Here is a 144179-nt window from a genome sequence, read left to right as displayed (position 1 = left end):
GGGAGTGTACAACGTTAATCAAATTGCAGAACCGTCGAAAGCACTAAAAGTTCTCAATTAACACTGTTTAAACAAGTGGCCATCTCTCTTGCTAACAAGCTCAATGACAGATATATTGACCATATTGTCAATGAGTGACTATTATTATGCAGTGATTATATTACCTACGCAGGGCCATGGGGGTTTTGTTTCACTGTTAGCCCATGAGATGTGCATGCGCTCCACATGCAGTGACGTTCCCATATTGTTTATTTGGTTCTACCTAAACTGTGTTGGAAGTTCTTCCCACAACTCCTCCCCCTCCAGCATTTGTTGTTTACTCTTCTTGCCATCCTCTCTCCTTTCTCCAAACCTCCACCTTGAAGACTGACTCCGTATACATTTTGAAATCCTTTCCCTTGAATTGTACTCGGCGAATGCTGTCAGATTAAACAATCTGTGTTTAACTGTGGAGGGCAGCGGAAGCTGTTCATGAGTAGCAACAGTACTGTGGAAACAATCATTCCACCCCCACCCCCCCACCACACCACCCCTGAAACTGCCCTGCATGTTTAAAGCAACTCAGTAGAGACCAGCCTGGATATTGAACAACTAGTTTGCTAGCTCAGCCTGTATTGCTCAGCCTGTATTAAACCATTTTGTTTAACCCTCTTATGACTGTGATTGAGTTCGGGTGTCTAAGCTTGGCTGAACATAGTGTGGTGCCTCCTTCTGGTTACACACTTCCACATTTTACTTTAATATAACGCCACTAGATTTTGGAAAAATCATGGGCATAATTTCTTGCTGTATTTATAAACAGTGAGATTGGTTGGAAATTACAATCCATCTGCCTGAATCAGCAAAACCGCATTTGCTTTGTCTGAGCGAATACACTGAACAACAATGTTTTTCGGAAGTGTTGCAGGGAAGAAGTCTAATTGGGAATGCAACAAATGTGAGGAGCCCAGGCTTTGTCTTGGTCGCCAATTTTACACCCAAAGTAGAGCTTAATGGCTTTCTTAATAAGGGGAGTCATGCTCCATCTTTGAGATTTAAGTGTATACTTGCCACAAATATAACAGAAAGTATCATGGCTGTTGCAGCATTGGTGAGACATTTTGCTATCACAAATACCCCTGGAAATACAATTACTTTAATAGAATATAATACTTTAATATAAGTTTTTATCTGCAAGTTGAGAGGGATAAGGGCAGATCAGAAGTGTCAGTATTGCAGTTGAACAAAGGAGACTATGGAGCCATGAGGGAGGAGGTGGCCAAAGTTGACTGGTCGGATATCCTAGCAGAAAAGACAGTGGAACAGCAATGGCAGGTATTCTTGGGAATAATGCACAAGGTGCAAAATCAGTTCATCCCCCGGAGAAGGAAGGATTCAAAGGGGGGAAAGTGGCCACAGTGGTTGACAAAGGAAGTCAGAGCATTAAAAAAGTATAACAGAACTAAGGTGAGTAGGAAGACGGATGATTGGGAAATTTTTAAGGAGCAACAGAACTTAACTAAAAAGGCAATACGGGGAGAAAAAATGAGGTATGAACGCAAGCTAGCTAGGAATATAAAGGAGGATAGCAAAAGTTTTTTTAGGTATGTGAAGAGAAGGAAGATAGTTAAGAACAATGTTGGGCCCTTGAAGAATGAATTGTTATGGGAGACAGAGAAATGGCAGACGAATTTAATAAGTACTTTGGATCTGTCTTCACTAGGGAAGACACAAGCAATCTCCCAGATGTATGGATGGGCTAAAGACATAGGGTAACAGAGGAACTGAAACAGATTGACATTAGGAAGGAAACGGTGATGAGTAGACTGATGGGACTGAAGGCTAACAAATCTCCAGGTCCAGATGGTCCGCATCCTAGGGTACTAAAGGAGGTGGCTCTGGAAATTGCGGATGCATTGGTGATCATTTTCCAATGTTCCTTAGATTCAGGATCAGTTCCTGAGGATTGGCGAATGGCTAATGTTATCCCACTTTTTAAGAAAGGAGGGAGGGAGAAAACAGAACTATCGCCCTGTTAGCCTAACATCAGTAGTGGGGAAGATGCTAGAGTCCATTATTAAAGATGAAATAGCGGCATATCTTGATAGCAGTGATAAGATTGGGCCAAGCCAGCATGGATTTACCAAGGGCAAATCATGCTTGACTAATCTACTGGAGTTTTTCAAGGATGTAACCAGGAAGATAGACGCCGGAGATCCAGTGGATGTGGTGTACCTTGACTTTCAGAAGGCATTTGATAAGGTACCACATAGGAGATTGGTGGGTAAAATCAGAGCTCATGGCATTGGGGGGGGAGGATACTGACATGGACAGAAAACTGGTTGGCAGATAGAAAGCAAAGGGTAGCAGTGAATGGGTGTATCTCGGAATGGCAGGTGGTGACTAGTGGGGTGCCACAGGGCTCGGTATTGGGACCACAACTGTTTACGATTTACGTCAATGATTTAGAGGAAGGCATTGTGAATAACATCAGCAAGTTTGCTGATGATACTAAGCTGGGTGGCAGTGTGACATGTGATGAGGATGTTAGGAGAATTCAAGGTGACTTGGATAGGCTGGGTGAGTGGGCAGAAACTTGGCAGATGGCGTTTAATGTGAATAAGTGTGATGTTATTCACTTTGGGAGCAAGAACAGGAAGGCAGATTATTATCTGAACGGTGTGGAGTTAGGTAATGGAGAAATACAAAGAGATCTAGGAGTACTTGTTCATCAGTCTCTGAAGGTGAATGAGCAAGTGCAGCAGGCAGTGAAGAAGGCTAATGGAATGTTGGCCTTTATTACAAAGGGAATTGAGCACAAAAGCAAGGAAATCCTTTTGCATTTGTACAGGGCCCTGGTGAGACCACACCTGGAGTATTGTGTGCAGTTTTGGTCTCCAGGGTTAAGGAAGGACATCCTGGCTGTGGAGGAGGTGCAGGGTAGGTTCACTAGGTTAATTCCTGGGATGTCCGGATTGTCTTACGCAGAGAGGCTAGAGAGACTGGGCTTGTACACGCTGGAATTAAGGAGATTGAGGGGGAATCTGATTGAGACATATAAGATTATTAAGGGATTGGGCAAGATAGAGGCAGGAAATATGTTCCAGATGCTGGGGGAGTCCAGTACCAGAGGGCATGGTTTAAGTATAAGGGGTAGGTCATTTAGGACAGAGTTGAGGAGGAACTTCTTCTCCCAGAGAGTTGTGGAGGTGTGGAACGCACTGCCTCAGAAGGCAGTGGAGGCCAATTCTCTGGATGCTTTCAAGAAGGAGCTAGATAGGTATCTTATGGATAGGGGAATCAAGGGTTATGGGGACAAGGCAGGAACCGGGTATTAATAGTAGATGATCAGCCATGATCTCAGAATGGCGGTGCTGGCTCAAATGGCCGAATGGTCTACTTCTGCACCTATTGTCTATTGTCTATTAATGATGAGACACAATATGCTATGCTCGTAGAGCATGCACATCAATGTGATCCAAACCGATATATGTGTAAATGCAATGCATAGAACGATGTGTGCAAGATGCTTTTATAGCCTTTCTAAAGTCTGTCCTACTGTGCACCATCCACTCTACCTAAGCATGCCCATTGTGGGCAACATTTCAATTGACTTGAATTATGAATTGAAATAACAACTGGGAGATTACAAACAAAATGGTGCATGATAGGGAAATTTCATGGTGCTTATCATGATCTGCAGCCCAAAATCTATAAGATACACTCAAAAGTATTCAGGAATCAAATTTTTTTGTTGTCCAGTGATATTGATTTTATTACCGGTGTTCAAATGAAACTTTGTATTCTCACTGTTCATCCTTGAAGCTATTGTGAACGTACTACTGAAAATTTCTCCAGCTGTGCCATTTTAGGAAGGCCTGTGTATCACTTGATTAGTGTCCAAACGACTTCCTGGTTGCCTAAACAGCACCGATCCATAAACTACCAGGAAGCTCCCAGGAACCAAACTTGCTCTGCACCAAGTGTTGCTGATCTCCAGTGGGGTTGCTGAAAGCTTTCGAACCTTTGCAAGGGAAGAAAGCAACTGGCTTCCATTCCAGATGTGCCACCCTGTAACCTTGCTGGAGGTCCTTGATGATGGATGCTGCTTTCCTGTGACAGCACTCCATCTAGATGGGCTCAGACGGGGAGGGCTTTTCCCGCGATGGACTGGGCCGGAACCACTATGTTTTCAGTCTTGCATCCTACTTTCATCTTGTATCTGACTGTGCTGTTGTAGACAGTTGGTTCACGGGGATGTTATTAAGGGCAGCAGGTATCGAACACTCACACTTGGATTCTTTTACCATGTATCACTCTAAACAGAAAGGAAAGTCATGTAGTCAGTCACATGATAAAATTATGCAATGTATCAAAGGAAGTCTGTTTCTCCTACTATCTGTTGGATGGGTGCAAACTGCAAATGTTTAAAAAATGGGACAGCATAGAAATGATTCTTAATCCACTTTGACTGTATATGCTTATGACAGTGCCAAGCAGACCATCATGATTGAAATTTACATCACTAAAGGAATACACTCAATTCAATATGTGCATCCATACTTCATGAGAACTCCTGCTGTTCATCTCACTTTTTCGCCTTTAGCTCTCACACATCTGTGGTACATCATGCAGATACTTTATGAGTGTGATGAAGGATTTTGCTTCCATCTTTGGTTTTCAGGCAACGAGATCTGACCCCCTCCCAACCATATGCTGGCCTTAAAGTTTTACTGAATTCCCCTTTAATCTTTCAGCTAATTACATGTAAATTGATTGTCCATTTTATTGACCTCCCTGTTAAAGGAATTAATTGTTTTACCCTTTTTTCTTTCTCCTTGAATTATTCAAATGTTGGCTCTATTTGAAATATATTAATGGAAGATCATAGACTTAGAATTAGGCTATTTGGCCCTATTGAGTCTGATTTCCATTGCACATGGTTGATTTATTTTCTCTCTCAACCCTATAACCTTTGGCACCCTTACTAATGAAGAACGTATCAACTTGCACTTTAAACGTACCCATGACCTGGCCTCCACCACCATCTGTGGTAACAAATTCCACAGATTCACCACCCTCTGGCTAAAGAAATCCCTCTTCATCTCTGTTCAATAGAATGGTTCAATCTTTTTCGGTTTTAGGGAGGGGGAGAAAGAAACTTAGAGAGTAATATGTATTCACAAAGTATTCTACTTGCAATATTCTCCTCTTAAATGCAACTAGTCCCTTTACAAGAATATAGCTTGCTTTTTCAGGTCATTTTTTGTATTACCGCAGTATTTTATGAAGGTGGCACTAGACCAGCTCACGGCATGCTAAATGTTGCATTTCACCCAGTTCCTGTTCCCATCAGAAAATCCAGCGGACAAACTGAAGGAGACAGTGGATTTACATTTTGTAGTTACTGTGAAGATTACGATTTTTAACCAAGGATCAATCTGTTGGCATTTGTTACAAAGCAGGTTGAGACACTTGAAGCTTGTGAAAGGTGCAATAGAAATGCAAGCTTTTCTTTCTAACACTGAACTCTGGAGCAAGCCTTGGTTTAGTTATACCCCCTCTCCTCTGAGCACGAAGGTTCAAGACGCATTGGACATTCTCAATGAGTGAGGGTCTAAGTTATGGTTCCAAGTTCTTAGCTGACATCCAGCAAGATAGATGACTCTGTGAATCTCTCTCCTCTTTCCTCACACTTCACCTTGATGTCATAAGGGTTGGGAGAGACTTTGAAAGGCAAGAGGTCTCACCTCCTATACAGGTGCTATGCAGGAAAAGTTTGTTGTCCATCCACAGCTTCATGCCGTGGTTCCATGTGAAGGTAGGAAAATTATATGAGCACGAATGTTTAAGAACTAGAATCAGCCATGATTTAAACTGTAAAACAGGAGATTGCAAACTACCTTTGGTTTCTCATCTGGATAATAGACAATAGACAATAGGTGCAGGAGTAGGCCATTCGGCCCTTCGAGCCAGCACCACCACTCACTGTGATCATGGCTGATCATCCACAAACAGTATCCAGTTCCTGCCTTATCCCCATAACCTTTGATTCCGCTCTCTTTAAGAGCTCTATCCATCTCTTTCTTGAAAGCATCCAGAGACTTGGCCTCCACAGCCTTCTGGGGCAGAGTATTCCATATATCCACCACTCTCTGGGTGAAAAAGTTTTTCCTCAACTCCGTTCTAAATGGCCTATTCCTTATTCTTAAACTGTGGCCTCTGGTTCTGGACTCACCCATCAGCGGGAACATGCTTCCTGCCTCCAGCATGTCCAATCCCTTAATAACCTTATATGTTTCAATAAGATCCCCTCTCAGCCTTCTAAATCCCAGCGTATACAAGCCCAGTTTCACACTGCAGGAAGAATCTCCCAGTTCCGTTGGCCACATTTAGAACCACAGATACATTGTTCAATAGACAAGCACGTCACTCACTTCCCCACCATTCCCAGCCATAGAACAGCAGATAGATGATTATCTCTTAGTTATTACCCTTTACTAAATCTTTTCTGCCTCCTATACAGGCTGGGATTGGGCACCAGGAAACCTCATATCCTCAGCCATTAAAATATAAAGGTTAAAATTTACAGACTTGTTAAATCCCAGTGTGATATTTTATCCTGTTACATGAAAATGTCAGGAACATAATAATTCCCAGGTAAAGAACTGAATTAGAGTTGTTAATCCAAATACACAAGCTGTGTAATACGAGGTTACACAGCCCAAGATGTAGCCAGGTTCCTGGTTTGTGTGCTGTTTCCTAGGGACTGGAACTCAAGGTTTTGAATAAGGAGGAATTGGGGAGCGTAGGAGATGTGTAGCAGCAGGATGGTCCAGGAAAATGAGTTCATTATACTGACTGAAATACAGAACATGCTGACTATCTGTGAAGAGAGAAAGAGTTAATGTTTCAGTCAAAGGCCCTTCATCAGAACTGGGAATGTGAGAAAGGATGTTAATTACAACTAACATCTTATCTTAGATCTCATGGAGGGTTTTAGGAACAGAGGGCATGGCCTCAGAATAGAAGGATATCCCTTTCGAAAAGAGATGAGGAGGAATTTCTTTAGCCAGAGGATGGTGAATCTGTAGAATTCATTGTTACAGATTGCTATGGAGGCCAAATTATTGGGTGTATTTAAAGTGGAGGTTCTTAACTAGTAAGGGTGTCAAAGATTATGGAGTGAAGGCAGGAGATTGGGGTTGAGGAGGATAATAATACGGTTGGCTGTGATGGAAATGTGGAGCGGATGCAATAGACCAAATTCTGCACCTATGTCTTATAGTTTTCAACCTGAAATGTTAATTCTGTATTTCTTTCCACAGATGCTGCCTGTCTTACTGAATGTTTCCAGCACTTTGTTATTTCCGATTTTTTGATTTTCATATCATGGAATACTTTGCAACAGCAAATAAAGTTGGCATGTTCAGAATCTTCCCATGTCAAGATCTCTCTAGGTTTCCTGGTGAGCATCATCTATGCTCAGTGGCCACTTTATTTGATACAAATGTACACTAGGTTGTTAACACAAATATCAAATAAACCAGTTACGTGGCAGCAACACAAAGCATAAAAGCATGCAGACATGGTCAAGAGATTCAGCTGTTATTCAGACCAACCATCTGAACGGGGAAGAAGTGTGATCCGTTACTTTGACGGTGGAGTGATTGCTGGTGCCAGACAAGGTAGTCTGAGTATCTCAGAATTTGCTGATCTCCTGAGATTTTCATGCACAACAGTCTCTAGAATTTCCAGAGAATGGTGTGAAAAACAAAAAAAACATTCAGTGAGCAGCAGTTCTGTGGACAAAAATACCTTGTTAATGAGGGAGGTCAGGAGCGGATGGTCAGACTGGTTCAAGCTGACAGTAACTCAGATAACCACACATTACAGGAGCAGGGGTGCAGGACCATCTCTGAACGCACAACAGGTCAAACCTTGAAGAAGATGGGTTACAGAAGGAGAAGACCACAAACACATTCAGTGGCCACCTTATTAGGCATCTGAATTACCAGATAAAGTGGGCATTGAGCGTACGTTTTGTCAGCAATCAAGCCGATAAAAGGGGAAACTGTGTGAGGGAAGGCACTAGTGAATTCATGATGCTGAAAGTTCAACTCACATCTGAATCTGAAGCAGTGCAGTTTTCTTCCATCAGTTGTTTTAACACAGTATTGCTACCTGCTAAAGAGAAACAATGCTTTATTAGTAACCTCCATCTTTGTTTAATTGGGGCTGATTAGCTGACTGGAACCAAATGTCATTAACATGATGGTGAAACAGGACACTGTGATAGTACCTCACATGTGAGCCTCTTTCAGTTAAATGATAGGTTGCCTTGAGAGCTCTGATGGTCTTTGTTATAGCGGGCCTACGGGTCTGACATTCAGTACCACCACATGGGACAGTGTCTTCACTTACTGAGCCGTCAGAGGGAACCTGTCACTCATTCTGTAAATTGCAATTGAGCAGGGAGTTAGTTACAGCTCCTAGAGAGGGAAGATAGCAATGTAATTTCTTCCAGTTCCCTCAATGGCCAGTAGTAGACTAAAGCTCAGTACTATGTGACTGTGGGTGTACTGGCACAATTACTGGCCAGTTTCATCATCAGAAACACCAGCCTTTTGGCTGTTTAGAGTGCTCTTTATCTTCTACCAAAACGGAATAATAATGTAAATAAAATATTGAGCCCCACAACGCCTACATACCAGGAAATACTCTCAGGATAGAGAAAGGATTAGTGGGCACACATTCAAAACCAGACCATAAATACATTGTTAATGTGTGCTGGCTCCTGCTCCCCTTTCAAATGACAGGAATCATTCTGAAATAAATTCAATCAAGGTAATAAATTCATCGTTGTTCAGACTGACCTCTCTTGTCAGTAGTTTCGCTTCTGCTGCTGCAGGAACACGGATTCCGAATCTGCTCCTGCATCTCAACCATAGGTTGTCTATGTAGAAACACAAATGGGGACCATTGGTTACTGACCCGTGTGAGGAGACTCCATGCCCCTCCTGCTCATCATTGCCCACCCCACCCTTTTGGTGGGTTCCGTTTCTCTCCGCTCCTTCTCCTGAATGTGCTGACCGCTACTGATCCTCACTAAATGCATGACGGTGAGTTGGACATTTACATAACTTCTCTGCCAAGTTCAACTCTTCCCTCACATTCCAGAAATGGTCAAAAGAGGGGAAGGATCTGAGCAACACAACACAAAGACTGGAGATTGTGCAGATGCTGGAAATCCAGAGTAGCACACACAAAATGCTGGAGGAACTCGGCAGCTCAGGCTGCAGCTCTGGAGAGGTTTTGGGCTCAGACCCTTCATCAGGATCCTAGCAGTTTTTCTTCCTTCTAAACCTGGTTATTCTGTACTGATCAGTATCAGTGCAGTCATTAGGATCGTGGCTAAATCAGAACTTGAACATTTTCCTACCCCTTTCCCACTGTGCCCCTCTCACTTTCACTGCTGCTCTGCCACGTACTTAATGTCCCGTATCTCCTGATCAGTATCTGGTGGCTGTAGTTGTCTGCACCTTTGTATTAGCCTTTCTAGAATCTGGATGGAGGTAAAGATAACAAGATGTTATTTTAATATTCTAATGTCAGTCATAACACCATAAACTGTAGCAAACAGTCCATCCCATTCGATGTGTGCTTTTGTTAAGATTCGGCATGCCATTTAAAACTTCAACAAACTTCTATAAATAACAGTGGAGAGTATATTGATTGGTTGCGTTACAGCCTAATATAGCAAAACTAATAACCTTGAACAGAAAAGCCTACAAAAAGTAGTGGATACGGTCCAGTCCCTCACAGGTAAAGCCTCCCCCGCCCCCCCCCAAATCATTGAGCGCATCTACTAGAAGTGCTGTCACAAGAAAGCAGCGTCCATCATCAAGGACCTAAGGTACCGGTGACCCCTGTTTCCATACAGGGGGTCAGTGTGGACATGGTGGAGGATTACAAATACCTGGTGATACGAATTGACAATAAACTGGACTGGTCGAAGAACACTGAGGCTGTCTACAAGAAGGGTCAGAGCCTTCTCTATTTCCTGAGGAGATTGAGGTCCTTTAACATCTGCTGGACGATGCTGAGGATGTTCTACAAGTCTGTGGTGGCCAGTGCGATCATGTTTGCTGTTGTGTGCTGGGGCAGCAGGCTGAGGGTAGCAGACACCAACAGAATCAACAAACTCATTCGTAAGGCCAGTGATGTTGTGGGGATGGAACTGGACTCTCTGACGGTGGTGTCTGAAAAGAGGATGCTGTCTAAGTTGCATGCCATCTTGGACAATGTCTCTCATCCACTACATAATGTACTGGGTGGGCACAGGAGTACATTCAGCCAGAGACTCATTCCACCGAGATGCAGCACAGAGCGTCATAGGAAGTCATTCCTGCCTGTGGCCATCAAACTTTACAACTCCTCCCTTGGAGGGTCAGACACCCTGAGCCAATAGGCTGGTCCTGGACTTATTTCATAATTTACTGGCATAATTTACATATTACTATTTAACTATTTATGGTGTATTACTATTTATTATTTATGGTGCAACTGTAACGAAAACCAATTTCCCCCGGGGTCAATAAAGTATGACTATGACTATGAATATGACATTCAGGCCATGCTCTCTTGTCGCTACTAACGTTGGGAAGGAAGGAGGTACAGGAGCCTTAGATCCCACACCCTCAGGTGCAGGAATAGTCATTACCCTCAAGCATCAGGCTCCTGAACAAGAGTGGATAACTTCACTCACCCCAACAAAGAGCTGATCCTCAACCTATAGACTCACTTTTGAGGACTTCACAACTCAGGTTCTCAATATTTATTATTATAATTATTTAGTTTATTTTTCTTTTTTGTACTTAGGTTCAGGACAACAGTGGAGGCTTTAGTGGCTCTTGCAGGATTACAATCTGATGTGAGGAGAAAAGGAAATGTTTTTAAATCTGCTGCATGGAAGGAGGAAAAATGGATTATTTAAGCAAACAGCTGACACGTTGGCTCGTTAACTGTTGCTGTAGGAATGTCCTGCTCCACCAGTGGAGAAACACTGCATAGATCCAAAGGTCTGGTACTCTTTACCGGAGCCGATGCTTCAAGCAATAATAGTGCTTTCCTTCTTGGCGGCGTTCGTACCTCAAGGGGAAATACCCTAGGTTGATGTTCCGAGGGATGGTAGTACAGTGGATTTTGGTTGATTAGGCCATTGGTTAACCAGAACAACTGCTTATTTGGGACAATTCTTAAATCGGGAGAAGATGGCGGCACGACAACAGCGCGCGCGGCCTCTCCAGTGATGAATATCTGTTATCTGTCAAGTGGGGGACCGTGCACAATCCTGATTTGATGGAGACAAAGACGTGACAGCACAGCGGAACATCTGGAAAACTTCTGAAATGACTGCTTTGCTACCGCTGCTACTGTGTGGTAACTGGAATCTCTGGAGCTGAAGGCCTCAAAATCCTCGGCTTTGCGTGTTTCAGCGGCCGGGGAGAGGTCGAAGGCGCTCGGGAGGCTGTATCGAAGAGGCTGGTCGGAAGCTCGGAGTTTTCGGACGGATGGACTCAGTGTCGGCTGTGGTCGGCTGCTTCCAAGGTATCGGCAAGTTGACGGTGCCTGGAGGTTTATGGCAGGGAGTTTCTCCCTTTTGCCACCTGCTATCGGGGACTCGGGAGCTGATTGACTCGGGACTTTGAGACTTTTTTTACTGTGCCTATGGACTGTTCTTCATCAAATTATGGTATTGCTTTGCACTGCTGTAACTATATGTTATAATTATGTGGTTTTGTCAGTGTTAGTCTTTGGTCTGTCTTGTTTTCCATGCTATCATGCCGGAGAAACATTGTATCATTTCTTAATGCATGTATACATTTCTAAATGACAATAAAAGAGGACTGAGTGTTCTCATAATCTAAAAAAACAAACAAAAACTGTAAGAGAAAATAGCCAGGATTCCTTTACTTTGGACACAGTGCCTCTTAAACACTTTCTAACTAGTGTCAAATGCATGCACTTGTGTAGCTGTCAGACACTATACCGTGTTTAGAGCAAACAGTTGTGTGTTCAAAAAGCAGTGATTTTTGTCACTGATGGTTGACGAGAAATAAGCAGTAAGACAATTCAGAACGGTTTTGCTCACTGCAGTTTCAAGCATTCAGGCTTGGAGGTGCCAGAAATGGCCAGGAATGAAAATCAAATAATTTCAACAAGTTGAGAACTACGAAGAATTTGAAGGTACGAACAATAATCTTAAATGAAAATGAAGATACAGAAACTGCAATTGTCAAAAGCAATGTATGAAGGCAGTCCATTATCTGCACTAAGTGTCTGCATCAACTTTTTCACTTCTGGTTGATCAAAAGAACATGGCAGCTTAATTCCTCCATTGATAACTGTAGTGAACTAATACAGTTTTAGAGTTACTGTTGTGGTATTGATAGTGTTCTAAATTGTTCTGTATTTCATTTAAATACATAATTTGTTACTCAGTTAAATCAGTAGTTTGGCTTTTTTATCCCTTTGTAACTATTTTCATGAAATTTTGACTAATTGGGACAGCTGTTTAATTCGGCCAAAATGTGCTGGTCCTGATGGGTCCCAATTAACAGGACTCCAGTCTATATTAGTCGTGTTAAACTCCCATCAGTTAACACCCTTGGTTTATATTAGAGTCTGTTTAGACACAAACTCAATTGGTCCCTCGTAAACTGCTCTGCTCACTCAAGGAGGATTCGCTGATGGGACAAGGTGGAAGATTGGAGAAATTGATTTTCACCCTAACAGTATTAGTCACAATGGTTTAATTCCTGTCGCAAGGAATCGTCAGCCTGGGATTGAGAACAACAGTCCTTTATGAGATTAGCTCCAGTGAAGCTCACTGAGGAATCAACCAGCATTCTCCTTGGATGTGGGTACAGTGCAGGATAGTTATATGACCAACATATGGTTTGTGATGGAGAAAAATCAATACCATAATTTGAAATTCATGGACAACATTTTCCCCAAATCCTATAGGTAAACAGGGATTTGGATCAATTCCTTCAAATAAGACTGAGCACAAAGAAGAGCAAATTGAGTAATTATCTTGTTGCTGTACCTGATTGTAGTTCTTTTGGTTCTGTTTGAGTATTTTGCAATCTCTCAAACTACTTACTAGATCATCCTCTTGTACAGCTGCAAGCACAAAGGTAAAAAAAAAGTTAATTTCATTTTAATTCCAGAAGTGGTCAGCATTCTGTGAATCTCGTATCTCTTCACCTTGGGAGGTGGGTAAGGTCTGTGATTTGCTGCTCCGTTTCTGGACAAAGGACCTGGTCTTTGCCTGGTCCCTCCTCCCAGTAACCAAACTGCTCAGCTTGAATGCACCCGTGCTAGCAAAGGTATTTTTTCATCCTCAAAAAGAGGATGGTTCATTCAGTAGTTGCTCATATCCTCACCTGAGTGCTTTCTTAAACGTGAGGCATTACAGCGATACTTCCCTTCGGTCTGGTGAATTTAACAGACTCCAGGGCACCATTTCAAACAGAAATTAGTGGCATTCTTCCCAGAATCTTATCTACCCTTCTATCCACATCATTTGTACATAGTAAATCATAAACATGAGAAAGTCTGCAGATGCTGGACGTCCAAAGCAAGATACACAAGATGCTGGAGGAACTCAGTAGGTCAGGCATTTCTGGCCGAGACCCTTCGTCAGAATTGAGAAGGAAGGGGAAAGACAACAAAATAAGAAGGTGGGGGGAGGGGAAGGAGGCCAGCTAGAACATGATGGGTGAAGCCAGGTGGGAAAGATAAAGGGCTGGAGAAGAAGGTTATCTGATAGCAGAGAGAGTGCACCATGAGAGAAAGGGAAGGAGGAGGGGAACTGAGGGAAGTGGTAGGCAGATGAGAAGAGGTAAAAGGCCAGAGTGGGGAATAGAAGAAGAGGGGAGGGGTGGGAATTTTTTTTACCAGAGGAGAAATTGATATTCATTGCTTTTACCTTTTTTCCACCTACTTATCACTTACCACAGGGAGTACCGTGTGCAGTTCTAGTCATTTACAATGATGTTGCCGGAACTTGAGGACTGGGGTTATAGGGACAGGTTGAATAGGTTAGGACTTTATTCCTTAGAGTGTCAGAGAGTGAGGGGAGAATTGATAGAGGTATACAAATGATGAAGGGTATAGACAGGGTAAATGTAAGCAGGTTTTTCCACCAAGGTTGGCTGAGACTAGAACTAGAGGTCTTAGATTAAGGGTGAAAGGTGAAATGTTTAAGGGGAACATGAAGGAAAACTTTTTCACTCAGAGGGAGAAATGAGCTGCTAGTGGAAATGGTGGATATGGGTTCATTTTCAACATTTAGATAGATAGATAGATAGATAGATAGATAGATAGATAGGCATACTTTATTGATCCCGAGGGAAATTGGGTAGATTTAAGAGAAAATTGGACAGGTACATGGATGGGACGGGTATGGAGGGTTACGGTCAGTGTGCAGTGTGCAGGTTGATGGGGGGGCTAGGTAGTATAATAGTTCAGTACAGACTAGATGGGTTGAAGGGCTTGCTTCTCGGCTGTAGTGTTCTCTAACTACGACTACTAGTTTTCTCTCCCTGGTTTCATAAGGCCGTAAGATGTAGGAGCAGAAGTTTGAGTGTGCTCCACTATTCCATCATGGCTGATTATTTATCCCTCTCACACCCTTCTCCTGCAGCCCTTGATGATTGGACTAATTAAGAATCTACCAAACTCCACTAGAAATATATCCAATGAAGTCCACAGATTCACTACCCACTCGCTCAAGAACTAAGGAAATTCCTCCTCATTTCTGTTCTAAACCGACACCCCTCTATTCTGAGTCGGTGCCCTCTGGTCCTAGACTCACCCAGTACAGGAAATTTTCTCTCCACATCCACTCTGTCTAGGCTTTTCAATATTCAATAGGTTTCAGTGAGATCCCTCTCATTCTTCCAAACTCCTGTGAGTACAGGTCCAGAGCCAACAAACGCTTTTTCTATGTTTTCCCTTTCATTCACGGAATCATTCCTGAGAACCTCCTCTGGATCCTCTCCAATATATCTACACATCTTTTCTTAGATAAGGTGCTCAAAAACAGCTCAACAATACTCCAAGTGGAGTCTAATCAATGCCTTATAAAGCTCAGCACCACATCCTTCCTCTTAGACTATAAGACCATAAGATATCGGAGCAGAATTAGGCCATCTGGCCAATTGAGTCTGCTCATGGCCGATCCTTTTTTCCTCTTCTTCTCAGCCCCAGTTCCCAGCCTTCTCCCCGTAGCCTTTGGTGCCATGTCCAATCAAGAACCTATCAATCTCTGCCTTAAATACACCCAACGACCTGGCCTCCACAGCTGCATGTGGCAACAAATTCCACAAATTCACCACCCTTTGGCTAAAGAAATTTCTCTGCATCTCTGTTTTGAAAGGGCGCCTCTCTATCCTGAGGCTGTGCCCTCTTGTCCTTGACTCTCCCACCATGGGAAACATCCTTTCCACATCTACTCTGTCTAGGCCTTTCAATATTCGAAAGGCTTCAATGAGATCCCTCCTCATCCTTTTGAATTCCAGCGAGTACAGACCCAGAGCCATCAAACATTCCTCATATGATAACCCTTTCATTCCTGGAATCATCCTTCTGAATCTCCTCTGGACTCTCTCCAATGCCAGCACATCTTTTCTAAGATGAGGAGCCCAAAATTGTTCACAATACTCAAGGTGAGGCCTCACCAGTGCCTCATAAAGCCTCAGCATCACATCCCTGCTCTTGTATTCTAGACCTCTTGAAATGAATGCTAACATGGCATTTGCCTTCCTTACCACCTGCAAGTTAAACCTACTCAACCTGTAAGTTAACCTTTAGGGTGTTCTACACAAGGACTTTCAAGTCCCCTTGCATCTTAGATTTTTGGATTTTCTCCCCATTTAGAAAATATTCCACACATTTATTTCTACTACCAAAGTGCCTGACCATGCATTTTCCAACATTGTATTTCATTTGCCACTTTCTTGCCCACACTCCTGATCTGTCTTAAGTCCTTTTGCATTCTACCTGTTTCCTCAACACTACCCGTCCCTCCACTAATCTTTGTATCATCTGCAAACTTGGCAACAAAGGCACCTATTCCATCATCTAAATCATTTATATAAGCATAAGAAGCAGTGGTCCCAATACTGACCCCTACGGAAAACCACTAGTCACTGGCAGCCAACCAGAAAAGGATTCTTTTATTCCCCCTTGTTGCCTCCTACCAATCAGCCAATGCTCTAACCATGTTAGTAACTTTCCTGTAATACCATGGGCTCTTAACTTGGTAAGCAGCCTTGTGTGTGGCACTTTGTCAAAGGCCTTCCGGAAGTCCAAATATACAACATCCACTGCATCCCCTTGACCTATCCTACTTGTAATCTCCTCAAAGAATTCCAACAAGTTCTTTAGGCAGGATTTTCCCTGAAAGAAACCATGCTGACTTTGTCCTGTCTTGTCCTGTGTCACCAAGTACTCCATCACCTCATCCTCAACAATTGACTCCAACATCTTCCCAACCACTGAGGTCAGGCTAACTGGTCTATAATTCCCTTTCTGTTGCCTTCCTCCTTTCTGAAAGAGTGGAGTGACATTTGCAATTTTCCAGTCCTCTGGCACCATGCCAGAATCCAATGATTTTGAGGAATGTCCTTTAAATGTCCCTTAATCTTCCTTTCCTTCCTATACAAGTTTATATGGTCACACAAAGGTTATTCTTCTGTATGATGTGAGCTGATAATGAGATGAAATTGCTCACATGACCCAGGCTGCAGTGACTGATTCAGTCTGCCTAAGACTTGTTGCATCCCTAATATCTATGGGAAATCAAACAGCGTTATCAATTGTTTTAACCTGCACTGGGTTAAGAGTCTAAGGCTTCCAGCCATACATTTCCCTCCTGATTCCAAACACTTGCTTGGCATAATCATGGACCATGCCCTGGGCTATATTACCCTGTTGGCAATTTAAAAATTTCAAATATAGAGAATGTTCGTAATAAAAATCTATACAAAAGAAGAAAGTATGAAAACTTTATATTCATGGTCATTACATTCCATTGTTAATTGCTTTACACACACACACAAAGGCATAACTATTTAAATGGGCCCCTGGAGTGATACACCCTTTCATTGTTTGAGGAACTTCAGCCCCCTTACGTACGGTAGTGGAAGGAGCCCCAGGCAGAGGTTCTTCCCCACACAGCCTTTGTGTTGGCTGCACCAAGCTTCAATGCATCCCTTAGCATGTACTCCTGCAGCCTGGAATACGCCAGTCAGCCCTCTTAGACACTTCACTGAGTTGGAAGAACAAGATTCTTTCCTCTCCCGAGCTTATGACCTTCGAGCAGTGTGTTGGTATGTCACCCTGAGAAATCAGAACCCTCTGCCAGACAACTGCTGGGGATGAACCGAGGTGAAGAGCCTTGCACCCTTCTAAACAACGTCTTAGTAAAGAGGTGGGTGCCTGTTTCTTTCCCACCACGGCCACCCTAAGAGCAGCATGTGATGGAACATAGAACAACACAGCGCAGGAACAGGCCATTCAGCCCACAAATATTGTGCTGAGCCAGCTAAAAACCAAATCAAAAACACCCAAATCTAATCACTCCTATCTACACCATGTCCACACCCCTCCATCTTCTTTACATCCATGTGCCTATCCAAATGTCTCTTAAAAGCCTCTAATATGTTTGCCTCTACCACTATACCAGGCAGCACATTCCAGGCATCCACTATTCTCAGTAAAAAAAAACTTACCATGCACTTCCCCCCCATGAACCTACCCTAGCCCCTCTCACCTTCAGTGCATGCCCTCTGGTATTAGACATTTCAAACCTGGAAAACAGATATTCCCTGTCTACTCTATCTATGTCTGTCATAATCTATGAAGCCTCTGTCAGCTCTCCCCTTAGTCTCTGGTGTTCTGGAGGAAACAACCCAAGTTAATCCAGCCTCTCATGATACATAAACCAGGCAGAATCCTGGTAAACCTCTTTTGCGTCCTCTCCTAATCTTCAATATCCTTCCTATAGTGGAGTGATCAGAATTGTACACAATACTCCAGATGTGGCCTAAGCAGAGTTTCATAAGGTTGCAACATCAGCTTGACCTTTGAACTCAATGCCTCAATTAATAAAATCAAGCATTCTATAAGCCTTCTTAACATGTCTATCAACCTGTGTAGCCACTTCCAAGGAGCTATGAACTTGGATATCAAGATCTCTCTGCTCGGCAACACTGTTAAATACCTTGCCCCTGCATTTGCTTTACCAAGGCGCACACCTCAGGTGTTGGGGATGGCATGTTGTGTGTACATAAAAGATCTGACTGTGGGGCTCCTCTCACTACCAGCCAAGGGAGGTCCTGGTGCTTGTTGGTGAGTTCAGGTGATGGGACATTCTGGGATTGGGAAGTCCAGTGGTGGTGTTGGTACCTAATTCGGGCTTCACATTTATTGTTTGTCAACCCAATCCACATCACAGTAAGAGGAGATAAAGGGTACTGACATAGCTTTCTGTTAATTTTCTCTATTTCGTTCCGCAGTGATTCACATTCTTCCCAGAGAAATGTTTTGCTGCAAGAAACAGAGAGAACCGAGTTAACTGCTTGATTCTGATAATTGCACAGAACAATTTACAATCAACACGTGGAAAAGATGTTTCCCCAGATCCCTCAGCTCCTCCTCTTTCATGACTGGTCCAATTACGACAACAAAATATTCAATAGTTACTTTCCCCATCCTTCCCCTAAATACATCGCAGAAGAGTTTAAACTAGTTTTGCAAGGGGCTGGGAATCAGAGTCCCAGGTCAGTAAGGGAAGGATTGGACCAGAAGGTAGATGTCAGGGAAAGTATTGAGAGGCAAAGTCAAAATAAACTGGGACCTTCTTAGTGCAAGGGGTTTAGATGGGGCAGAATTTGTTAAGTGTATCCAGGAAGGTTTCTTAAATCAATATGTGGATGGTTGAATGAGAGAAGGGCCTGTACTAGACCTGGTGTTGGTTAATGAGCCTGGCCAAGTGACTGACCTTTCAGTGGGTGAGCAGTTAGACAACAGTGACTACAACTTAACTTTCAGGATAGCTATATAGATAAGAATAGATATGGTCCTTGCGGGAGAATTTTAAATTATGAAGGCATCAACAGGAACTAAGAAGTGTTAGTTGGGAACACCTTTTCTCTGGCAAGTCCACGTCAGACATGTGGAGGGTGTTTAAAGATCGACTACACAGAGTACAGGAAAAGTATGTTCCAGTTAGAAGGAAGAACGGGGATGGAAAGATAGGAAAGCCTTGGATGTCCAGAGAGGTGATGAACTCAGTCAAGAAGAAAGAGAAAAAGTATATAAAGCATCAAAAGATAAGGATTATAAAGAATCCCGAAAAGAAGTAAAGAAGGGAATTAGGAAAGCCAGAAGGGGCCATGAAAAGTCCTTGGCAAGTAGGATCAAGGTGAATACCAAGGCATTCTATAAATACATCAAGAGCAATAGGATAACTAGGGAGAGGGTGGGAGCACTCAAGGATAAAGGGGCGGGGAGAGCATTAGCTTGGATGCGGAGAATATGAAAGAGTTACTTAATGAGAACTTTGCTTCAGTATTTAGTAAGGAAAAGGGTGCAGAGGACCAGGAGATCAGTGTTGAATCTATGAATATGTTAGAGCGATTAGAGGTCAAGGAGGAGGAAATGTTGGGCCTCCTAATGAGTATTAAGGTGGATGTCTTCTGGGCCAAATGGGATTTACTCCAGGTTATTGAAAGAGGCAAGAGAAGAGATTACTGGGACCTTGACCAGTATCTTAGTGTCCTCCCCAGCTACAGGTGAGATCCCAGAGAAATGGCGAGTGGCTAATGTTGTACCTCTATTTAAGAGGGGAACAAGGGAAGATCCTGGGAACTATAGACCAGTGAGTCTCACGTCAGTTGTAGGGAAATTGCCAGAGAAAATTCCTGGGGATCGGATATATGAGCATTTGGAAACCCATGGCCTAATTATGAAGAGCAAGCTTGGCTTTGTGTGTAGCAGGGAGTATTTTACCAACTTGATTGAGTTTTTTGACAAGGCAATGAGAGAGATTGATGAGGGTAGGGCAGTGGATTTTGTGTACGTGGATTTTAGTAATGCATTTTTCAAATCCGTCATGGGAACTAATCCAGAAGATTAAGGTGCGGGAGGTCTGTGGAGAATTGACTGGATTCAGAACTGGCTTGCCCATAGAAGACAGAGGGTAGTGGTTGAAGGCACTTCTCTGAGCTGGGGGTCTGGAATTAGTGGAGTTCCGCAGCGAACTGTGCTGGGACCTCTGCTGTTTGTGATGTACGCAAATTTCCTGGGTGAAAATGTAGATGGGTGGGTTAGTAGATTTGTCGTTGATACCAAGATTGGAGTGGTGGATAGTGTAGAAGACTGGCAAAGAATACAGTGTGATATAGATCAGTTGCAGATATGGGCTGAGAAATAGCAGATGGATCTTAATCTAGATAAATGTGAGGTGTTGCACTTTGGTAGGGCAAGTGTAAGGAGACAGTACACTGTTAAGGGAAAGATCCTTAACAGTATTGCGGAACAGAGAGATCACAGGTCGATAATGTGGTGAAGAAGACTTATGGAATGCTTGCATAACTCAGGGCACTGAGTTCAAAAGTCAAGATGATATGTTGCAACTTTATAAAACTCTGGTTAGGCCACATCTGGAGTATTGCATACAGTTCTGGTCACCCCCTATAGAAAGGATGTTGAGGTTTTGGAGAGGGTGCAGAAGAGGTTTGCCAAAATACTGCCTGGTTTAGAGATGTGCTATCTTGAGAGGCTGGACAAACATGGGTTGTTTTCTCTGAAGCAGCAGAGCCTGAGGGGAGATCTGAAAGAGGTTTACAAGATTATGAGAGGCATAGATTGGACAGAGAGTATCTGTTTACCCAGGTTTCAAATGTCTGATACCGGAGGGCATGCACTGAAGGTGAGGGGGTAGGTTCAGAGGGGATGTGAGGGGCAAGTTTTTTACTCAGAGAGTGGTAGATGCCTGGAATGCGCTGCCTGGTATGGTGGTAGCAGCAAATTCATTAGAAACTTTTAGAGATGTTTGGAAAGGCACATGGATAAATGGAAGATGGATGGACATGGACATTGTGTAGGTAGGAGGGATTAGTGTTTGGGTGTTTTTGATTTGCTTTTTAGTTGATCCAGCACCTCACTGTGGGATGAATGGCCTGTCCCTGTGCTGTACTGCTCTATGTTCTGCAACTCATCAGTTTTCAGTGCTTGACCGGACAAGGTTGCAGAGCTCCTCGGGCAACCCAACCCCCTTTCTTAGATGCACAGCTCAAAATAAAATAAAGTAAAATGTCACCAAAAACTAGCAAATGTCTACAGATGTACGGCGGAGAGCAACCTAACTGGTTGCAACACCGTCTGGTATGGGGTGGGGCACGGCACAAGGTCAGAAAAAAACTGCAGGAAGTTGTGAACTCAGTCAGCTCCATCATGGGCACCAGCCTCCCCAGCATGCAGGACATCCTCAAAAGGCAATGCCTCAGAAAGCAGCATCTACCGTTAAGGACCCCCATCCCCCAGGACAGACCCTCTTCTCATTGCTAGCATCAGAGAGGAGGAATAGGAGGCTGAAACGAACACTCAATGCTTGAGAAACAGCTTCCTCTCCACAACCAGCAGCTTTCAGAATGGGTAATACACCAACTCATAAACACTACCTCCCTATTTTTGCACTACCTTTTGTAATTTATCCTTTCAATGTACTGGTTAATTGGGCCATCGGTTAATAGGGGCAGCCGTTCATTTGGGACAACTCTTAAAGAACAGAAACTAACAGAGAAAGTGGCAAGGATTCCTGTTGTTTGGGACGCAATGCTGCTTAATTGGGGAAGGAGATTGCTGCCGAACAGGTTCTAACTGCACCAGTCACACCCACTTTCATGAGTGTTAAACGCTACACCGTGTTTACAGCAAAGTTTTTAAATAGTGTCTGTTGCAAGTGCCTGTGTTCAAGAAGCAGTGATTTTTGTCACAGAGTTGGCAAGAAATAAGCAGCAAGACAATTCAAACTTGTTCCCTGCTCCCTGCGGCTTCACGCATTCAGGTTTGGAGAGTCAGAAACGCCTGGGAGTAAAAAAGAAATCAAACAATTTCAATGAGTTAGGAACTGTGAAGAAATTGAAGGTGTCAACAATCATCTTGAACGTTACAATGAAAATGAAGATTTGGAGGATGCAATCGATGATAGTATTGTAGGAAGGCAGTCCATTATCTGCTCTAGGTGTGTGTGCTGATTTTGTTCATTGCATACACTGGACAAGTTCCTCTGTTGATAACTATTAGGAACTAATACAGTTTTATAGTACTGTAGCGCTTTTGGTAGTGTTCTAATTTGTTCAGTATTTCATTTAAATACATGTATTACTCAGTTTTTGTTTTTATACCTTTTTAATTAATTCCATGGCACTGAGTGATTGGGGTAAAATGCACTGGTCCTGATGAGTCCTAATTAACCGGAATCCACTGTATTTCCTGTTGTAATTTATACTTTTTAATGTGTTGCACTATACTGCTGCTGCAAAACAACAAAGTTCACAACATGCAGTACGTTGGAGATATTAAACCTGAATCTGAAAACCTAGAACAGGAGAAAGCCCTTTATCTGATCACATTACATTCACAAAACATTTCTCACTATGAATCTTGTTGTGCACTAATCAAAAAACTTGAGCTGTTCTATTTGCATTATTCTGACATTATGCTCCCCCTTTAGGCAGATATAGGTCCAATCTCCTATTAAAAGATTCTGGTTGATATCAATGTCCAGTCCCTGAGTCTTTGCCATAAATGATCTTCTCTGTGAAGGAAGCAAACAACAGGAATTCTGCAGATGCTGGAAATTCAAGCAACACACATCAAAGTTACTGGTGAACGCAGCAGGCCAGGAAGCATCTCTAGGAAGAGGTACAGTTGACGTTTCGGGCCGAGACCCTTCGTCAGGACTAGAAATGTCGACTGTACCTCTTCCTAGAGATGCTGCCTGGCCTGCTGTGTTCACCAGCAACTTTGATGTGTGTTCTCTGTGAAGGACACAGCTGAACTGAAACAACCAGTGAAGTTTAGAACACAAATGCTTGTGGAATCAAGCCTATTACTCCTTGTGGTTTAATACTTCAGCAATGTGGCTATGAGTCACCACTAATCTGAACAATTACATTACTGAGCAGGAGTTAGTAAGATATTGGCCTGGACCTCAGGCCAGCAAATGGTGCTGGAAGCAACAGCGGCTACTGGACCATTGAGATGGTTCCACAGGTACTAGAATGGTAAGCCTAGTCCGTGCATGACCATACGTGGCTTGACTAGGGAGGATTGACAATCAGTGATCAGCTGCATCCCAGTTTTGTCCAGAGGCCATAGAGGTAGTTGGACTCTTGTCCACCTATCTGCCCCCACTGATCTTGAGTTGGATCTGCCCTAGCGGGTTTTGGCCAGATAGCATAAACATGAGTTAAATAGCACTACGGTGCCCTGTTTAAAGTTCTGTTAGGAAGTGTGAATGTACTTTGCTGTGGAACCCTTCTCTATACTTGCATGTCTCACCTCTCATACATTTCTGTAGCAGGTTTTTCAGCCTGGTTGGTGGTATCTGTTGACTGTGCCTGATTTTCTGCTTGCTGGTCTGATTGTTGTGGTTTGGCCAGGTTTGAGGACAGCTCTGTCAAATGTTCAATCCGTTTGTCTATCATCAAACTAATCCTGTCCTCTTCGATGATGCTGCTCATGTTCAGCTTCCTCACCTCCTCTGTGAAAGATACATAGGAATCAGCAATGAGATGGAAGCTCCCTGGATGTTGGTCAATTCTAAGAACTGGTTTCTGGAGAAGACCCACTGTGGCCACCTCAAGGCTTCCTGGTTAAGTGCCCAGGCTGGGGTGCATTATGACATTATAAACATGTTGAATCACCTCACCTCAGCCCCACAGATGCTGGAAGGAGGCTTTCCCTACTGAATGTCCATATTTCTCATTTGGACACAAGGAAGCAGGAATAGCCGGCTCTGCCACAGATGCTCTTGGCTGATCTGCCCCAACCTGCATCTCTCCACCTGTCACAGTACTCTGTCTGGAGACTTGATGTCAGGGGGAAACATCAATGATGCAGGCCAGAAATATAACTAAATGAATATAATCAGATCCTTATGTATTCTGGACAGTAATTTCATATTTGCCTCAATTCAACGGTGTACATGGAGGAACTCAGCTGAGACTGGGATTGGGCTTGGCTTTGAGCAGACTTCCCCACTGACTGAACAACCTGCTGGGGTAGATTGGTTGGACACAGCCGTGAGTGCTGAAGGGAGATAGGAATGTCAGCAAGAATTAACACCAGTAGCGAGACAGAGAGGGGGTAGCTTTCAAAATTAGTTGGAGTTCCATCTTTCAGATGAGCCCCATCTCCTCCCAGGATAGACATAAATGATGCCACAACGTCATAAGTCACAGCAGACTAAAAGATAGGAGGCCTGTCTCTGTGTGTGAGAGGGTGGGAAAGGGGGCTTGGTTTACTGTGGTTTTGTATGTTATTGCTGTTGATGATGCTTGTGTTCTCCTTCTGAACGTTATGGGCATGCCACGTGGGTGCTGGAACGTGTGGTGACACTTGCGCACTGTCGTCAGCACATCCGTGGGTGTGGTGGTTGTTAACACAGGCGACGTATTTCACTGTGTGTACAAGTGGTAAATAAATCGGAATCGGAATCATGGCCACACAGACCATCAAGTACCCATTCGAACGTATCCTACACCAGTTCAATTTTTTTTTAAAATAGTCCCCCAATTCCCATTGATTTCCAACCCCCTGCCCCCCAACATTACACCACTTGCCTGGATCCTTTGGAAAAGTTACGGTGACCAATTAACCAACCAACCGGCATGTCTTTGGGAGTGGGAGAAAACTGAAATGCCCCAGGGAAACCCACACGGCCACAGGGAGAACGTGCAAACTCCATTCAGACAGCACCCGGAGTTAGAACTGATCCTGGGTCACTCCACTAGCTGTGCTACTGTGCCTGAGGTACTGAGGACAACTGCAGCCCCTAATGTGTCAGGGTCAGTATCTGTGTTACTGAGGTACTGAGGACAACCGCAACCCCTAATGTGTCAGGGTCAGTACCTGTGTTACTGAGGTACTGAGGACAACCACAACCCCTAATGTGTCAGGGTCAGTATCTGTGTTACTGAGGTACTGAGGAAAACTGCAGCCCCTAACGTGTCAGGGTCAGTATCTGTGTTACTGAGGTACTGAGGAAAACTGCAGCCCATAATGTGTCAGGGTCAGTATCTGTGTTACTGAGGTACTGAGGACAACCACAACTCCTAATGTGTCAGGGTCAGTATTTGTGTTACTGAGGTACTGAGGAAAACTGCAGCCCCTAATGTGTCAGGGTCAGTATCTGTGTTACTGAGGTACTGAGGACAACCACAACCCCTAATGTGTCAGGGTCAGTATCTGTGTTACTGAGGTACTGAGGACAACCACAACCCCTAATGTGTCAGGGTCAGTATCTGTGTTACTGAGGTACTGAGGAAAACTGCAGTCCCTAACGTGTCAGGGTCAGTAGCTGTGTAACTGAGCTATTCAGGACAATTACAGCCCCTAATGTGTCAGGGTCAGTATCTGTGTTACTGAGGTATTGAGGACAACTGCAGCCCCTAATGTGTCAGAGTCAGTAGCTGTACTACTGTGCCTGAGGTACTGAGGACAACCACAACCTCTAACGTGTCAGGTCCCAGAGGCTGTTTAGCTCACCTGCTGCCACGGAGCCACAGGGACCTCATTCAACCTCTGTGTAGAAGCTTTTGGGTGGTCTTGAAGCTAGCTGACAGATCACAGGGCAATGGACCAAATCTTCTGGGGTACCCCACCCTCTTACCCACTCCAGACACTCCCCACCCAACTCCAGCCCTGACTTATAGCACCACAAACATTTCCGACAGATCCTTGCACTTTACGTACCCTCCAACAGTCTGATCCTCTGCTGATGGTTGATTATGCCCTTCGCTAAGAGGCTCACTGTTTGATTCAATGATTCGATGGTCTAGGAATAAAGCAAACTATGAGAAGGGGTGCAGCTCTGTTGTGGCACACAGCTCCGTTTGTTTTAAATGGAGCCACATGTAACCATTATGGTTACGTGTGACACCCACACTACGTGACGGAGCAAATTCCACAATACGATGGATCTGTGGAGGGAGATGTGGACACTAAACAAATGACTGGGCAGGAAGGTATGGGAGTAGAACCCAGTGTAGTCTTCTGCTGCCTTAGCCCATCCACTTCAAGCTTTGATGTGTTGTGTGTCCAAAAATGCTCTCTGCACACCACTGTTGGTTATTTGAGCTACTGTCACCTACCTGTCATCTTTAACCAGTCTGGTCATTCTCCTCTGATCTCTCTCATTAACAAGTCATTTTCACCCACAACACTGCCACTCGTGGGATGTTTTTTGTTTGTCACACCTTTCTCTAAACTCTAGAGAACGGTGTGCCTGAAAATCTCAGGAGATCACCAGTTTCAGAGATGCTCAAACCATCCCATTTGGCATTACCAATCACTCCACGGTCAAAGTCATTTCTTTCCCATTCAGATGTTTGCTTTGAACAACAATGGAGCTTCTTGGCACGTCTGCATGCTTTTATGCATTGAGTTGCTGCCTAATGATTATCCGATTAGATCTATGTGTTAATGAGCAGGTGTACACATGTACCTAAAGTGGCCACTGAGTGTATATTGTTTTGTTGTTGCTCTGCTTAGCAACGTGAAGCTACAGCTTCATCTGCTAACGTTTATGTCACAAAATATTGTATTCCTGAACTGGAGTCCGCCTGACTCTGTACCATGCAGAAAGGGTCACTCTACTACAACTCAACTTTCAGAGCCTAGAAGCAAAAAAACAAAGACGATGTTAGAAATCTGAAACACAAAGAGCTAAATGTTGAAAGACACAGAAGGGCAAGCAGCATCCGCAGAGAGAGAAATAGAATTGATGGTCAGTACTCACTACCCTCTGCACCCTCCTTATCATGAAAACTCACTGACCCAAAAAGCCAACTCTGCCCTGAGTACGCCAAGTAGCAGTCAGTTCTGATCCAAACTGGAAAGGCTGGCTATCAGAAATTATCAAATCCAATACTGAGCCCTAAAGGGGAATATGCAGAGGGAGGCTGAAGTTCTTCAAGCTCACAGTGGTCTTTATTGGATCAGTGTGAGAGGGCAGAGTGGGAGATGGATGGAAAGTCAAGTTCTTGTTTTCCTTCCCATTCTCCTTCTTCCTCATTTATATACCCTCGGTCAGATTAATTGACATTAGTGGTTTCACCAATTTCAACCAGCATCATCCATTTTCTGATGGTGTCCACTTTGTTAGACATTCTGTTTGTTCTCTCCTGCCTTCCCGTGACCCTGCAAGTTAATACATGCCTGGATCCTATCTTTCTCAGTTATGCTGAAGGTTCATGAGAACATTAATGCTGTTCCTTACCCCGACCCATGCTGTATGACGTCCTGACTATTTCCCACATTTTCTCTTTTTTTTAAATTTCAGATTGCAGTGTTTCAGTTTGGGAGAGAGAAAAAAAAAATAAGCTGAGAAGTCATAAAAATGAATTCCTGCCTGGGCCATACTTTGGTTTGGATTCCAATCTGGAACTTAATGATCTCGATTTCCTCTAGCAGGTGCTTGATGTCTGGTGGAGATCCCGAGTGCGTGCCAGTGAAGCGCTGTATCTCATTGAATGTGGTGTCTGAAACACAGGAGAGGTTCGTCAGACCTGTTGATCAAATGATGTCTGTTTGTTAATCAGTTTCGGTGGACTAGACATCTGAGCTGAAATACTAAAATACATCTGAACCCACCTTTCTGGTGACCACTGCCAAACTTCAACGTCTGCTGCAACGGAAGAAAATAACATCAGTGACTCAAAACCAACTTCCAGGAGAGCTTCTGACTGACTGAAACCTTACGTGTTCTCTAAGCGAGAAAGGAATTCTCCTCAAAGTGTCTGCCACACTTAGTTAGCAAAGGCTTCTCCATCTATTTGTACTAACGTTTTTTCCTACTTAACAACTTACGTTGTTGTTCAACTCAGTGGATTCCGGAGTGTCAAATAAACCATCTCCCACTCTGCCCTCCCATACTGACCCAATGAAGCCCAAAGTGAAATCCTCACAAATCATTAAGCCTCCAAGTTTTTGTTATCTGTACGTTTAAAAAGTGTGCTTCAGTGACCCCGGTCCAATTTATTAATTAACAAAAGAAACACAGGCTGTCCTTGGGTAACAATGGTTTCCATTTTTACGGATGTCTGTAAATCAGTTTTGTCCTCAAGTTGCAATCTGCACAAAATTAACTCTATGGGAACCATATCTCCACAGTATTGTAATGAATATCATCAGAAGCACTGAAGATCACCCCACTGGATGCTGAGGCTTTGCAGAAGGTCCAGAAGTGGTTTACCAGGCTGCTGCCTGGTTTGGAGGGCACGTTCTATCAGGAGAGGCTGGATAAACTTCTGTCGTTTTCTCTGGAGCAGCAAAGATCTGATAGAGGTTTATAAGAATGAGAGGCATGGATGAGTAGACAGAGAGTATCTGTTTCCCAGGCTTGCAATGTCTACTAGAGGGCATGCATTCAAGGTGACAGGGTATAGGCTTAAGGGGGATATGAGGGGTAAGTTTTTTTACCCAGAGAGTGGTGGATGCCTGGTATGCGCTGTCTGGTATAGGGGTAGAGGTAAATACATTAGGGCTTTTAAGAGACGTTTGGATAGGCACATGGACGTAAGGAAGATGGAGGGATATGGACAAGGTGTAGGTAGGAGTGATTAGTGTTTGGGTGTTTTTGATTTGCTTTTTAGCTGGGACAGCACAACACTGTGGGCCAAATGACCTGTTTCTGTGCTGTACTCTTCTATGTTCTGTGAAAGATGGATAAGAAAGACCAATTACTGAAAGTAGAGAAAAGCCATGTCTTATAGAACATAGAATGTATGCACATATGTTGGACTTCTGAATTCTTAATAATAAATTTGGACTTCTTAATAATGTTATGGGAGATTGTTAGTTTGTAGGGATGTCTTATCAGTGGGGTATTTTTAACCTGGGAATGGCCTGTATTTGAAATGTAAGAAAACTGCAGATGTTGGAAATCTGAAGTAAAATCAAAGTACGGGGAATACTTGGCAGGTCTAGAAGCATCTGTGGAGGTAGAATCAGAGTTAATGTTTTGGGTGGATATACCTTCATTAAACGTTTGTACTGCCTGATATGCTGGGTGTGTCCAGCATTCTGTTTTTGTTACTTTCATCAGAATGTAACTAGAATCAGAGATGTAAAATCTGTTTCTCTCCTAGAAGGCCCTCTGAGCTACAGTATGTGAAACGTTAACTGTTTATCTCCCACTGCGCTACAGTATGTGAAATGTTAACTGTTTATTTCCCTCTGAGCTACAGTATGTGAAATGTTAACTGTTTCTCCCCCACTGAGCTACAGTATGTGAAATGTTAACTGTTTCTTCCTCACTGAGCTGCAGTATGTGAAATGTTAACTGTTTCTCCCTCACTGAGCTGCAGTATGTGAAATGTTAACTGTTTCTCCCCCACTGAGCTACAGTATGTGAAATGTTAACTGTTTCCCTCTTACTGAGCTACAGTATGTGAAATGTTAACTGTTTATCTCCCACTGAGCTACAGTATGTGAAATGTTGTTTCTCCCCCACTGAGCTACAGTATGTGAAATGTTAACTGTTTATCTCACACTGAGCTACAGTATGTGAAATGTTAACTGTTTCCCTCTTACTGAGCTACAGTATGTGAAATGTTAACTGTTTCTCCCCCACTGAGCTACAGTATGTGAAATGTTAACTGTTTCTCCCTCACTGAGCTGCAGTATGTGAAATGTTAACTGTTTCTCCCCCACTGAGCTACAGTATGTGAAATGTTAACTGTTTCTCCCCCACTGAGCTACAGTATGTGAAATGTTAACTGTTTCTCCCTCACTGAGCTGCAGTATGTGAAATGTTAACTGTTTCTCCCCCACTGAACTACAGTATGTGAAATGTTAACTGTTTATCTCACACTGAGCTACAGTATGTGAAATGTTAACTGTTTATCTCCCACTGAGCTACAGTATGTGAAATGTTAACTGTTTCTCCCTCACTGAGCTGCAGTATGTGAAATGTTAACTGTTTCTTCCCCACTGAACTACAGTATGTGAAATGTTAACTGTTTCCCTCTTACTGAGCTACAGTATGTGAAATGTTAACTGTTTATCTCCCACTGAGCTACAGTATGTGAAATGTTGTTTCTCCCCCACTGAGCTACAGTATGTGAAATGTTAACTGTTTATCTCACACTGAGCTACAGTATGTGAAATGTTAACTGTTTCCCTCTTACTGAGCTACAGTATGTGAAATGTTAACTGTTTCTCCCCCACTGAGCTACAGTATGTGAAATGTTAACTGTTTCTCCCTCACTGAGCTGCAGTATGTGAAATGTTAACTGTTTCTCCCCCACTGAGCTACAGTATGTGAAATGTTAACTGTTTCTCCCCCACTGAGCTACAGTATGTGAAATGTTAACTGTTTCTCCCTCACTGAGCTGCAGTATGTGAAATGTTAACTGTTTCTCCCCCACTGAACTACAGTATGTGAAATGTTAACTGTTTATCTCACACTGAGCTACAGTATGTGAAATGTTAACTGTTTATCTCCCACTGAGCTACAGTATGTGAAATGTTAACTGTTTCTCCCTCACTGAGCTGCAGTATGTGAAATGTTAACTGTTTCTTCCCCACTGAACTACAGTATGTGAAATGTTAACTGTTTCCCTCTTACTGAGCTACAGTATGTGAAATGTTAACTGTTTATCTCCCACTGAGCTACAGTATGTGAAATGTTGTTTCTCCCCCACTGAGCTACAGTATGTGAAATGTTAACTGTTTATCTCACACTGAGCTACAGTATGTGAAATGTTAACTGTTTCCCTCTTACTGAGCTACAGTATGTGAAATGTTAACTGTTTCTCCCCCACTGAGCTACAGTATGTGAAATGTTAACTGTTTCTCCCTCACTGAGCTGCAGTATGTGAAATGTTAACTGTTTCTCCCCCACTGAGCTACAGTATGTGAAATGTTAACTGTTTCTCCCCCACTGAGCTACAGTATGTGAAATGTTAACTGTTTCTCCCTCACTGAGCTGCAGTATGTGAAATGTTAACTGTTTCTCCCCCACTGAACTACAGTATGTGAAATGTTAACTGTTTATCTCACACTGAGCTATGGTATGGCTGATGTCAGTACGTGACTTACCATTGTATCCTCATCGTCGTCGTTGACTATCTGAGACAGGAGAGAAATATCTATGTTCATCTTTCCAATTTAGTGAACTGCAAAACAAAAATAAGGATCATTTAAAGCATTTCGAACTACAAATGACTTTGCTCCCTACCAATGACGGATGCTTTCTAGCAACTGACTGCCTTTTTCACCCCTGAACAAAAATTCTCGATAGGCCTCAGTGTCCATCTCTAATTGCCCTTGGACTGAGTAATTTGATGTGATGTCAGAAGACTGACAGAATGGCTCTGGAAACAGATATGGATAAGCGGGGGAAAACTTCTTCTCCCAAAGAACATTAGTAAACTGGTCAGATTTTCATGATTCCCAACTTATTGCTTTAAATTCCAAAGAATTTATGCTGAGATGCCATTTGATGCCACAGCTTCAAGCCATTATTCCATTCCGCCGGACCACCAGACTAGTCCAGTATCATTACTACCAAACTACTGTGCACCTTAGTACAGGGTGATCCAGAGTTTGCAAGACTTTACAGACAGCTGAATGAGTTTTCCTAATGGTGAATCTGTGGAATTCATTGCCACAGTTGGTGTAGAGGCCAACTTATTGAGTACATTTAAGGTGGAGGTTGATAGGTTCTTGATTAGTAAGAGTGACAAAGGTTATGAAGAGCAGGCAGGAGAATGGGGTTAAGAGAAAGGTAAATCAGCCATGATGGAATGGAAGAGCAGACTTGATGGTCCAACTGGCCTAATTATGCTGCTATGTCTTCTGCATGATGGTGAAGAACTTCCTAAAACCAATACACATTTGTTCTGTTGTCATTATTTGGCTTGAAGTAATTTTCCAAAACTCTCTTTTCTCATAGCATTTATATCCAATGTAAAGGGACTTCAGTAAGCCAGACAGACATTAAATACAATTTTGTCGTTTCATGGTTACTGTTTCTGTCACATAAATCCTTTTATTGTAAAGTGGAGTTTGCCAAATAGAGGATTGTTCAGCCACTGATGTCAAATGCATTACGTTGGGATAAAGGATTGTGTCAACTGGAGGAGAGTACCAGAGGTGATGATGACAATACAACATTCAGGATCCTGTCGGATGTCAGTGATGTGGACACGCTGAGCTGACTTGAGAAGTTGGGTAGTGGTAAAGGTGCTCCCATGTGATCCAACTTCCATAGATAGAGAGATAGAGAGCTAGAGAGCGAGACAGAACGAGAACACTTGGGTGCCTAAGACTTCTGCATAGTACTGCAGTAAATTTACATATTGCACTGTACTGCTGCTGCAAAAAAAAATCATGACTTATGTGAGTGATGATAAACCTTGATTTAGATATTGGTTTCTACTGTGGACTGAGAGTCGGGCGGGGGGGGGCGCAGAGAGAGGGGAATCGTATTTGGGACAACCACTCAGACCCCGGGAACTGGTGGGCAAACTGTCGTTGCTGGCTCTCAACACCCCCCTCTGCAATTGGACACTGGACTTCTTAACAGTAAGGCCACGGTCAGACCGGGAGGGCAGCAACGTCTCTCGCCTCGTTACACTGAGCACTGGCGCTCCCCAACGCGGCGTGCTCAGCCTGCTGCTGTTCACGCAGCTAACGCATGATGTGGTGTAGGGTCCAGCTCAAACTGCATCATCAAGTTTGCGGATGACACAACAGTGGTTGGCCTTATCGAGAATAATAATGATGAGACAGACAATAGAAAGGACGTGGAGTGGCTGGTGGATTAGTGCAAGAAGGACAGCCTAAGCCTGAATATGGAGAAGACAAAGGAAATTACTGCGGACTTCAGGAAGGTGCAGAGGAACGATGCCCCTCTGTGAGTACATGGCTCCTCCGTACAGAAACTGAAGCATAGTTCTCTGAAGATGGAATCTCATGTGGATAGGGTGGTGAAGAAAGCTTTTGGTTTGCAGGCCTTTATTAATCAGAGCATTGAGTATAGGAGTTGGGATGTAATGTTGAATTTGTATAAGGCATTGGTAAGGCCAGATCTGGAGTATCGCTGGACCAGTTCTGGTCAGCGAATTATAGGAAAGATGTCAATAAAATTGAGAGAGTACAGAGGAGGTTTACTAAAATGTTGCCTTGGTTTCATCTCCTAAGTTACAGAGAAAGGTTGAACAAGTTAGGTCTTTATTCTTTGGAGCGTAGAAGGTTGAGGAGAGACTTGATAGAGGTGTTTAAAATTATGAGGGGGATTGACAGAGTTGATGTGGATAGGCTTTTTCCATTGAGAGTGGGGAAGATTCAACAAGAGGGCATGGGTTGAGAGTTAAAGGACAAAAGTTTAGGGGTAACATGAGGGGGAACTTCTTTACTCAGAGTGGTAGCTGTGTGGAACGAGCTTCCAGCAGAAGTGGTTGAGGCAGGTTCCATGTTGTTGTTTAAAGTTAAATTGGATAGGTATACGGACAGGAAAGGAATGGAGGGTTATGGGGCTGAGTGCAGGTCGGTGGGAATAGGATAGGGTAAGAGTTTGGCACGGACTAGAAGGGCCCAGATGGCCTGTTTCCGTGCTGTAACTGTCATATGGTTATAAGTGCATCAGGTTCCCGGGAGTTCACATTATGGATGACCTCACCTGGTCCCTTAATATCACTTCCCTGAACAAGAAGGCACAGCAGTGCCTCCACTTCCTAAGCGGACTAAGGCAAGCAAGGTTCCCTTGCCTGGTCTCTCAGGGCTGGGTGTCTGTGCACCCATGCCAACCATGACCCTGGCACTCTCTCTCTGCCACCTGTCTCACACCGTCCCTGGAGCACTCCACCCTCGCTATTCCCATCATCCTTTGTTCCCACCAGATTTATAAACTCGCTCCCTTCTCCTTGTTGAGGAACATTGTACTGTGCAATTCCCCGTTTCAAAAGGAGAACTGTTGGACAAACATGAGAAAGAGTTGCAGGGGTATGGGGAAATAGCAGGGAGAGGGAGCGATCCCCCGGAAGCTGGTGTGGACCTGATAGGCCAAGTGGCTTGTCACGCCTTTTCCTATTCCTTCTTCTTGTAAAGTTTATTGGTGGTTGGCAGATCAACATAAGGTGCATGACTGTCACCTGCTGAGTTGGAGTGTGGAGGAAGTATACCCACTGAACTGCATCCCCCACCCCACAAAGAACTCCTGATATCAAAAAGTCTAAATCTTTTCAGAAAGTTAGATATGCACTACAATATCCATTACAATGTCAGTGATAACCCAACAAACTTTCCATGTTCAACTCTGTCTGTCCTAAAAGTCTCAATTTAGTATCCAGATGTTTCCTTTGCACCTCATAGGAATTGCCTTCAAACAATATATGCTGCACTGTTTCTTGACAAGTTCACTCCCACAAATGACGTTCTCACAACACGCTGGAGGAACTCAGTAGGTCGGGCAGCACTCGTGGAAAAGATCGGTCGACGTTTTGGGCCGGGACCCTTCGTCAGGACGGAAGAGGGAGGGGGCAGAGGCCCTATAAAGAAGGTGGGGGGAGGGTGGGAAGGAGAAGGCTGGTAGGTTCCAGATGAAAAACCAGTAGGGGAAAGATAAAGGGGTTGGGGAGGGGAAGCAGGGAGGGGATAGGCCGGAAAGGTGAAGAAGGAATAGGGGAAAACACAATGGGTAGTAGAAGGAGGCGGAACCAAAAGGGAGGTGGTAGGCAGCTGGAGGAGGGGGCAGAGTGACATAGGGATAGGGGAAGGGAATTACTGGAAGTTGGAGAATTCTATGTTCCTACCAAGGGGCTGGAGACCACCTAGACGGTATATGAAGTGTTGCTCCTCCAACCCGAGTTTAGTCTCATCATGGCAGTAGAGGAGGCCATGTATGGACATATAGTCATAGTCATACTTTATTAATCCCAGGGGAAATTGTTTTTTGTTACAGTTGCTCCATAAATAATAAATAGTAATAGAACCATAAATAGTTAAATAGTAATATGTAAATCATGTCAGTAACTTATGAAATAAGTCCAGGACCAGCCTATTGGCTCAGGATGTCTGATCCTCCAATGGAGGAGTTGTAAAGTTTGATGGCCACAGGCAGGAATGACTTCCTATGACGCTCTGTGCTGCATCTCGGTAGAATGAGTCTCTGGCTGAATGTACTCCTGTGCCCACCCAGTACATTATGTAGTGGATGGGAGACGTTGTCCAAGATGGCATGCAACTTGGACAGCATCCTCTTTTCAGACACCACCATCAGAGAGTCCAGTTCCATCCCCACAACATCACTGGCCTTACGAATGAGTTTGTTGATTCTGTTGGTGTCTGCTATCCTCAGCCTGCTGCCCCAGCACACAACAGCAAACATGATAGCACTGGCCATCACAGACTCGTAGAACATCCTCAGCATCGTCCGGCAGATGTTAAAGGACCTCAGTCTCCTCAGGAAACAGAGACGGCTCTGACCCTTCTTGTAGACAGCCTCAGTGTTCTTTGACCAGTCCAGTTTATCTGAATGGGAGTGGGAAGCAGAGTTGAAGTGGGTGGCTACTGGGAGATCCTGTCTGTTTTGGCGGACGGAGCGGAGGTGCTGATGAAGCGGTCCCCCAATCTGCGTTGTATTTCACTGATGTAGAGGAGGCCGCACCGGGAGCACCGGATGCAATAGATGACCCCAACAGACTCACAAGTGAAGTGTTGCCTCACTTGGAAGTACTGTTTGGGGCCCTGAATGGTGGCAAGAGAGGAGGTGTAGGGACAGGTGTAGCACTTATGCTTACAGGGATAAGTGACCTTCTTACGCATATTAATTCTGAACAAGGAATTATTCAAACTAGTATGGAGAATATGTAAACATTTAAGTACTTCTCTCCTTTTACCCACCATCTCACAGTCGAGTTCTCACCATCCTCTGAATTTTATATAAACACCGTCCTTTCTTTTCCTTATTCCAACTATGTTGCCACAATGATCGAATAGACTTTTTAATTATGGTTTTCATCTCCCCTTTATGCAAAGACACCACTACATTTCTATCCTTAATTTTAAGTGATTGCTTGGCTAGAATGTCTGCCACCTCACTACTTTCAACCCCGACACAGGCGGGAACCCATAAGAATTGGATACACAGGCCTGGCCCTGCAGCTTCAACAGATGTTGTCAAATCTCAAAAAGAATGCCTGGCTTACGATTTGAAGTACCTGTTTTAATTGAAGTCAAGACCAAGAATGAATCAGAGCACACAAGTACCTAATCAGGGCATACTTCTTCGAATCATTTCAAGGCGAAAGTGATAATAGCCATCCCAGATGTGAATACTGATACTTTGTCTGATAATTTTTTCTTATCAGTCACCCGATCCTTGGTAACACAGACAGAAACACCTGAACGACTTGTCACTGGATCTTTTGAACCATCTATGTAGATTTGCCTATCGCCACAACAGGTCTACAGCAGACACGATCTCAATGGCTCTCACGCAGCCTGGACCTACGTCAGGATGCTATTCATTGACTATAGCTCAGCATTTAACACCATCATTCCTACAGTCCTGATCAGAAAACTACAGAACGTAGGCCTCTGTACCTCCCTCTGCACCTGGATCCTCAGTAATCAACACTGGCACACCACAGGGACGTGTGCTTAGCCCACTGCTCTACCCTCTCTACACCCAAATTGTGTGGCTGAGCACAGCTCAAGTGCCATCTATAAATTGTTACAATAGCATTGTTGGCAAGATCTCAGATGGTGACAAAAGGGCGTACAAAAGTGAGATATATTGATCTGACTTTATATCTTATATCCTTCCTATACACGAGGAGCAAAAATCTTTACCTTACGTCTCTGTCTAAATGTGCAATTTATAGTAATTTATAATAAATATTATGTACAACAGGGCAATATAACATAGAAGTACAGTTGTATCAGCATGAATTAATCAGTCTGATGGCAGGGTGGAAGAAGCTGTCCCGGAGTCTGTTGGTCCTGGCTTTTATGCTGCAGTACCGTTTCCTGGATGGCAGCAGCTGGAACAGTTCGTGGTTTGGGGTGACTCGGGTCCCCAATGATCCTTTGGGCCCTTTTACACACCTGTCGCTGTAAATGTCCTGAATAGTGGGAAGTTCACATATTCAGGTGTGCTGGGCTGTCCGCACCACTCTTTGCAGGGTCCGGTGATTGAGGGAAGCACAGTTCCCATAGCAGGCAGTGATGCAGCCAGTCAGGATGCTCTCAATTGTGCCCCTATAGAAAGTTCTTAGGACTTGGGGGCCCATACCAAACTTCTTCAACTGTCTGAGGTGAAAGCGGTGCTGTTGTGCCTTTTTCACCACACAGCCGGTATGTACAGACCACGAGAGATCCAGCTAGTTGAGTGGTGTTGCAGCAATAACCTTGCACCCGACATCAGCAAGACCAAAGAGCTGATTGTGGACTTCAGGAAGAGTAAGATGAGGGAACACAAACCAGTCCTCATAAAGGGATCAGAAGTGGAGAGAGTGAGCAATTTTAAGCTCCTGGGTGTCAAGATCTCTGAGGATCTAACCTGGTCCCAACATATTGATGCAGCTATAAAGAAGGCAAGGTAGTGGTTATATTTCATTCAGACATTGAGGAGATTTGGCTTATCAACTAAAACACTCAAAAACTTCTACAAATGTATTGTGGAGAGCATTCTGACTGGCTGCACCACCGTCTGGAACGGTGGGGGGGGGGCTACCACATAAAATCAAAATAAGTTGCAGAAACTTGTACAATTAACTCCATCATAGGTACTAGCCTTCATAATATCTAAGACATCTTCAAGGAGCAGTGCCTCAGGAAGGTGGCAGCCATCACTGAGGACCCCCACCACGCAGAACATGCCCTCTCCTCATTGTTACCGTTGGGAAGGAGGTATGGGAGCCTGAAGACACACACTCAGCTTTTCAGGAACAGCTTCTTCCCCTCTGACATACGATTCCTAAATGGACATTGAACCCATGACTACCATCTCACTAGTTTTTTTGATTTCTGTTTTTTTTGCTGTACTTATTTTAACTTAACTATTTAATAGTTACTGTAATTCAGTTTTTTCTCTATGCTTATTATGTATTTCATTGTACCATTGCCATAAAGTTAACAAATTTCACAACATATGGCAGCGATATTAAATCCGATTTTGATATGTAAGAATTCATATTTGCCTGCGTATATTGCCGAACTACTTGTGCCACTGATATATAATCATTCTTCATCTTGATTTTTTTCTTGAAGGTTTAAATCAACCACAGGCAAAGGGAGAAACCATGGGGGAGTGACAGAAAGGGGTGCACTGGGACACTGGGACCAGATTCCACATTAAACAACTCAAGATTTTGTGTCTATTCATTTCCCATGCTACCACAACGGAAGTACTTATGACTGCTGTGCTCACAGCACTGCTAATGTCACAATTACTGGATGACCAACTTTATATCCTCGGATTCAGAATGGCGTTAATATCACTGGCATATGTTGTGAAATTTGTTGTTTTGCGGCAGCAGTAAATTGCAATACAATATAATGAAAGCTGCAAATTACAATAAGTACATATAAAAATTAAATTAAACTAAACAAGTAGTGTGGAAAGAGAGGAAAAAAAATACTGAGGAAATGTTCATGGGTTAATTGTCTATTCAGAAATCTGATGTTGGAGACGAAGAAGCTAACCTTGAAACACTGAGCATGTGTCTTCAGCCTTCTGTACCTCTTCCTTGATGGTAGCCATGAGAAGAGGGCATGCCCTGGATGATGGTGGTCCTTAATGACGGGTGCTGCCTTTTTGAGGAATCGCCTTTTGGAGGTGTCCTGGACGCTGGGGAGGCTGGTGCCCATGATGGAGCTGGCTGAGTCTACAACTTTCTGCGGCCCCTCTATACCCAACGGCGATGCAGCCGGTTAGAATGCTGTCCGTGGTACGTCTGTAGAAGTGTGCAAGTGTCTTTTGTAACATACCAAATCTCCCCAAACTCCTAATGAAATATAGCCACTGTCGTGCCTTCTCTGTAATTGCACCAATATATTGGGGCCAGGATAGATCCTCAGAGCTGATGACACCCAGGAACTTGAAACTGCTCCCCCTTTCCACTTCTGATCCCTCGATGAGGACTGGTGTGTGTTCCCTCATCTTCTCCTTCCTGACGTCCACAAGGTTGTTCTGCTGTGACACGACCCAGCCAGACGATCTACTTCACTCTTGTACGCTTTCTCATCGCCATCTGAAATTCTGCCAACAGTAGTTGTGTCGTCGGCAAATTTACAGATGGCATTTGTGCTGTGCCTAGCAACACACTCATGAAGCAACACGCACAAAATGCTGGAGGAACTCAACAGGCCAGACAGTGTCTATGGAAACAAAGTACAGTCGACGTTTCCGGCCAAACATAATCTCAATGCTTGAGCTTGAACTTTATCTAAGGGCATTAAGGCTCCCCATAAGCAACACATCCACACTCAAAGACAGATCTGATTACAGCAATATACGTTTGTTTAAGTGCCCTTCTAATCACTCCCAACTAAGCACAAGGGCTTTTTTATACTTCTCTAGAATCTTATTTAAAAGCACCTTCCATGTTAGCCTCGTCTCCATCCACATACATAGAAACACTACAACTGACTCCCATTTAAGAGATTTACCATATAACTTGTGATCAATTGTGGGTGTAATGTTCCTTTTAGAAAAACGAATAACCTGAGTCTTTGCAACAGCAGATTTAAATCCCCACCAACGTCCCCATTCCTCTTCTTCATGAATAGCTGCCTGCAGTTTCCGAACTGTCTAATTATATTCCTGCCTCTCTTCCGCACTCCATCATCATCATCAGCATATCATGATTTGGAAACATCCGAGCCAACACTTAGGAGAATAGCATTAAACATAATGTTAAAGAGGAGTGGGCTACACACGCTACCCTGTTGAGTCCCACTCTCTATCTCATACCCCAAAGAGAACATTGTTCCCACTCTAACTTGTATCATCCTATCACATAAAAAATCTTGAATCCAATTGAACATTCTACCACCTGGTCCCATCTTTAAGCAGAAACCCTTGTGTACATAACATAAGGTTTCTCTACATCAAAGAAATCTACGACCACTGATTCTTACCAGCTAGAACCTTATGAATATCAGATTCCAATCTTAACATAGCCGTTCTCCCGTTATGAAATCCAGATTGGTTTACAGCTAATTTTCCACTACTTTCCACACAATAAGCAACCCTTGCTATAACCCTTCATTCAATTATCTGACATACATGTGATATTAGCAAAATAGGTCTATAAGATCATAAGATATTGGAGCAGAATTAAGTCATTTGGCCCATTGAATCTGCTCTGCCATTTCATCATGGCTGATCCATTTTCCTTCTAAGCCCCACATTCCTGCCTTCTCCCCATATCCTATCATGCCCTGATGCAGCAAGAATCTACCAACTTCTGCCTTAAATTATACCCAATGACTTGGCCTCCTCAGCCACCTGTGGTGACAAATTCCACAGATTCGCTACTCTAAAGAAATTCCTCCTCATCTCCGTTCTAAAAAGGATGCCTCACGATTCTGAGGCAGTACCCTCTGGTCTTAGACTCCCCCCCCGCCCCCAACCTCCCACTATCTTTACCACCTTTCAATAAAGGGATTAAAATCTGTTCATTTTCAGGAAGGAGAAGGTTGCCCTTTAAGTCATATTGTATTAAAAGATTCCAAAGCCGATGTAAGTTTTGAGTCTGATAACCCTGTAAACATATTATAGCAAATAACTTTTTCCCAGGTGATGTCTGACCAGCACCATTAATAGCCATTTTAAGTTCAGATAATATAAATTCAACATCCAAGCAGGAACTGGAACATTTTTTTCCCCTCAGCAATCTGAAGATTGCTTAGAAACATAGAAAACCTACAGCACTTTGGCCCACAAAGCTGTGCCAAACATGTCCTTATCTTAGAAATTACCAAGGGTATAGAAACATAGAAAACCTTGCCAAAACTGTTTCTCTATGAGACTTAATTTACTTAAATTGGCCAAACTATGTACAGACATGTTTTTGCTAATAACTTAGCTTTTTCATTGTCAGTAACTGTGACCTTTTCCCAACCACACAACACCGGTAATGCAAGTTTTCTAAATCCGCCCATTTTCTGTATCACACCCCAAACCTCCCCACCCTGGATCTCTTTCCCAATCCTATCACAGTTCCGTCCCCAATACATTTTCTTTGCTCTTCTTACCACTTTTCTAACAATAGCCTGAGCTTTTTTTAAACTGTATGAAAGATGAACGGGAGTAACACTGTCTAACTTTCCCAAAGCCTTATTCCACTCCTTCACAGCTCTTTTACAATAATCTGTCCACCAGGGAACAGCTTTCTTTTTATTATCTCCAGTGATCTGGGAGTTGATCCTTCAGCTAATGTTCAGGACATCTACTTTCACATAAATCATCCAGAATATCCCAAACAAGAGAAAATCTGCAGATGCTGGAAATCCAAGCGACACGCACAAAATGCTGGAGGAACCCAGCAGGCCAGACAGCATCTATGGAAAAAAGTATAGTCGCCGTTTCACGTATTTCCCAATTTGCCTTTTTAAAATTCCATCTGGGGATACAAGATCCTTTCCTCTGATACACATCTATTCCCATTGCACAGTTAACGGGGAAATGATCACTCCCCACTGTTGTATCATTATGCACTTCCCAGTTAGACACACTTGCAATATCCACAAATACCAGCATGCCTATAGCAGAAACAGCGTTGTTAAATAGATTTATCCTTGTACTCTTACCATCATTCAAGCACCCCCAAACACTTTTCTAACAGAAACTCTTCCACCACCCATTCACATTTATGTCACTGCAACCCCACATGGTACGACCAGCATTAAAATCCCCAGACCTTATATTTCCCATTTCCAGCCACACTTTCCAATAAAACTTATAATCTATGCTTTATTATTCTTTCCTCAAATTTCAACCACAATAGCCTCATAAATAACTTCAATTTCCATAATTTTGTGTGCCGTCCCATCTTTGACAGTAGGTAGCCACCTCTTCTCAATGATAGCGTCTTATATCAATATAATCTTGTATCTTAAAGCTTAGACAAGATTTCACCCCGGTTCCCTGAACACATCGGGTTCATTTGTGGCCCAAATGAAGCGCCAGAGAGCGGATAATTTACACGGTCGCCAGCCGCCGACCTTCGGCCACTCCAGCAGCTGCTATCACTCACCTAACTCGTCGCGCTCGCCACCTCAAGCCGTGGCAGCGGATTGACAGGCTCGCTCGTCAATCAGTAACATGGAATCTGAGACTGAGTCGTTTTCCACCGGCCAAGCGTATATGTTGGACCTGCAGGTTGAAGGAAAAGAACGAAAGTTGACAGTCTGACCTACTGAGCACCTCCAGCATTTTATACGCATCATGAAAATTTATATTGCAAACATATTCCAATTTTAGATGCTAAATTATCTTCACTTAAAATGAGCCTTTTTAACCTGAGACTTTGTGGTGTAAGATCTCTCTTCGTACGCATCTGTAATTTAATTTTGTAATTAAACAGAAACGCGTTACGCCGCGATGACTCGTTTGTTACACATCGCCTTCCGTCACTGAGTTTGCCGGCGGCCCACCGCTCAGTTTGCTGTCAACCAATTGCGGAGGCAGGAGGGACTGTTGGTCCCGCCTATCCAACTATGATTGGCTTGACCGATGAAAAACGACGTCAATCACAGGAGTCCCTGTTACTGATTGATGAACGAACCTGTCAATCAGCTGCCAGGGCTTGGGCTGCGAGTCCGCCGAATAGGTAGGTGATAGGAATTGGTGGAGTGGCCGAAGGTCGGGGATAGGCAACCGTGTAAATTATTCGCTTCATTTGGACCACGATTCCCGGTTGGCAGTCTCATCACCCCTATATTTAATTGAAAAGGGAAGTACCAGTGTGACAGGCGGTGTCTGCCCCAGAATGAGACCATTCGGCCTGTCATGTCTGTACTGGCTCTCAGGAGAATCGTCTCTTCTCCCTACCAGTTCCCTGCACCCTTGCAACTTATTCACTCTCACGCTTTTCCAACAATTTTCCTTTTAGAAATGAAAAAAAAAGAAAATACTGTAAACACTCAAGTCAGTCAGCGTCTCTGAAGAGAGAAATTTTACTAAAGGTGAAGTTACAGTGGGTAATAAAATAACCTTTTCGTTCTCATTCCTCACAGGAGGATTCACAACTCTTGTCTCCCTGCATTTCTCCAAAACTATCTTTTACAAATACAGTTAGTCTACTACTGCCGTCTCCCCACTTCAATTTATCTTCGCCCGTCTACATTGAATCCCTGTGTGTCCGACACTGTGTCTCCCCATCTCCAGTCAGTATCTTTATTTAATTTATTTATTGTTGCCTAGTTGCACCAATTAACCTACAAAGCTGTGCGTTTTTGGAATGTGGGAGGAAACCGGAGCACATGGAGGAGTCCCACGTGGTCATGGGGTGAATGTACAATCACCTTACAGACTGCGGCAGGAGTAGAACCTGGGTCGCTGGTGCTGTGAAGTGTTACGCTCCCATGCTGCCTAGTCTCCGAATGAATTCCCCTCTGATCTGCTTATTCCCACCAATGCCTCCTTTCCGTTGGCACTGCCACCACTGCACCTCACCTGAGCTTTTTGATTTTTCTTCATCTACTCAAGTTCCTGTTGCTGACTCCAACCACCCCCAATTCTGATGGTTTATCCCTCTTCCTCCCTGGCCCTATCACTGCCTCCCCCTTATTACCACTTCCCCTCTGTCAGTCGCTGCATCTAATCACCTATTACCCCACTAGCCTCTGCATCCAGCACGTAATTCTCTGTATCTACCACCAGCACCAAGCACGTTTTTACTTCCCCCGCTTTCTGTTTTCCGCAGTGATCACTCCCTCTGCGACTCCCTTGTCCTCTTGTCCCTCCCCACTGATCTCCCTCCTGGTACTTGTTGCGAGCGGAACACCTGCCACTACCCCTCCTCCCTCACTACCATTCAGGGCCCCAAACAGTCCTTCCAGATGAGGTGACACTTCACCTGCAAGTCTGTTGGGGTCATCTATTCTACTGTATCCCGATGTGGCCTCCTGTATGTCGGTGAGACCCAATGTAGATTGGGAGACCGCTTCGCCGAGCACCTTCACTCCTTCCGCCACAAAGAGCAGGATCTCTTGGTGCCACCCATTTCAATTGTACTTCCCTTTCCCATTCTGACATGTCAGTCCACAGCCTCCTTTACTGTTGCAATGAGGCCACACTCAGATTGGAATAGCAACATCTTAAATTTTATCTGGGTAGCCTTCAACCTGATGGCATGAACATCGATTATTTGAATTTCCGGGAATTGCCCCCCCCCCACCATTCCACATTCCTGTTTTCCTCTGTCACCTTATCTCCTTACCTCCCATCACCTCCCTCTGGTGCTCCTCCCCCTTTCCTTTCTTCCATGGTCTTCTATCCTCTCCTATCAGATACCCTCTTTTCCAGTCCCTTATCTCTTTCACCAATCAACTTCCCAGCTCTTTATTTCACCTCCTCCCAGTTTCACCTATCACCTACCTCCTTATACTTCTTCTTCCCCTTCATCCACCTTCTTACCCTGACTGCTCCTTTCCAGTCCCGATGAAGGGCCTCGGCCCAAAACGTTGACTGTTTATTCTTTTCCATAGATGCTGCCCATCCTAGTGAGTTCCTCCAGCATTTTGTGTGTGTTGTCATTCTTACAGCCTCTCATCGACACATTGTCTTTGCTGTCTCCTACTGTCCATCACTCAGTTCCTATCGAGAAACACTGTCTACACCTGACATTGCCTGCCAACACTCTACCTCAAACATTGATCCTTGAAGATGCCACCTAAACATTGATCCCCACTTGTCATTTTACCCAACTCCAATCGCTTAATCCCAAAGCCTTAAGCTCATGTGCATTGGGCTCAACAAGTTCAAGCTTATTGTCATTCAATTGTATACTTGTACACTGCCCAATGAAACTACATGCCTCTGGAGCAAGGTGCACGACACACTACATATAACTCACATAGAAACACAAGGTAGTATTACCACTGATCAATTAACAAGCAACAAAATATATTCCAATGGATTGACATTTAGCGTTAGGTGCATTGACGACACAAGCTAAAAAATGAAAGTGTCACACTACTGTTGCTTCATAAGTGATGAGACTTGGGTGGTGGCAGGAAGTTCAGTCGTCTCACTGCCTCGGGAAGAAGCTGCTTCCCGACCCAACGGTCCTCATGTTACGGCACCTCCTGCCTGATGGTGGGAGGAAGGGCCAAAGAGATTGTGGGACTGCAGATAATAAAATCCTGTGAATCCAAGAGGGGAACAGAAAATTCTAGAAATGCTCAGCAAGCCAAGCAGCACCTGGAGAGAGAGATAAACATTTTGGATCCATGACTTTCCATAGGAAATCATCAGTTTTCATTGAATTGCAACTTGAACTTTGTTTCTTACTCTACGAAATCTGAGTTTCCAGCATTTTCCATTTTTATTGTAAATCCTTCCTAAGTAGAGTGGAACAATAAGCAATAACAACAGTAAATGGCAGAAGGCAGAGGAACTAGTGAACCAGCTATAGAACTTGGTTGCCACAAGATAGACTGTAGATACTGGGAACCTGGAGCAATGTGCAAAATGCTGGAGGAACTCAGCAGGTGAATCCATCAGTATCATACATCATTGCCAATGCTCCAGGTGAGGCTTCCTCTCTATTGGTAAGACCTGTCACAGACTGGGGGATATCGTTTTGTTGAGCATCATCCGTCCATCTGCCGTAACAGCCAAGGTCTCCCGGTGTCCATTTTGATCCTGTTATGTTTTTGCAATTTCAGAACATAAAACTTAATTAAGAGAAAAACACAGAACCACGAGATAACTCATATGTTTGTTTTTACTTTTAGCGAGGCGCACGTATGATGTGGCAACGTAATGACGTATGCCATTTTCGTACTTTTACATATAAACTGCAATGATATATGTAAACAACATAGAATCCTTAATCAAACAATATATTTACAATATTATTGAAACATTAAATATACAGCACTCCTCCCCACAAAGCTATAAACCAACTCAATATAGAATGCATCTCAACATATATATAGAATACTATGTAATACAACTACTATATAGACATCGACAGGACAGTAAATTTTAAATTGTCCCATTCAGGGCTAAAGATTTAATTGCTGTGCAGGATTTCTTACTCTTGTGAGACAATGTCTGTCCTGACAAATTGGGGAGGGGGGAGGTCATTCTGTTCGGCAGGAGAGATTTGTGGCTGTGAGGCAATCTCAGGTTCTGGGGCCTCTCCCTGGTGGTTGTAGGACTTGACTCTGACACTGCAGGAAGTGGTTCTGACAACTCTGGACAGCATTCTTCAGGGTGTGGTAAGCTTGCCCGAACAGTGCATGGCAAGCTTCACTGGATGATGTGGATCGTAATGTGTGAATACAGTGTCTGACATCACCATTTCCTTTACCTTTTGGAAAGACTCTGCTTTGTCCATTGCCATTTCTTCCTGATCTATCATTATGAATTCAAGGGGTGGAGCACAGAAACCAGGTTTGGCAGGAGCGTGTTATAGCAATTGACAAATCCTACAAAGGACCTCAACTGTAACACGTCCTTTGTTCTTGGGGCATCCACCATTGCTTGAATTTTCTTAGCACACTTCTATAAAACTCGAGCATCAATGGTGTAACAACAGTAAGTGACGCTTGGTTTAAAGAATTCACTGTTGTTGAGTTGTGCTCTGAGCACATAATCTTTTTCATGCTCTGTTGAGATTTTAGAGATGTTCCTTGTCATCCTCACGGGTAACAATGATTTCATCCGGGTAACACTGAGTGCCTTGGATCCCCGGATGCACTGGAAGATAGTGTGGGTAATTTCTAAGCTGGAGGAGTTGGGGGAACATCTGTGCCAAGTGCTGCAGTCCCAAGAACATTGCACACCAGATGACCAAGTACGTCGCCGTTATTGAGAGGGAGCGCTGTTCGCACAGTCTCAATTTCTGCTCTACCTTCCCAATCTGCTCCATCTAATTCTTGTTACGCATCTCAGCACCTCCAAGATAAATCCCAGCACCTTCAAGTAGTCAGACCTGACAGTGAAGCTGGATCAGTTTATTTGTTATGGTGTTTATTACTGTCATATGTACCAAGGTACAATGAAAAGATTGCCTTGTATACTGTTCATGCAGATCGATTCATGGTGGTGTTGGGGAGAGTGTAGGTTGTCAAGAGTCATACCAGGACATTGATAGGATGCAGAGCTGGCCTGAGAAGTGGCAGATGGAATTCAGCATGGAAAAGTGTGAAGTGATTTACTCTGGAAGATTGAATTTGAAAGCAGAATGCAGGGTTAATGGCAGTGTGGAGTAATAGGGTCAAAGGGCCTGTCTGTGCTGCAGTCTTCTATGTTCTAAATCACCGAACTTCAAGACACACACTCAATGTTTCAGGCACGTTTCTTCCCCTCTGCTATCAGATTTCTGAATGGCCAATGAATGCATAAACATAGCTGCAGTATTTATGCCCTGACGAAGGGTCTCGGCCTGAAACGTCGACTGTACCTCTTCCTAGAGATGCTGCCTAGCCTGCTGCGTTCACCAGCAACTTTGATGTGTGTTGCAGTATTTATCCTCCCTTTTTGCACTACCCATTTAATTTAATTTTCTTTTTTATAAACAATATACTTATTGTATTATACAGTTTTTTATTATTATGTATTGCAATGTACTGCTGCCACAAAGCAACAAATTTCATGATATATGTCAGTGTTATTAAACCTGATTCTGATTCATTCTACAGAGCATCGAGGGGGTACAAGGTAAAACTGTAACAGAATCTTCCATCTTTTGGTCAAGGTGGCACCAGAAAACAACAATTCCTCAGGCAATGTCTTACAGATAGCCAGTTTCTTCAAATTATTTCACTTTTTCTACACCTTCTGCTTGTCGACTCCATTTCGAAGCATCGGGACAAACGCAGAGGGCAGCAGTCGCTCTCCATGGAGGCCACGGGTCAATGGCATGGTGGTTGGAAGGCCGCAGGTCGGTGTTGCGAAGGTCAAAAGGTCGCAGGTCAGCAGCACAACGGTCTGTCTTTGCGGTAGGATTTATGTGGCTATTGGACTGTAGTTTATATTGCTCTCCTTCAGATTTCTGTGTTTTCTTTCTTGTTGCCGATCAGCGGGTTGGGGTTCTGGGTGGGCGGTGTTTTGGTTTTTGTGTGAGGGAGGGGTCTGATGTTCTGTTGGTTTCTGTGTGTGGGGGTTTGGTGCTATCGGCACTGTTCTTTTTTATGGGGTGGGGTTGGGGGTTTGATGTTGTTTTCTCTGTTTTTATGCAAAGGAGACTGTTTTCAGTGTGGGCAATCTGTTAGTATTTTTGTGCGAGGGAGCAGATGGGGGTTTGGGGTTTGTGAGTTTTGTTTCTCCTTTCCTTTTTGTTTGGGGGGGGAGGAGGGTAGGGTGGGTTGATGTCTTTTCTGTTAAGGTCTCCCAAAGTTTTTCTGTACTTGATGGCTATCTGGCTAAGACTTATACCAGAGTTGTATTGTAGATGCCTACTTTGACAATGAAATGGACCTTTGAACTTTTGAATGCAGACTGTTCTGCATTCTAAACGCAGCTGCGTAACAGCTACAGAGAAGGGGCAGTGTAGGCAGAGAATATAAGGTGCAAAGTCAAAAATCCCTGATCCAGAGGAAGCCAAAGGCGATTCAATAGTAAAATAAATATTCACAGTAATTGGCATCGTACTTTTCGACTGATCCGTCACCTTTTTGTTATTAACCACAACACACAGAAGATGCTGGAGGAACTCAGCAGGCCAGGCAGCATCTATGAAAACTTAGGAAGGGTCTCGGCCCGAAACATCGACTATTAACTCTTTTCCATAGACGTTGCCTGACCTGCTGCGTTCCTCCAGCATTTTGCGTGCGTTGCCCTGTTTCAGTATTTGCATACTTTCTCGTTCTCGATATTAATATTCATTAGAGTACCTGACGTGTTTTGATTGGTTAAGCGAACTTCCTATGGCATTGGCGGACAGCTTCAGCACTTATTAAATTTCCGCCCCCTTGATTGGTTAGAGCTGTTGTCAGTCAGTCTCCATCCTTCCCACGGTCAAGGTGCTCCCACCCCCCGCGGGTCGGGTAGGGCCGGGCCGCTGAGCGGAGCCGGCTCTGCAGGTTGGGATGATGCCGCTGGGTCGCTGGAAGAAAGCCGCGCCCCCTTTGGTCGAGAATGATGAGGCGGAGGCCGCGGCCCGGGAGCGCTGGCTGGAGGCGGAGCGGCCACGGACGGCTGCGCCGGGGGAGACCCCGGGGTCTGCGAGCGGGCCGGGCCCCCTGCCCCTCAGGCCGCGACTCGCCTTCCACACGCAGCTGGCGCACGGCAGCGCCACTGGCCGAGTGGAGGGCTTCACCAACGTGAGGGAGTTGTACGCCAAGCTTGGGGAGGCATTCGGATTGCACCCGTCCGAGGTAACTGTCAGGGCGGGGGGGGGGGGCAGTATAGACCAGTGGGTCCTGGGACGGGTGAGAGAGAGGGTGGGGAGAAGAGAAACAGCAAGGAGTTGTCACCGCTCCACCTGGATGATGGAGATAAGGGAAAGGAGGGTTCCCTTTCAAGTGAAAAGCGAGCCACTTGGGAGAGGTGGGTGGGCAGAGAGCTGTACCCAGGGAGAGAGGGACAGAGCCCAACCTTCCCCTCAAGTTGAGGAAAGAGGGGGCAGGTAGTGAGAGAGACCCCAGCATGAGGAGGGAGCCTGCTGTAGTGCGGAAAAGGGACGAGAAAGTGTCATCAGGCTCATTGATTGAGGGGACGGGAGGGAGCTTTAGGAGGGGCTATCAAAAATGAGTGGGAGCCCCTACAGTGAGACAGGGGTACGAGAGAGGGAGAGATCCCTCGGGTTTGGAAAATCCTCTCCTACTGTATCTGAGATTGGGGCGCAGTCGGTGGGGGTGAGATCTGCGTTGTGTGGGAGAGTTACGGAGTAACACACAGAACGTTTGATTTACTCAGCAAATCAGGCGGTATCTATAGCGAGGATTAAACATTTAACATTTCAAGCTGACACGCTTCATCAACAGTTAATGGAGTCCCAAAAAGGTCTCTACATGAAGCATTAACTGTTTCTAAATGCTGCCTGACCTGCTGAGTTCCTTCAGCATTTTTGTGTGTTACTTTGGATTTCTGGCATCTGCAGAATCTTTGTGGTATAGAGAGTTGCTGAATTGAATATGCTGAGCCTAGAGCTGGTTGAAGGGAGAATTTTTATTTATTTAGCGATGCAGTGTGCAATAGGCCCTTCTGGCCCTTTGATCCTCGCAGTCCTAGCAACCCCCAACAACCTGAGAAGCACGAGTTGGTGCTCATTGTAGGCTCTGGGATAGTTAGGTGAATCCTGGAAGGTTTCCATGGATAAGGCAGAGTAATGTGTGGTGTAGCCATGAGAAAGACATGGCGGTGTCCTAGTTCATGGGTGGTACTGGAGTTGTATTTTATTTGCCTTGGGTTGCTGGGATTGCTGATATACTAGATTTAATATTACAGGTGGTGTATTTTGGGTCATGATTTGATGGTCCATAATAGTCTATTTCTGTACTGTAAAATTCAATCTTTTGGTTTGCAGACTGTGCCAAGATCTATCTATGTTGCCCTTGTTATGATTTAGGAAGGGATATGGTAAAGACAGACCCTCACTGGTGAGGCTTGAGACACTTTAAATAGGGGTAAGAAGGCAGTGGTTTTGAGGATACTGACATGAGGCATTTTGGGCGTGAGCAATTTTGTTTTGAGTCTACTCAACTGAGCATCCATAGTCTCCCAGTGAAGTGCATTCCAAAGTTTTACAACCGTTTAGAAAATAATTTCTCTTCCTTGGGTCTGAGGGCTGGTGTGAATTTGAGATTCAGCTATTGTTCTTGTCTCGCCAAGCAGAGGGCACAGTCTCTTGGCAACTGTATTACACTGAGAAGGGTTTGTCCAGAGGCACAGCAGCATCTGTGAGATTGCAAGCGTTTGTCCTTTTGTTCTTGCTGAATTAATGTGGAATGCAACTTCGTGGCAGCCAGCCAAGACAGTGTTATTAAAAGGGCTTTCACCCTGAAATACTGGCAGCACTATCCTGGTCTTTTTGTGCTGGTGATCTCTAGATGCGTGAGGAACGATGGAAGCGTTCTAGGCAGGGGTTCCCAACTTTTTTTAATGCCATGGTTCCTGACCATTTACAGGGGGGTCTGTGGACTGACCCCAGGTTGAGAACCCCTGTTCTAGAATATGCAGGAGTAAATGTGGCGATTTGCAGCTCCATTTTGACGCCTGGAAGAGCTGAAAGTCACAGGTGCCAGTGAAATATGTTGATCCCTCAGCATGAGTGAGGAAGGAAACCTCCAGGGATCTTGAAAAGCAACAACAGCTCACTACAGCCGTGCAGCTCGGTCCAATAGATCCAACACTCAGTCACATGGGTTTCTGTCATGATAGGCACATGGTTGTGACCTGCACCTTGTAAATAACTCCGTTATTAAAAGTGATTAAAAACACAATTTAGATGCAAGTTGTTCATGTAGTAAAATATCCTGGGGTTTCGTGAGGCAAACGACCAAACAGTTGGACGCGTTAGTTTGTTTTAAAGAGTGTGGTTTGATGATGGTGGGGTGAGAAGTAGAGATGGAGAATTAAAGGCCGCTGCTGATGGGCAAATAAGAGCAATGAATTAAAAAATGCAGAACTGTGTAGCAGAGTGTTGTAGGTTGATAATTCTTAAACAATTAGTTTGAGAGACTGTTCCACTGACTCTGTGTTATCTTACCTTTCCACAACGCTGCTGTTACTTCACTGTTCAGCCCACTCACTGCTTTTGTGAGTTTATTCCTTTGCAAGTTATGTCTCTTTGTTGTGTGAGCTAGTTTGCATGTCTGTTAGCTGGTGTTCAGCTGCTATACCACAGCATAGGATGATTCTTCAGGAATGCTGCAGAGGTGATTGAAGCCCCAAGGGAGAGGTGCTAAAACTTGCACAAACAGCAGTGAATTGTGTAGTAAGCGACCAACAGAACAACGTGTAGTGCACCTTGGAAACCAGAGGTAGTCTGGCTGTTGCTGCGGCTTGAGCTGCTAGATGCTTGGGGGTGGGTGGCAGAGCTGGTGTGGGAAAATGGTTCCCATCTAATGCCCCCCTCAACAGCTTCAGTCGGCATTGGTTAAAGGCAAGTGCCATTGATATGACAAGTACTCATCTAAACCACCTTAAGTTACAAAGCTCCAACACTAAGCATTCAGTAACACTCCTAACTCAAGTCTTCCCAAGCTATATACCAACATTCAACAACGGGTGCTTAGCTAAGTGTACACATGTACCCTCCTATATAGAGTGCACTTTCCCAATAGTTCTTCAGTACTGGTTGCGACCTCAGTCTGAAGTGACCCCCAGCGAAAGAGAGAGTCTTTCGGACATGTTATTCTCATACCTCTGAGGTACCTGGAACTGTAAGCCAGTGCCATGGCATGAAAGCCAACCAATAAGAAAGCTGCTATATCCTTTAACTGGGCCAATCAATAACTGGCATGGCAGAATCGGCTTTCAACTGGCAAGTAATTTAACGCTTCATGTTATATTCCACCTCTTGAAAGATGTAACACCATGGCAATTCATCCCTCAGGTTAGTATTACCCCAGTGAACTCCCTAATAAGCTACCTGTACAGGTGTCCCCCGCTTTTCGAACGTTGACTTTACGAAACCTTACTGTTATGAAAAACCTACATTTGTTCCCTGTTTTCGCTAACAGAAGGTGTTTTCACTGTTACGAAAAAAATCAGCACGTGACAAAAGGCAGTGCGTGCCCCTAGCAGCCTCTCTCCCCCGGATACGGAACAGCATTCTTGCCAGCATTGCTTAAACACATGTCTGTGAGCAGCCGTTAGCAAGATGAGTTCTAAGGTGTCTGAAATGCCTGAAAGAGCTCGTAAGGGTGTTACACTTAGCGTAAAACTAATAATTAAGAGTTTTGATCGTGGTGAACGAAGTAAGGACAAAGTGAGTTTGGCTTGTGGAAGCTGACGAAGATGATGTTGAAGAGGTTTTGGCATCCCATAACCAAGAACTGATAAATGAAGAGCTGATGCAATTAGAAGAGGAAAGGATAACAATCGAAACCGAATGCAGTAGCGAACTGAACGTGAAGCAACTGCGTGAGATTTTCGCTGCAATGATAAAGTACGACTTTAATTTTGAAAGGGTACGTAGGTTAAGGGGATATTTGCAGGATGGTTTGAGTGCTTACAAAGAAATGTATGATAGAAAAAGGCGCGAGGCTCAGCAGTCAAGCAAGCCTTCCACATCAGCCACAGCAGATGACGAACGTCGACCTTCGACATCGAGGCGGGCAGTCATAGAGAAGATGAGCTGCTTGCCCTGATCGACGATGAGATGACACCCCCGCGTCCCACCACCCAACCCCCAGGCCGCGGACAGATAACGATCTATGAAGTAAGCGGGGGTACAGCGGTAGCCGGGAGGCACACAGCACAGATCAGAGGCGATGCAAATCGCTTCTGATCTGGGCTGACAATTACGTGCCTGGCGGCACCTAATTAATTAACATGTTTATTTCGGCTTTTTTCTTAAAGATGTGCTGTGTGCCTCCTGGCTACCGCTGCACTGCTGCATGCTTCATGGATCGGTGTCGGGTTGCTGCCCGGAGGGTGGGGGCCACTGCACCACCCAAACTCTGACGACTCGGCCTAACACACCATCATCAGTGTGCTCGGCAAGCTGTCTTCCCAATTCCCGTAAGTGATACTATACTGTACATACATTACTTCTACTTTAAACATAGAACATAGAATAGTACAGCACAGTACAGGCCCTTCAGCCCACAATGTTGTGCCGACCCTCAAACCCTGTCTCCCATATAAGCCCCCTCCTTAAATTCCTCCATATACCTGTCTAGTAGTCTTTTAAACTTCACTAGTGTATCTGCCTCCACCACTGACTCAGGCAGTGGATTCCACGCACAACCCCTCTCTGAGTAAAAAACCTTCCTCTAACATCCCCCTTGAACTTCCCACCCCTTACCTTAAAGCCATGTCCTCTTGTATTGAGCAGTGGTGCCCTGGGGAAGAGGCGCTGGCTATCCACTCTATCTAATCCTCTTATTATCTTGTACACCTCTATCATGTCTCCTGTCATCCTCCTCCTCTCCAAAGAGTAAAGCCCTAGCTCCCTTAATCTCTGATCATAATGCATACTCTCTAAACCAGGCAGCATCCTGGTAAATCTCCTCTGTACCCTTTCCAATGCTTCCACATCCTTCCTATAGTGAGGTGACCAGATCTGGACACAGTACTCCAAGTATAGGCTGTGTATTTTTACGTGTTATTTGGTATGATTTGGCAGCTTCATAGTTTAAAGGTTACTGGAGAGAACGTTTTTGTCAACAGCGCTTGCGTAAGATTTTCTGCTGAGAACGCTTGCGCCGTGTTTTTGCCGACGGCGCGCGTGTTTTTGCCGAGAGTGCTTGCGTGAGATCTTCGCTACAGACAACAGTGCAGGCAATGATTGTGGAAAAGTATTTGTACTTTATATAGGCTGTGTATTTATCATATCGTTCCTGCTTTTACTATATGTTACTGTTATTTTAGGTTTTTTGTGTTATTTGGCATGATTTGGTAGGTTATTTTTGGGTCTGTGAACGCTCACAAAATTTTCCCATATAAATAAATGGTAATTGCTTCTTCGCTTTACGATATTCCGGCTTACGAACCATTTCATAGGAACACTGTACCTTTGGATGGTGGGGGAAACCTGTAAAACCCAAAAGTATAATACCCAGTACTATAAGCCCAGTAGTCACTACCAGTGTAATACTTAGTCTATCTACCTCTTTGTGCCCTAAAAAGCCACCGTCTTCTCCCCCCACCATATAATAGCTATGGAACTGGTCCCCCACTTTAATCTCATCCATCAACTGTTGGGTATGATCAGCCAGCGGACTGATGTTCCTTGATTCGTCAGGGAGGATGGTGCAACATTCTTGACGGATACCACTACAGACCACCTTTATCTGCGAGCAGGTCATCTTAACCTATCTGATTCTGCAAGGCAGCCATTTGAATAGCTATCATTTCGGCCAATACTCGGGGCAGCATATCTTCCATGTGCTTGAGAGAGCAATGGCCACCTTCGTTAGCCAGCATCACGATTATAGTGGTCATACCATACTGAGCAAAGGCCATCATCCAAAACCCCTCTGCCTCTGCGATAGCTCTTTTACTGCGCTAATTGAAGTGTGCAGTGTACTCATACGGGGCACTGTGCTGAAAATATAGCACCTCATACCTCGGATAGCAGCAGCCATACCACCTAAAGGCCGGAGAGCTGCGTATCCCGTACGTGCCATTCAGTGTCCCGGGAGTGCCACCTTCACACCACCATTCAGCTTAGACACAGACAATGGTTCAGTTTAATATCAGAGAATGTATACAGCATACCTGTGTACCTGAAATTTGCTCTTTGCAGACATCCATGAAACAGAAGGGGAAAAATAACAAAGACTGAATTATGGAACATTGTTGGAACACTAAAGCTCCTCCCCTTCCGCATACAAGCAGCAGCAAAAGTATCAACCTTCCCCTTCCTATTCTCCCCCCCCCACTCCAGCAAAAGCATCAGCCCTACCCACCGTGCGAGCAATAGCGAAGCTCCCCAGAGACCATGATCTAGGGTCCATCAAAATCTAGTGTCCATCCCAACACCTCCAACATCTCAGACAGGCTCTCTTTCACTAGTGAGGGAGAGAGAGAGAGCGCGATTACTCCTGCAACAACAGGAGAGAGCAACGGCTTGCTGTTGCAATGTTACAGTGTGCCACGTTGCTCAAATTTGAGTTCCTTGACTCTGATTGACCGACTCTCACCTGCCATTGAGAAAGAGAGGGCGGGAGAGAGAGAGAGATTGCTCAAGTGCAGGAGCCTTTTTTCAACAGCAGTGTACACTGCCTGCTGTCTGGATGTTTTAATCTCCCACGATGCAGCATTGGCAAGGACTGCACTCGGAAAGTGCACGTCTTCCAGGCCACATCTGGTGGTATCAAAACAGAAGGCTGCTTGGTGAGTCCGAGAGCGAGAACCCACTACCCATGAAGTTTTCTAGTTTGAGCTGTAGCTGTAGATCATGGACTCGGACAGGACCCCAGCCACCTTGGAAAGAAAAAAAAGACATGATACCACTCTTGCTCACACTTGCTGTGTCCCACTGACAGGGTGGATCTGTGCCTATCTTCCCACCTAGTTCAACATTCCTTTCCCTGGGGAATCACTTTCAGAGTCAGGATCTCTGGGTCAAACAATCATGCGTAGGGAATTACCAGTCTTTAAAACCCTTACTCCACGGTTGGCGGGGGGGGGGGGTCACTAAGTTCTTTAAAACTGTGGGATGAGGTTGGCTGGAATAGACTACTGTTTCCTGGCTTCCCCCAAAACAAAATGCCACATTGCCACACCCAAGAAGCTGGACAAGTTCCCCCAAAAGTTTTTTTTCTTTTCATCAAAGGGGATCAGTATTAATAGTGTCTCCTCTGCGGCATGGCTTGGAGTCGTCATGTAAATCTAGCAAACTAACAAAATGGTCCTATTTCCATATTTGTACACCAGATTACAGGAATGTTACAGAACCTCACACCCACAGGTCAGTGCTATAATCAGCATCCATCACCTTGTCGTTCTGTAATGTAGGGAGACAGACACTCACTTGGTCCTGGTTAATCATTGGGTATTTAGACATAGACCAGTCTTGTTAGCAAAAACAACAACTTTTATGATTGCTCCCCAAATCTTTCAATCTTCCGAGATATGAATTCCAAATTTCCAATTTAACTGTTCGCCAGTGAGCAATTTCCTCAAAAGCCAATTTCCCTCTGAAATGTGGACATCTATCTCATGTCTGGAATAGAGATGCACAGATTTCAGTCACTTCAACCAGAATTCCACATGGCCATTGTAAAATCTTGGTCTCTCGAAAACCAATTCTATGGAAAACAGATAAAGAAACAAACTAAAAACACAGATAAGATGATCAAAAATCCATACTTGCACTCCTATAGTATCTTTCAAATCCTTTACACCTTGAGTTATCTTTGGAATGCAATCATTGCTTCTGCAGGCAGCTGTGCTCGTTTTGTTTTGGAAAAATAAGACCAGATAAAAATTACTAGAGGAAAGATCACCTTGAAAAATTGGAAATTTGTGCCACTGAACAAGCTGTGGTAAATTTTATTTTGTTGGTTCTTGAATTATGTCTTACTTTGACTTCAGGTTGTTTGTTGTGTTTTCTTGGGCTAACTTATGGACATTAGTGCATTAGAGAAAGTATGTTCAGTGACAAGACTAATCAGTGGATGTCTAAAGCCTCTTAGAAATCTGTTCAAAATAGTGCGATGTTTATCAGGTTCCACTGTAGAGCCTCAGGACCCAAGATTTGAGCTGTTCTCAGTGTTTAATATGAATTCTTAAGTCATATCGCTTGCATCTCTGGACTCATTTTTGTTCAATCCACAGAAGCAGTCTTTAAAACTTTGTAATCGCCAGGTTTAATAGGAGGCATTCACAAGTTCAAGCTTGTATCAAGCTTAAATTTGATCTCTAAATTTGCTGATGATTCAACTGTTGTTGGCAGAATTTCAGATGGTGACGAGAAGGTGACAGGAGTGAGATATACCAGCTAGTTGAGTGGACTTTGATCAACAGCCTTGCACGTAATGTCAGTAAGACCAAAGAACTGGTTGTGGACTTCAGGAAGGGTAAGACAAGGCAACACTCACCAGTCTTCATAGAGGGATCAGAAGTGGAGAGAGTGAGCAATTTCAAGTTCTGGGTGTCAATATCTCTGAGTATCTATGCTAGAACCAACATGTCATTGCAGCTACAAAGAAGGCATGGCAGCAGTTATAATTCATTAGGAGCTTGAGGAGATTTGGATATATCACCAAAGACACTCGCAAATTTCTATAGGTGTACTGTGGAGCGCATTCTAACTGGCTGCATTACCATCCAGTACAGGCACCGGGGGGGGGTGGTGGGGGTGGGGTGTGGTGTGGTGGAGGGGGTGTCTACTGCATAAGGTCGAAAGTTGCAGAGAGTTGTAAACTTAGTCATCTCCATCATGGGCACTAGCCTCTGTAGTATCCAGGACATCTTCAGGGGACAATGCATCCAAGAGGTGGCATCCATCATTAAGGACTCCCATCGCCCAGGTTGTTCCTTGTTCTCATTGCTACCACCAGGAAGGAGGGATAGGAACCTGAAGAAACACAATCAATGATCCAGAAACAGCTTCTTCCCTTCTGCCATCCATATAACAGTTACAGCACGGAAACAGGCTATCTTGGCCCTTCTAGTCCATGCCGAACTCTTACTCTCACCTAGTCCCACCGACCTGCACTCAGCCCATAACCCTCCATTCCTTTCCTGTCCATATAGCCGTCCAATTTAACTTTAAATGACAACATCGAACCTGCCTCAACCACTTCTGCTGGAAGCTCGTTCCACACAGCTACCACTCTCTGAGTAAAGAAGTTCCCCCTCATGTTACCCCTAAACTTTTGCCCTTTAACTCTCAACTCATGCCCTCTTGTTTGAATCTTCCCCACTCTCAATGGAAAAAGCCTATCCACGTCAACTCTATATATCCCCGTCATAATTTTAAATGCCTCTATCAAGTCCCCCCTCAGCCTCTTACGTTCCAAAGAATAAAGACCGAACTTGTTCAACCTTTCTCTGTAACTTAGGAGATGAAACCCAGGTAACATTCTAGTAAATCTTCTCTGTACTCTCTCTATTTTGTTGAGATCCTTCCTATAATTCGGCGACCAGAACTGTACACAATACTCCAAATTTGGCCTTACCAATGCCTTATACAATTTCAACATTACAATTTCTGAATGAACATTAAACTCATGAACACTACCTCATACTTTTTTATTTCTATTTGTGCACTACTTATGTAATTGAACTATTTTTAATGTACATCAATTCCGTTTTTATTCTATTATTATGTATTGCATTGTACTGCTGCTGGAAAGGCACCAAATTTCATGACACATGCCAGTGATATTAATCCTGATTCTGATTGTAAGAACAGTAATGAGCCAATCAGCTCTGTTCCTGTTCTGTCATTTGATTGATTGTCTTTGGTATATAGCTTAATAACCTTGCCCAATGAAATAAAAACAACAGGAATTCTGCAGATGCTGGAAATTCAAGCAACACACATAAAAGTTGCTGGTGAACGCAGCAGGCCAGGCAGCATCTCTAGGAAGAGGTACAGTCGACGTTTCAGGCCGAGACCCTTCGTCAGTACTAACTGAAGGAAGAGTGAATAAGGGATTTGAAAGTTGGAGGGGGAGGGGGAGATCCAAAATGATAGGAGAAGACAGGAGGGGGAGGGATGGAGCCAAGAGCTGGACAGGTGATTGGCAAAGGGGATATGAGAGGATCATGGGACAGGAGGTCCGGGAAGAAAGTCAAGGAGGGGGGGATGATACCTGATGGCATGAACATTCCGTCTGGGTAGTCTCCAACCTGATGGCATGAACACCTTATATTCTGTCTGGGTAGCCTCCAACCTGATGGCATGAACATCGACTTCTCTAACTTCCGCTAATGCCCCACCTCCCCCTCGTACCCCATCTGTTACTTATTTTTATACACACATTCTTTCTCTCACTCTCCTTTTTCTCCCTCTGTCCCACTGAATATACCCCTTGCCCATCCTCTGGGTCCCCCCCCACGTCTGTCTTCCGGGACCTCCTGTCCCATGATCCTCTCGTATCCCCTTTGCCAATCACCTGTCCAGCTCTTGGCTCTATCCCTCCCCCTCCTGTCTTCTCCTATCATTTTGGATCTCCCCCTCCCCCTCCCACTTTCAAATCCCTTACTCACTCTTCCTTCAGTTAGTCCTGACGAAGGGTCTCAGCCTGAAATGTCGACTGCACCTCTTCCTAGAGATGCTGCCTGGCCTGCTGCGTTCACCAATAAAATAAATCTGATTATTGCACTAACTCCTTCAGTTTATTCCCAGCCTTGATAATGTTTCTTCAGGTTTGGAAAAAATCCAGGTTTTGAACCACTTTTGTTTAAAGAACTGTGTCGTGACACCGCTTGTGAAGACATGCAGCTGAAGTATTATGGTTACAATCATGGTTCTTAGCTCCACTCTGGCCTTCCAGAATCAGACACATTACCCAACCATAGCCTTTATAAATAACTTTACAATGCTGGCTCTGCACTGTAGGAAACTAATGTTCCATTGTCTCAAACTCTTAAGTTGATGTTCACTTGGACAGTTTGAGTGTTCCATGTTTAATTGGATGGCTTCGTTGTGATCTTTGTTCTTGTGCTGTAGCTCTCGATTTGGTTTGATTTTTCCCTTCTGAATATCAGCTGAACTAATGAATACTGCACCACTCAAGCAGGTGAATTTGCTCTCTCTAACAAAGAAAATCAGTGACATTTTCCTCCTTGGTTTGATCAAGGTGCCCTGCAGCCAATACCAATTAGCTGTTCAAGTACAGGTGCACATTCCTTTATCCGAAATTCTGAAATCCAAAAAGCTCCGAAAACCGAAGTTTTTCTCACCAACAGCTGACATCACTCAGGTGTGATGTGACAGCGCTAGCAGAGGCCGCCAGGCGTCAGTTGTAGCATAGCGCTCGTACTGGTTACACCTGCATTTGCTGTTCGCTGATATTGTGTGTTCACTGTTGACTTTGCGTTTAATTTCACTGTGAAAATGTCAAGAAGAGCTGCAGATACCCCTATAGGTAACAATGAGAAAAAGAGAAGGAAGCATCTATCACTATCAATAACGCAGAAAGTGGAGTTCTTGCAGAAACTTGATCGTGGTGTGTCTGTGCGACGTCTTACTGAAGAAAATAGTGTCGGAGCTACCACTGTATATGATTTAAATAAACAGACAAGTTGCTGAAGTTTTGTGGTGACAATGACGTTCTACGTTTATTCCAATAAGTCATTTATCGTGTGTTTGATTCGGTTGGTTTGAAGCTGTGTATTTTTGTTTTATTGAATGTTCTTGTTGGAAATAAAATTTCTTCTTGTCATTATTCCCTAAACAATACAGTATAACAATTATTTACATAACATTTATATTGTATTATAAGTAATCTAGAGATGATTTAAAGTATACGGGAGGATGTGCGTAGGTTTGGTGCGCCGCTGGGTCCTAAAGTCCATGGCATTGAGCCAGGTTAAATAAGGGACTTGAGCACGCGTGTTTTTTGCTATGGGGGGGGGGTCTGAAATCCGAAACATTCTGAATTCCGAAATGCAACTGGCCCCAAGGATTTCGGATAAGGGATTGTGGACCTGTAGTTAGATGCGTTGCATTTTCCTCTACTGAAGAGATTGCTTTTCCAAGAGTGCTTCACTGACTGCAATATGCTTCTGCATATTCCATTGGTAAAAGGCATCATGTGCCTTTCATCCTGTTGTTATTGTTAACGGAGCAATGTTATTTTGAAAGTTTGTCAATGATACAAGGATAGTTGGCATTTCCAGCGGTGTAGATGGAAGTACCCTGTTGCAAACAGATTAATAGATCAATTAGACGGACAAAGGTGTGGTAAATGAATTTCAGTAAATGCGGTTGTGCGAGCACTTGACCTATAAGGGATAAAGCTCAATATATTATGGGCCCAATGGCCTGTTCCTGTGCTGCACTCTTCTATGTTCTATATTGTAGCTTTTCAGATGGTAAATACGGAGATGCTTGTATGGTCAGTGTGCATTTATTCTGTTGCATAAATTTCAGTAAATTGTATAGAAAGTCAAAAAAAATTGCTGTGTCAAATGGTGATCTTTGTAATTTGAATTCTTCAACTCTGAGTGAAATAAAAATCCTGCTACAGTTGTATGAAAACTTGGTGTGAGCCATATCTATTATATCAGTGACTCTGCACAGTGTTCCCAACTCTGATCAATTCGACCCAGACGCCGATTATTGCAGTTAGTCTGCAGTGTTCCCAACTCTGATCAACTCGACCCAGACCCTGATTATTGCAGTGACTCTACACAGTGTTCCCAACTCTGATCAATTCGACCCGGACCCCGATTATTGCAGTGACTCTACACAGTGTTCCCAACTCTGATCAATTCGACCCAGACGCCGATTATTGCAGTTAGTCTACAGTGTTCCCAACTCTGATCAATTCGACCCAGACGCCGATTATTGCAGTTAGTCTACAGTGTTCCCAACTCTGATCAATTCGACCCGGACCCCGATTATTGCAGTTAGTCTGCAGTGTTCCCAACTCTGCTCAACTCGACCCAGACCCCGATTATTGCAGTGACTCTACACAGTGTTCCCAGCTCTGATCAACTCGACCCAGACCCCGATTATTGCAGTGACTCTGCACAGTGTTCCCAGCTCTGATCAATTCGACCCAGACCCCGATTATTGCAGTTAGTCTACAGTGTTCCCAACTCTGCTCAACTCGACCCAGACCCCGATTATTGCAGTGACTCTACACAGTGTTCCCAGCTCTGATCAACTCGACCCAGACCCCGATTATTGCAGTTAGTCTACAGTGTTCCCAACTCTGCTCAATTCGACCCAGGCCCCGATTATTGCAGTTAGTCTGCAGTGTTCCCAGCTCTGCTCAATTCGACCCAGACCCCGATTATTGCAGTTAGTCTGCAGTGTTCCCAGCTCTGCTCAATTCGACCCAGGCCCCGATTATTGCAGTTAGTCTGCAGTGTTCCCAGCTCTGCTCAATTCGACCCAGACCCCGATTATTGCAGTTAGTCTGCAGTGTTCCCAGCTCTGCTCAACTCGACCCAGACCCTGATTATTGCAGTGAATCTGCAGTGTTCCCAGCTCTGCTCAATTCGACCCAGACCCCGATTATTGCAGTTAGTCTGCACAGTGTTCCCAGCTCTGATCAATTCGACCCAGACCCCGATTATTGCAGTTAGTCTGCACAGTGTTCCCAGCTCTGCTCAACTCGACCCAGACCCCGATTATATCAGTGACTCTGCACAGTGTTCCCAGCTCTGATCAATTCGACCCAGACCCCAATTATTGCAGTTAGTCTACACAGTGTTCCCAGCTCTGATCAACTCGACCCAGACCCCGATTATTGCAGTGACTCTGCACAGTGTTCCCAGCTCTGATCAATTCGACCCAGACCCCGATTATTGCAGTTAGTCTACAGTGTTCCCAACTCTGCTCAACTCGACCCAGACCCCGATTATTGCAGTGACTCTACACAGTGTTCCCAGCTCTGATCAACTCGATCCAGACCCCGATTATTGCAGTTAGTCTGCACAGTGTTCCCAGCTCTGCTCAATTCGACCCAGGCCCCGATTATTGCAGTTAGTCTGCAGTGTTCCCAGCTCTGCTCAATTCGACCCAGACCCCGATTATTGCAGTTAGTCTGCAGTGTTCCCAGCTCTGCTCAACTCGACCCAGACCCTGATTATTGCAGTGAATCTGCAGTGTTCCCAGCTCTGCTCAATTCGACCCGAACCCCAATTATTGCAGTTAGTCTGCAGTGTTCCCAGCTCTGCTGAACTCGATCCAGATCCCGATTATTGCAGTTAGTCTACAGTGTTCTCAGCTCTGCTCAACTCGATCCAGACCCCGATTATTGCAGTTAGTCTACAGTGTTCCCAACTCTGCTCAACTCGACCCAGACCCCGATTATTGCAGTTAGTCTGCACAGTGTTCCCAACTCTGCTCAACTCGATCCAGACCCCGATTATTGCAGTTAGTCTGCACAGTGTTCCCAACTCTGCTCAACTCGACCCAGACCCCGATTATTGCAGTTAGTCTACAGTGTTCCCAACTCTGCTCAACTCGACCCAGACCCCGATTATATCAGTGACTCTGCACAGTGTTCCCAGCTCTGATCAATTCGACCCAGACCCCAATTATTGCAGTTAGTCTGCAGTGTTCCCAGCTCTGCTCAACTCGATCCAGATCCCGATTATTGCAGTTAGTCTACAGTGTTCCCAACTCTGCTCAACTCGACCCAGACCCCGATTATTGCAGTGACTCTGCACAGTGTTCCCAGCTCTGATCAACTCGACCCAGACCCCGATTATTGCAGTTAGTCTACAGTGTTCCCAGCTCTGCTCAACTCGATCCAGATCCCGATTATTGCAGTTAGTCTACAGTGTTCCCAACTCTGCTCAACTCGACCCAGACCCTGATTATTGCAGTTAGTCTACAGTGTTCCCAGCTCTGCTCAACTCGACCCAGACCCCGATTATTGCAGTGACTCTACGCAGTGTTCCCAGCTCTGATCAATTCGACCCAGACCCCGATTATTGCAGTTAGTCTACAGTGTTCCCAACTCTGCTCAACTCGATCCAGACCCCGATTATTGCAGTTAGTCTGCACAGTGTTCCCAGCTCTGCTCAACTTGACCCAGACCCCGATTATTGCAGTTAGTCTGCAGTGTTCCCAGCTCTGCTCAACTCGACCCAGACCCCGATTATTGCAGTTAGTCTGCACAGTGTTCCCAACTCTGATCAATTCGACCCGGACCTCAATTATTGCAGTTAGTCTACAGTGTTCCCAGCTCTGCTCAATTCGACCCAGACCCCGATTATTGCAGTTAGTCTGCAGTGTTCCCAGCTCTGCTCAATTCGACCCAGACCCCGATTATTGCAGTTAGTCTGCAGTGTTCCCAGTTCTGCTCAACTCAATCCAGACCCCGATTATTGGCGCTTGGTGGGAAGGGTAGGAGAGAAGGCACCTGAGAATGTCCTGGTCCTCTCTGGCCGAGGATACGTGCAGCATCACAGCAGCTTTCACATCCATCCCACTGGCCCTCCTTACTTTTGTGTATGGATTGTCCAAATATAACTTGCGGAGGACCTTGACATGCAAAGAGCAGCAGATTTTTAGAATAAAAAAACAGATTGATGCAAGGTGCCATGTTAATTTAAAAACCTGATAGATTTTCATTCCTTGTGGGGTATGGGGGTAATTAAAGTCACAGGTCAACCACAATTCTACCCTGTGGTAGAATGGGCTTAAGGGAATGAATGACTTTGGAAGCTTTATACAGTATTTGAATATGACGTGATAGGCTGTATTTTTGCTGGCCCACTGGAACACGGTGTCAACATTTAAAGTTGTTGGGCAGAGCAATGGAGAGGGTATTTCCATTTGTGCTGGAGACCAGAACTAGGAACCCAAGTGTTTATCATTTAAATGAGATATAAATCTATTTGGGTATTTAGCATAAATTTCTTCAACTGATGGGATTAGGACTATATCAACAGAAGATTTTTGAGTTGAATGAAATAGTTGCCATGAGAAGAAGCTAAGTAAAATGAGGTAGAAAACTCAACAGTGTACTGTCAGGATTAGAAATGGCAAGTAGAGGCGTAGTACTGCATTATGAACTAAATCACTTTCAGCAATTATTTTCCTGCTATGGACAAAATATTGGTTGAAGTGAACTTGTATGTGTTCCTCTGCTTATTAACAGATCATGTTCTGCACTTTGAACACCCATAAAGTGGACATGGACAAGCTCCTGGGTGGCCAGATTGGCCTGGAGGATTTCATCTTTGCCCATGTAAAGGGGCAGAAGAAAGAAGTGGAGATCTACAAATCGGAAGATGCTTTAGGGCTAACTATCACTGATAACGGAGCAGGCTATGCATTCATAAAGGTGAGTTCAGGATGACAAAAAGTTTTTGAAGGTTTTGGATTGTATTTTGCCTTTTTATCTCACATTGGAATGCAGTCCAGAGAGAGCAATGCAAATGACACTCCGTTTGCAAATGACGTGCCTTGGTTTTGGATATTTGCATGCTAGCATGTGCAGATGATTTCACTTTTATAAAATGTGGGCACTTTTGGGAAGATCCGTGTTCAATGTCATTCCTAACATGAGAAAATCTGCAGATGCTGGAAATCCAAAGCAACACACACAAATGCTAGAATAATTTAGCAGGTCAGGCAGTATCTATGGGAAAAAAAGTAAACAGTCGATGTTTTGGGCTGAGTCTCAGCCTGAAATATCGACTGTTTACTCTTTTCCATAGATGTTGCCTGGCCTGCTGAGTTCCTCCGGCATTTTGTGTGTGTTGCAATGCCATCCCTAATTGCACTTAAATTGAAACAGTTAAGTTTACAGCCTACAGTCTTCAATTGATTGTGCTAAGTAAGTGATGTGCTCTGTTTCAGGGGCTGGTCTGTTTCGTTTACAGTATTGTCATTCAATCATACACGTATACAGCTAAATGAAACAACAATCTTCATGGACCAAGGTGAAAAACACAGTACATATTATCATGTACTGGACATAAAATAAGACAATAATAGATTAAAAAAAAGTATTCTGTCGGTATGCAATTAAGTGCATATATGACATTTAGTTAAATATACAACAGTATTGCTGATAGTGCCGTTGTCATAAATAATGTATGCTGGGTGGGAGTAGGGTGTTCAGTCTTGCAGCCTGGAGTTAGAAGCCCTTACCCAGCCTAACAATCTCTGTTCTTATACTGCAGTACCTTCTGCCTGATGGTAGGAGGGCTGAGAGATTGTGGGACAGAATTGAAGGGTTGAGGGATCTGTGAATGCAGAGCTTCTGATGTGTTCTGGGTGGGGTGGGGGGGGGAGAGACCTCGATGGTTCGCTCAGCAGTCCTCGCAATCTGTTGAAGGGTCTTGCGGTCAGATACCGTGTAATTCCCATACCTGATGGTCCTGAAACAAGTAGCATCTCATCCTAATTGCAGCTGTGTGGCACATCTGCGTACGTTTTGTATGGTGTGCAGCTTGCATTCCTGCCCTTGCGAAAAGGACTTCTGCATTGTGCCACTGAGAGCCAAATTCCTAGCAGTAATGTACTTGAAATCCACAACCAGTCCTGCAGGTTTTGCAGACCTAAGTGGAGCTGGTCTTTCTGGAAGAGGCTTGAGAAAGTAAACTTTCAAAAACTAAACAGATTCTTAAAGCAAACACTCAGGATGTCTAAATGGTAATTGTCCCAATGTTCATCGTAAGCAATAACTTTTAGAATTGTAATTGTGACGTTGGTGTGGTTTTGTGGAAGGGATCACAGATTTAATATTGTAGGGTATTGTGGTCTGCAATGAAAGGGTAAAGAACTCTCTCAGTAATTCAGATCTTGCTCTTAATTTTACTTGATCCTCAGCATCCCCCAGTGTTTGGCTGGTTGTGTACCCCTTATTAGAAGCTGTTCTATTGGTGTGATCTCTGTGCTGCATGTTTTCAGTATTGAACTGGAAAATCCTTGCATTATCTTTCTTGTTAAATCTTACCTTTTAATTGAGCTACCTAATAGTCCTCCTGGAAGTGTTTTGGAGATGCATATAGGTTGTACAGTTGGTTGCTTCTGAACGTGGTAGTACTGAACATCACCACTGGGTGGAGCTGCTGTATATGAAATGGTGCTGCTGCAAGAAGTTAGGAGTGATGCCACAGCCATTAATTCGGGCCTTGCAAGTTGCTTTCTGTTCAGCTATATTGTCATGGAACACAGCTTGTGGCCTATGGGTTGCCTGTTCTTGTGAGGTCTACTTCTCATCTGCTCACTCATTGTCCTAAGCCTGACAGCAGGTCTGCCAGCAATTCCTAGGAGCTGTGGTGACAGCTGCAGTGTCTTGGAACATGCATTCCCATCATGTGGAGACCAAGAGTAGTTCTCTGGGGGTTGTGACTGCAGAATGCAGGCTCGTCACCCCTCCAGTTATGCCTGGAAAGGGTCAATACCCAGAAGGTTATCAGGCCTGATCCAGGTATATACAGCAGACCGGGAGATTGGAAATTAATGTGCAACACTGGAATTCCACTAAGTCTGACATCTCTTGTTGAAAAATTATGCCCAGCAAATCAGTACTGGGGGTAACAGTACTACTTTTTGTGGAAACTTCTGCTAATCCAGAAACATTTGAAACCCCCTTTTGCTGGGTGTCACCGGAAATGCAGTTTGTTAGCCCCTCGCTAACAGCTACTGGATTCTGTGGCAAGAACCCACCTTTCACCAGCTTTGTATGTCAGACAGTACATGACTTTGGTCCTGCCAACTCCGTGCAGACAGGATGTCTTGCCCACCCAGACCCCAGTTTGTGTGAATGCTGTGTGATTTACTACCCTGCAATAGCCAGTCAGCATGAAATAACAGATCGCACACTTCATACAATTATAAAGAAATATATCTGGGAATGTTAACTTAACTAAAGAGTTAGTAAAGAAGAAAAAAAAACAAAAAGGGCCCATTATAATTAAACATTCAAATGTGCACTGGTTGGAGCTGAAATCTTCCAAAAGCCATATTCACGATCCTCGCCAGACCTCTGTGCCTGGGCTCCATGGAATTGTGTTTTCCCACCAGATCGAATCCTATGACTGGTCCTCTCCAGCGTCTTCTCTCTTTATCTCCCGCTGAACAAAGACCTACCACTGGTGTCAGTCATATAACTGCTCCCCAGCATTCCTTAGATCCTCTTTCCTGTTCCACTCTCCTGATTGGATGGGCCATTTTCCTAAGCATCTCTCATCTCCAACAGTAACCCAAACTCTGTTTCTGCAGAAAGACCATTCCATGAAATACCCTGCAACATTAGCAGTAAAACCTTTTCCAGGGTATTACACTCACCCCCACCAAAATATCATGTCCTCAGACTTGAAATAATCCTCTCATTAATAATATAGTTTTCAAAGGAATTTCATGACCTCAGAACCTCTGATCCATGTGTAAATGGTAGTGACATATCTCACTAGGTGCAACATTCTGTTCCCTCAGTGAGACATAGCCCATCCTATCTGGAGGCTTCCTGACTTTTTGAAACCTCCTTATCCCATCATCTACTTTAGCTTTGGACACTCTCTGAGATTTTTCCTGTCTACATGGAGAGTCCACTCCCTGTCCATTACTCGTGCCTTCTGGCAACTCGGGTCTTCCGTCACTTGGCTGAGCTCGGCTTCATTCCCAGACACTCTGGAGCCCAATCTCTCTTCATTGTCCAGCCACAAGCCTGCCTGTCCACTGCTAGTCCTCCCTGTTTTGTCTCCATCAGAATGGGGAGGTTTGGGCATCTCCTCGTCAATTATTGGGGAGTTTGCATAGGGTAGCAAATGCCATACTCCCATTTCCTCATTCTGTAGGTCTGTGCCACATTCAGTGGTTAAGTCCCTTCCAGGCCTTTCTATTGCTTGTCCTTTTGTTCTCCCAATTTGCCGCAGAATCCTCTTACTAGGTATAGGGTCCATGTCAGGCTCTGGGTCAACACTTGCCCCTTGTCCCAGAGGTGGTTCTGATGGAGAACCTTGACAGGTCCATTCCTATCCTTTGGTTTCACCTGGAAAACTGGTAGGTTTGGCATTTGACTCTCCACTACTTGAGCCAGCAATCAGCCAGCTTATGCTTTCCTGGTAGCCCCAAATTCTTTGAGAACTCTGTTGCAAAGCATCAGGTTGGGAGAACCTACTCTTTTGATCATGTATCCTCTTAGTTCCTTGATCCTGCTTGGTTGTAGGGACCTTTGCTAGATCATGAGACTTTTGCAATTCCCTCCTTCACCTACTTCAGATAGGTCTTCTGTGGCAAATCTTCACCATCAGTCCCAAAACACAGTTATACAGGCAACCTTGTTTCACGCCCAAAGCTCAAATAATATGGTGAGTATCCAGTAGCTTCATTTTGTGTACAATTGTAGCAGTGGACCAAATACCCAGTATGCTGACTCCATTTGTTCTTGCTGATCTCCAGGGTTCTGAGCATGTCTTGCAATGTCCGATTGAACCTGTTGGGCTGGGGATCACCCTGAGGGTGATGAGGTTGTAGTCCTTAACTTCTTGACTCCAAGCATACTCAGTAACTCGTGTATGAGCCTACTCTCAAAATCCCTTCCCTGATCGCTACGTGTCAGTCTGGGAAGGCCATAATGAACCAAATACTTCTCCCATAACACTTTGGCCATGGTGGCTGCCCTCTGTAGGAAAAGCTTGAGCATATCTGGTGTAGTGATCAGTAATAACCAAGATATCCACTGTGTTGCTGGAATCAGGGTCGATAGAGAGGAAATCCATGAATACTAGATCAAGTGGCCCCACACTCTGCAAATGTGATAAGGGAGCAGCCATTGTAGGCAGCGTCTTCAAATGCAGTGAATGCAGACTTGCAATACTCGTTGACCTCAGGCTTCATTCAGGGTCAGTAGAACTGATTTCTGACCAAGCCATAGGTCTTGTCAAACCCCAAATGACCTGAATCATCATGAAGTGACTTCAACACAATCCTCTGTTACTTCACAGGCAGAACCAACTGGTGATGCCGAGGCCTGTCTGGAAGAGATGTGACCCGGTGTGGAACCTGGTTCGTCAACTCCAGTTTATTCCATTCTCTCAACAGAAGAGATACGGCAGGGTGTTTCATCTTCTCAGCTTGGGCTGTATCTCTTTCTGCAACAACTGACCAAATGGTACCGATACAAGAGTCATCTTGCTGAGTGGTGGTCACTTCCTCTGGACAACTCAGGCAACTGCTTAGTATTTGGAGCGATCAGGTGGCAGTAAACTTGTGGAATGGCACAACCATAAGCTCCCGAATGATCCACCGCTCGATCCTGCCCTCGCCTTGCCTCTGACTTTTCTGAGAGGGAAAACTGGGACATTGCTTTAACTCCAGATGCAGGAATGCTCTCCCACTCTCCATTTTTTTTCCAGCCCTTCATGCGCCCTTTGGGACAAAGCATCCGCATCAATGTTCCGGCTCCCCAGCTGGTACTTCAGGCTGAAATCATAGGCAGACAACGCCGCCAACCAATGATGGCCCTGTGGCATCTAATTTCGCCAAGATCAGGATACCAGTCAATGGATTGTTGTCAGCCCTCACCTTGAACTTGGCACCATATAGATAATCACTTAACTTATCCACCACAGACCATTTCAATTCCAGAAACTCCAATTCATCATTACAGTCATCGGGAAAAGGTGTTCCATCGACATTCCTCACCTGAAAGTGACCTCCCTCTCCGAGGTGTTCCTGACAATCCTGGTCATCCTGTTTGTCTGTACAATCGACAACTTCTGTGGTTCGGCCTCACTGGTACCCCAGCAGGTAAACTTGATTCCTCTTCATGGTCTTCTGGAGCCTCAGCGTCAGGCATTCCGGGGAATTTGGCATTTCTTGTCACTCTAGCTGCTTCCCCATAACACAACAAGTTTGGTCTGGGTGTACCACACAGTTCCTCGTTTGTGCTTATCATCCAGCCTAGAACATCCTCAAAAACAGCTCTGAATGCAGGGTGAACGGACAATGTTTTCAGAAAGCTCTCTCCAGCTTTCTCCTTGCAGGCTCACACTAGCCTCCTCACAATAGGAATATTTGTTCCCACAAGAATTTAAGCTTCACCATTCTTGACCGGGTCTGGACAAATCAACACTTAACGTATCAAGGACCACATCTGCCTCTGAAAATTCTCTACCAGTGGCTGTCTTTTCACATTATCAGAGCTCTGGCACTCATCCAGCATCTGACAAGTCTGCTGCACCCAAGTCTCATTCCTCCTCCCCCTTCGGGGGGGGGGGCTTCACTCTGAAGAACATCCTCAGCCTACAGTAACTTCGACTTTCTGCCAAGGCACTTTGCCATTTATCTGCCAAGAACGAAAGGGCCAACACCAGCTCAGAATTTTCATCCCTCGCCGGAGCACTCGTTAGATCTTCCACTCCTTCCCTTTGCTCCGCAGAAATGAGAGCTACTTGTCTTTAAAGTCTCCGCCCTCAGCTACGGGAAACTTGGCTTCCAATTTGGCACTTTGCCTACACTTCCCTCTTCTCTGAAAATATGGCCCTGCCTCTCTGGGTACTCCAATGGTACGAGGCAGATCGACTCCCATAACATCAGCGCTAATCTGAACTATAAAGGAATCTTTCCCCGCTGTTTGACCAAACTGCCACTCCATGGTTGTAACTTCATCTAAAGCATTAACAGTGCTCATAACTCCAGTCAGCAATTCATCTGGGCTGAGGATATCTACCCTGCTCAGAACACAAGCCTTAGCTACAGGTAATCTCTTTGAAGCGCACCAACGTTTGACCCCCTGCAGCGTCCGTAAGCACATATCTTAATCACTTTCCTGGACGATAGTTAACCCAGGCTTAAACGCAAACCCACTTAATCAGTTCTTGGGGCAATCGTGCAGTGTTCAAAGAATTCAATCCTGGATGAGCCCCCACAATGAAACACTCTTTTACTGGGTGTCTCTGGAAATGCGGTTTGTTAGCCCCTCGCTAACAACCATTGGATTCTGTTGTGAGAGCCTACCTTTCTTCAGCTTTGTGTGTCTAGGGAGTATATGACTTTGGTCTCACCAAATCCATGGTGTTGGGATGTCTTGCCCACCCAGACCCCAGTTTGTGTGATTTGCTGCCCTGCAATAGCCAGTCAGCATGAAATAACAGATTGCACATTGCATACAGTTATAAAGAAGTATATTTGGGAACGTAAACTTAACCAAAGAGTTAGTAAAGAAAAAAACAAAAAGGCCCATTATAACTGAACAGTCAAACGTACACAGGTTGTAGCTCAAATCTTCCAAAAGCCATATTCACTGATCCTCGGCAGATCTCCGTGCCTGGCCTCCATCGAATAGAGTCCTGCAGTTGGGTTTCTCCATCATCTTCTCTCTTCATCTCCTGTTGAACAAAGACCCACCACTGGTGTCAGTCACAAAACTGCTCCCCAGCGTTCTCTAGAACCTTCACCCCATTCCACTCTCCTGATTGGATGGCCCACATTCCTAAGCATCCCTTATCTCCAGTAGTGACCTGAACACTGCTTCTACAGAAAGACCATTCCATGATATCCCTGCAACATTAGCAGTAAAACCTTTACCAGGGTGTTACACACTGTACCAGTTCACTTCCATGTTAATGGCAGTCATTACCTGCTCACTAAGTGCTTCCTACCTCTTCCAAAGCCACCATGTGTATGATTTTCAACTCCTGTAAAAGACATGCCTACTTCCATCTACTACCTTGTGTCACCAATATTTTTTAGTAAGCCATTTCCAAATGCTGCCACGTACACTTACAATCCTTTGTACCATGGATTTGACCTATACCTGTGTCAGTATACAGCATCGTATCCAACTCTGTTGTCGTATTTGTTTTACTGTTACTGCAATATTAAGTGAGTAGTTTCTCTCTGACACTAATACTCAATAGCCACTTTATTAGGTACACACGTACATCTTATTAATGTGAATATCTAATCAGCCAATCATGTGGCAGCAACTCAGTGCATAAAGGCATGCGGACATGGTCAAGAAGTTCAGTTGTTGTTCAGACCAAATATCAGTGGAGGAGAAATGTGATCAATGTGACTATGACTATGGAATGATTGTTGGTACCAGACAGGGTGTTTGAGTATCTCAAATTCCTGGGACCTTCACACACAATAGTCTCTAGAGTTTACAGAGAATTGGGCAAGAAACAAAAAACTTCCAGTGAGTGGCAGTTCTGTGGCCGAAAATGCCTTGTTAATAAGATAGATCAGATGAGAATGGTCAGATTGATTCAAGTTGACAGGTATGGGACTGTAACTCAAATAACCACACATTACAGTGGTGTGCAGGTGGGAATCTAAATGCACAATATGTTGAACTTTGAAGTGAATGGACTCAGCAACAGAAGACCATCACATACAGGATTAGGTACCTCCTTTAATAAAGTGGCAACTGAGTGTAATTACAAAAACCCTTTAAAAGAGCTGTTATGGACACATTGGGCTGTAAGGTCCTCTGAATTTCATGATTTCTAGTCATAGTCATACTTTATTGATCCCAGGGGGAAGTTGGTTTTCATTACAGTTGCACCATAAATAATAAATAATAATAGAACCATAAATAGTTAAATAGTAATATGTAAATTATGCCTGTAAGTTATGAAATAAGTCCAGGACCAGCCTATCGGCTCAGGGTGTCTGACCCTCCAAGGGAGGAGTTGTAAAGTTTGATGGCCACAGGCAGGAATGACTTCCTATGACGCTCTGTGCTGCATCTTGGAGGAATGAGTCTCTGGCGGAATGTACTCCTGTGCCCACCCAGTACATTATGTAGTGGATGGGAGACATTGACCAAGATGGCATGCAATTTAGACAGCATCCTCTTTTCAGACACCACCGTGAGAGAGTCCAGTTCCATCCCCTCAACATCACTGGCCTTACGAATGAGTTTGTTGATTCTGTTGGTGTCTGCTACCCTCAGCCTGCTGCCCCAGCACACAACAGCAAACATGATCGCACTGGCCACCACAGACTTGTAGAACATCCTCAGCATTGTCCAGCAGATGTTAAAGGACCTCAGTCTCCTCAGGAAATAGAGACGGCTCTGACCCTTCTCGTAGACAGCCTCAGTGTTCTTTGACCAGTCCAGTTTATTGTCAATTTGTATCCCCAGGTATTTGTAATCCTCCACCATGTCCACACTGACCCCCTGTATGGAAACAGGGGTCACCGGTACCTTAGCTCTCCTCAGGTCTACCACCAGCTCCTTAGTCTTTTTCACATTAAGCTGCAGATAATTCTGCTCACACCATGTGTCCTGGGGTTTACTCTGGTTAAAGACAGGCTGGTGTACAGGAAGTTGAAATGCACTGGTACTGAGAGTAGAGAGGGAGAAAATGTGTTCGGACTTTAGGAGGAGGAGGGTGGAGAATGGGAATTGCAGCTCCTGAAAGGGTGTTTCCTCAACATATTTTAAAAAGAACACTTCCTGAAAGGCTTGTGCAAATTAAAATGTGGTTCTCACACTTGTATTTCAAACCTGGTCCACTCCACAACAAAAATAGCTTGCAACTGCTTTACAGCAAAGTAAAATGTCCTATCCAAGACGAAAGAGATTCTGCAGTCGATGTTTTGTATTGAAATGCTTTGTCGGGATTCCTGATGAAAGGTCTTGGCCCAAAATGTCAACTGTTTATTCCCCTCCATAGATGCTGTCTGACCTGCTGAGTTTCTCCAGCATTTTGTATGTCATGTCCAAATCAAGTTACAAGCTAGGCAAGACAAACCTTCTCTCCACCTGTGAGTTTGACCTCTCTCTCTGCAGCTATTTTCTCTTCACATCTGCCAACCTTTCTCTGGAAGAATCTTGCACACCAGAGATTAGTACCATGGGTACTTCCCCATCATTGTAGAATGATGGCTCCATAGCTTTTCCTCACTGCTCTAAATTTCCACTCATCTCATTAATGGTTCTGCTGTCGTTGTCAATGCCGTCATTCTAGGCCCTTGGTGTAAAACACTCCATTCTTCTCTGCTCCCTTTGACATTGGCAAAGTGACAAAGAAGGTCTTTGCATTTTAGTACAGTGAAGAAACAGGAGAGCTTAACCTCACCACTGCCTTCCTTAACACTGTTTTAATTGACAGAGAATCAAGGAAGGCAGCCTTATTGACCAAGTGGAAGTCATCAAGGTTGGGGATCTAATTGAGGCGATCAACGGCCAGAGCGTCATTGGTTCCCGCCACTTCGAAGTTGCCAAGCTACTGAAAGGTCTCGTGAAGGGGCAGTTATTCACTTTGCGACTTGTGGAGCCCCTGAAAGCTTTTGGTGAGTGAGTCATCTTCAAATGAAGTTATATCTTCTATCTCTAGATATTTCCTAAAACCCACCCCATGACAAACATCTAGTCACCTAACTTGTTATCTCCTTGAGTGACTTGATGTCATTTTCTGTTTGACAATGTTGCTATGAAGCACTTTGGAACACGTACTATACTTAAAGTGCTATTACCTCATTAATCTTTCAGGGACGGTATTGTGGTTAAATTGGTTGATGGAAGTGGGAAACTTGAGCATTCCAGATTTCTACAAAGGAATGTAAACAAATTAATGGGTGAGATGGGTGGTAATATGGGGAACTGAGCTTGGATGCATTGACAGGAAGAGTGGGAAAACAAGGCAATGGATGTTTGTGTTCATAAAGATCTTGGTATCCTCATGCAAGGCATACAGGTACAGCAGGTAATGAAGACTTGCAACATTTTAATCATAAAAAGAATGGAGTAGAAAAGCAGAAAAATGCTTCTACAGTTGTCTGGGACTTTACTGAGATCACATCTGGGGTTGCCATATAGTGTTTTGGTGTTATGTGAATAATTAGGCAGCAATTCAGGGGAGATGAACCTCACAAAAAAAAACTGCAGATACTGGAAATCGGAAACAAAAACTGAAAATGCTAGAAAAACCTAGCAGGTCTGGTAGCATCTGAGAAAAGAGAAACAGTTAACATTTCAGGAGCCTGCAGAATGAGGAAGCAGATATAAATTAGTTTTTACTTTGAGTCGATAAAGCTGGGAAAACCCAGCTAGCTTGCATCTTCCTCTTTCTGATGAAGATTTGCAGACTCAAAATGTTGGCCATTTTCCTTTGCACAGTTGGGGCCTAACCTGTTGAGTTTTTCCCCAGCTTTAGTTTTTGTGATAGTGGTTCAGAAACTGGAATGTATGGGTTTACTAGTGAGGAAACACTGCACAGGTCCAGCTTGTATCTACTGGAGGTCAGAATAATGAGAGCCGACATGATCGAGCACATGATCGAGAGATTCTGACAGGGTAGGTGTGAGAGGATGTTTTCCCTTCTGGGACAATCTAGAACTAGGAATTTAAGGAGTTAACCAATAAAGACAGTGAAATCATGTGAGGGTTGTGTGTCTGGATTTGTCTTCAAAGAATAGTAGAAGTTTAGTCTTGAGTCTTTAAGGCCGAGACTTTAGATTCTTTAAGGCAGTTAAAGATTACCATGGATAGATGGTAATACTGTTGATGTTATAGTCAGATTCGCATTGATCTGACTGAATGGCAGAGCAGTTTCAAAAGTCTCTGGCCTACCTTCCTAATTCATATGACTGTGTGTTATTTATTTAAGATTAAGGGGAGTTGACAGGGGCAGATACCAAAGAGGAATTTGGAACTCTGATGTAATTCACCAAGATGCTGCCTGGATTGGAGTGTATGTGCAGTAAGGAGAGGATAGGCAAACTTGCATTGTTTTCTCTGATGCCTCAGAGGCTGAGGGAAGACATGATGAACGTTTGAAATTGATAAGCATAGATGGAGAGGAAATGGCCAGTGCCTTTTCCTTAGGGTTGAAGTGTCTAATACTAAAGGGCATGCTTTAAGGTGAGGGGGTACAGTTCAATCACGTGTGGGGCAAGTTTCTGATTTTCACGCAGTGGTGGTGCCCAGAATGTGATGCCGGGGTGGCAGTGAGAGCAAACAGGATCAAATAATTTAAGGAGGCTCTCAGACCGGCACATGAATGTGCAGGGATTAGGGGGATATGAGCATGACGGAGGCAGAAGGATTAGTTTTGTTAGACATTTGATTACTAGTTCAGAATAACATTGAGAGCCAAATGGCCTGTTCCCGCACTGTTCTGTGGTCTCAAGGTAGTATCATCATCTTAAGACTGAGTTGGGAAGGGGTTTCCTCACTATAGATTGTGGATCTTAGGAATTTCTACCCCAGTGTTTGATTCTGTCACTATCTCTTCAAAGTTGAGAGAAATTTTTGGCCTACAGAGAAATGAAGAATGAGGAGTACGCAAGAAATGCAGCTAAAGCTAGGAACTCAACCTTGGTCTTGAAAAATGGTGCATGCTTGAGACCCCCATATAAATGCTGCTACTTTCAGTCTTGTTGGAAATTCATTCCTTCTAACGGGGTGGGCAGGGTAGGAGTAATTTGTTCCCTATCTTCAATCTGCCCTAAGATTTTATCATTTCATTGAGGCCAGTTCCTCTTCTCCTAACTTCTGTTTGACATGGGATGTTAGAGCAAGAAAGAATTTGCAGCCTCCACCCCTATCCATCTGATGCTTTTTCTGAAATTATTTCACAACCTAATTTTCAGCTTGTGATTCTTTCTCGCTGTTCGATCAAGTGTGTTTTATTTTCCCTCTCAACCCCATTCTCTTGCCTTCTCCCCATTATCTTTGACTCCCCTGCCAACCAATCTGCAACCTCCACTTTAAATGTACCCAATAACCTGGCCTGCAAGCCATTTGTGACAATGAATTCCACAGATTCACCACCTTCTGGCTAAAGAAATTCCTTCTCATCTCTGTTCTAAAGGGATGCCTCTCTATTCTGAGGCTGTGCTGTCTGGTCCTATACTCTCCCACTTGTAAACATCCTCTCCATGTCCACACAGTCTAGGCCTTTTAATATTTGATAGGTTTCACTAGGATCCCCCTTCATTATTCTAAATTCCAACTAGTCCAGGTCCTGAGCCATTAAATGCTTCTCATACATGAACACTTTCATTCCCAGGATCATTTGTGTAAACCTCCTCTGCACCCTTTCCAATGCTTGTGTGTCCTTTCTTAGATATGGGGCCCAACGCTGCTCTCAATACTTCAAATGCAGATGATCAATATCTTAAAGCCTCAGCATTAAATCCTTTTGTATTCTCGGCCTCTTGCAATGAATGTGAACAGTGCATTTGTCTTCCTTATTACAAACTTGACCTGCAGGTTCAAAAACTTCTATTAGTGAGCTTCGGTGTTTCCTGGGGAAATCTCTTTCACTTGAGCCTCCTGCAGAAATTGGATGATGGAAAAGGTGGGTGTGTATCTTCTGCTCTTTACCATCCTGAAAATTGCATTTTGAAGTGGGGAATCAAACACCTCTGTCTTTGGAAACCTGCCTGTTCCCTCACCCAAGTGAATCCTCTGTGTTAGGTTGATATTACTTTAGATTTATTATCACCTTTAGGTGTTTACATGGTAGTTGATTTGTCTCATCAATAATATCATCTTGCAGCAGCTACCTATGCTGGTTCATTGAAGAGTTTTCTCTCAGTTCAGTAGCCTGTTCACTTCTTCCACATTGTTTTCCAAATCTCCTTGTCTTTTGTAACAGTAAAAGCAATTAGATTCATATGCAATCGATTAAAATTTGGCCAAATATTTAAGTTCCTTGCAAATCTGTTGTCATGTTCTTGATCATATTGTGCTGTTTTATTTAAAAATCTGTCATTTTGATGAATACCATAACATTTCAGAGACAGCCATTTTCATAACTGCTTTTGCACCAATCCAACACAGCATGCAACCAGTCAAATACTCGAAATGTGGTCACTTGTAATGTCAAAATCTTGGCATCCATTTTGTGCACATGGGAAACTGTATTTGAGTGATGAATAGTGGCCAGCACACCAGATGGAAACCTAGTTTTCTACCAAATGTGCAGGTGTACTTTTGAGAGAGTGGACAAGGATGTGAAAGATAATGACTGCTGCCCTGGAAACGTTAAAACTTTGTGCTCGAACTCTAAACTGGAACTTATTCCCACAAGGTTTGTGAGTATTGTCTGCCAGGCTGCTGCTGCAGGGCTATCTGTGCAACTGCTAAGTAGGAAGATTGCATCCTCTTTTTGAACTGTTACAGTTCACTATTTTTCCTTTTTGTGGACAATTTAAATTCTTCCTTCAAGAAGGTGTGGAAGCTTTGATCAGCATTGGGGCTGTATAGCAGTTTTTCACTCTCAGACCTCATTGGGTTTAGTTACTTGAGTCTTTACTCATTATTTTGAGATCCTGACTTGAAATCATTCCCTTTTTCTGATCTTTGAACCAGGCTGTATTTAACCAGAATACTCATTCAATGTATCAGTTAAGAATTAGTACTGAGAGGTCACAGAACCAGCAGAATGCTACACTCTCGATTATATTGCAGGTTGTCAAATTCAATGTCTTAACAAAATACGTACCTTATTAGGTACACCTGTAAATCTCATTAATGCAATTATCTAATCAATCATGCAGCAGCAACTCAATGCAGACATGGTCAAGAGGTTCAGTTGTTGTTCAGACCAAACATCTGAATGGGGAAGAAATGTGATCTTCATGACTTTGTGGAATGAGAGTGGTGTGTGTATCTTAGAAACTGATCTCCTGGGATTTTCATGCACAATAGTCTCTAGAGCAGAGGTTCTCAGCCTTGTTTAATGCCATAGACCCCTACCATTAACCAAGAGGTTCGTGGGGCTCCAGGTTGGGAACCCTTGCTCTGGAGTTTACAAAGTGGTGCGATAAACAAAGAAGATCCGGTGAATGGCAGTTCTGTGGGAGAAAACACCTTGTTAATGAGAGAGGTCAGAGGAGAATGGTCAGACTGGTTCAAGCTGACAGGAAGGTGACGGTAACTCAAATAACCATGCATTAAAACAGCAGTGTGCAGAAGAGCATCTCTGAATGCACAGTGCATTGAATGCTGAAGTGGATGGGCTGCAGAAGCCGAAGGCCATGAGTGGCCACTTTATTAGGTATAGTAGGTACCTAATAAAGTGGCCACCACATACTACCTTGATTCATTTTCTTGCAGCCATTCACAGGAAAATGAAGAAATATGATAGAAATTATGAAGAATACTATACATAGGACCTGGTTGGTGGCGTAGTGGCATTAGTGCTGGACTTCGGGCGAGTTCGAATCCAGCTGGTTCCCCTGCACGGTCTCCATCCGTGCTGGGTTACGAGCTGGTGATCTCTTTGGAAACTCACCCGGCAGAAGGCAATGATAAACCACTGCTGTAACTTGCCTCATACGTGACTTCCGTCTACGTCACAGTGGCGTGGACGGAAGTCGTCCGCTAACCGGAGAAATTCTGGATGCGACGTACTTTTCCTACTGTACATAGACTGACAGACTGAAAATGTGCAAAAGAAGACGTTGTGCAAATAAAAACACTGAGAACATGAGTTGTAGAGACCTTGAGGGTGAGTGAAGCTATCCATGGTATGTGAAGGTTGTGGGGTAATGTTCCTGAGCCTGGTGGTGTGGGACCTAAGGCTCCTGTACCCTTATTTCCAGCTAGCTATGTATTTATTTTTGTTTCTTATTGTAAGTTATAGTAATCGTGTATTTGAGATTCTGATTCAAATGTAGCTCATCCTTTGAGGCAAGTCTCTCAGTTCATGTTGGATTCCAGAGACTTGAACTCAAATGCAAAGCTCCTATTGCAGTATGAGAGACTTTGCCATTTCAGAAATAGTGTCTTTAAGACGAGCTGTTAAAATGAGCTACTTTTTACTCTTGTGGTTGTAAGAGATCTGAAAGCATAGTTTTGAAAAGCTGGGAAGTTCTTTGGTGTATAATGTTTACCATTCATTCTATATATCAATTCTTATCTGATTAAGCTTATTCGGAATCTTGCTGTGTGTAAAATTCCTGCATTGTAGCAGTGATTGCACTTTGCTGTTTGAGCTAAGGAGGTGGTGTCTAAGTGATTCTGTCTGAGGGATGGGGTTTAAGTCAGTGTGACCAGAGGTGATCAGCTTGGAGTATGGTAGTCAGCTCTGCGACACCAATTTGACTGCCTGTAGGAGGAGGAGTAGTGGCCATCAAGTGGCAGACAGGGTAGCAGAAACTACAGCTATCTCATTTCAGTCATTTGCTCATGCACTGTAGGAAGTGTGGTATACCAGCAAACTGCAGTGCAATTTCAATTAAAAGTCTCCTCCAGAGAACAGTACAACACAGGAACAGGCCATTTGGCCCGTGATGTTGGTGCTGAACTAATTAAGCTAATGGCACCTAAGCCTCTGGTTCACATCCCTCCATTCTCTACACATTCATGTGCCTATCTAGGAGTGTCTTGAATACTTCTAACCTTGGGAGTGCATTCAGAGCATCTGTCACCATCTGTTATGCTATCTGTATTAGAAGTATTCTGTAAAGTAGTGGCATGGGATATTTTATGTTAACCGAGAGCAGGAGCAGCAGTTGATGAACACCTTATCTGTAAAAACTTGGCTCTGGTACTGAAAGCATTAGCCACAATTATCTGCGCAGGTTTGTAGGTGAACATGACTTTATTAGAAATAGAACTGCTAACTGAGTTGGTATCCTAAACTAATGTTGCAAGGCACAATATCACAGGGATAACTGTACATTGATTTTTGGAGAATCCAATGTGATGTTTTTTCCAGCAATATACATACTTGCCACCAGGTGGCAGTGTAGTATAGAGGGGAACTACAGTCCTCTCGGAAGAAGTCTGACACCAATTAGTACTGTAAACAGATCACACTGGCCAACAGTCAGACTCTTTAGATTTCTGCCATTCTGCATGTATTTTGATCTCGTTCTCTTTTTGGACATTAGAACAACATTTTTTTCCCCCTTTGTCATATTTCTGAACAGTTAATGAAAACTATCTCATTATTCCTTTTTTTGCACTATTTATTTATTTTGCCATTTATAGTACTTTTACGTCTTTGTACAGCACTGCTGCAAGACAGCAACTTTCATGCATATAAGACAATGGTATTAAGCCTGATTCAGAAAATCCCAAGGATGGAAAAAGTTGCAAATGCAATACATCTTTATGGGTTCATTTTCCTATGTATTTTACCAAATTACATCTTGGACAAGAGTAATGTTTTGTAATCCTTTTTCTACTCTGTGCTCCAACGCCATCTGAAACTGGACTGCTCATAAGACCATAAGACAAAGGAGCAGAAGTAGGCCATTCGGCCTATCGAGTCTGCTCCGCCATCTTATCATGAGCTGATCCATTTTATCCTATTTAGTCCCACTGCCCCGCCTTCTCACCATAACCTTTGATGCCCTGGCTACTCAGATACCTATCAATCTCTGCCTTAAGTACGCTCAATGACTTGGCCTCCACTGCCGCCCGTGGCAACAAATTCCATAGATTCACCACCCTTTGACTAAGAAAATTTCTTCGCATTTCTGTTCTGAAAGGGCGCCATTCAATCCTGAAGTCATGCCCTCTCGTACTAGACTCCCCCATCATGGGAAACAACTTTGCCACATCCACTCTGTCCATGCCTTTTAACATTCGAAATGTTTCTATGAGGTCTCCCCTCATTCTTCTAAACTCCAAGGAATACAGTCCAAGAGCGGACAAACGTTCCTCATATGTTAACCCTCTCATTCCCGGAATCATTCTCGTGAATCTTCTCTGTACCCTCTCCAACGTCAGCACATCCTTTCTTAAATAAGGAGACCAAAACTGCCCACAGTACTCCAAGTGAGGTCTCACCAGCGCCTTATAGAGCCTCAACATCACATCCCTGCTCCGATACTCTATTCCTCTAGAAATGAATGCCAGCATTGCATTCGCCTTATTCACTACCGACTCAACTTGGAGGTTAACTTTAAGGGAATCCTGTACGAGGACTCCCAAGTCCCGTTGCATCTCAGAACTTTGAATTCTTTCCCCATTTAAATAATAGTCTGCCCGTTTATTTTTTCTGCCAAAGTGCATAACCATACACTTTCCAACATTGTACTTCATTTGCCACTTCTCTGCCCATTCTTCCAATCTATCCAAGTCTCTCTGCAGACTCTCCGTTTCCTCAGCACTACCGGCCCCTCCACCTATCTTCGTATCATCAGCAAACTTAGCCACAAAGCCATCTATTCCATAATCCAGATCGTTGATGTACAATGTAAAAAGAAGCGGCCCCAACACTGATCCCTGTGGAACACCACTGGTAACCGGCAGCCAACCAGAATAGGATCCCTTTATTCCCACTCTCTGTTTCCTGCCAATCAGCCAACGCTCTATCCACGTACGTAACTTTCCCATAATTCCATGGGCTCTTATCTTGTTAAGTAGCCTCATGTGTGGCACCTTGTCAAACGCCTTCTGAAAATCCAAATATACAACATCCACTGCATCTCCCTTGTCTAGCCTACTGGTAATTTCCTCAAAAAATTGTAATAGGTTTGTCAGGCAGGATTTTCCTTTAAGGAATCCATGCTGAGTTCTGCCTATCTTGTCATATGCCTCCAGGTACTCTGTAACCTCATCCTTGACAATCGACTCCAACAACTTCCCAACCACTGACGTCAAGCTAACAGGTCTATAATTTCCTTTTTGCTTCCTTGCCCCCTTCTTAAATAGCGGAGTGACATTTGCAATCTTCCAGTCCTCCGGAACCATGCCAGAATCTATCGACTTTTGAAAGATCATTGCTAATGCCTCCGCAATCTCCACAGCTACTTCCTTCAGAACACGAGGGTGCATTCCATCTGGTCCAGGAGATTTATCGACCTTTAGCCTATTCAGCTTCCTCAGTACTTTCTCTGTCGTAATTGTGACTGCGCATACTTCTCTTCCCTGCCACCCTTGAGTGTCCAGTATCCTGCTGTCTTCCTCAGTGAAGACTGATGCAAAATACTTGTTCAGTTCCTCTGCCATCTCCTCATCTCCCAGTACAATTTCTCCAGTATCATTTTCTATCGATCCTATATCTACTCTCACCTGTCTTTTACTCTTTATATACTTGAAAAAGCTTTTAGTATCCTCTTTGATATTATTTGCTAGTTTGGCCTACTTCTGCTCCTTTGTCTTATGGTCTTAAATACACTGATGTGTGTTCCCTCGGCTTACTCTTTCTGAAGTCCACAATCGGTTCTTTGGTCTTGCATTGAGTGCAAGATTGTTGCTGCGACACCTCTCATCTAGCTGATATATCTCACTGCTGTACGTCCTCTCGTCACCATCTGAGATTCGGTCAACAATAGTCTCTTGTCAGCAAATGTATAGATGGCATTTGAGCTGTGCCCAGCCACATAGTCATGGGTGTAGAGCAGAGCAGAGGGCTAAGCACACATCCTTGAAGTGCACCAGTGCAGTTTATCAGCGAGGTGGAGATGTTGTTTCCAATCAAAGTTCTACACTGAACTATGAAAGGGCGGATGGTCAAAACCTTGGTCATTAGAAAATAATGTTGGGGGCAGTATAATACTAGGGACTGGAAACATTGGTGTCAGTGAAAGGATAACTTGCACACTTCTAGTTGCTTGAGTTGGAGATGCTGCATTGTGCTGAAATGTAGCACACTTCTACTCAGAAATCTACTAATACTCATTATCACTACTTTGTCATTTCCTGTCAGTCACGTTATGTACATATACTCCTGTACCTAGTATCACTTTATATACATACAGTCAGGCTATATATACACACATACTAATCCCATGTATTTATATATGTCATTTGTTTAAGTTGTGTTCTTTATGCTGCATCACATCTGGAGTAACAAATATTTAGACTTGTGAATGATAATAAGCAGTTGTGAATTTAGGAGTGTGATTAGGTTCTGTCATGCAGCCTTTTTATTGCCTAATGATGACTGAGACTGGGAAGTGAGCAAAATGGTCCCATAATCAGCATGTTTTTGCCCTTAACGAAGTAAAGCAAGAGACCAAGGATGGCAACACTGGCATTTTGACAGTGGAAAGTTCAGCCACGATCTGTCCTTGTCCAAGGTCAACTCTCAGCTTCGTTTAGCACATCAATCAGAATAAGATCCCAGGAAAAAAAGTTCGCAGTTTATTTTTCTTTCTGGATTCTTGTCCCCATCCAGTGGCTAATGTTCAGTTCATCTTCAGTGTCGGGAGTGAGATGAGAGAGAGGAAGGGTGGTACAGAGCTTTACTCTTGCTGATTGTGGTAAGAAGTAGTTAAAACCTTTAAGTGAGAAGGTTTTAATTTCAGTGAGATGTTTTACTCTGAATACTCCAAAATGCTTCACTGTCAATTAAGTATATTTTTTTTAATGTTAGTCATTGCTATGATAAGAGGGAATTGTGATTGAACCCATGCAAATAGGCGGTGTATCATTGTGAGCTGAACTTGGTCTTGGCTGATAGCAAATAATTTGTCCACTGTTTATCATTAATCTAATCTTGTTATTGCTATGCTTATTACTGGTCCAATCAGGTTAATGTGGAATGCATGTTTTTGGAAACCACAATTCCTAATCACTAGACATGGAAAAAAAAATAAAATTGCGCTCTGTCCTATCCAGGATCTCTGCACTCTCAAAGTCCATGGAGCAGCCAGTTTCTTAAATCACTTCTGCTCTACATTGAGTAACAATTATTTGATCACATTTTAGTGAGTGCAATGTTATGAAAATATTTTGATTTGGCATTAGTTCCAGTCTTGCATTTGAGAAGACAAATATTAGTTGTATACTGCATACATACATCACTAATAACTGGAGGAGAAGATGGCGGCGCGACGCAGCTCGCAGTGGCCACTCCGGTGAATGATATCTGTTATCTGTCGTAGGGTGCCGTGCGCAATCCTGATTTGATGGAGACAGACGTGAGAGCACGGAGGAACATCTGTGAAACTCCTGAAATGCCTGCTTTGCTGCCGCTGCTACTGTGTGATCCAGAATCTCCGGAGGGGAAGACCCTGAGTCCTCGGCTTTGCTTGTTGCTCGGCGGCTGGGGCAGGGTCAAAGCGCTCGGCAGAGATGGTGCTCGGTGTCGGAAGGCTGGTCGGAGGCTCGAAGTTTTCGGATGGACTCAGAGTCGGCTGCGGTCGGGTGCTTCCAATGCATGGGCAAGTTTGCGGTGCTTGGAGGTTCGTGGCAGGGAGAGTTTCTCCCTTCTACTGTCTGCGTGAGATGATGGGGCTATTGGGACTTGAGACTTTTTTTTACCGTGCCCATGGTCTGCTCTTTATCAAATTATGGTATTGCTTTGCACTGTTGTAACTATATGTTATAATTATGTGGTTTTGTCAGTTTTAGTCTTGGTTTGTACTGTTTCTGTGATATCATTCTGGAGGAACGTTGTGTCATTTTTTTAATGCATGCATTTCTATAGACCGGTTAGCCTGACATCTGTGGTAGGAAAGATGCTGGAGTCAATTATAAAAGATGAAATTACGACACATCTGGATAGCATTAACAGGATCGGTCTGAGTCAGCATGGATTTATGAAGGGGAAATCGCACTTGACTAATCTTCTGGAATTTTTTGAGGATGTAACTATGAACATGGACAAGGGAGAGCCTGTGGATGTAGTGTACCTGGACTTTCAGAAAGCCTTTGATAAAGTCCCACATAGGAGATTAGTAGGCAAAATTAGGGCACATGGTATTGGAGGCAGAGTACTGACATGGATTGAAAATTGGCTGGCTGACAGAAAACAAAGAGTGGCGATTAATGGGTCCCTTTCGGAATGGCAGGTGGTGACCACTGGGATACCGCAGGGTTCAGTGCTGGGACCGCAGCTGTTTACAATATATATTAATTTAGATTATGAAGACACATAGTCCCCTTTTATTGTCATTTACTAATGCATGCATTAAGAAATAATACATCATTTCCTCCGGTGTGATATCACAAAACGCAGGACAAACCAAGACTGAAAAAACTGACAAAACCACATAATTATAACGTGTAGTTACAACAGTGCAACAATACCATAACTTGATGAAGAAGTCCGTGAGCACAGTAAAGTTCAAAGTTTCTCAAATGTCCCACATCTCACGCAGACGGGAGAGGGAAGAAAAATTATCCCTGCCATGCCGACCACAGTCCGACTCTGAGTCATCTGAAAACTTTGAGCTCTGATCAGCTCTCCGACACCAAGTACTGAGCGGCATCTCTGCCGAACAATTCGACCTCCTTCTCGGTCACCAAAAGCAGGCAAGGACGGGGATTTTGAGGCCTACCCTCTGGAAGATTCCTGACCACACAGTAACGACAGCAGCGGATGGGCATTTCAGAAATTTCTCCAGATGTTCCTCTGTGCTTTCACGTCTATCTCCATCAAATCAGAAATTGTCCACGGCCCTTATTTAACAGATATGACATCATTTTTCACTGGAGAGCTGCGCACGTGCGGTGCGCTGCCATCTTCTCCTCCCGCCATCCCGCCATATATTAATGATTTAGATGAGGGAATTAAAAGTAACATTAGCAAATTTGCCGATGACACAAAGCTGGGTGGCAGTGCGAAATGTGAGGAGGATGTTATGAGAATGCAGGGTGACTTGGACAGGCTGGGTGAGTGGGCAGATGCATGGCAGATGCAGTTTAATGTGGATAAATGTGAGGTTATCCACTTTGGTAAGAACGGTAAGGCAGATTATTATCTAAATGGAGTCAAGTTAGGAAAAGGGGAAGTACAACGAGATCTAGGTGTTCTTGTACATCAGTCACTGAAAGCAAACATTCAAGTACAGCAGACAGTGAAGAAAGCTAATGGCATGCTGGCCTTCATAACAAGGGGAATTGAGTATAAGAGCAAAGAGGTCCTTCTGCAGCTGTACAGGGCCCTGGTGAGACCACACCTGGAGTACTGTGTGCAGTTTTGGTCTCCAAATTTGAGGAAAGACATCCTTGCTATTGAGGGAGTGCAGCGTAGGTTCACAAGGTTAATTCCTGGGATGGCGGGACTGTCATATGTCGAAAGATTGGAGCGACTGGGATTGTATACTCTGGAATTTAGAAGGCTGAGAGGGGATCTTATTGAAACATATAAGATTATTAAGGGATTGGACACGCTGGAGACAGGAAGCATGTTCCTGCTGATGGGTGAGTCCAGAACCAGAGGCCACAGTTTAAGATTAAGGGGTAGGCCATTTAGAACGGAGTTGAGGAAAAACTTTTTCATTCAGAGAGTGGTGGATATATGGAATACTCTCCCCCAGAAGGCTGTGGAGGCCAAGTCTCTGGATGCTATCAAGAAAGAGATGGATAGAGCTCTTAAAGATAGCGGAATCAAAGGTTATGGGGATAAGGCAGGAACTGGATACTGATAGTGGATGATCAGCCATGATCACAGTGAATGGCGATGCTGGCTCGAAGGGCCGAATGGCCTACTCCTGCACCTATTGTCTATTGACAATAAACGAGGACTGAGTGTCCTCATAATCTAATAATCTAATCTAATACTTTGAATTTTTGATTCTTTCACCATTTGAAATAATTTTTCATTTACAGTCTAAATCCCAATTTGAACACAGTCACAGATCATTGTCTGGCTGATCTAAATTGGCTCCCAGTTAGGGAGTGTTCTACTATTAATTTTCTAATCCTTGTTTTCAAATCTTTCCACAGCACCTTGTTCATTTGTGTTCTTACAGTGCTAATACCTTTGTGCTTGTTCCATTTTGGCTTGATTGCTGGCATATTTAATCACTTCCATGTTGGCGGTCTGTCTTCAATGGCTAATACCTTTTAACTCGAGAATTTGTTTCATAAACTGTGCTCCCTCTTTTTCACTTGATCCACTTCAAAGGCTATTTTTTTAACCAAGTAGCAAATCTAATACCTCCAGGCATGTCGCAATGTCAATTTTTATCTGATAACATTTCCATAAAGTACCTTGTTTTATGTTAAAGATGCTATCAAAATGTAAGTGTGAGAATTTTGTGCATTTGTGCTACAAGCCAGCTTTTGAACTGAATGGTTGCCCCACTTCCTCAATCCATTTTTCAGCGGCATTTTACTATATCAGCTAACCAGCAAGTGACTGTCAACAGATGATCAGCCACAAGGTCAAAACAGTGGGCTGGTTTTGGAAAGTTATTGAATTGTAATCGCAGCTGTTCCTCCTCAGATGTTGCCTGCTCTACCCTGCATCCTCTGAGCAATTTTCTTTATCTTTGTCTATGTAATTAACCAGTGCCCAATCATTCTGGATTTTGGCCTGAAGTGGAGGGTTGTGCTGGTTTGAAAGTGTTCTGACTTGGTGTAGTTGTGACTTCCCAAGAACCAAGCTGTTGTCTGTTTTGATGCGTAATGCTGATCATTATTTGCCTCTCTTACAGACATGATAAGTCAGCGTGGCAAAGGGGGAAAATCTGCATCAGGTGGGCAGCTGGGTACTGGAAAAGGAACACTACGTCTACGGGCAAAAGGTGTAGCCACTGTGGAGGAAGAGGTAGGCTGTTTCATGTTGACTCTTTGAAATAGCTTGGATGTTTTTCTCTGTTCAGTGATGGGAAAGAGTAGTGGGATATGGTTTTAGGGTCGTACAACATGGAAATAGGCCGTTCAAGATGCCCATCCATGTTTGGGTGATGTGCCAGTGTTTGGCCCATAACCTTAAACTTTTTCTATTCACGTACCTGCCTGGATTACTTTCCTCAATGGCTGCACTTTCCAAATACATAATACCCTTTTTGTTGGGGGGGGGGGAGAGGATAAAAGAAACAGTTATATACCTCTCAAGTTCCTATTAAATCTTTCCCTTCCTACTTTAAACCCATGTCTTCTATTTCGTCATTCCCAAAAACTGGAAAAAAGACTGTGCCTTCACCCTATTCATGGTCCACCTAATTTATATACCTCTAAGATTATCTGTCTCCTACACTCCAAGGAATAAAATCCTAGCCTGCCCAAACTCCCCTTACTAAGGTGCTTTCCTTATTTGCCATCCTGTAGCATTCTTGTTAGATGGTCACATTTGGCAGGGTTCAGGTGTGATTACTTTGTCATGAATTTGTGGTTTCTGGGAACTTGTTTTCATACTTAAATGTTCATGACTCTGATATTTTGATCTTGATCAGTGTGAATTACACTATCCCCAGAAATATTCTGAGTATGTAAATCATTAAAAGTGGTCAGAGGAAATCAGTTGCAGTCCAAAAGGGAAAGTTATTTATAGAGACTGGCCGCATCCATCTTCACCAACAAAGAATATGCTTTTGGAACCTCAGGAAAAAGATGTAATTGAGTTTTTTTTTGTAGGGCTAAAATAGAGGGGTTGTGTGAAAGTCAAAGCATTTGAAAGAGGGGGAACATATTTTGAAAGGCTGAGTATGTCAGAGCATTTTGAGCAGATGAATCACCTGATTGAGATGGAATCCAATTTTTGTTATGGGAATTGAGGGAACAAATTGTAGCAGTGCCAGCCAAATGCGCACACATTTCCAAATGGTACCTGGGGACTGAAAAATTGCAAATGTTACAGCCTTCAATTAAAAGTGTAGGTTCAACCCCATTAAACCAGTCAGATTTAGCTCCACAGTTGGAAAAGTTGTAGAAAAATCAAGCAGAGAATTAGCAATCACTTGGATGTGGAGACTGATTTGCATGAAGCTGACTTAAATTATAGACAAAGTGTACTTTGATAGAGATTTTTGATGACGCAGTAGAGTTGATGACAGAAATATGATTGATGTGCGTGGACTTTCAAAAGCCATTTGATAAGTTGCCATGCAATAGGCTTTTTAATCAAGATTGAAGCCCATGGAATAAATGAGGCAGTGTAAACAGAATGTTGGCTTGGTAACTGGTTAGAATCGCATGTAGGGTGCTGGGTAGACATGAAAGGTGTATAGGGTGCAATTTCCAAATCTGAGATGACGCAAAATTTGGTGATGTAATGACTGGGAGATGAGTAGTAATAGATTTAGAGGTACAGAGGTCTGCTCATGGTTTGGGTGAATTAGTGGTAGATGAAATTCAGTACTAAGAAAATGTGAAGTGTCACAAAATGGCAGGAGGTATTGAACAGGCAATATTAAGTTGAGTGCACAATTTATTTTTAAGAAAAGGTAAATGTTATATTATGGGTGAATAGTTTATTGAAAGTGGTTAAATGCATTCAGGAGCCTGGGTTTTCAGGAGTAACAGTTGTAGCAGAGCAAGGAAATCATTGTGGCAACATTGATGTGGCAACAAATGAAGTATTGTGTTCCATTCTGGTTACAACTCTTAAGGATGTTGCAAAGACTTTGGAAATGATAAGGGGCTTGCCGAAATGAACCCGGGGACTGGTTACAGAGATGCATTACCCCTCGATCGTGACCCCACTAAGGAGCACCAGGCCATTGTCTCCCACACTATCAACGACTTTATCCGCTCAGGGGATCTCCCATCCACTGCTACCAACCTTATAGTTCCCACACCCCGCACTTCCCGTTTCTACCTCCTACCCAAGATCCACAAACCTGCCTGTCCTGGCTGACCTATTGTCTCAGCTTGCTCCTGCCCCACCGAACTCGTTTCTGCATACCTCGACACTGTTTTATCACCCCTTGTTCAATCCCTTCCGACCTATGTTCGTGACACTTCTCACGCTCTTAAACTTTTCGATGATTTTAAGTTCCCTGGCCCCCACCGCTTTATTTTCACCATGGATGTCCAGTCCCTATATACTTCCATCCCCCATCAGGAAGGTCTCAAAGCTCTACGCTTCTTTTTGGATTCCAGACCTAATCAGTTCCCCTCTACCACCACTCTGCTCCGTCTAGCAGAATTAGTCCTTACTCTTAATAATTTCTCCTTTTGCTCCTCCCATTTCCTCCAAACTAAAGGTGTAGCTATGGGCACCCGTATGGGTCCTAGCTATGCCTGCCTTTTTGTTGGGTTTGTGGAACAATCTATGTTCTGTGCCTATTCTGGTATCTGTCCCCCACTTCTCCTTCGCTACATCGACGACTGCATTGGCGCTGCTTCCTGCACGCATGCAGAACTCGTTGACTTTATTAACTTTGCCTCCAACTTTCACCCTGCCCTCAAGTTTACCTGGTCCATTTCCGACACCTCCCTCCCCTTTCTAGATCTTTCTGTCTCTGTCTCTGGAGACAGCTTATCCACTGATGTCTACTATAAGCCTACTGACTCTCACAGCTATCTGGACTATTCCTCTTCTCACCCTGTCTCTTGCAAAAACGCCATCCCCTTCTCGCAATTCCTCCGTCTCCGCCGCATCTGCTCTCAGGATGAGGCTTTTCATTCTAGGACGAGGGAGATGTCTTCATTTTTTAAAGAAAGGGGCTTCCCTTCCTCCACTATCAACTCTGCTCTTAAACGCATCTCCCCCATTTCACGTACATCTGCTCTCACTCCATCCTCCCACCACCCCACTAGGAATAGGGTTCCCCTGGTCCTCACCTACCACCCCACCAGCCTCCGGGTCCAACATATTATTCTCCGTAACTTCCGCCACCTCCAACGGGATCCCACCACTAAGCATATCTTTCCCTCCCCCCTCTCTCTGCATTCCGCAGGGATCGCTCCCTACACAACTCCCTTGTCCATTCGTCCCCCCCATCCCTCCCCACTGATCTCCCTCCTGGCACTTATCCATGTAAGCGGAACAAGTGCTACACATGCCCTTACACTTCCTCCCTTACCACCATTCAGGGCCCCAAACAGTCCTTCCAGGTGAGGCATCACTTCACCTGTGAGTCGACTGGGGTGATATACTGCGTCCGGTGCTCCCGATGTGGCCTTTTATATATTGGTGAGACCCGACGCAGACTGGGAGACCGCTTTGCTGAACATCTACGCTCTGTCCGCCAGAGAAAGCAGGATCTCCCAGTGGCCACACATTTTAATTCCACATCCCATTCCCATTCTGACATGTCTATCCACGGCCTCCTCTACTGTAAAGATGAAGCCACACTCAGGTTGGAGGAACAACACCTTATATTCCGTATGGGTAGCCTCCAACCTGATGGCATGAACATTGACTTCTCTAACTTCCGCTAGGCCCCACCTCCCCCTCGTACCCCATCTGTTACTCTTTTTTATGCACACATTCTTTCTCTCACTCTCCTTTTTCTCCCTCTGTCCCTCTGAATATACCTCTTGCCCATCCTCTGGGTCACCCCCCCCCCCGTCTTTCTTCCCGGACCTCCTGTCCCATGATCCTCTCGTATCCCCTTCTGCCTATCACCTGTCCAGCTCTCGGCTCCATCCCTCCCCCTCCTGTCTTCTCCTATCATTTTGCATCTCCCCCTCCCCCTCCAGCTTTCAAATCCCTTACTCACTCTTCCTTCAGTTAGTCCTGACGAAGGGTCTCGGCCTGAAACGTCGACTGCGCCTCTTCCTATAGATGCTGCCTGGCCTGCTGCGTTCACCAGCAACTTTGATGTGTGTTGCTTGAATTTCCAGCATCTGCAGAATTCCTGTTGTTTGGAGAAGTGTGCTTGTTTTCTGAATAAAGGAGTTGAAGAGATTTTAAATGGTCAAGAATGTAGAGAAAGCTGTGTCCTTTGGGGATGTCAAGGTCTTAGGGGTATCAAATGATGACTGACAAATGAAATTCTTCTTGCATAGTGAATGATTAGTCCAGAGTATATTGCTGGTGTTATAGAGGAAGCAGGTTCAATTGCAGGGTTTGAAAAGGAACTGCTTAAGTATCTGAAAGGAAGAATTTGCAAGGTCATGGAGAGAGCGGAGGAACTAGACCAATTTGGTGCTTATCCTGGAGATACAACAAAAAGGAGCTTTGGCACAATGAGACATATTTGGATGAATACATGGATAGATATAGTTTAGAGAAGGGGTTCCCAACTTGGGGTCCATGAACCCCTTGGTTAATGGTAGGGGTCCATAGCTTAAAAATGGTTGGGGACCCCTGATTTAGAGGGATACAGAACAAATGGGACGAGTTTAAGTGGGCACTTTGGTCAGCATGGTCAAAGGGCCTGTTTCCATGCTATATTACTCTGACTCTTATACAGCTATCACAAAAAAATTATTTTTTTAAACTGTTTATTTCCTACTTATGTTTAAAATGTCTATCACATGGAACCAGTATGAGCTTGGTCTCGCCTATCCCTCTCTCTTGGCCTTCAATCCTGTTCACATTCTAAGGTCTGTGCTCCTTCCGTTCTCGCCTGGTTTCCCACAAATTGACGCCGTTCTTTCAAATGTCCTGAACCTTGGAGCTCCTCTTTGAAATCTCTCTGACTCTACATGCAGGTCTTTAAAGATGTCCCTTAAAACTTATATTTTAAGTTTTTGGTCATCACCTTTAATATCTCTTCATGGATTGATGTAAATTCTTTTGTCGGTGCCTCTCCCCTGCACTGGGATATTGTGTAGCAAAACAAATGTGCTATGGAAAGGGTCATTTGCCATGTTTTAAGAACTTGCATGCATTAGGGTTTAGCTGTGGTGCGTTGGTGTGCAATGCGACAAAAAAGCAACATTCAATGATTGTAAACAATTCAATGATTGTAAACAATTATATAAAAATAATGTTGAAGTATGGATGTGGAATAAAGTGTGCATAAATATATAAATGCCAGCATGTGTTTACAGTTTATTGCAGTGACTGGGGTAGGTAGAGGGTGGTGGGGTAAGTTGTATTAATATAAACCCAGTTTCAAGGGGCGCATTGTCAGTCATGGGTTAACACGACTACCCTGCAACTGTTGGAAAGGACCAATGTGGTAGCAACTGGAATTGAAATGTTCAGTTGCTATTGGTGCTTGTGAGCCCTTTCAGTGTGTTTTTTTTTTGCATTCTGCTGTTGTGGGAGCTGGTATCAGGATAACACAGGCTCAATGATACAGATCATGTGATAGGATTTTATTCTACGTTACTCTGGGATTAAAAGTATATGTTGAATTAAATGTTTCTTGGAAATCCTTTAGTCGTAAGTTACAAAAATGAAAACTAGTTAAAACTTCTCTGAGATCATAAGACATGGTAGCGGAGTTAGGCCATGCAGCCCATCAGGTCTGCTCTGTCATTCCATCCTGACTTATTTATTATCCCTCTCAAACCCAATCTTCTTTGTCATCCTTGCTAATTAATCATCTATCAACTTCTGCTTTAATTATACCCAATGAGAGGCCTCCACAGCTATCTGTGGCACTGTATTTTACAGTTTCACTGCTTACTGGCTAAAGAAATTCCACCTCACCTGTTTTAAAGGGGTGTTCTTCTACTGAGGCTGTGCCCTCTGGCCCTAGACTCGTTCTTTGAATTGCCAGCAAGTACAGGCCCAGAGCCCTCAAACTCCAGTCATACATCTGTCATTTCTGGGATCATTCTCATGAACCTCCTCCAGCACATCCTTTCTTAGATAAGGCCCCCAAAACTGCTCACAGTTCTCTGTCTGGTCTGACCAATGCCATTTACTCTCAGCTATAAGGTCAGAGTTTACAGAAGAAGTGAGGGTAGAATTTTGGGTGCCAGGGTTGAAAGGGAAATTGTAGGGAGCAGGGGCAGATGACGATGGTGAGTCCTAAGCCATCGTGCCAAGGATTACAACCTGATCAGGTGTTTAATTGCCCATGGAGGCCAGGTATTTGGGTATATTTGAAGCAGAGGTCGATAGGTTCTCTATTACTAAGGGCATCTATGGTTCTGGGGAGAGGGCAGGAGAATGGGGTTGAGAGTGAAGATGAATCAGCCATGATGGAATAGTGGAGCGGAGTTGATGGGCCCAGTGGCCAAATTCTGCTCCTGTGTCTTGTAGTCATATGGACCTGCGCTCAGTGTTGACACAGGTCATTTGCTTTAGCTGCTTATTTTCTTCATTCTCTTTCCTGTTCCTGCATTTGTAGTGTAGTGGTTAGCACAATGTTTTACCCGAATCCAGCGACCCCGATTCAATTCCTGCCACTGCCTGTAAGGAGTTTGTATATTCTCCCCATCGTTCATGAGCCAGCACCCCAAATTTGGGCCACCGGTACCATCTGGGGGGAATAATTCTTAGTGATTTTTGGCAAGGTATACACCCCTAGTGCTAGAAAATGTGATAACATTGCAGCGATGGTAGCTTTCTGTGAGGGGGACTGGGAGTTGCACCTCCATACTATGAGAACCATGGTCCCATGGTGCTTTGCCTATGATAAGATGAATTATGCCAGGTACCTGTCCCCTTACTTTGCTCAGATGATGAACCTCCCGGAGAAGAATCCTTCTGTGTATGAGGCCTTCAAGACATGCCAATTCTCAGTGCAGCTGTCACGTAACAACCCCTTTGGGCAGATCCCTGTGGACCAGGCTATTGAAGCCACAGTGAACAAAGACACACAGACTCCTGGGGGCACATCACGGTACCACCTCAGATGGTACCAACCAACCGTACTGGCTCATGGACTACCATGACTGCATGGGTTTCCTCTAGTGATCTACAGTCCAAAATCTACCAGTTGTTAGGTTAATTGGTCATTATAAATTGTTCCGTGACTAGGCTAGGATTAAATTGGGGGTTGCTGAGCGGTACGACACAAAAGTCTGGAAGGGGCTATTCCGTATCTCAATAAATACTGAAGATATTGGATTTATGCTGTCTATTTAAAAACTTATTCAACTTAATTTTCTGGCTCCTGCATGCGGTCTGATTTTTGGTTTGGGTAATTCCCGTATCATGTCACATCTCCACTTGTATTCATATATTTGGCTCTTGTTGAACTTTACTGAAATAAAAACAATGTAAATGAATTGGTCATCCAGAAGACTAATGGTTTAGATCTTGACCCTAAATTGGAAAGGGCATGGCATCTGACCCATTAAATTGGTTCAATGCAACAATTATTCCTCAGTTGCATGTGAATGCAACATTCTTAATGCCTCCAGCACTTTTTCTAAATTTTATTTGCCCACTCAGTGTACATGTGTATATTTGTGTATATGCACTCAGTGGCCACTTTATTAGGTACATCCAGTGAACCCTGTGTAGTCTTGTGCTGCAGTAGCCCATCCACTTCAATGTTTGACGTGTGCATTCAGAGATGCTCTTCTGCAGTGGTCCCCAACCTCCGTGCCGCGGTCCGATACATTGCCGCGAAGCATGCAGGGGTGCAGCGGTAGCTGGGATGCACCCAGCAAGTCTTTAAGAAAAAAGCCAAAATAAACAAGCTAATTAATTAGGTGCTGCCCGGCACGTAAATGTCGGCCCAGATCAGAGGCGATTGCCGATTCCGTGAGAGGTCGCGAGGGGTTCCATGAGAGATCATGTTTTTTAAAAAAAAAATAAATTATTTTTTGAACTTGGTGGAACACACGATGCAAGCACTCACAGTTAGAGATCTCTCAGTCCAGTCTGGCCGTACGCAGTAGGACCCTGTTTATTTGCTGGAGTCCATTCTCAGTTTTTAAACATGAGGTAGGGGAGGCTGTTGATGGTTGGTGAGCGCTGTATTGCACGGTAGTGAATGGACTCGCCCAACTGTGACATCAGCCTCTCCTTCCTGAGTTACCTCCCCGAGCATCTGTTTGTGTTCCCTTATGGGAGGGAACAAACTCATTCTAAAGATGGTCCAGTGTGACGATTGTTGAGGAGGATTCTACGGACAATTCTGATAAGGTTAATGATGAAGAACTACAAACTTCTGAGTCATTTCACTGCTCTAGTGCAACAATGGTAACAAAAGTTTTTACAGAACTATGAAAGTTTATTTACACAAATACACAAAATACAAACATTAAGTATTTACAAGAGATAAATTCAAGTTAAAATATGATTGCTACTGTCAATAAAAGTCAATTCCCTGGAGGGCCCACTACTCCTGGAAATCCTCCACTGTACCCATTGTGACCACATGTCTCCTCTCAAAGGACAGCCAGGCACGAACGTATCCTATGAAGATGGGCAAGCAATCAGCTCAGGAAGAGCCCTTGATTTTCCACTGTGTAGACCCGTGAATGGCCATCTTGGCCGAGCCCAAAAGCAAGCCCACCAGTAGATTGTCCTCGCAAACCATCCCGTTCCATACTGGGTGCCCGTAGATGAGGAGTGTGGTGCTGAAGTGCAACCAGAATCTGAGCAGTGGCTCTTTCAGATGCTCAGACGGGTTACAACCTCTCTCACTCCTTATAAGCGTAGTACACTGACTCCTCCCGGTCACAGAATGGACAGGTGGATGGAGTGTCAGAAAACCTGTTGTACAGTACTGTCCTATGCAACATCTTCCATCCCAAGTCCTAATGCCCAGAGGAAGGACCCCAAAACAGAGAGATTTCCATGGGGGGCCACCTGTGCGCCGGATGGTAAAACAGACCGTCCAGATGAGTGTGGTTGGCAGATGAAGGCAAGAAAGTAAAATGCGTTCGGGAGCAGTCCGTACAAGAAATGCTTCGAGCATCACGAAAGGGCATGGTGAGAGACCTCTCCCGTGTGGTATCCAAGGGCCTGGGTCTGACGAGCACTTCTGGCCCATCAGGTGGCGATGCAGCTGGAATACCTCCACTTCCCTGAGCTCCTTTGACACCCACCATGATAGGATGGGGACCAATCCCCCTCACAGCCAGAGCACCTTCCCCCACCAGTGCAGGAGCACCCTGTCTGGATGAGACTAGGCCCCATACCCTCAACAACTCTCAGTAAAAGCGAAGCAGTTCCCTCAGAGCGGCGTGGCTGATGCTGTCCACTGCAAGCTGTGTGCACTCTTGCAGGCTGTCCCAGGTGGAGAAAGTGCTTTGCCAGTGCATGCCATCTTGGAGGTATGGCATTGTACAGGTATCTCTGCAGGGTCCTAAGATGGGGGGTCGCCAGCTGAGTGCTCTCACATACCAGTGATTGACCACCTTCCGCGATCGGAAGAATCAGGACGGGGCAACAGGAGGCACTCGGAAATCGTCCACCAGCCTCTTCTAGGTCCTGGAGGCAGAAACAGTGGGTGGGACTTGAGAAATCAGCCAGTAACTTATCTTTACAATGAAAGCTACTTATCAATGGGTTTTACATGTACTGGTGATCCAAGCTGTCCTATTCTATTATACCTAGTCTTTGGAAAACAATTTACAAATGTAGTAATGGCTCCAGCAAAACTGAAAAGACACAACTACAAGTCACAGCTGTATGACACATAAAAGTGTTGATTATTTTAAATGACTATTGGAATCTCAAAACAAGCAGATTAAAGCTTTTGAAAATAAAGTCACAGTCAGTAAAAGGATTCAGAAAGCAAGTTATTTAGTAGCTTTAAGACCAGTTCACTCAGGAACTTTTTTAAAGCACACCAAGGATTATTCTGGGGTCAGCCTGCAAGTGTCACCATGTTTCCAGTGCCAACATAGCACACCCACAACTCACTAACCCTAACTATGTCTTAACAATGTGGGAGGAAACCAGTGCAGTTAAAGAGAATGTGCATACTCCTTGCAGACAGCAGTGGGGATGGAGCCCTGTTCGATGATTGCTGGCACTGTAAAGGATTGTGCCTAACAGCTTTGCTACTATGCTGTAGGTGGTGTTGAGGCGAGCAAAGCTTGCATTTATACATTGCCGTCCATGTCTTGAGAATGTCCCAAAACTATTTGGTCAATTGAATAATTTGAGATGCACTCTCTGTTGAAGTTTGGGATAATGTGACAATAAATTTGTGAGCAGCAGCTCCTGCTCACTGTGATCTTTGTGTTAGGCAGGCAGCATCAGGTTTAATTGTTGTCCTCTCTACGGTTGCTTTTGGGTATTTTCAGCACTTCAGTTTTAGAATGCGTTTCCAGCGGTTCTATTCTTGGATTATATTCGTGAGGGTCTTTTTGGTTGAGGAATAGACACTGGACGGGATACCTCTGCTGTCCTGGTAAACAGCACAGCATTCCACGTGCTATTTCAGAGGGCAGAGTGGCCTTTGGTTTAATACTCCAGTTATCTAACAGTGAAGCAGCAAATGTATTAGAGTTGGCAAGCATTGCAGTTTTGTGTTTGTTTTTGTGTGGTATTCAGAAGCATAACGCCGCAAGTGACTGGGGGTACAGGATGAAAAGTTGACAAATCACAAGGCGATATTTGAGGGAAATGAATAGGAATGTGGCTTTTCCTGGGTGTGGAGCAAATTAGCTACCAAATTTTCTTCATGCTTTTATTATCATGTACATAAATATGTTGTTTTCACTGAAGTTGCCTTGTTTTTCCTATTTTCTGATGTTTGCTCTTGTTTGTTGACTGTTCGTTTTTATCTCAGCCATCGGCATTCGAAGAGAAGGCCATCGAGAAAGTGGATGATCTGCTGGAAAGTTACATGGGAATCAGAGATACTGAGCTTGGTAAGTAAAACAATCCCCTACCTCAGGAAGATAATTTAGCATCTTACTAGAGTTAATTGTCTTGTAGTTAACTACTTTTGTATGCTGTCTGGTGGTGTGTGTACATATTATAGGCACGTTTCTTTTTGCTTTTTGCTTGTACTTTTGGACATTATTCAATATCAATAACTTGACACATATGTAATTAACTCTTTAGATCTTGAACAGCCTTACAACAAATTTTCCAGGGAATTTTAAGGGGAACATAGGAAATGTCACCCTGGTCAATTTAAAGAGAGGTGGCAGCCAGGGGGGACCTCAGCAAATGGGAGGAAAGTGTGGTAAACATTGGCCAGTGAGGCAGCTGTCATCCTGTGAAATTTCCAGATAATGTTGGCTGTTCAGCTCTCTGATGCAGTTATATTCAATAATTTTGTATAAGATTCAAAGATGGTGGTGTGGTAGGTAGGTGCCGATAAGGTCAAGGGACATCTTAATCATTGAGTAGGAGGTATGAAAGCCTTGGGTACAATAGCACCAGATTCCTGAACAATTATTACTCAGATTCCTGAACAGGTGTGGGTGACTTCACTCGTCACAGCTCAACCTACTGACTCGCACTTTCAAGGACTTTTTACAACTTGTATTCTCAGTATTATTTGTTGCCTTTTGCGCTTTAGTTGTTTGTCAGTCTTTACGTATAGCCTTTTCATAAATACTATAGTATTTCTTTATTTTCCTGTAAATACCTACAAGAAAGTGAAGCTCATGGTAGTATATGGTAACATATGATAAATTCTACTTTGACTTTGAGATATTCAGTGCTATTTCACAAGCAAGTTAAGTTTCAATGCTGTGGCACTCGATTTTAATATAGCTCAGACAGGCTCATCTTCTAAAGGATTCTAAAGTGGGTAGCCATTTAACACTCGCAGTGATGTTTCATAACCGGAAAAGATTCAAGAGGGTAAGTAAGGGGTAACTGTCTGGCTAAGATGCTTATTTTTTTAATCTGTTAAAGCTTGTGCTTTGAGATGAGTACAGGCAAGATAATTTTGCGATTTGAGCAGATACAGTTTTTGTTTTCTGTTCTCATTTCACAAACCTTTTGTTCCTTTGCAATCCCTGATGTATCCTTATTTTTTATTAAAAAGTGCTGTTGTCTGCTTTGGATTCTTTATATTTAGAGCACCATTAGTAGTTTTACAGGAATGAAACATTGACTTTATATTTTAACGGTTGTTAATTTGTTTATTTTGAAAATATGTTTTGCACATTTCCCCTGTGACTTGCATAGGCTTTGCACTGATGCTCTGGTTTCCTCCTGTGTCCCAAAGCTACGCCTGTTTATAGGATAATTGCAGTGTCGGGAGACTTCAACCACGTGTCTCTCACAACAACCCTAACCACCTTTGATCAGTTTGTCAAGTGTCATACAGGAGGAGATAAAGCACTGGACATCTTGTATGCAAATATTAAAGATGCATACAGCTCTACAGCTCTCCCTCCCCTTGGACGATCAGTTCGCCACCCGGTTGCCCTCATGCCCCTGTACAAGCCTAAAGTACAGCAAGAGCTAGTTACCTACAAGGCAGTAAAGAAATGGTCTCCAGAGGCCTTTAGGGGCTGCTTTGAGGTTACTGACTGGAATGTGCTTTGTGAACCATATGGGGAGGGCATTAATGGACTTACTGACAGCATCACTGGCTATACCATCAAGTTTTCGCTTCCCTAACAACAAACCATAGGTCACCAGTGATCTGAAGGCTCTTCTTGACCACAAAAAGAGACCCTAAACATCAGGAGACAGTGGAATTGAAACGTGTATAGAGAGCTAAAGGAAAAGATCAAGGTGGCTAATGAGGAATATAGGCGAGAGCTGGAGAACAAGCTTGGCAGAGTAGTATCTGGAGAGGCATGGAGAACATCACTGGCTTCAATCAGCCTAGCTGTTGAGCCTGGGAATGCAGCTGTGAAGGGGCTAATGAGTTAAATTAATTCTTCAATAGGTTTGACGATTGCCTGCCTGTTCACACCCTCCCTCCTCAGCACTCCAATCCAGGTGCTGAGGCACCCAATGCTCCCTCAGCACCAACACCTCCCCTCCTCCCCCCTGCAGTTCAACATGTGGATGAACAACTCAGGCTACCACTGTCTACATCCCCCACCCCCCTTCCCTTGCAGCTACCATTCACATCTCCTCATACCAACTGCTATTGACCCGATCTTCACCTCCCTCAGCCCCCACCTTCCACCAACTCCAGCGTCATTATGGGCTCACCTTCTCTACTGAGCAGGTGAGAAGGGCTCTGGGGAAACTTAGACACGGCAAAGTATTGGGACTGGATGGTGTGAACCTCAAGGTCCTGAAGGAGTGTGTGGAGTTCTCCAGCACATTTTCAATCTGACTCTCAGCCTGGAAAGGGTTCCAGCTGTGTGGAAAATATCATGTGTGGTTCCAGTACCCAAGAAGGGCCAACTGAAAGTCTTAAATGACTACCGTTCAGTGGTCCTGACCTCATATATCATGAAGACCTTGGAGAGTTTGGTCCTGCTCAGATCAGCCCTCAATCCCCTGCAGTCTGCCTATCAGGAGCACGTTGGAGTCGACAAAACTGTCATCTACCTGCTAAACAGAGTCAACTCCCATTTGGATAAGCAGGGCAGAACTGCGAGGATCATGTTTTTTGATTTCTGGAGTTTCTAAAATACCATACAGCCCAAATTGCCGGAGGAAAAGCTCTGTTCAATGCAGGATGGCACTTCCATTGTATCCTGGATAATGGACTACTTGACTGGTAGACCACAGTTTGTGCGGTTTCAGAGCTGTGTGTCAAACGTGGCTATAAGCAGCACTGGGGTGCCACAGGGGTCTGTGTTGGCTCCTTTCCAGTTTCCCCTGTATACCTTGGACTTTAGATAGCACACTGAGTCATGTCATCTGCAGAAATTCTTTGACTCAGCAATAGCTGGGTTTGTGATGGGAGGATGAATACAGGGTCCTGGTGGAGGACTTTGTCAAATGGTGCAAACTGAGTTATCTGCAGCTCAACATCAGTAAGACAAAGGAGATGGTGATTGACTTTAGGAAGACTAAGCCTGCACTGCTCCCTGTTATTATTGATGGTGAGGATGTCGTGAGGACCTACAAGTACCTGGATGTCAGACTTGAGTGGAGCACCAACACAGAGGCTGTGTACAAGAAGAGCCAGAGTCACCTTCACATCCTGAGGAGACTGAGGTTCTCTGGAGTATGCAGGCCTCCCCTTCACATGTTGTTGTCACCAGTACAATCATCTTCTATGTGGTGTTGTGCTGGGGCAATGGCATCAACATAGGTGAGGCCAACAGGTTCAATAAACTAATTAGAAAGGCTGGCTCTGTTATAGGAGTTAAACTGGACACTCTGGATGTTGTGGTAGAGCAAAGGACCCTATGGAAAATACTGCAATTCTGGACAATGTTTCTCAGCTTCTGCATGCCATCTTGGCTGAACAGAGGAGCACTTTTAGTAATAGGCTCTGACAACTGCACTGCTCCAAAGAGTGCTATATGAGTGCTGGAATGTACTGCCGGGGTGGTAGAAGCAGGTACTTTTGGGACATCTAAAAGACTCTTTAGATGGATTTAAAACAAAAAATGGAGGACTATGTGGGAGGGGAGCATTAGATTGATCTTGGAGTAGGTTAAAAGGTTGGCACAACATTGAGGGGGTGAGGGGCCTGTACTGTACTGTTCTATGAATTACGTGCCTATCCGGTACTGTGCAAAAGTCTTAGACGCAATAGAAAAATCTGTGAAGTGAAAAGGCTTTCAAAAATAAATGAAAAGCTCTAAATATATTTTTAAAAATCTACAAGGAGCAATAAAGTAACAAACTAAATCAAATCAATATTTGGTGTGACCACTCTTTGCTTTTAAAACTGTCATGCAGTTTTAGAGGGAAATCAGCTGTTAGGTTGCTCCAAGCATCTCTGAGAAGTTAGCATTAATTCTGACTAGATCACTAACTCCATTTGCAGAAATGCAGCCCCAACCCTGCAGGGAACCTCTGTTGTTGCATTGCACTGCGCACGTCTGCATTGTTGGCTGCAGACACATAATCATACTCTTGCACTGACAAACTGCCTCTTATTTCAGCCAAAATTTTCAAATTTTGATTTGTCAGACCAAGGCACTTGCTGCCATTGTTCAGCACCCCAGTCCTTGTGTTTTGTGCATACATGAGTCTCTTGGTTTTGTTTCCACTTCAGAGGGATGGCTTTTCGTCAGCAACTCTTCCATGAAGACCCCTCTGGGCTGTACAGGGGTGTACTTGGCTTTCAGTGGTTTCTGTGAGTCCAGAGCTGATATCAGTGCTGGACGCCTTGCCATTTAGAAGGGATGTAAGATTTTTGGATTTCTCGTCTGCTGCACTCAGTCCCCATGGCCATCCACTGTGTTTCTGGTCTTCAACCTTGCCTGTTTCTTTGTGCTTCAGAAGAGCTTGGACAGCACATCTTGAAACTCCTGTCTGTCACAATTTCTGTTCGGGAGAAACCTTGCTGATGCAGAATGACAAGCTTGCGTCTTGTTGCTATGCTTATTCTTGTCATGGTGTAAGAATTGACGATTGGAAGGTTAAACTCACATCTGCCACACCCTCACCTTTTAGTCCTGACGAAGGGTCTCGGCCTGAAACGTCGACTGCGCCTCTTCCTATAGATGCTGCTTGGCCTGCTGCGTTCACCAGCAACTTTGATGTATGTTCCCTCACCTTTTAGTTTGGTTGTCCTTCACCCAGCTTGATTCCTTCTACACCCGTTTCTGTTTCATGTTATTGAATTCACTATATCATTGATCATTGGCATCCTATTTGTTATCGTTGTTTAATCATGCACTGAGCTATATGTATACCTACAAAGAAATCAAGTTTTAGTTTGAAAAGTGGTCACTTAATTGCTTAATGTTACTTTCTTTAACAAAATACAAAAAAATCTCTACCATTTAAATTTTTTGAGAAATGAATGGAAATCTAAAATTTGCTTTTTTTCTGCTGATACACTAATGATGAAGACAAAAATACATTTAAACAACGTATATAAAGACTCTAGGGTGCCTAAGGCCTTTGCACTGTAGATAGCCTTTAATGTAGTTAACCATCCTAAGGGACTAGCAGGAAGATTAGTTTAAAAAAAAAACTGATCTGAATATTTTAATATTTTCTGCTTTTCCAACATTGGCATTGTTTTGCCTAGGGCAGTCAAGCAAAAGCATGGTGAAATTAATGGAAGAAGTGCCAAGGAAGTTGGGGGGGGGGAGTCCCAAAGTTTATCTCGGACTTCCTCAGTGAATCCAGGCACAGCTACTAATGGAGGAACAGTTGAATTGTTGGATCAGCAAGAAGTTAAAATGAAAGCAGCTCAGAACTCGAGGTTATGGGGCTGGGAGAGGTAACAAATTGAGAATTATTGCTGATTTAAACAGAGAGCACACCTGTGACAGGGTGGCGATAAGCCTTTACCAAGGAAGATGTGAGGCACTCCTTCTCTGCAATAGCCTGCGTGTCATTCCTGGGCAATGTGTAACATCTGCTTAGCCCCTCAGGGTCTTGTGAAGCCACAGGAGCAGGTAGTGGATGGTTGTATGAGCAGCTGGGGTATATCACAAGTTCTGGTTATTCAATCACTAAGATCAGGCAGACAGTCTCTGAAGAGTATTGATAATGACTGAGGTCACCCATCTTGTAAAAACACTGCCCAGAAAAGGCAACGGCAAACCACTTCTGTAGAAAAAAATTGCCAAGAACAATCATGGTCATGAGACCTTGAACGCCTATGTCACGCAACATAGCACATACAGTAATAATGATATTGCATGTCTGTCAATGCAATTTTGGAAGTTAGATTATGAGGACACGCAGTCCTCTTTTATTGTCATTTAGTAATGCATGCATTAAGAAATGATACAATTTGTTCCTCCAGAATGATATCACAGAAACACAAGACAAACCAAGACTTAAAAAAAAACTGACAAAAACCACATAATTATAACATATAGTTACAACAGTGCAAAGCAATACCGTAATTTGTTGAAGAACAGACCATGGGCACGGTAAAAAAAAGTCTCAAAGTCTCTTGAAAGTCCCATCATCTCACGCAGACGGTTGAAGGGAGAAACTCTCCCTGCCATGAGCTTCCAGCACCGCAAACTTGCCAATGCAGCATCCTGGAAGCACCCGACCACAGTCCGACTCTGAGTCCGTCTGAAAACTTCGAGCCTCCGACCAGCACCGAGCACCATTTCTTCCGAGCACTTCGACCCCGGCCCTGGCAACAGGCAGTAGGCAAAGCCGAGGATTTGGGGCCTTCCCCTCTGGAGATTCTCGATCGCACAGTAGCAGCGGCAGCGAAGCGGGCATTTCAGAAGTTTCTCCAGATGTTCCTCCGTGCTTCTCACGGCTGTCTCCATCAAATCAGGATTGTGCACAGCCCCTGTTTAACAAATACGATATCAATTCGGAGCGGCCGTGCGCACTGCATCGAGCCGCCATCTTCTCCTCCTCTCCATTTTTGTGGAAGTGCAGGATATGTTGGAGGAGGCTAGAGGAAGAGAGGCATGAAAATGAAGTTGAGGTGGGAAAATCCTGGTAACTATTGCTTGCATTTTATTTTGTGTTTGAAGTCAGACAAATGCCTGTTGACATAATGTTATGGGAAAACACAAGTTTCCTTCTGGCTGTCATGGAAGGAGGCCACTTCCTCTATTGTTTTCAAGCCAAACTTGTGGTTTTATTTCTAACAATAGAATATTAGATTTTGATTTGCAAGCCAAATACAAAAACACTGCCTTTTGGATTTTAGACATCTTAAATCCCTGTTTTTTTTTTAGTAAAGCTGCAGTTATATATTGTCCACTTGCTCCTGTTCCCCAACCTCCATTCATGCCCCAGAGTGCTCATCTTAAAAGATGCTGGGTTCCAGCTTTGCCCTGAATTTTCGTTTGTACCCAAGATATGATGGTTTGATTGTTGTAGAGCAGGGCAGTTCAGCCAGGATGGTGGGATTAATGGAGCCCTACAAATAATTTTCTCAGTGTAAGTATATTTTGAAACTGGCATTAGGCTGTCTTTTCTAAGAGTCCAAGTGATCAGGGATAGTCATGACTAGAGGGATAGGAAATATGAACAAGTCCTTTTTAGCTGCTCCCCTACCGAAACTAGCAATGCTATCATTGAATGATAACTTGCTCTTCAGAACAAAAAAGGTAGTAATTTTTTGTAAGGAGAAAGGGTTGGGACAAATGGTTGACAGCATTCAACTTGTAGAGCAGGAAGTAACGTAATTAGAAAGTTCTCTATAGGTTTTGAACTTGCGTATTTTGAACGCAGTTTTACTGAAAAAAGCTTTTATCTGGTTTAATTTCTTCCTTTCACCCTGGAAGATAAAGCTAAATGCAAGTAATTTAAATAGGAAATGATATTTTTTATGGGTAGCAGGAATGGTTACTCTCGGAAAAACCTACACGAATTAAGAAATAAATGTGGTCACTTGAATGGAAGAGAATATTATGAAAACTGCCCTGGGCGCATTATTTGCAAAGAAAGCCATCAAAACAGGATATGATGTTATCAGACTGTTACACTGTTTACTGTAAAATACACTGAGTGCTGTCAGCTTCCATCTCCCATTAATGGGTCACTCAGTGCTCTTGAGATTTCCATGCTCTCACTTCTAGTCCTATTTATTCCAGTCTTTATATGCTGTGCTTTCATCTGCCACAGCTAACTTCCGAGATACCTCCTGTAACCAATAGTTCAGTCAATATTCTAAATATTGATCTCTAGATTTGTTAGAAGAAGCTATTGCGAAACACCCAGGCAATTTCTTTGAAGGTGTTGTACAGATGTTTTTCTTGACTAAGCTCCTGTCATGCTTCTGTTGGATAGGGGAGAAGCCACCAGTAATTTGTCAGTATTTGGTAGCAGGAAGGGAGATGGGGTAGAGGTTTATATTGGCAATGTGGGTTTGTTATATCAATATTAAGAAATTGCTCATCCTCCTCTGTTCTATATTACAGCTGCTACCATGGTGGACCTAGGCAAGAACAGGAGGAACCCTGATGAGTTTGCACAGGCACTTGACGAGGAACTTGGTGACTTTGCATTTCCTGACGAATTTGTCTTCGACGTCTGGGGTGCCATCGGAGATGCAAAATCTGGCCGATGATTATCAAAAAACCAGTTGCAAAGACTTGAAGCTCATATGAAAGCATCACTGAAAAGCATTTATATAGAAAGAAAAATAATCTAATAATTTTAGAACTTTGGGTGCTGGGTTACTTTTTACAAACGTCTCTGAATGATTTTATAAGGTTGAATAATTGTTTCTAGACTACATCTGTTTCCTAGGGAGATGTATTTTGCTTTTGGGTGCTAATCTGGTGTGCTGCTGGAGTCTGCAAAGTGGAAGCTGAAATGTTGAGAACATTTTTCCATAACACAATTGTGCAAAGAAATTATTTTTAATATTTTTGTAGATGTGTGCTAATGAGAATTTTTTTGGGGGGGAGGGAGGAAAGAAAGGGGATGTGTCAAGAAAAAAAAACTCTAAGAATTGAATTCTAACCAGATTTTGTAGATTGTAGATTCGAAAAATTTAAGCCCAATACAGTAAGGCACTGATTCCTAACTTGAGATTGGCACCCACCTCGAAAGTCCTAGACGTCCCAAACTCTCCTTTTAAGGAGCTGCGGATTCCTGGAGGCTGCCAATAGTCTTGCATCTGAAGCTGCAGGTGTACCAAGTATATTTTTATTTATTACTTGTGAATTTTTAAATTAAATTACCTCAAATGTTACTAAAACCTTTCAGTGATCATCATCGCTCCCCTGATGCACAGAAAGGTCATGCAGTCTAATCTGGGACCACTGCACTAAGGGAATCCTTTCACTGAAACACTTTGATATATTTTAACTTTCTTATCTGGTGTTTTATATTTTATCTGTACTAATTTTTCTTTCTAGCATTGGTGTCATTTCAGGCTGAGAATTGGGAAGCCGTACCCTCGGAAAAGGGAGGGAAATGCTTGTATCATTCCATCCCTCTCTTGCAAAATGTTTCGCCTCCAATGTTATGAATTTCAGGAAATGGCTTAATATTATTTTTGTTTGTGAAATAAATTAATGGTTTAAACAGATTAGAAGAGAGGGCCGTGGAATTGAATTGTGCATTTCTAGTGATTGCTCTACAGTTCCACAGTACAGTTTTTTATCTAGTTAAAATGTCATTAGTGTTTAAATTGTAAAATTGGGTGCATGAAATATTCATCCTGTTTCTAGTAAAATGGAATGAAATTACTTGGTGTCACAGTAGTGACCTTCCAGCATAAATAATGCCTGTGATGAGTGTTCCTGAAAGTGTTGACATTTCACAAACTCAAAGCACTTTACAACAAATTAAGTACTCTTTAAGTGCAACTGAAGTTGTAATGTAGCAGCCAGGTTGCACATGGTAAAATCCCACTAACAGCAATGTGATGACGTCTTGCTATATAGACTGCAGGTTAAGTCTTAGCCATGACAGTTGACAGGGTTCCCCAGCTCTTTAAAAACAATGCTGAGGGATCTTTAGTGCCTGTGTAACTTAGGTGTAACCTGGAGGTCTTCTGCAGCTGCTTGGTGTTACAATATTTAAGCTGAATAAGCATATTTACTTCATTTTTGTGTTTAGTTGATCAGAGACTATTCACTGTACATTTAGTCACTGTACAGTAAATAAAAATTAAAAAAACTGAAAATGCTGGGAGTCTGATATAAAAACAGCTGATCAGGGAGCATCTCATGAAATAAAAGCCATCAACATTTTTCATTTGAGACCCTTTGTCAGAAGTGGGAATGATAAACAACACTGTCTTCAGCTTAGACCTATTCAACTCTAATGATTTCTCCAGTTTTAGATCACTTGCTTTTTGTGTTAGAACAATCAATCATTCATGTGATGTATTTTTTTTACAGCTTTTATTTCTGTCAACTTTGATATAGCCTGTGACTGGATATGTTCTACAGCTGTTATTAGTAACACAGCACAAAGAAGCTTAATGTGCTGCATTAACATTGGTTCCACTCTTTCAGTGATTTCTTATTCTTCCTAACTCTCCGTACTTCTGTGACTGAAACTAACTTTCCTCTTTGTCCCACTTCTGACTCTGTTTCTCTCTCTACAGTTGCTGCCTGACTGCTGAGTGTTTCCAGTATTTTGTTTTAATGCTTGTATTGCTCCTGATTGTGTATGAGTTTATTTAAAGTGATAGACTCTATACAGTTTCCTTTCTGAGAAGGAAAGCTACATTTTAATATAGTATAACTTAATGCAGTTTATCATCCTGTAGTCAATGATTATATTTGAATTATCTGGTCCAAATAATACCATAAATCAAAGACTTCTAGTAATTTTTAAAGAAAATATTTTAATAGAACATAGAATAGTACAGCACATTACAGGTCCTTCGGCCCACAATGTTGTGCCGACCCTCAAACCCTGCCTCCCATATAAGCCCCCATCTTAAATTCCTCCATATACCTGTCTAGTAGTCTCTTAAAATTCACTAGTGTATCTGCCTCCACCACTGATTCGGGCAGTGTGTTCCACGCACAATGTACAATGTTTGTATGAAAATCTGGTGGTGACCAACAGTAGAAGGTTCAATCGATTGCCCTGTCAGAATAACGGAGCCAAACCCTGAAAATAGCATGTTAGAGTACTAGATGTGGCTGTTTGGCCAGTTACTAGCTCTTCAAAAGAAATCTGCTGCCATCGCCATTGCCCTTCTGTTTCCTTGTAGCTCTGCAAAATTTTATCCCTCTTCTCAAATCTTTCTCCAGTTTATTTTTGAAAGTTCTATTGAATCTGATTTGACTATTTTTGGACTTGATTTCCAGTGTAATTTGTTTTTTTGCACATTTTCCTTGTAATTAGTATGCTCTGATCATTGAGCCAGCAGGCACTGGAAACATTTCTTTCAAGTTAACCTTAAAGATTTTGACTGCCTGTGTGAAGCATGCTCCAGCTTTGAGTAATGTCTGGAAGGAGATTAATTAAAACAAATATATTAAATACTTTTGATGGAAAAGTCTGCAGATGCTGCAAGTCCAATCAACACACACATACTTTTACCAAGTTGAAAAGCAGAAAAAAAATGGAGATGCTGGAAGTCTAGAAATCAAAACAGAAGATTGCTGTAATATTAACTCTGTCCTGCGATGCTGCCTGACTTGAGTATTTTCAGCATTGTTTTGTTTAGAAGTTCTGTAAAGAATGTATGAGAATGATGGGTAATTAGTTGTTACTGTCACATTATTTTGAAATGTCATCCATACAAGTAATTTCTAAACATAAATATAATGAGGTAATTCAAAAGGAAGAGCTGGATGTGTTATCGTGATTGTTACAGAGAGTGCGGTACAGGTCGATTAATAAGGTATGAGGGCTATTACAGGATAGCTTGAGATAGAATTGTTCTTTATTGCACAGGAGGTACATTGAGGAGTCTGTAGAAGATGCCCTCAAGTCTAGTAGTTGTATCTTCCTGATGGAAAGGGGGAGGAAAGAGAATAACTAGGATGGGAGGGGTCTTTAATTATGTTGCTGCTTTCCTGAGGCCACAAGTGTGTAGACAGTGTCAGTGGCGGGGTGGCTGTTTTCTGTGTTGAACCATGTTGCGTCAGTTAACACCGCTGCTGAATCTATTGAGGTTAAAGAAATGGTTTCTTCAACCTAATCAGCTGGTTTGGATTTTCTGTTTGCTTCCTAGATAAGGGAGGATGTTGGGATGTACTTTGGTATTTAAAGAGTTAAAAATAAAAGATTTGTTTATAGGACATACCGAGCAGCAAGCATTTTTGGGAGGAGATGTGTAATAAAGTTTTGAAATGTGATTTAAATTAACAATGTATTTGGAAAGCTTAAATTCTCTTTAAGTTGGACTCGAAACAGTTCACAGTAACAAAGTTAAGTATACAACATTGAAGCCCATGCAGTCAAATGTCTACTGTGTACTGCCTTGGTTGAACTGAAGGAGTGATCCATTTAGTTCACTGCTGTTTTCCCCAAAACTGCAAATATTTAAGTGGTTATTTTTTTAAAATTCCTGTTTAATCTGTTTCCATTTGTCTATAAAGGCAGTGCAATCCAGATCATAACTTGATATTTAAAATAAATTCCTACCCCATTACTTTTTGCTCAGTTATTTAAATGAAAATCCTTTCTGGTTACTGATACTCTGCTACCAACTGTTTCTCCATATTAGTCTTGGCAGAACTTTTTTTTTATAATCTTTAATACATTTAAATCAACTTCTCTGCTCAAAAGAGGTGAACTCTGGTCTTCCCGGCCTCTGTGTAACTTTGTCCTTCTTCCCTGTTGTAATTATAGACCCACACCACTCCAATACTCGCAAATGGTAGCAAACTGCCTGAGTTTGGTCATCCAGTTATATAATCAACATGTACACTAATAACCATTTGTCATTAACATTTTGTTGTCAAATGAAGAATAGATGATTGTTATCCAATGTTTCATTTGAACATTTTTGCCCGTCAGTTCTCCCCCTTGGAATGCTGCTATCAGAATTGTATACAGTTAACAGGATTTGCACCAAGTTGGCTATCAACACAAAGTTTTGTTTTATTTGTATTTGATTCCAATGTACTTCTGACTTTATATCTGTAACACAATATGCTGTACATAGTCAAAGATTTTGCCATGACCAATCTCTCTCCATAACCCTCTTATTAAAATGCTTGACAAGCTATTAACAGCTGTATGGTATGTAGTTTAGTACTATCATTTAATGCTTTAAATATAGCTGGTAGGTCTTTGTGCTAGGGTGTAAACAGCAAATCTGCCTCATGTGCTTCATGTTGTTGTGGAGCTCCTTCATCTGAGCCTGCTCTATTCCATCTCCCTCTCATGTGAGAAGGTAGTTTGTCTTAACATCTGTGTGCCCACAGCTTTGCAGGTGAGGGAAAATCTGCAGGTGCTGGAAATCCAAAGCAATACACACACAACGCTGGAAGGGCTTTGGCCCAAAATGTTGACTGTTTACTCTTTTTCCATAGATGCTGCCTGGCCTACTGCATTTTGTGTGTGTAGGTGAGGAACTCAGTTTTGTTTTCCAGGTTCTCTCCATTGAGCATCTCATTGCTGGAAGTGGAGAAATCATTTTTATAGTGGCTTTTTCATCTGCTAATCCTGTCACTTCAGAAGAATCAGCTGACTCGTGCATACCAGAGGTCACTCTAGTATGTAAGCTAAGCATTTGGTTTTTTATTCTAATGTTGGCTGAAGGCTAAATGTTAAAGCAAGAGAGGATCTTCCAACTTGAGTATTGTGGAATCTGTGTGGTATATCTGTTTTACATTGGAGTTGGAGAATGTCACAGTTACGCAACAGGCCCACTGCTCCAGAGACCCGGTTCAATCCTTCCTTTGTGACTGTGTGTGTCACCTCCTGCATCTCAATAATGAGCTGGTCAAGTAATTACCCTTCGTGTAATTAATGTGGGGGAGAGTGTAGACTGCAGTGAAACAAGAGGGGTAATGGACTGATGGGAATTCCCTCAGAGCCAACATGACTTTCATGGTCCAAAATGCTTCCCATATCAAAAAAAAATGTAAAATGTAAAATATGGACAATTCTCTGGCCAACATTAAGCTGAAACTGACACTTGGTTACTAGAAATAGGAGCAGCTCTTTCATTGTTTGTAGTTCTTCCTGGTGATCCGTATAACTATGTTTTTATAAATAATATTGCCGGTACATTAACACAAAATTGAATCTTGTCATATAATGCAGCTGCAATTTGCTCTGTTGGTGAACTGCAGATTTTCTGCCATTATGTTGGTTGGTTGTGACACTCAGATTACCTTGGCACTTTATAACCCCTTGCCTCCCATTTCCTTTTCAGATTTCAGGGTTGTCGTGAATTATGTTCTCTCAAATTTTCAAGGCTCTTGTGAAGCTTTGTCATCTGGCAGTGTGCAGAAACAACATTTGTTTTGGTCAAGGGTGTGTAGTTCGGGAGGGCGGAATTTGCATGAATGGTTGCTGGCAGTAATGGGAAGAAAATCAAGAAGGTGAGCAAAGTCTTTAGTTTGAGGCAACGTGACTGGACTGTTAATGTTAGTGTTTTAACTTTATTGCACTTATTAGATGCACTATTTTCTATTGCATCCTAGTTTTTTTTGATTTGCAGTTTTGGCTTTGTTACTTAAGCCCGCCTTTAATGCCCTCGTGTGCACAGGTAGTAATGGTAGTTTACTGTCATAGAGTAATGTGACACAGAATCAGGCCCTTCGGTCCATCTGGTCCATGCTGGCTAAGATTCCCTTCTCAGCTAGTTACATTTGCCTGCATTTGGCCCATATTCTTTGAAAGCTTTCCTGTTCATGTATCTGTCCAAGCAAGTTGGAGTTTTGAAGTGGGGAACGTTGATGCTGCAGGCCGAGACCCTTCATCTGGACTAAATTCTGGTACGTATTCCTTACCTCCCAGAATCATGGGAGCACCTTCAGTGGAAGGACTGCAGTGGTTTAAAGAGGGGCACTCACCACCTTACATTCTGAGAATGAATAAATAAGGACTTCAATGTAACTATGCATCTCCTTTGAATAATTAAGCAAGAATGGGCAAAGAAGTGGCAGATGGAATACAGTGTAGGGGAGTGTATGGTCATCTACTTTGGTAGAAGGAATGAAAAGGTTGACTATTTTCTAAGTGGAGAGAAAATACAAAAAACCGAGACACAAAGGAACTTCAGAGTGCTTCTGCAGGATTCCCTAAAGGTTAATTTGCAGATTGCGTCAGCGATGAGGAAGGCAAATGCAATGTTAGCATTCATTTTGAGAGAAGTAGAATATAAAAGCAAGGTTGTAATGTTGAAGCATTACCAAGTACTGGTGAGGCCTCACTTGGGAGTATTGTCAGCAGTTTTGTGCCCCCTTATCTTAGAAAGGATGGGATGAAATTGGAAGAGGGTTCAAAGGTAGTTTATGAAGGTGATTCCAGGTTTGGATGGCTTGTCATATGAAGAGCGTTTGATGGCCTGTATCCACTAGAATTCAGAAGAATGAGGAGTGACTTCATTGAAAGTTATTGAATGCTAAAAGGCCTTCATAGAGTGGATGTCAAGATGATGTTTTTTATTGTGGAAAAGCCTAAGACTAGAGGACACGGCCTCAGAATAGACGGGTATCCTTTTAGAATGGAGCTGAGAAGGAATTTCTTTAGCCATATAGTGGTGAATCTATGGAATTCATTGCCACAGGCAGCTGTGAAGGCCGAGTTTGTATGTATATTTAAGGCAGAGGTTGATAGATTCTTGATTGGTCAGGATATGAATGGATACAGGGAGAAGGCAGGAGATTGGGGATGAAAGAAAAATTGGATAAGCCATGATGATATGGGACAGCAGACTCAATGGACCAGATTGCGTAATTCTGCTGATATATTTGTAGCCCCCCGGCAAGCCTCAGGGTCGCTCAACTCGCTGTTGTCCAGGGAAACAGCCCTCGGCCCCGCCAAACTGGGTAATTAAGTTTGTGTGGATGCTGTGTGATGTACCCCACCCCGCCCAAATAACAGGCAATACACGATATACGATTAAATGAATTACAGTTTATAGATATTACTGGAACTATATAATTAATAGAGATAAAATATAAAAGGATATTGTCTTGTGTAAATCAAGTTTAATTATCATACATGAATACAACCAAATGAAGCAACGTTCTTCTGTGCCCAAGGTGCAAAACATACACAGCACATTCAAAATAGTGAGCAAAAAAAGACACAAACGCATGTAGCCCAAGACCCTGAGCGACATGTCCCACAAATTGACGGTACAGTTCCCAGCAGTGCACAGACGTGCACAATCCAGCCTGTCATTCCACCGATTGAATACTGGAGGACGGCACTGACAGAAGAAGCCAGCCCCCAACCAAGCACAGGTGCCACAGTGCACCACCCCTGGACTGCAGCAGCAGGCAAACCAGCAGCTTGAGACCTAGTCCTTGCTACAACTGGGGCTATGCAGCTTCCCTGCTACCTGTTGCGTCACCACACAAAAGAAACAGGCCTGCGACATCTTACATTATCAATGTTGAACAGGGTCTTGCAATCACGAGAGAAACGTCCAAGGTAATCACCCACAGCTACACTGCACACCACCTCCGATGCCTTTGACTAGCAGGGAGTTCCTCTGAACCCGATCCAGCTCTGCTGACAGGCCGGGCCACTCTTCCCATCAACAAGCACGTTGATGTGGTAGAACTGCTGTACCCGAAGTTCTTGACGTCCAGTATTGTCTTGCAATTTTTTTTTTTAAAAAAACACACATATAACAGAGGAGAAAAAAGACCTTTGTTTGGCCCCAAGAGGCCACTGCATCCAAACATGCCACCATCTTACTGGATGGTCCATCGAGAGGAGAGGCTGTACTGGATCTGGTGTTGGGCAATGAGCGTGGCCAGGTGACTGACCTTTCAGTGGGTAAGCAGTTAAGGAACAGAGACCACAACTCCTGAACTTTTGGCATAGCTATAGAGAAGGATAGGTATGGTCCTTGTGGGAGAGTTTTAAATTAGAATACGGTAAAATATGAGGGCATTAGGCAGGAACTAAGAAGTGTTAACTGAACACCTTTTATCTGGCATGCCCATATCAAGCATGTGGAGGGAGTTTAAAGATAATTGCACAGAGCACAGGAAAGGATAAGGACAAGGATAGAAAGATTAAAGAACCTTGGATGTATAGAGAGGTGATGAATTTAATCAAGGAAAAGGAAAATATGTAAAGCTTCAGAAATTTAAGATCAAAACTTGAGTGCATAGGGATTATAAAAGAAGCCAGAAAAGAACTAAAGGGATTTAGGAATGCTAGGAGGACCCATGAAATGTCCTTGGCAGGTAGGGTTAAGGTGAATCCCAAGGCATACTATCAATACATCAAGAGGAAAAGGACAACTAGGTAGAGAGTGGGACCACTCAAGAATAAAGAGGGGAACATTTGCTTGGATGCAGAGAATGTAAGTGAGGTACTTGAGTATTCTTTGTCAGTATTTACTGAGGAAAAGGATATGGAGGACCAGGAGATCAGTGCTGAGTGTATAAATATGTTGGGGCATTTAGAGATCGAGGAGGAGGAAGTGTTGGACCTCCTAATGAGTATTGAGACCATAAGATATGAGAACATAATTAGGCCATTTGACCCATTGAGTCTGGTGAATAAGTTGTGGAAAGTCCTCAGGGCCTGATAAGATTTACCTCAGGTTATTGAAGGAGGCAAGAGATATGATTGCGGGGGCCTTTCCCAGTGTCTTTGTGTCCCCTGTAGCCACAGGCCTGGTGAGTGCTAATGTTGGACCTGTACTTAAGTGAACAAGGGACTACCCGGGGGTCTCACATTAGTTGTAGGGAAATTGCTAGAGAAAGTAATTAGGGATAGGATATATAAGCATTTGGAAACCCATGGCCTAATCAGGGAAAGGCAGTATGGCTTTGTGCGGGACAGGCTGTGTCTTACCAATTTGATCTGAGTTTTTTGACAAGTTGAAGAGCGAGATTGATGAAGTAGCTGTCTACATGAGTTTTAATAAAGTGTTTGACTAAGTCCCTCATGGGAAGCTAATCTGGAAGATTAAGATGCATAGGGCCCATGAAGAATTGGCTGTTTGGATTCAGAGCTGACTTGTTTATAGAAGTCAGACAGTAGTAGTTGAAGGAATTTGAGCTGGAGGTCTGTAATTAGTAGTGTTCTGCGGGCATCTGTGCTGGAACCTCTGCTGCTTGTGATGTATATGATTGATATGGATGAAAATGTAGATGGGTGGGTTCATAAGTTTGCAGATAATACCAAGATTGGTGGAGTTGTGGATAGTGTAGAAGACAGGCTAAGAACACAGCACACTATAGATCAATTGCAGATATTATCAGAGAAATGGCAGATGAAGTTTAACCCGATAAATATGAGGTGTTGCTCCTTGGTAGGGCAAATGCAAGGAGTCGGTATACTGCTAAGCGCAAGTGTTGCTGAGCAGAGGGATCTTGGGGTCTAGGTTCATAGCTCCATTAAAATAGCTACACAGGTCAATAATATGGTTAAGGTGGGTTAGAGAATGCTTGCTTTTATTAGTTGAGGCATCAAGTTCAAAAGTCGAAGTTAAGTTGCAACTTTATAAAACTTTGGTTAGGCAACATCTGGAGTATTGCACACAGTTCTAGTCACCCCTCTATAGGAAGGATATTGAGGCTTTGAAGAGAGTGCAGAAGAGGTTAAACAAGGTGCTGCTTGGTTTAGAGGACATGTGCTATCATGAGTGGCTGGACAAACTTGGGTTATTTTCTCTGGAGCGGTGGAGGTATAAGGAGATCTGATAGAGGTTTATAAGATTATCATGTGTGGTTTTCTGTTTCTAGTCCCATTTTCCCACACCCAGACCATAACCGTCCATACTTCACTCTCCCATGTACCTATCTATTCTCTTAAATGCTGAAATTGAACCCATATCTACCATTTACAGTGGCAGCTCATTCCACACACACCTCCTTCCAAATGAGGAATTCCCTGTGTTACGTAACCAGCAACAATGAATATCAATTGAGACAGGTTATATAAAAACAACTGAACATTTATTATACATGGATAAACAATAAAAAAAAACCAAACGAAATCCTTAACCAGAAGTTCAACAAATCGTCACTCGGCACTGGTTCTTAAAGCATTAAATGTGAAAACAGTTCTTAAAGCGGTAAAGTCAGATATCGTTCTTAAAATGGTAAATTTGAAAGTCCAACTGACTTATACGTTCAATTGGGAGAGACTTCTCTGGAGAAGGATTTCTTCATAGATGCGACTTTCCTGCTGGTTCTGTCCAAAGGATTCATGATGCAGGAAATGAACTGTTTAAAACAACTGACCTTAAATTCTAGAGAGCAAACCTTTGCATGAACTACCTTGCTCTTTTGACAAGAGTTATCTTCGATGCAGGTCGCTACTCCTTCAATGAAGACTCAATAAGGTCGATCCTTTGATAAACTGCTGACCGATACCGACTCCTCTCAATCCTTTGGGTCCTGTACTTCGATAGTCTTCACTCTCCCGTACTACTGCTGGAATAAGGTACATCAACACATCTAGCAAAAATTTCTAGTCCTGCACTATTGTACCTCGCAACAGAACATACCAACCGTTTTAAAAATGAAACTGCATCATAAAAACAAATACGCAATAGAAATGGAGACACAGTACGTTCTAGCTGGAAATCTAAAAACTAAAAACTAACTGCGTCATCTGAGGTCTTCCCATATATACCCACGGTGCACATGTCATCACGTGACCACATCGGCGGGAAAATTACATCAGGTGACCTCCAAGAGACCATTACATCATTCTCACAAAACAAAAATCACAGATCTCCTTGAGGTATGTAACACCTGGCACAGAAAAGGCTAGCATAGATCATAGGGATCTATGCTGGCCACTGTGTCAGGTCCCCATAACCCTCAATGAAGTTTTCTTGGTCTTTCAGACCCCAACTTGACCTCCACCATTCCTGTTAACTGCCATTTCTTAATTACACTATGAACTGAGGAAACAGCTACCCAAAAATGCTTTGCTATCTTCTTATAGCCTTCCCCTGCTTTGTGGGCATCATTTATTCTAATTTTCAGAGTGCTGGGCAGCTGCTTAGAGGAGCCCATGACTGCTGGTTGTTGGGACAAGGTTTGAGGAGTCAGGGTATTTATAAAGCTTTGAAATTTGCATCACCTGGCCTTTCCTAATGATGACTGTGAACAAACCATTGCCCTAACAAGCTAATTAAGGTCTGAGGCCTTGGTAAAAGTTATCTGAGAGCTCAAATCTCTTGGGGTGCCCAAACTTTTGCATGGTGCTCCTTTCCTTTTTTTCACTCTAAAATAGTACAAAACAAAAATAATACACTCACAACACACTGGAGGAACTCAGCAAGTTGGGCAGCATCTGTGGAAACGATCAGTCAACGTTTCAGGCTGGAACCGTTCATCCTGTTTCTTCATTAACTTTGACTTTTGGAGATCAGTTCATCTTCTACTCAACTATTCACAGTAATAGAAATTTTGACCAGGGGTGCCCAAACTTTTGCATGCCACTGTATGTACTTTGATAATAAATTTACTTTGAACTTTGAGAAACCTGCTTTTCTAAATGCCGAATGAGAAATCTCACATTTCCACTCTTTGCCCTCGTTTCAACTGTTACTGTTCCTTTGTAGCCTTGTCTGAGTTTTGTAGCATTCTCTCTTTTTACTTTAGGTTTCCAACATCACCGTGCCGTCTTGCTTTTCAGTAGGTGAGATGCAGCACAGAGCGTCATAGGAAGTCATTCCTGCCTGTGGCCACCAAACTTTACAACTCCTCCCTTGGAGGGTCAGACACCCTGAGCCAATAGGCTGGTCCTGGACTTATTTCCTGGCATAATTTACATATTACTATTTAACTATTTATGGTTTTATTACTATTTAACTATTTATGGTTTTATTACTATTTAATTATTTATGGTGCAACTGTAACGAAAAGCGATTTCCCCTGGGATCAATGAAGTATGACTATGACTACTAGATGTGACAGGTTCATTACCCAAGTTGTAGAGCACAGAAGCAGGCTCCTTCCCCGCCATGTCCATTATGCTTGCCTACTCTGCTGCACGGTAGTGTAGTGGTCAGCACAGCTGCCTTACAGCACCAGCAATAACTGATCGGAGTTCGATTCCCATCGCTGTCTGTCAACTGCCCTCACTGTGTGCCTGGATACAGCTATGCAGTGAACTCAACGACTTCTCAAACATCACCTGAGATGGAAGCGTTCTTTCAGGGTTTTTAATGAGTTTTTTGATGTGAAACTGCAAAGAATTAAATAAAATACATATTAAATTCAATACAGAATTATGGTATGCCCAAATAAACTAATACTGCTGATTTTCCTCACAAGGTAGTACTAGTAGGCAAAACTATACAGTGTAAACTCATGGCATAAAGAAACTTAAAACATGCTTCCTTCAAAACGTGTCTACTAAATGTTTACCAATATTACCAAAAGCTTGGATCTCAGAAGGATTGCTGATTTGAGGGCAAATGAAGAGTTGGTGGAGATGAATATCTTTTCACTGTGCGCTTCAAATCAGAATTTAAAAAAAACTAATCCACACAGGAAGTAGTATTTTAAAAACTAGCCCATGTGCAGGAAGTGATGTGGCCACAAAATGAACTGCGCCTCTAGAGGGCAGGACAGAATGCAAGGAGTTTGTGTGCTTCCCTTGTGACCACGTGGGTTCCCTCTGGGCACCTCTGTTTCCTTCCACACACCACAGCCGTATGATTTGGGTTAGTAAGTTGTAGGCGTGCTATGTTGTGCTGGAAGAATGGCACTTGTGGGCGCTCCCGGCAGAACCCTTGGACTGTGTTAGTTGTTGACGCAAAGTGAGGAATTTCACAGTTTTGAGTTTTCAATGTACACGTGACAAATAAAACTAATCTTTCTTTTTTCTACATTAATTCTATTTACCCACTTTTTGCCCATGACCTTCTATACCTGTCTCCATGTTCTGGTTATTTTGGCTAGGTTTCAACCTAGAGTTAAGCACTTTGCGACCACAGTTACCTGTGTTCTGAAATGAAGGAACGTGAGGTCCTCCTGAGTCAACCTCCTGAGTCTCTCTTGATTTTCAGAAACCTGGAGACTGGAAATTGAAACATTTTCTTCATCTCTTCACCACCTATTGATCCACCAGTCACAGTTTTGCCATTTTCAATTCACTCCCCAGTGTTACAGTTTTTATTTGGGGCAAGAGAGTTTAATATCTCTGTATGAAGAAGTGCTTTTTGGTATCTTTCTGAAACACCCTGGCCTCTAATTTTAACCTTCTTGCCACTTCCTTTGGCAGAACACGCTCCATCTTACTAATTCCATTCATCATTTTAGGCACTTCCATTAGATAAACCATTTTCAGAGGCTCAGCTTTTGACGGCTTGAGGCTTAGATACTGTGATCTGCTTTAAGATGGATTGTTTCCTCATGGCATAGAAGGCTGTTCAGCCCTTTGAGTCTATGCTGGCTCCCAGAGCATTCCACCTCCCAATCAGCTCATCTTTGGGATAGAGCTATAGAGTCACAAAATGCAGAAATAGACCCTTCAACCCATCACATCTGTGCTGACCTTTCCGCTAAATTGTACTAATCAAATTTGTTTCTGTTATAGCCCATTCCCTCACATCCAGGCAGCATCCTCTAGAGGCCCAGGTTCAGCCTGGATCTAGAGTCTGCGTGAAGTTACAACATCCTAGGTCAGATGTGAACTTGGGTCTCTAGAGCTGCAGAGACATCAGCACATTAGCAGTTTCCTGCCTGGATTGGAGGACTCCAGATACATGGAGGATCAGATTTGTATCCCCACTTAAGTGCCAGCCTTTGTTTTTATTTTATTTATTTATATTTTTTTAATTTACTTAGAGTTACAACATAGTAATAGGCTCTTCCAGACCAATGAACCTGTGCCTCCCAATTACACCCATTAACCTACTAACCTGTATGTCTTTGGAATGTGGGAGGAAACCAGGACACCAGGAGGGACAGGAAGCCACACAGTCACAGGAAGAAGGTGCAAACTCCTTACAGAGCGTGGCAGGGTTGAACCTGGGTTGCTGGTACTGTATTAGCGATAGGCTAACTGTGTCACTCGGGGTGTCTGTCATAACCACCTCTCAAGAGCAGTTATTGTAACTGGCTTCCCATGCTGACAGCATGTTCCACATACTATCCACTGTCTATGCAAGCAATTTACTCCTCAAATCCTGGTTAAAGCCTCTACTTCCACCTTAAACCTGTCTGTCATCTTGGCTTGGATGTACTTATCATGGGAAAATGATTTTGGCTATCTACCCATTCCTCTGATAATCATATATACATTTCTATCAGGCCATCCCTCATCCTCCTTCATTCCAGGGAAACCAAGCCCAACCTGTCTGGTTGGACAAAATTCATTTGTTTTCTGTGGAGCTTTGGGGGCTGAGGGGAGACCAGATAGAAGGTTATAAAATTGTAAGAGATGAAGGTAGGATAGACAGTCAGAATCCTTTTTTTTTTCTTTCCCAGGAGTAGTAATGTGAAATAGTAGAGGAAATGCATTTAAGGTGAGAGGTGGAAAGTTGAATGGAGATGTGTGGTCCAAGTATTTGTTTTTACCTGGAGAGTGATGAGTACCTGGGACAAGCTGCCAGGACAATCATGGAAACAGATGTGATGGTGGTGTTTTTAAGAGGCTATTAGACACACGATTATGCTGGGATGGAGGGATACTGATCATGAGCCGGTAGAAGAGATGTACTTTAATTCAGCATTGTGTTCAGCACGGACTTTGTGGGCTGAAGGACTTGTTCCTGTCTTGTACTGTTCTATAATCTGTGAAGCATTTTAGAAGCAGGGGTATCCAAAGCTATCAGGAATAGATTGAGGTGAGGGATAAGAGGTTTTAGTTGGGATGCAAAGAAGAATTATTTTCCCCTAGGGAAATCTTGAAAGCACAGCTTGAGTGGGTGGTGGACGTGGGCAATCTCACAACACCTCACCTTAGCTGAGTAGTTGAATTGTGGAAGCATAGAAGGTAATGGACCAAGTACTGGGAAATGGGTTTAGTATAGATTGGTACTTGGTAGTATGAATACAGAGGGCTGAAAGGGCTGTTTCTTTGCTATATGTCTATGCACTAAAATTGAGGAAGTAACTTTGAGTATGCTGTATTTCATTAGCAATGCAAATCAAGCTAGATTCCATTTCCTAGTAACACAAATACCTTTCAGTTTAATATTGGTAAGGAACTACCAGGCTTCTGAATCTGGAGCAGAGGAATGCAATAATGACAAGTTGACGGGGCAACCTCATTGCCATCAGGCAGAGAATGGGCCTCGGGGTGACGGGTGACTAAGTAACCCCTGTGCCACTGACTCAACCAACTGATCACCTCTGGGTGAGGTGGAGGCCTTTAACAGCTCTGTGGGAGGAAGGGATATGAGAGCATGGCGGAAGCAGAGGTTGGAGGGGAGAGGAAAAGAGAGTGAAGGAAGATAGGAAACGATGAGGGGAGGAGGAAGGTAGAGGCAACATCTCTACTTTCTTAGAAGTTTGTGTAGAGTTGGCATGTCATCTAAAATTTAACAAGCTTCTGTAGATGAACAGTGGAGAGTATCCTGACTGGTTGTATTACGCGACAGGTATGGAAACACTGATGCCCAAGAATGGAAAAGCCTACAAAAAAGTAAGAGATACTTATCCATCACAGGAAAGGCCCACCCCACCATCGAGCACACCTGCAAGGAGCACTGCCACAAGAAAGCAACATCCGTCATTGAGGACACTCACCAAAGCAGGTCATGCTCTCTTCTCACTGATGCCATCGAGGAGGTGGTACAGGAGCCACAGGTTCAGGAACAGTTATCACTCTTCAACCATCAGGCTCCTGAGCCAGTGTTGATAACTTCACTCATCTCAACAATGAACTGATCCCACAACCTATGGCAAACAAGAGAAAATCTGCAGATGCTGGAAATCCGAGCAACACACACGAAATGCTGGAGGAACTCAGCAGGCCAGGCAGCATCTATGGAAAAGGGTACAGTCAATGTTTCACATTTAGAAGAGTGTCGGCTGAGTTTCTTCAGCATTTTATGTGTGATGGAATCCTGTGGACTCACTTTCAAGGACTGTACAACCCATGTTTTCAGTAAAATTTGTTTACTTACTGTTGCTATTTGTTTTCTATTTGTAGTTTGTCTTTTGCACATTGATTGTCAGTCTTTTTGTGCAGCTTTTCATGGACTCTATTGTGTTTATTTTACACACAAAGCCTGTGTGTAAAATGTGAATGCCTGCAAAAAAATTAATCTCAAGGTAGTATATGGTGGTATATATGTACCTTATTATACATTGACTTTGACTTTGAAAGAATAAGTAGGTAGAAAAAAGGTTGAGAAAGAAAGTGGTAGAGGGGAGGGAGAGCGAGAAGAGATTAAAAATAGAGTGAAGAAAGTGGAGAAGAGGAAGAAAGAAAAAGTAGAAGAGTGAGGGAATGCAGAGAGGAAGAGAGCTAAATGAAGGAAATGTTTGAGAGTGAAGAGGTTTAGAGAAGAAGAGGTAAAATGTGAAGATAGGGGAGGAAGGGGGGCAGAGAATAGAGAGGAGGAGGAAAGAGAAAGAGGATGAAGAAGAGAGGAAGGGAATGAGATGGTGTGTCAGTCTATCTCCAATAGAGTGAGCCGGTTACTAGCCTCTGAAGTATTGTGTTTGCTGAATCAAACCAATATTACTGCTTTGGAACCTTGTTCCCTGTCTGTCAGCTCTGGGTCTACTTTCCTAGTGTTTTTGTGATGCATTCCTGTGCTCCTGATTCAGGAATCAATCAGTTCCTTCCAAGCACTGAACAAAAAGGCACTTGTGTTACCGGGGCAGGGACTCCAGTTTGGTTTCCAGCTCTGATAATATTTCTGCAGAGCTGCTCCCTTCAAATCAAGATTATAAGGTAGTTTTGGATCACAAATGGCAGGCATGAAATGTGGCCATTCATCCTGCTTACTTGTTCTGACCCTTGAGAAGATGTCTCCAATGCACAGATGTCAAGATCAGTTTGAACCACACATTCCCATTCCAAACCCTTTGCCAATTACCTGGATTGGTGATTTTCCTTTGTTTTTTCACCCAGTACTGACACTGCTGCCCTCCACTGTCTCCCACTGATGACCAAGTTATGCTGGTTATCTTGTGGTAGTTTGCACTGGATTTATACAAACTTCTAGTGAAGCTTACCTACCCAAAGCATCAATGGCATTGAATCTGTTTCAGTTTTTTTTATTTGTCTGTTTAATTCCATCAGACATTCAAGTGGAATTAGGCCATTCAGCCCATCAAGTGTGCTCTGGTATTCCATCATGGCTGTATTATTTTTCCCCCTCATCCCATTTTCCTGCCTCTCCCCATAATCTCTGATGCCCTGACTAGTCAAGAAAATATCTGCTTTAAATATAACCAGTGACTTGCTGCTGCTTGTCCCCTGGGGAATGTAAAATTAGGTGGTTTTGCTTTAGGGATTCACCTTCTTAAGACTTAGATGAAAACATGGAACAGTTCAGCACAGGAACAGGCCACTCTTTTTGTTTTGGAGTCCTCCATTGCTAAGACCATAAGACATTGGAGAAGTATGAGGCTGCTGGCCCACCATCTTCTGCTATTCACTCATGGCTAGTTTATTTTCCCTCTCAAAATCCCATTCTTCCCTCTTCTCATAACCTTCGACACCCTTCCTAATCAATAAAATGTCATGAGTGTCTTTCCCTTCTCTCAGAGGGGGGTGAGAGTGTGGAATGAGCTGCCAGTGGAAGTGGCGGATACAGGTTTGATTTCAACAACCGAGGCAACACTTCACTTGTGAGTCTGTTGGGGTCATCCATTGGATCCAGCGCTCCTGGTGCGGCCTCCTCTATATCGGTGAAACCCGACGCAATTTGGGGGACCGTTTCATTGAGCACCTCTGCTCCATCCGCCACAACAGACAGGATCTCCCGGTAGCCACCCACCTCAACTCTGCTTCCCACTCCCATTCAGATATGTCCATACATAGCCTCCTCTACTGCCATGATGAGGCCAAACTCAGGTTGGAGGAGCAACACCTCATATACCATCTAGGTAGTCTCCAGCCCCTGGGTATGAACATAGAATTTTTTTTTTAAGATTATGAGAACGCTCAGTCCTCTTTTATTGTCATTTAGAAATGCATACATGCATTAAGAAATGATACAATGTTTCTCCGGAGTGATATCACAGAAAACAGTACAGACCAAAGACTAACACTGACAGAACCACATAATTATAACATAGTTACAGCAGTGCAAAGCAATACCCTAATTTGATAAAGAACAAACCATGGACATGTTAAAAAAAAAAGTCTCAAGGTCCCCCGTCGATCGACTTCCGAGTCCCCGATAGCAGGCGGCAAAAGGGAGAAACTCCCTGCCATAAACCTCCAGGCATCGTCAACTTGCCGATACCTTGGAAGCAGACGACCACAGCCGGCACTGAGTCCATCCGTCCAAAAACTTCGAGCTTCCGACCAGCCTCTCCGATACAGCCTCCCGAGCGCCATCCTCTGCCGAGCGCCTTTGACCTCTCCCTGGCCACTGAAACACACAAAGCCGAGGGTTTCGGGGCCTTCAGCTCCAGAGATTCCGGTTACCACACAGTAGCAGTGGCAGCGAAGTGGATGTATCAGAAGTTTCCCAGATGTTCCGCTGTGCATGGTCCATTGTGCATTGTGCACGGTCCCCTACTTGACAGATAACAGATATCATCACCGAAGTGGCCGTGCACTGCCCTTGGCAAATTTTCCAACTTTTGGTAATTCCCTCCTCCTCCCTTCCCTGATCCCAGTTTCACTCTGCCCCTCCCCCAGCTGCTTATCACCTCCCTCATGGTCCCGCCTCCTTCTACTACCCATTGTGCTTTCCCCTATTCCTTCTTCACCTTTCCTGCCTATCACCTCCCTGCCTCTCCTCCTCCACCCCTTTATCTTTCCCCTTACTGGTTTTTCACCTGGCACCTACCAGCCTTCTCCTTCCCACCCTCCCCCCACCTTCTTTATAGGGCCTCTGCCCCTTCCCTCTACAGTCCTGACGAAGGGTTCTGGCCCGAAACATCGACTGATCATTTCCACGGGTGCTGCCCGACCTGCTGAGTTCCTCCAGCGTGTTGTGAGTGTTGCTTTAACCAATGAACTAGCATTCTACATTCCCAATGTCCAACAGGGTGTTGCGCTCACAATAAAAACGTCCAGAAAAATCACTTGCACTGTCCAATATTTCACGTCGAGGCCAAGCAACGATGTGCAATAAGTCCAGCTCCGTCACTGTCGGGCAACTCCTTGATGGGATCGTTCTGCAGTACTTGATGTTCTTGGTATCCAGCAGTGAACTACGATCGTAAAAAAGACATACAGGATGAACAAATACACTTTTGATTAGTGGCGGAGTGGCTACTGTGGCCGAGCACCACCATCTTCCTGTCTGGTTGTTACAATCTCGAAGCTCTGAACAGATCTCCCTTTCATAAATCCACCCAAGCACATGTAATCAAACAATAATCTTCTGTTACCATACCTCTAAGTACAGATTTCGGCTTTTCACTACTGCTATCAAACTAACTGACCCATAATGTGTTTCATTACTTTTCTTAAAAGTCAACTGTTACCAATATAACCGTTCAGTTTATTGAGACAGTTCTAAAACCGGGGTGATTCTGGGGAAAATCAAACCACTGCCACCCCAAATAACACCGAGGATGTGGACGAATAGCTTTTGGAGACTTGTCAGCTTTTGGTCACTAATTTCTCCAGTACAATTTCTGTAGCTTAAAGCTACAGAACAAGGGTTTGAGATGAAAGGGAAAAATATTAAATGGACCTATAGAGCAACCTTTTCCACACACTGTAAGTAAGACATAGGAGAAGAATTAGGCCATTTGGCCTATTGAATCTGCTGCACCATTCCAGCATGGCAATTTATTTTCCCTCTCAACCTTCTCCTGCCTTCTCTCTGTAACATTTGATGCCCTGACTAACCAAGAACCTATCAACCTCTGCCTTAAATATACTCATTTGGAAGGTGTTGCCAGAGGAAGTGGCAGAGACAGGAACAATGGCAAGCTGTAAAAGACACTTCCACACGTACGCAAATCGAAATCCCCCAACCTTTATCCCATTGATTTCTATCATTAACTGAGGCGTCTGCAGACCCCAGGTTGGGAACCCCTGGTTTACGGGGATGTGGGCCCAGCTTGGATAGACACCTTGGTCAGCGTAGGCAAGTTGGGCTGAAGGGCCCGTTTCTGTGCTTCCTCTGCTGTGAATTCAGGCACACAGTTTTGCTTAATATCTCTGCTATTTCATTCTTCCCCATTATAATTTCTCCCACTTGTAAGGGACCCAGTTCACCCTTTGTCGACCTCTTCCTCCATTCCTATAGAAGCGTTTACAATCGCTGTTTAAGTCTTGTAATTTTCTCTAATGTTTCTTCTGTCTATTTATTTATCCTTTGCTCAATTCTAAAATCCTGTCAATCGACAGGCTTACTGTTCGTTTCACAAAGTTCAGCCTCAATCTGCAGTGCTGTCAGCGTCCTCCTGTGTGCGTTTCCTCCAGGTATTCCAGATTTCTCCCATTTCCCAAAAATGCATCCGTTGGTAGGTGAATTGACCACTATAAATTGCTGCTAACGTGTGGATGGATGGTATGAAGAATGAAGTGGGTTGAGGAAGGATTAGTGTAAGCGTGGTTGGTTGGCACAGGCTCCATGGGCAGACTGGCCTGCTTCCATGTTGTGTAGGTCTAGGATAATAGACATTTCTATTTAATTTAATGCCATCATCAGCTTCTTTTGGACGTCACTTTTCCTTCTCAGACTATTTTATGAAATACTTACCTGCCATCACAAATATTACTCCAGTTTTTTGCACCGCCTTAGGCTCTTGCTTTCTTTTGGACTTAAAATCCTAGTTTTGAACCTATGCAATTTGCACTCTATCCTTCCTCCACAGCTCTAAAAAACAGACAATCTTCATGTATTTCAAAATTTATCTACTGAGATGCAGCATAGGGCTGTGCTGCCAAGTGATCCCCAGCGATCACAAGACAATTTTTATTTTAGAAAGAGTATACTGACATGGGAGAGGGTTCAGAGAAGATTCACGAGAATGATTCCAGGAATGAAAGGGTTACCGTATGAGGAACGTCTGGCAGCTCTTGGGCTGTATTCCCTGGAGTTCAGGAGAATGAGGGGGGAATCTCATAGAAACATTCCAAATGTTAAAAGGCCTGAACAGATTAGATATGGCAAAGTTATTTCCCATGGTAGGGGAGTCTAGGACAAGACAGCACGACTTCAGGATTTAGAACAAAGATGTGGAGAAATTACTTTAGTCAGAGGGTGGTAAATCTGTGGAATTTTTCCACGAGCAGCTGTGGAGGCCAAGTAATTGGGTGCATTTAAGGCAGAGATAGATAGGTTCTTGATTAGCCAGGGCATCAAAGGATATGGGGTGAAAGCAGGGGAGTGGGGATGACTGGAAAAATTGGATCAGCCCATGATTGAATGGTGGAGCAGACTCGATGGGCTGAATGGCCTACTTCTGCTCCTATATCTTATGGTCTTATGGTCTAATTTGCAATGACCTATTAACCCACCGACCTGTAAGTTTTTGGACTGTGGAGGAATCTGAAGCACTTGGAGGAAACCCACACGTGCCACAGGGTGGTCAGTCAGACTCCTTACAGATAACTTTAGATAGGTTTCTCTCCTTTCATAATTTGTTGATCTGTAGATTATTTGAGTCTGAAGTTTCCTGGTTTTGTCTGGTTTAACCTTTTGTTGGATTCTATTCTTTGGGGACAATTATTGTGTTTAAACTCCAGAGAAACTCATTTTAATTTTTACTCAACCCAAAGTACTTTTCACCTTTGACAAAGCCATGGCCCACATATGTTTATTGTTTCCTCTTTAGCACTATCAGAACAATCTGTTAATTGGCACAAGTGCTTTGTATGTTGTTTGTATTGTTCATTTAGTAACTCCTGATTTCTGAAACTCATCAAAAATGCTGTTCAAATATAGCAACATTCTGATTTCATTTTTCTCCTGATTTTCCAGGAATCTAAATCTATCCGAGGAAAGACAAGCTAGAGTCATGGAGTAGAGAATGGAAACAGGCCATTCGGCCCAAATTATCCATGCTGACTGTGTTACCTAGCCAGCCAGACCCATCTGCCTGCAGTTGGCTTACAGCCCTCTAAGTCTCTCCTATCTGCGTTCTTATCTGTTTGCCACTAATGTTCCTGTCCGATCCACAGTCTGGCTGCTGATTCCAAACACGCACCACACTTTGTGTGAAGAAGCTGCCCCTGATGTCCCTTTTACATTTCTTGCCTCTTATCTTAATGCTATGCCTGCTTATTTTTATCACTCCCTCTCTGGGAAAAAGATTATTTGCTTTCACGCTATCCAAGCCCATGATATACACGGTAGGGCATTGATGAGTGTGGTAGAATAAAGGGATCTGGGAATACAAGTCCACAATTCATTGTAAGTGGCATCATGGGTTGATTGGTTCGTAAAGAAAGATTTTGGCATTTTGGCCCTCATAGGTCAACATATAGTGTACAGGAGATGGAATGTTATATTGAAGTTGTATAAGACATTGGTGAGGTCTAATTTGGAGTGTTGGGTGCAGTCGTGGTCACCTATCTCCAGGAAAGATGAAAACAAGGCTGCATCCCTGCAGAAGGCCGAGGGAGCTGAGAGATTTGCATTGAACACTGGCATTGAGAAATGTTTATTGATAGGAGTGTTCATTGAGGGAAAGAAGGTAAATGGCTTTAGATATGGGCCATTCATCCAAAGGATTTTTTCATGGATGTAAGAGAGGAGGAGTTTTATGGGTTGTGTCGGAGGGAACGTTTAGACTGATGGTGGAGTAGGTTCATATTCTTCTTATTTCTTCTAGGGTGCATCACAATCTGGTATGGAAGTTGTCCTGTCCAAGACAGCTTGCAGAAGATCTTGAACACGGCGCAGCACATCACACAGACAATCTTCCGTCCATGGACTCACTTTACACCGCACGCTGTCGGAGCAGTGCTGCCAGGATAATCAAGGCCACGACCCACCCAGCCAACACACTTTTCATCCCTCTTCCCTCCGGGAGAAGGTTCAGGAGCTTGAAGACTTGTGCGGCCAGATTTGGGAACAGCTTCTTTCCAACTGTGATAAGACTGCTGAACGGATCCTGACCCGGATCTGGGCCGTACCCTCCAAATATCCAGCCCTGCCTCTCGGTTTTTTTGCACTACCTTACTTTCCATTCTCTATTTTCCATTTATGATTTATAATTTAAATTTTTAATATTTACTATCGATTTGTACTCAGGGGAGTGGGAAGCGCAGAATCAAATATCGCTGTGATGATTGTACGTTCTTGTACCAATTGTTTGGCGACAATAAAGTATAAAGAACATTATTATTATTACAGATACTGAAAAACTTGTTTCCATGCCATCTGTAGTAGACAGTAAGCTCATAGTAAGGAATATGAATTATTGTTTCTGCAATACTGGAGGGAGGGAGGGAGAGAGAGAGAAAGAGAAAGAAAAAAACAAATCAAAGACAACAAAAAAAAAGAAATGAGGGGGTTGAGCATGTAGTCGAGAAATAAAGGGGGTCCCTACAGGTTTGGAACCAGACAGTGAAAGTCTATAACGGGCTCAACTCACCTGAGCCAGAAACTGTAGGCTACAGTGAACTGCAGAAAATTCATACTTGGATACCAGCCTAACAACAACTTCATAAAACTCCAGGACAGAAGTTTACCATTGTACCATCTACTGTGTAAGGTAAAAGCGGAACTGCACACAGCTGACATGGAACGTACTGTAGGTACTGAAGCCTGACACTGCAAAAGGCTTACCTCACTCTCTGTATACACAGTGCACGTGGGGCAGAGATAGTGAGGCAAATGAATAAGAAATAGTTTACGAATATTGAAAGCATTGAATTGGGGAGTATTTCTTCTTGGATGTGTTGACGTCAGCTTGTAATAAAGAGAAAGTTCATTCTGAAGGTGACTTCATGTGAATTCTTTTCATCTGCACATCCTTGCAGATCATTTCATTCTATCAGTGCAAGGGAAGTGCAGAATAAAGTGTTACTATAGGTTTCAATAGCTACATTTAATGTCAGAGAAATGTATGCAATATACATTCTGAAATTACAGTTACAGATACAGTCAGATAATGAGGTGCAAGGCCATGACGAGGTAGATTGTGAGGGCAAGAGTCCATCTCATCATTCAAGGGGACTGTTCAGTAGTTTTATAACAGCCAGATAAAAGCTGACTTTGAACTTCATGACCACTGCAGGCATTTAATATTCGAGGCTGGGTTGTCCTATCCAACACTTGATGAATTCTAAACACAAGTGATTCTGCAGATGCTGTAAATTCAGAGCAACCCTAGCACTTTGTCTTCAATCACTTATGACCAGTAAAATAGGCATTATTCTCCACTGAGCCAGGGTCATATGATGGCCCTGAAGTCACAAACTGTCACACTGCATAAACGTGGTTGATATTTTTCCTTGAAGGAGATCACGAAATCAAGCAGGGTTTTGCCACCATCTGTTGGTTCATTGTTATCATTAATGAAACTAGCACTTTATGTCGGATTAGATTAATTGCTTGAATTTAAATGAGCACTCAGCTCTACATTTATCTTCAAGATGAGAAATTCTGCAGATACTGGAAATCCAGAGTAACACACACAAAATGCTGGAGGAGCTCAGCAGGTCAGGCAGCACCTATGGAAATGAATGAACAGTTGACGATTCAAGTGGAAGGAGGGTCTCAGCCCGAAACGTCGACTGTTCATTCATCTCCATAGATGCTGCTTGACCTGCTGAGTTCCTCCAGCGTTTTGTGTGAACTCAGCTCTACATATATCTGTAATTATAGACTCTGAACACTCGTTCAATAATTGGGCTTATGAATAAACGGATAAAAAGACGGTCCCAAGCTCTGCTGCAAAAGGTGGAGGGTTGGACGTGGGGGTAGCAATCCCATCTCATAAAAGCCAAGAGCTACGGAAATGGCAACAGAGACTCCAAAGACCTCACCCCTCAGCGAGGAAGGTTATTCAAAGATGGGCTACACCTGGGGACAACTTGAAAGGCTGGCCCAGGTCAGAATCATGTGTAGTGTCCTGATTCACATCTTTACTGTTACGCTGTAGGTGTTTCATTTAGCAGCTCCGTAAGAGCTGTTTGTTCTGCTGACAGCCTGTTCGAGTTACTGTTGAAGATCAGGGATAATGTGGAACATGTGCCATCCAATTAGCAGGAGGTTTTTCTTGGTGAGGGACCCCCTTGGACAAAAAAGACACGTACGTTCGAATGTTGTTCATAGACTTCAGCATTCAACACAATCATTCCTCAGAAACTGATTGGAAAGCTGAGCCTACTGGGCCTGAACACCTCCCTCTGCAACTGGATCCTAGACTTCCTGACTGGGAGACCTCAGTCAGTCCGGATTGGAAGCAGCATCTCCAACGCCATCACACTGAGCACGGGGGACCCCCAGGTCTGTGTGCTCGGTCCACTGCTGTTCACTCTGCTGACCCACGACTGTGCTGCAACACACAGCTCAAACCACATCATCAGGTTCGCCGATGACACGACCGTGGTGGGTCTCATCAGCAAGAACGACAAGTCAGCATACAGAGAGGAGGTGCAGCGGCTAACAGACTGGTGCAGAGCCAACAACCTGTCTCTGAATGTAAACAAAACAAAAGAGATGGCTGTTGACTTCAGGAGGACACGGAGCTACCACTCTCCGCTGAACATTGATGGCTCCTCCGTTGAGATCGTTAAGAGCACCAAATTTCTTGGTGTCCACCTGGCGGAGAATCTCACCTGGTCCCTCAACACCAGCTCCATAGCAAAGAAAGCCCAGCAGTGTCTCTACTTTCTGCGAAGCCTGAGAAAGGTCCATCTCCCACCCCCCATGCTCACCACGTTCTACAGAGGTTGTATTGAGAGCATCCTGAGCAGCTGCATCACTGCCTGGTTTGGAAATTGCACCGTTTCGGATCGCAAGACCCTGCAGCGGATAGTGAGGTCAGCTGAGAAGATCATTGGCGTCTCTCTTCCCAGCATTACAGACATTTACACCACACGCTGCATCCGTAAAGCAAACAGCATTGTGAAGGACCCCACGCACCCCTCATACAAACTCTTCTCCCTCCTGCCATCTGGCAAAAGGCACCGAAGTGTTCGGGCTCTCACGACCAGACTATGTAACAGTTTCTTCCCCCAAGTCATCAGACTCCTCAATACCCAGAGCCTGGACTGACACCAACCTACTGCCCTCTACTGTGCTTATTGTCTTGTTTATTATTTATTGTAATGCCTGCACTGTTTTGTGCACTTTATGCAGTTCTGGGTAGGTCTGTAGTCTAGTGTAGTTTTGTGTTTATTCTTACATAGTTCAGTGTAGTTTTTGTATTGTTTCATGTAGCACCATGGTCCTGGAAAACATTGTCTCATTTTTACTATGTTCTGTACCAGCAGTTATGGTTGAAATGACAATAAAAAGTGACTTGACGACTTGACTTGATACGGTTGGTCTTGCATTTTGTTTCAGCGGGCGATGAAGAGAGAAGACGCTGGGGAGAACCGGTCGTAGGATACGACCCAGTGGGAGACCCGTTTGTTCGAGATGGATTGTGAGCGACGGTTGGAAGGTGGTGTGGGCATTCACGCTGACTGACGGCCCAGCGTGTGAGTGACTGTGAAGTTCAAGATGAGCTCTAACTTGTGCACATTTGACTGTTTCGTTAGAATGGGCCCTTTTCTTTTCGTTATCCTTTACTAACCCTTTGGTTAAAATTCACAAATATAATGCCTTTAATCATATGCAGGGTACCGTCTGTTATTTCGCGGCATTAATTTATAACAGGGTAGCGAACTACACAGCATCCACACCAACAGGGGATTTGGAGGGGGCGGCTCGTGCTGCAATCTCACGTGTTTGGTGGGGACAGAGGATTTTCTTCCTCAGACTTACTCAGCTGAGGAAACCAGAGGTGTTTCACATACAGCACATCAATAGCCCTCTGACCCATCTGCTCAGTGCTGACCATCAAGCATCCATTACATTTGGGTTCCCGACTGCTTTTTTCACCATGGACCCTTACCATTAACTGAGGGGTCTGTGGACACCAGGTTGGGAACCTCTGCATTACACTCATCCCACACCAATCTCCTTTCCATTTGGGTCAAAGTCCAGACACATGGTTTCAACCTGAATGCCGACAGTTCCTTTCCCTCTGCATCTGCCGCTCGACCTGCTGAGTTCCTCCTGCAGGTTATGCATTTCTCCTATTTTAAATAACTACCCATGTGCTCGGCAGGGTCAGCAGGAAGTGGAGCTGGTTAGCATGTGTCCTAGATCAATATCTGTCAGATGATCACTGACTTATTGATTCATGAGATCTTGCTGTGCTCAAATTAACTCAGAATTTCCTGTGAATCATTTAGAATATTCTTCTCTCCTCTCTGTACATCCGTGACTAGGCGCTGACCAAATGCTATCTATACATTTGATGGCAGCATTTCAGATGGTGACGAGAGGGCACACAGGAGTGAGATGTATCAGCTAGTTGAGGGGTGTTGCAGCAACAACCATGCACTCACCATCAGTAAAATCAAAGAATTAATTGTGGAATTCAGAAAGCGTAAGATGAGGAAACACGCACTAGACCTCATAGAGGGGTGAAATGTGGAGAGAGTGAGCCATTTCAAGTTCCTGGGGGTCAATATCTCTGAGGATCTAACATGGTCCCAACATATCAATGCAGCTACCAAGACACAACACAGGCTATATTTTATCAGGAGTCGGAGGAGTTTTATTTTGTCACCAAAAACACTCACAAATTTCTACAGGTATACTGTGCAAATCAGTTCAACTGGCTGTATCACCGGGGTAGGGAGGGGAGGGCTACTACACAGGATCAAAGTAAGCTGCAGAGAGTAGCTCTGTCATGCACACTAACCCCTATAGTAACCAGGACATCTTCAGTGAGCAATGCCTCAAAAAGATGGCGTTCATCATTAACAACCTCCATCAAACAGGACATGCCTTGTCTTCTTGCTTCTGTTTGGAGGAGGTACAGGAGCCTGAAGACACATACTCAATTATTCAGGAACAGCTTCTTCCCCTCTGCCATCCAATTTCTGAATGGACATTGAACCCTTGAAAAATACCTCATTACTTTTTTATTTCTTTTTTTTGCACGACTTATTAAACCTGATTCTGCTTCTAAGTTGTCTTTGGCATCTACAAACACAAATTTTTTTTTTGACAAATTCTAAGAAAAGTTGTTGGCGTGTGGCCAGGTGGTTAAGGGGTTGGTCTAGTGATCCGAAGGTCGCTAGTTCGAACCTCAGCTGAGGCAGCGTGTTGTGTCCTTGAGCAAGGCACTTAATCACACATTGCTCTGTGACGACACCGGTGCCAAGCTGTATCGGCCCTAGTGCCCCTCCCTTGGACAACATCGATGGCGTGGAGAGGGGAGACTTGCAGCATAGGCAACTGCCAGTCTTCCATACAACCTTGCCCAGGCCTCCGCCCTGGAAACCTTCCAAGGCGCATGCATGGTCTCACAAGACTAATGAATGCCTATTTATATTTCTAAGAAAAGTGAATTTTTTTAGGATCTGCATTTTAGTTATTAATTAGAAATAGACTGACTGATCATCACATTCTTAGACTGTGATAAACCTCTAATCTGTATTGAGTCTCACCAATGTAGAGAAGATCTCACCCAGAGCATCGGATTCTACAGATGACACCGATATGTTCACATGTGAAGGACTACCTTATTTGGAAGGACTATTTCGGGTCCTGAATGGTGGTGAGGGAGGAGGTGGAAGGGCAGGTGTAGTTTTTACCATGGTTGCTGGGATAAGTGACTGAAGGGGGATCAGTGGGGAGGGATGATTTGACAAAGGAGTCGTGGTGAGAGCAATCTAGGATGTCCTGGAATGGAGAGCGTTATCACGAGAACAGATGCCATGGAGATGGACAAACTGAGAGAAGTTTTAAAAAGTGAGTGGGGCCTGTCAGGACTTGTCTGCAGAGCAGGAGATTGCTTGGGTTAATAGTAACTAGGGTTAATTAGCAAGGGCCAATAAAAAGAAGCAAGCTTTGAACAGAGCGGCCACTGTGTGAGTGGACAGTTTTAGAATGGTCAGGCTTTGGTGAGAACAGACACAGGCCAGAACTTAAGCTTGAGAAGTTAGGGGCATAACAAACTGTAGGCAGGATGGTAATTAAGGCAGTTGAATGCTCCTCCTGTGAGATGTAGGACTTCAGGGTACCTGCCAGTCTCCTTGATGACTATATCTGCAGGAAGTGCATCCATCTGCAGCTCCTGACTGACAAGGTCAAGGGACTATGGTTTCTATGGACTGGAGCTGGAGCCTAATATACTTAGGACCATCCGGGAGGCTGAAAACTTCATAGATGAAACTTTTACTGAGGTGATACCACCCAGAGCACAGGCTTCAGATGGTAGAGGGTGACCACCTAGAGAAGTAAGGGGAGAAAGCAGTCAGTCCAGGGCTCCCCTGTTGTCATTCCCCTCAGCAACAAGTACTCCCCTTTGGATACTGCTGTGGGGGATGAACTGTCAGGGCACAGCAGCAGCTGCCAGGCCAGTGGCACTGTGACAGGCACTGAGGCTGAGCAAGGAAGGGGAAAGTCAAGCAGAGATATAGTGATGGGAAACTCGACAGTTAGGGGGTCACAAGAAAGAATCCATGATGGTGTGTTGCTTTCCAGGTGCTAGGGTCCAGGATCTCTCAGAGAGGCTTCAGAAGATTCTCAAGCTGGAGAGTGAGCAGCCAGAGGTCATGGTGCAAATTGGCTCCAATAACACAGGTAGAAAGGGGGAGAGGTCCTTAGCAGTAAATTTAGGAGTTAGGGAAGATGCTGAAGAGCGGGACCTCCATGGTAGTAATCTCTGGATTACTCCCAGCACCACGCGCTAGTCAGGGCAGGAATAAGATGAATGGGTGGCTGATGAGTTGGTGCAGTGGGTAGGGTTTCACATTTCTGGATCATTGGGATCACTTCTGGGGACGGTACACCTGTACAAAATGGATGGGTTACACCTGAACATGAGGGGGATCAATATCCTTGTGGTCAGGTTTGCTAGAGTTGTTGGGGAGGGTTTGAACTAATTTGGCATGGCGATGGGAACCAGAATGATAGGGCGGAGGATGGGGCAGTTAGCATAGAAGTCAATGTAGTGTGTAGTGAGACTGTGAGGAAGGACAAGGCAGGTGATAGGTGAAAATTCCAGTCAGTGGGATGAGGTGAAGTGTAACATGGGGGCAAAAATGAAAAGGGTGATGAATACAGGACTGTAAGTGTGAAAGTTGAACGCACACAGCACATTAGAGATTGGAAGGTAGGTGAGATGAGGTTAACCTCTGAGGGCGCACCTTGTATTGGAAGGACAGACAGATGGGATAGGATGGGCCAGTTGGTAGAAGTGAAATCAAATCCTTAGAAAGATGTGAATTGGATTGGAAGATGTAGAATCGTTGTGGGGAGAGTTAAAGAACTGCGAGTCTCTAATGGGAGTTATATGCAGGCCTCTGAGCAGGAGCCAGGATGTGGGCTACAAATTACAACAGGATATAGAAAATGCATGTCAAAAGGGCAATGTTGTAATAGTCATGGGAGATTTCAATATGCAGGTGCATATCAGGCTGGTGCTGGATCTCAAGAGAGGGAATTTGAAGAATACCTCTGAGATGGCTTTTTAGAGCAGCTTGTAGTTGATTCCATGATGGGAAAGGCAATTCCGGCTTGGATGTTATGTGATGAACTGGATTTGATTAGGGAGTTTAAGGTAAAGGAATTCTTAGGAGGCAGTGATCACAATATGGTAGAATTCACCCTTCAGGTTGAGAGGGAAAAGACAAAGTTAGATATATCAGTATGACAGTGAAGTAAAGGGAATTACAGAGGCATGAGAGAGGAGCTGGCCAAAAGTTAGTTGGAAGGGAACACTAGTAGGGGGATGCTAGAACAGTAATGGCTGGAGTTTCTGGGAGCAATTCGGAAGGAGCAGGATCAAGATAAAGAAGTATTCTAAAGGCAAAATGAGGCAACCATGGCTGAAAAAGGAAGTCAAAGACAGTATAATAGCAAAAGAAGGTGCATAAAATATAACAAAAATTAATGGGGAGTCAGAGGATTGGGAAGCTTCTAAAAAGCAGCTGAAGGCACCTAAAAAAACCATAAGGCGAGGAAAGTTTAAATTTGAAGGTAAACTAGCCAATAATATAAAAGAGGATACAAAAACATTTTCAGATATATAAAGGGTAACAAAAGTTGAGAGTGGATATTGGACAGCTGGACAATGACGCTGGAGAGGTAATAACTGGGGGCAAAGAAATGGCGGACAAACAATAAATATTTTGTGTCAGTCTTCACTGTGGAAGACACTAGCAGTATGTCTGGAATTTAAGAGTGTTGGGGGCAGAAGTGAGTGTAGCTGCCATTACTAAGATGTTTGGGAAACTGAAAGATCTGAAGGTAGATGAGTCACCTAGACCAGATGGACAGAACCCTTGTGTTCTGAAAGAAGTAGCTGAAGAGATTGTGGAGAAATGAGTAATGATCTTTCAAGAACTACTGGATTCTGGGATGGTTCACAATATCACAATATGATCAAGTTCACATTGAAATTTGAGAGGGAAAAAATAAAATCCAATGTGTCGGTATTTCAATGGAATAAAGGAAATTACAATGGCATGAGAGGGAACTAGCTGAAGTTGACTGGAAAGGGACATTTGCAGGAAGGACAGCAGAGTGGCAATGGTTGGAGTTTCTGTGAAAAATGAGGGAAGTGCAAGACAGATATATTCCAAATAAGAAGAAATTTTCAAAGGGAGAAGGGCACTACCATGGCTGACAAGTGAAGTCAGAGCCAAAGTTAAGCAAAAGAGAGGGCATACAAAGAAGCCAGAGCTAGTGGGAAGGTAGAGGATTGGGGAGCTTTTAGAAACTTGCAGAAGGAAACTAAGGTCATTCAGAAGGAAGAGATGGAGTATTGTGTGCAGTTTTGGGCTCCTTATTTTAGAAAGGATATACTGACATTGGATAGGGTTCAGAGAAGATTCACGAGCACAAGAATGATTCCAGGAATGAAAGGGTTGTCGTATGAGGAACGTCTGGCAGCTCTTGGGCTGTATTCCCTGGAGTTCAAGAGAATGAGGGGGGATCTCATAGAAACATTCTGAATGTTAAAAGGCCTGAACAGATTAGATATGACAAAGTTATTTCCCATGGTAGGGGATTCTAGGACAAGACGGCACGACTTCAGGATTGAAGGGCGTTCTTTTAGAACTGAGATGAGGAGAAATTATTTTAGTCAGAGGGTGGTAAATCTGTGGAATTTGTTGCCACGAGTGACTGTGGTGGCCAAGTCATTGGGTGTTTTTAAGGCAGAGATAGATAGGTTCTTGATTAGCCAGGGCATCAAAGGGTATGGGGTGAAAGCAGGAGAGTGGGGATGACTGGAAGAATTGGATCAGCCCATGATTGAATGGCGGAGCAGACTCGATGGGCCAAATTGTCTACTTCTGCTCCTTTATCTCAGATAACTGCAAATGCCACCCCACTCTTTAAGAAGGGTGGGACGCAGAAGAAAGGAAGTGACAGACCAGTTATTCTGACTTCAGTGGTTTGGTTGGTGATGGAGTCCATTATTAAGGATGAGATTTCGGGATACTTGGATGCTCAATATCTCAAAGTCAGCATGGCTTCCTTCAGAGGAAGTCTTGCCTGACAAATCTGTTGGTATTCTTTGAGGAAATAACAGGCAGGATAGACAAATGAGAGTCAGTGGATATTGTTTGCTTTGATTTTCAGAAGTCCATTGACAAGATGCTGCACCTGAGGCTGCTTAACAAGATTAGAACCCATGGTATTACAGGAAAGATACTAGCATTATTTTCTAAACAGGGAGAAAATTCAAAGAACAGCGGAGCAAAGGGACTTGGGAATCCTCATATCAGATTCTTTAAAGGTTATCTTGAAGGTTGAGTCAGGCAAATATAATGTTAGCATTCATTTTGAAAGGTCTAGAATATTAGAGTGAGGATGTGATGCTGAGGCTTTATAAGACATTAGACAGACCACACTTGGAGTATTGTGAGCAGTTTTGGGCCCCTTATCTAAAACAAGATGTGCTGGCATTGGAGAGGGTCCAGAGAAGGCTCACAGGAATGATTATGGAACAAAAAAGTGATCATTTAAGGAGCGTTTGATGGCTCTGGGACTGTACTCGCTGGAGTTTAGAAGAATGGGCTGGGGGATTTCATAAAAACCTACCAAATTTTGAAGGGCCTAGACAGAGTGGATGTGCGGAAGATATTTCCTAGAGTGGGTGAGTCAAGGACCAAAGGGCACAGCCTCAGAATAGAGGGACATGAAGTTAGAACAGAGATGAGAAGTAATTTATTGAACCAGTGGACAGTGAATCTGTGGAATAAATTGTCACAGCTGGCTGTGGAGGCCAAGTCATTGAGCATATTTAAAGTGGAAGTTGATAGGATCTTGGTTTGTCAGGGTGTCAAAGGTTACGGGGAGAAGGCAGGAGAATGGGGTTGAGAGGGATGATAGAATGGCCATGAAGGAATGGCAGTACAGACTTGATGGGCCGAGTGGCCTCATTCTGCTCAGATGTCCTATGGTCTTCTTTGCAAGTGACAGAGTGGAAGGAGGTGTTGTTGAGGTAATTATTAGAGTTGGTGGGTTTGTAGAAGACGCCAGTGGTTAACCTGTCTCCCACAATGCAGGCAGAGATAAAGATAAAGGTTAGCTTTAATTGTCACAAGTACGTCGAAGCATACAGTGAAATGTGTCATCAACACGAGGGCTTCTGCAGGTACCAGCAATCCAGAGCAGCACACACAAAATGCTGGAGGGACCCAGCAGGTCAGGCAGCACCTATGAAGGGGAATAAACTGCAGGTGTTTCATACCAGAACCCTTCATCAGGACTGGAAAGGATGGGGAAGAAACCAGAATGAAAAGATGAGGGGAGGGGAGGGGAAGGAGTACAAGCTGGCAGATGGTGGTGAGGCTGGGGGAGGGGTTAAGATGGGTGGGGTGGAGGTGGCATGACGTGAGAAGCTGGGAGGCGATAGGTGGAAAAAGTAAATAGATAAAGAAGGAGGAATCTGATAGGAGAAGAGGCCATGGGAGAAAGGGAAGAAGGAAAGAGGCGACCTGGAATAGGGAGTGGTAAAAGAGAGGAGGGGGAGAAATTACCAGAAGTTAGATAAATATGTAAATGTTTATGTGCTCAGGTTGGAGGCTATACAATGGAATACCAGGTTTTGCTGCTCCAACCTGAGAGTGGACTCATTGTGGCAGTAGAGGAGCCCGTGGACTGGAACGGAGAAGTGAAATGCATCATTTGCATCAACAATCAGCACCCCAGTCTGAGGATATGCTGGGCACCCGGCAAGCACCATGCTTCTGCCATCAACATAGCATGCCCACAACGCACTAACCCTAACCCTAACCATATATTTTTGTAATATGGGTGGAAATTGGA

At 43.7% G+C, this 144179-nt stretch overlaps 2 protein-coding genes across 6 annotated transcripts; one reads left to right on the top strand and one right to left on the bottom strand.

The window, feature by feature from the left end:
* Positions 1 to 3746: 3746 nt before the first annotated feature.
* LOC134339269 (cytospin-B-like) lies at positions 3747 to 42949 on the bottom strand. Of its 5 annotated transcripts, none has more exons than XM_063035640.1 (13): positions 42820 to 42949; positions 42555 to 42673; positions 31387 to 31463; positions 27937 to 27970; positions 27706 to 27824; positions 26038 to 26119; positions 23623 to 23824; positions 18533 to 18600; positions 13091 to 13167; positions 9471 to 9544; positions 8856 to 8935; positions 8105 to 8166; positions 3747 to 4297 (listed from the first exon to the last, which is right to left on the bottom strand). In XM_063035640.1, the coding sequence occupies exons 3-13, from the start codon at positions 31444 to 31446 to the stop codon at positions 4283 to 4285; spliced, it is 873 nt and encodes a 290-aa protein (XP_062891710.1). In that variant the 5' UTR covers positions 31447 to 31463; positions 42555 to 42673; positions 42820 to 42949; the 3' UTR covers positions 3747 to 4282. The 5 variants fall into 5 exon arrangements, 3 of the variants coding, with proteins under 3 accessions (XP_062891710.1, XP_062891713.1, XP_062891712.1); XM_063035643.1 differs by having other exon boundaries at positions 8105 to 8163; XM_063035642.1 differs by having other exon boundaries at positions 27937 to 27967.
* A 6542-nt stretch (positions 42950 to 49491) lies between these two features.
* Positions 49492 to 113683, top strand: LOC134339324 (PDZ domain-containing protein GIPC1-like). Its single transcript, XM_063035728.1, has 6 exons — positions 49492 to 49851; positions 65890 to 66075; positions 75812 to 75992; positions 89997 to 90109; positions 100833 to 100914; positions 108952 to 113683. Exons 1-6 carry the CDS (start codon positions 49564 to 49566, stop codon positions 109098 to 109100), a joined length of 999 nt encoding a protein of 332 aa, XP_062891798.1. The 5' UTR covers positions 49492 to 49563; the 3' UTR covers positions 109101 to 113683.
* Positions 113684 to 144179: the final 30496 nt, after the last annotated feature.

The sequence above is a fragment of the Mobula hypostoma genome, chromosome 29 (assembly GCF_963921235.1).
Source record: "Mobula hypostoma chromosome 29, sMobHyp1.1, whole genome shotgun sequence".
NCBI classification, from domain to species: Eukaryota; Metazoa; Chordata; class Chondrichthyes; order Myliobatiformes; family Myliobatidae; genus Mobula; species Mobula hypostoma.
This window is presented reverse-complemented; position numbering and strand designations above follow the sequence as displayed.

Excerpts from the sequence above, each read along its gene's own strand:
- LOC134339324 (XM_063035728.1), top strand. The coding sequence starts at position 49,564 with ATGATGCCGCTGGGTCGCTGGAAGAAAGCCGCGCCCCCTTTGGTCGAG. Across the intron at positions 49,852-65,889 it reads TCGGATTGCACCCGTCCGAG|ATCATGTTCTGCACTTTGAA; the intron begins GTAACTGTCAGG and ends GCTTATTAACAG. Across the intron at positions 75,993-89,996 it reads GGAGCCCCTGAAAGCTTTTG|ACATGATAAGTCAGCGTGGC; the intron begins GTGAGTGAGTCA and ends CCTCTCTTACAG.
- LOC134339269 (XM_063035640.1), bottom strand. The coding sequence starts at position 31,446 with ATGAACATAGATATTTCTCTCCTGTCTCAGATAGTCAACGACGACGAT. Across the intron at positions 27,825-27,936 it reads TGGCAGTGGTCACCAGAAAG|ACACCACATTCAATGAGATA; the intron begins GTGGGTTCAGAT and ends CCTGTGTTTCAG. Across the intron at positions 26,120-27,705 it reads AGATTGGAATCCAAACCAAA|ACCATCGAATCATTGAATCA; the intron begins GTATGGCCCAGG and ends CTTTATTCCTAG.